This window comes from Panthera tigris, chromosome B2 (genome assembly GCF_018350195.1).
Source record: "Panthera tigris isolate Pti1 chromosome B2, P.tigris_Pti1_mat1.1, whole genome shotgun sequence".
In the NCBI taxonomy this organism is placed as follows: domain Eukaryota; kingdom Metazoa; phylum Chordata; class Mammalia; order Carnivora; family Felidae; genus Panthera; species Panthera tigris.
Genome location: NC_056664.1, coordinates 2,988,108 through 3,092,500, shown reverse-complemented (window position 1 = coordinate 3,092,500; position 104,393 = coordinate 2,988,108). Strand labels below are relative to the sequence as shown.

The 104,393-nt window shown below is 48.8% G+C and overlaps 18 non-coding genes and 1 pseudogene across 18 annotated transcripts; 9 read left to right on the top strand and 10 right to left on the bottom strand.

Annotated features, from left to right (window-relative positions):
• Nucleotides 1-1,876: 1,876 nt before the first annotated feature.
• Nucleotides 1,877-1,958, bottom strand: TRNAS-UGA. The gene has a single exon. It is a non-coding gene; the product is annotated as a tRNA-Ser (tRNA).
• Nucleotides 1,959-7,188: 5,230 nt separating this feature from the next.
• On the top strand, nucleotides 7,189-7,260 carry TRNAQ-CUG. Its single transcript has one exon. It is a non-coding gene; the product is annotated as a tRNA-Gln (tRNA).
• An 8,272-nt stretch (nucleotides 7,261-15,532) lies between these two features.
• On the top strand, nucleotides 15,533-15,614 carry TRNAS-AGA. Its single transcript has one exon. It is a non-coding gene; the product is annotated as a tRNA-Ser (tRNA).
• A 6,255-nt stretch (nucleotides 15,615-21,869) lies between these two features.
• On the top strand, nucleotides 21,870-21,951 carry TRNAS-AGA. Its single transcript has one exon. It is a non-coding gene; the product is annotated as a tRNA-Ser (tRNA).
• A 5,001-nt stretch (nucleotides 21,952-26,952) lies between these two features.
• On the top strand, nucleotides 26,953-27,024 carry TRNAM-CAU. The gene has a single exon. It is a non-coding gene; the product is annotated as a tRNA-Met (tRNA).
• A 1,449-nt stretch (nucleotides 27,025-28,473) lies between these two features.
• TRNAS-AGA lies at nucleotides 28,474-28,555 on the bottom strand. Its single transcript has one exon. It is a non-coding gene; the product is annotated as a tRNA-Ser (tRNA).
• A 2,999-nt stretch (nucleotides 28,556-31,554) lies between these two features.
• On the top strand, nucleotides 31,555-31,636 carry TRNAS-UGA. Its single transcript has one exon. It is a non-coding gene; the product is annotated as a tRNA-Ser (tRNA).
• Nucleotides 31,637-33,598: 1,962 nt separating this feature from the next.
• TRNAQ-CUG lies at nucleotides 33,599-33,670 on the bottom strand. Its single transcript has one exon. It is a non-coding gene; the product is annotated as a tRNA-Gln (tRNA).
• Nucleotides 33,671-39,530: 5,860 nt separating this feature from the next.
• Nucleotides 39,531-39,612, bottom strand: TRNAS-AGA. Its single transcript has one exon. It is a non-coding gene; the product is annotated as a tRNA-Ser (tRNA).
• Nucleotides 39,613-45,266: 5,654 nt separating this feature from the next.
• TRNAR-UCU lies at nucleotides 45,267-45,356 on the top strand. Its single transcript is given in 2 exon segments — nucleotides 45,267-45,303; nucleotides 45,321-45,356. It is a non-coding gene; the product is annotated as a tRNA-Arg (tRNA).
• A 5,691-nt stretch (nucleotides 45,357-51,047) lies between these two features.
• On the bottom strand, nucleotides 51,048-51,153 carry TRNAL-CAA. The gene is made up of 2 exons: nucleotides 51,116-51,153; nucleotides 51,048-51,093 (listed from the first exon to the last, which is right to left on the bottom strand). It is a non-coding gene; the product is annotated as a tRNA-Leu (tRNA).
• A 1,412-nt stretch (nucleotides 51,154-52,565) lies between these two features.
• On the top strand, nucleotides 52,566-52,638 carry TRNAK-UUU. Its single transcript has one exon. It is a non-coding gene; the product is annotated as a tRNA-Lys (tRNA).
• A 1,407-nt stretch (nucleotides 52,639-54,045) lies between these two features.
• On the bottom strand, nucleotides 54,046-54,117 carry TRNAD-GUC. Its single transcript has one exon. It is a non-coding gene; the product is annotated as a tRNA-Asp (tRNA).
• Nucleotides 54,118-62,995: 8,878 nt separating this feature from the next.
• TRNAK-UUU lies at nucleotides 62,996-63,068 on the bottom strand. Its single transcript has one exon. It is a non-coding gene; the product is annotated as a tRNA-Lys (tRNA).
• A 1,125-nt stretch (nucleotides 63,069-64,193) lies between these two features.
• Nucleotides 64,194-64,265, bottom strand: TRNAM-CAU. The gene has a single exon. It is a non-coding gene; the product is annotated as a tRNA-Met (tRNA).
• Nucleotides 64,266-65,760: 1,495 nt separating this feature from the next.
• LOC107180281 lies at nucleotides 65,761-66,244 on the bottom strand (annotated as a pseudogene).
• Nucleotides 66,245-73,010: 6,766 nt separating this feature from the next.
• On the top strand, nucleotides 73,011-73,116 carry TRNAL-CAA. The gene is made up of 2 exons: nucleotides 73,011-73,048; nucleotides 73,071-73,116. It is a non-coding gene; the product is annotated as a tRNA-Leu (tRNA).
• A 1,730-nt stretch (nucleotides 73,117-74,846) lies between these two features.
• TRNAL-CAA lies at nucleotides 74,847-74,952 on the bottom strand. The gene is made up of 2 exons: nucleotides 74,915-74,952; nucleotides 74,847-74,892 (listed from the first exon to the last, which is right to left on the bottom strand). It is a non-coding gene; the product is annotated as a tRNA-Leu (tRNA).
• A 7,649-nt stretch (nucleotides 74,953-82,601) lies between these two features.
• Nucleotides 82,602-82,674, top strand: TRNAT-CGU. The gene has a single exon. It is a non-coding gene; the product is annotated as a tRNA-Thr (tRNA).
• The last annotated feature ends 21,719 nt before the right edge of the window (nucleotides 82,675-104,393 follow it).

Genomic DNA, 104,393 nt, shown 5'->3' with positions numbered 1-104,393 from the left:
ACTTTGTTTCCCGAATCAACCATAAGGCCCAGGTAAGTGTCCTTGGTCCCCGGATGTGCAGGAGAAGGTAGGAAGAGAGGGCTGGGACCAGAGAACTCTCCCCTGGAGTCTCTAAGTTGTAAGGTGGAGATACTGAACCCGGTGAGTGCTGGCCAGAGACTGTGCTGTTAGGTTTGGGAGTTTTTCTCTAACTGATCCGATTTTCACTTTTTTTATTTTTAAATCCCACTTCTTTCCCAAACTTGCAAATGTGATACTATGACACACTCAATGGATAAAGTGTATCAGACCTCGATGTGCAAGAGAAACTCTAAGTTCAACTTCTTTGTGTATCATGTTATCTGTAAATTTCATGGTAATACCGTAGTAAGAGTAATTCCACAGGCACTCACGTTCCAAAGATAAGACGATTGACTACCCCGGTCATTTACTTAGTTTACGTCCCAGACCAGTGTCACCACAGATCTCCATTAGTAATTTTGCTCTAAAGTCATCCTGTGACGAATCCTGGCCCCGAAAGCTCTTGTAAGTCTCCTTCCCTAACTCCCCTCTTTGAGACACTGAGACTCTTCCAGTCTGAGACTCTCACTTGCTGAGTAAGTTTAATACACCCAGTTTGCCAGAATCAGCAGGCTTTTTCCCTGATGGTTTTTGGAGGGGGCTCCACGTGGATTTTGTTCTTACTCTCAAACTAGAAATATCCACTTCTTGTGGTTTAACCAACTTTTCCCACTCTTGGGCCCTGGAATTTTCAGGTTGAGAAGGTCTAATGGGCGCAGAGCTCTTTATAAACCGATCATTCATATGAAGCCACAATAACAATCAGTTACTATCACTCAAAAACAGGTAAAACCTCGTTGCTGTTGAATGATCCACCCTACACTTGGGCTAACAAAACGCTTAACACACAGTGGGTAACGACTCATACTCCCGGCCAACCACTCAGATTTATCTATGGAGGCAAAAATCTGAATAAGAGAGTCAGGCAGTAACATTCATTTCCAAGTGTAGACAACAGCAGTGAAAGCAAGCTGAGCTGCCCCCACACCTGCACCGACGTCTGGCTCCCTGGGTATAGACACAAACCCAGACAGAGTTCAAACTCAGTCCTGCCACTTACCAGCTGCGTGACCTTGGCCAAATTATTTTACTTCTATGGGTGTCCGTTTCCAGATTTTTAAACTGAGGATATGAATACTATTCACTTCACATGAATGTCGTAAGGATCTTACGTGCTAACATACACAAAGCGCTTGGAGATTTGTATGTAATGGGCGCTTGATAAATACCAGCTGATATTAACGTCATTCCTACGTGTGAACTACACCAGGATTGAGTTGCTGGCCACTAACCCTGCAATATTTGTGAAAAGTGACTTCACAACTGCATTTAAGAAAGCCCTTGCTCTAGTTAGCATTTGACTGTGCAGTGTTGGGCGACTCAATCTTCAGGTTTCCTTATCTGTAAAATGGGACTTATATTACCTACATGATAGGGCTATGGGATTAAATGAGCTAATGCAAGTAATCCCAAATTCAGTGCTTGGGACATAGTAAGGATTCAAACATTGGTAGCTGTTAGAGTAAATACTGCTTTATAAAGCCTGAGTTCCCTAGAGCAGAGGTAGCAAGGAAAACACCTCGTCTCCAGAAGATGGGGGTCCGACTTTGCTGCCCAGGGATCCCGAGTTGGCTCTGAGCCATAACCGTGGAAAAAGAAACGGCCTTCCTCAAGTCAAGACGTCTACACCCTCACAGGTTTACTCACCCATTTGCGACTGTTTGGCATCGGAGGAAGAGGTTATGAGACCCAGAGAAATGGGTAGCAGGGTAGGCAGGGCGAGCCCGGAAGGGGACCCGGACGCCAAGGGCAAAACCGTAGCCGGCAGGATTCGAACCTGCGCGGGGAGACCCCAATGGATTTCAAGTCCATCGCCTTAACCACTCGGCCACGACTACCTGCTGACGGCCGCCTCCTGCCAGCGATTTTGAAGGCGGGCCACCTCGCAGCGTCAGGCCGTCCTGCGCCTGCCTGGACGCGCCGCGACGCCGAGATGCGACGCGGGGAGGGAGGCTCGCTGTGCGGGAGTCGGGTCTGCGTCCACGCGAGGCCTCTCAGTCTGGGGTGCGGGGGTCACCCGGCAGCAAAGGGAATCGGGCGGCGCGGGTGGGATTCAGGGAAGACTGTCCGTGCCCGGAGTCCGCTCCCTCGTCACCGCCGGCCGCGCGTCCGCGGGGTCTCTGCGGAGCGGGCGGTGGTCCCGGCGGCCTCGGATGTGCAGGTGCCAGTGGCCTTGGGAGCGCGCTGGGAGGACTTCGAGTTTCTGGCGTCTGCTGTCGGCGCCCGCCACTAAAACCTCAATACCTCGATGGCCTTCACCTGCTTTGCGCTTTCCTGCTTTCCAAGAACAGGTTGAAACCCGACGGGAGCGCGGGTGCGGTGGGAGGGGCGGGAGGAAGCAGGTGCAGAAGACCACCCGGGAGGGGGGTCCCTGCGCCTCGCCTGCCCCGGGAGGGAGGCCCCTTGGGTGGGGAGACGCAGGTCGGACGGGGAGGACCCTGTGCACCTCCCCTAACACACGGGCGGTGAGAGCGCGGCCGCGTCTGGCTCGAGTGATAGGATTGTCCCCGCGCGCAGAGACTGCCTTCCGCGGCACCCCGTGGAACCGGGTTCTTCTCTCAGTGCAGAATTTAGGGACCACAGGGGTGAGAACTGGGGATTGAAGTGCTTTGTCAAAGCTCCCTCACAGCACAGTCACCAGACCTGCTGATCCGGTCGGGAGAATTCCCTGCGCGCCCGAGACCCTCAGGCTGCCGCGTCTGTTCTCACTCAGGGCGGGCGGAGGGACAGGTGCTCCCGCAGTGGGTCCAAGGCTGGCGCCCAGGAAGATCCGCTGAAATCCTGTCCCCCCTCCCACCTGTGAATGTGACTATTTGAAAAGAGTCTTTGCTGATGCCATCAAGTTATTAAATGGGGTCATTGTGGATTAGGTGGGGCCCTAAATCCAATGATAGTGTCCTTATAAGGAGCAGGAGATTTGGAGGCACACGGGGACACAGCCCACGTAAGGGGGAGGCAGAGGTTGGAACAAAGCGGCTGCAAACGTAGGAGGCCAGCGGAGCCGTGAAAGAGGTTCTCCTCGGTCCCTCTAGAAACACCAACCTTGGAGACACCGTGCATTCGGGTCTCTGGACTCCGGAGCTGTGAGAAGATACATTTCTGTCGCTTTAAGCCACTCACTTCCTGGTAATTTGTTAGGGCAGTCCAGGGCCACCAAGCCAGCTCCCTTCCCGGGTTGCTTGGAACAAGATCCTTGTTCGGGACTCGCTCCCACAATCCACCGCGGAAGCCCACACAAATGGCTAACCTCCTTCCACCGCAAACTTATTTTGGAGCAAACTCTCCTAGGGAAAGAACCCAAACTAAAAGAAAGTATTTATGTGCAAAGACACCTGTGATGCTGTTAGTTATAATTAAAACATTTCCAAAAATGGGAGGGGGTGATGGTATGGCTTAGGCGTTTGAGGGTTGTGAGTTATTTCTTTCCTTGTGTTTTTCATGATTTGAAGCACACATCGTGACTCACATTTTTTTAAAATGAAGAAGCAGAAATCGTGACTTTATTGCTGGAGCCAGAAAGATGTATTCTCCAGGTACAAGGCTTCAGTATCACTCAGTAGCCAAACGTTGGCTCGAGGGGTCGTTGTCCAGAGGGACTACTTGTCCACCATGGCCGTGAAGCCCGGTTTTTTCCTGGGAAGGAAGGAAGCACAGAGAGATTAAGTGTCCTGCCCCAGGTCGCAGAGCTAGCAGGAAAAAGCAACTGAGTGGCTGCAGCTAGGAAATGTGAGTTCACTGAGAGGATTTAGTGCAGAAAAGTGCCATGTTCATTTTGGGGTTTGTTGGGTTTTTTTAATAGACGTTGTCAATCCAGTTGGCTTTTAAAACTCAATATTGGGCAAATAATCATAACAATTGATAATAATAGTAATAATAATAATTTGAGAAATAATTTGGGAGATTGAAGTCCTAAAGTAGCCACGAAGGTGAGGCTGGTGGCCGCAGAGACTGCCACGCTGATGTGCAGATTCTGAGAATTAGTCCTCAACGAACGAACGTCTAGGTTTGTTTTGAGGAGGGCGTTTGTCTCCTCGGGCCACGCCAGAATCAGCGCCGCACAGAAACCGCCAAAATGCTCTGGAACAGATGAGCTCCGTGTGCAAAGCGTTTGCAAAGCAAGGTCTTCTGCTCTTGGCCTTGCTTATTTAGGAAAAGATGTTTATTATTAATTAAACTAGACCAGTTGTTCAACAATGCAGCCGGAGGGGGGCACGCGTCCAGGAGGGCTGGGGCAGCTTTGTAAGGTGCCCTGCTCCAGGGCCCTCCACCTCATTGCCCCCGTCGCCCCATGGATTTCACGCAGAGTAGAAAGTGATCCCTGTGGGCCTGGAGCCAGAGTCATCCTAGCGGTCGTCATGGGGATGAAACTCGAACTTGGCGCGGTGAAAAGGATGAGAGACCTCCCGTGTGAGGGTGCAGGCAGGAAACCGGCCCTGAACCAGCTGCTCAGAAGATACAGGAGACCACTAGGACCCCCCCCCCCATGCCACAATTTTTTCTCATCTACGCGTAATCACAATGAAACAACTTGGAAAATACTGCCACTTGGGGACTGGAAGGGCGTTTGTGTGTGTGTGTGTGAGTGTGTGTGTGTGTGTGTGTGTGCGTGTGTGTGTAACTCTCTGTCTCTCCGTGAACGTGCACGTACAGAGGTGGATGAAAGCTACGTGCACACAGCAGTGATTCCTCACGCGGAGAACATGCTGGGACCCCACACAGGTCTGGAAATAGATGCAGGCCCCTCCCGCCCCATCCCAGTCAACAGATTACGGAATATGTTTTGGGTTGAAATGATCATCCTACTCTGTAGTTTTCTGTCCCTTCTGATATATCCCACCTCGTTTATTACCCTGTCCTTTTATGTTCCCCCTTTTATATCTTGTCTGCTTTGGTGTTGACTGAACAGTTGTATGTTATTCTATTATTTCCTCTCTACCAACATGGAAGTTGCATGTTCTTTTAATTTTTCTTTTAATGGTGAGCCTAGAGATCACCACATATAGTCCTGACCCAACAGTTCTTATGTTACCATCTTTCCAGACCATGCCAAGGACTTAATGTTAGAAAAATTTAATTCTAGTCATCCCTCTCTTGATTTAAATGCCATTGTTTGCGTGCACTTAATTTTTTTAATGTTTATTTATTTTGAGGGGGAGAGAGACAGAGCCCGAGCCAAGAAGGGGCAGAGAGAGAGGGAGACACAGAATCTGAAGCAAGTTCCCCACGAACAGTGAGATCATGACCTGAGCCGAAGTCCAAGTCCGTCCGGCGTTTAACCAACTGAGCCACCCAGGGGCCCCTGTTTGTGTGCATTTAAATTCTACATTCATTTTCTCCTCTAGAAGACATTCGTATTGTTTTATTCAGTCAATATTCGCTTTAATTTGACGATAATGTTCCATTTTTATTTGTATTTTCTGCAACTTCCTCTGAGATCCTTTCTACTTTATGTCTTAATCTTCAGGAAGCAGCTGGAATATGGTTTATGAGATGGCTATGACTGGGGGGAACAGTGCCTCTGTGAGTAGACAGGAAAAAGCCCAAGGAAACTAGGTTTATTTTGTTTTTAATTTTAAAAAATGTTTATTTGTGAGAGAGAGAGTGTGAGAGGAGGAAGGGCAGAGAGAGAAACAAAATCTGAAGTAGGCTCCACACTGTCAGCACAAAGTCTGATGCAGGGATCGAACCCATGAATCCATGAACTGTGAGATCGTGGCCTCAACCAAAGTCAGATGCTCGACCCATTGTGCCACCCAGGCTCAGGCCTAGAAACTGGGTTTAAGTGACACAGGATTTGGGAAACTCACTGTCAGTCAAGAGAAAAAGCTGTCGGGCACCTGCCTTCCATTTACATGCCAATTTCTTTACAGATTCCTGGAGAAGGTCAGAATGTAAGGGGTCTTCTCAGAGAGGACGCAGCAGAGGTGCGATTGCCCCACGACAAAGGTGAGCCCGTCCCCCCTCCCGCCCCCATTCCATCTGACCTACTTATGTGTGAGTCACGCGTCCCCAGACTGCATTCTCGGGAATCTGCACCCCAACAGCCCCCTGAGAACCAGTCCAACTAGTATTTGGGCTTCAGTCACGGATACAACTTTGACCTCATTCGCAAGACAAAGATTAATGAAAATTTTAGTCACAATTAAAAGGTGGTTCCCCTTCAGCAGTGTGATGCTTCATTTCTACTTAGAGAATTTGTTTTTATTCAGTTACAGATCAGGTTAGGTGACATAAGAGAATCTCCAGATGCAGAACATTCATAGCCTGGGGTCCATGAACAACTGGAATAGTTTTCAAAATGATATGTGTATGTATCTAGGGGCACCTTTGTGGGAAAGAGGCTTCCCAGATTTTATTTGATATGATCTGGAAGCAAGAGGCAAAAGAAATATACCAGGAATCTTTGCTCTAATGAGTTCTTTATCTTGGGAAAGAAGACAAGAATTTTTCAGCAGCGTTTTGTTGGGGGAGAAGATATAAGATGCCTGTGAATGAGCACCGACATTTTAACCCAATTCCCAGGGACTGGTACCAGCCCCCATACCTTCTCTGATGTGGGACTGACCTCCAGTCTTGCAGGAACTTGGCGATTACTTACTCTCAGGAAAGAGGGTTCGCTCCGTCCTCAGCCCTTCAGCTTGACAGTCTGGGATCGCGTCTGTCCCCTACCGTCCCCCCTTTTGGGCGGGGGGGAGTATCTCCTCCGAGACAGCAGGGAATCTTGCTGCTGAGAAAGGGGAAAGGGGGAGCCTCGGCCCCCAGCCGGGGGAGCCGCTGCACCTGCGTCTGCGCCGCCGGGCGGGGGCGGCCGGGCCCGGATTGGGGGTGGGGGGCGAGCTGCAGAAAGGGCAGAGGGCGACAAAAAGCAGGACCTGTCTCATCTGTCCCTAGAAACCGATTTGCTTCGGAATTTTGCGCCGAGAGCCCGGTGCGCGCGAGGAAAGGCCTGCGTCAGGAGGCAGGCTGATACCTGCCCAGGGCGCAAATGTCAGCTTTTCCGAGGAACCTGAGCCACAAATGGGGATGCATCCTGTCGGGAAGGAGAGCTGTCAGCGACAGCGGCTGTGGGGTTCCATGGTGTAATGGTTAGCACTCTGGACTCTGAATCCAGCGATCCGAGTTCAAATCTCGGTGGAACCTAAGCATTTTCATCCTTTTTTTTTTTTTTTTAAAGTTTTCTTTTTTAGGAATGATCGTCAGGGAGTCCCCGGTTCACATGAAACCCAGAGTGTGATCTAGAAGGGGAAGATGACACGAACTCTGTGTGGACCCCGCTGCCTCCCTGCCGTCTTGTTCGGAGTGCAGAAGCATCCTCCCTCTTTCTCCCCATTTTCCTCTCCCACCTAACAGATACTCTGTGACGCTCATAACTTTGAGTTGAGTTGAACTTTTCCTGATTGGTTGCTCTGTAAAATGCCCTGAGCTCACTTGGTGTGGGAGCAAAAGGATGCGACAGAATTGAGGGAGAAAAGAGATCCTCTTGAGCACAATACTTTTCTGCCCAGAGAGAATGAGGCTTCATAATGTCCAGTAGGTACGATGACCAGACTTCAGAGGTGTTTCATTTTCCACGGAGAAATGAAGATTTGTGAAAATCGACTCACACTTTAAAGAATTTCTTGAACTGTCTCAGATATTTGAACGCCACTGGATGATGCCCGTGTGAACCTGAAGCACTGTGGACAGAGCAAATACTCAGATACATTTTCTGAGTATCTCCGCGGTGTTCCTTTGGTCGTTTCCATGACATTGATCCACCGCACAGAATTGCTGTCGGTGACGAATATGTTCCAGAGAAATCACGGGGCTTTCAGACTGCATCCTAGGACATCTCTGCGATCGTTTTATTTTCATAAAACTGAACGTTCTGACTGCAAGCTGGTTGTTTTTCTGGTGAATGTCTGCATATGCCACAAGTTCAGGCAAGACAAGGAAGTTCCTGAGATCCTCAAGAAGTAATCCCAAAGTGCTTTCCTTACTTTTATTTCATCTATTGCTTTTCTAAAAACTGTGTATATACTTTTTCACTTAATGTTTGCTAGTGAGTATAAGCTTTTCATATGCCCTTTTCAAAAGTTTATTTATTGTGAGAGCTAGAGAGAGTGCGAGCAGGGGACAGGCAGACAGACGATCCCAGGCAGGCTCTGCACTGGCAGCACAGAGCCCGATGTGAGGCCGGATCCCATGAACCGTGAGATCATGACCCGAGCCAAAATCAAAAGTCAGAAACTTAACTGACTGAGCCACGCGGGCGTCCCTAAAAATTGCATATTTTAATTTCAAGATACAGAGTATCAGGCTATAAATGGTCTTATGGGTCTTACCCTTTGACTTAATAACATATTGCTAAAATTAATTGTTATTTTTGTTGCAAGTAGCTGCCATTCATTCACTCATTCGTTCACTACTCCTTTCACGCATAGTACTCTACTGTGTCGATATACCGCAGTTCATTCATCCATCTTTTTGTTAATGGGAAACTCACATAATTATACATAATATGGATTTGGTTTTGACTTAGGTCAGCTCTGGGGTCATGGGAAATTGAAACTGTTTTAGGGCAGAGAAAATCCACGATTTGATAACCACGCATTTAGCTGGAATTGATAACTTTCAGCTGTCATGCCCTCCCTCCAAAGGCTTGGGCACAGTAATAATCACTCGCCCTTCTATATTATACTACCCCGTTCTCCTAATTACTCATAATGCCTTAATTCCTAGAGTTCACTGCCAGCAGAACTATGTCTCCAGGTACAGTAAGTAGGCTATTACTGGCGCTAACAGCTTAAATATCTACCTAAACTTACTGTTTCCGGGAAGCAGTTCTGCATAAGACTTTTGCCATCTGTTTCTTTCTTCTGAAAGAAGAGATCTTGCTTTCAGACATCTGACTGGCAAAGCTGAGGGCCCAGGCCTGTCTTCTAGCTGCACGGGAGGCTGGGGACTGAGTTATAGCTGCTGTCTTGAGCATGCGCAGTTCATAGCTAGGTGTTTCTTCCTAACCTATGAAGTCTCCGCCATATTAGTGCACTATGTTCAGCAATATGATTATCACCTACTATTCCTTTTTTGTAACTTGCCCAACTTTTCTTCTCCCGGTAGTTTTCTCATCTGTCATGATTCATTAGCAGAATATATTCTAAAGAAGGTTATTAAGCACAGCAAATAGAATTATATCATTAAGAAGTAAATTATGAAAAAGATCGCTTTTAATAAATAATAACCATAAAAAGAAATAAAATCAGAGAGGGGAAATTGATTCATTGATACTAAAAGCTCAAATATATAGTTTTAACAGTAGAGACAACAAAAGTGATGAACAAATTAATGAACAAGAAATTAGAACTAATGACCGACTGGTATACAAAAATTATAAAGAACAAGAACATTCAGAAACACACGAGAATATCTAAATAAGCAGTGAATGCATAAGACAATATCATTAGTAGTTACTACCTTTTCAGGTGTAGTAACAAAATGAAACTAAAATTATAGACAGCAATGATATAAGAAATGGGACATTGTGGTCAGGGTCAAATTAGAGTAGAGTTATTTATTATGAGAAAAGATTAAAGACAAAGTTCATTGAAGTCATAATTCAGGCAAATGATAAATGACTATAAAATCAGTGTTTGTCTGAGTCCCTTGCCGAAGCCACACAATAACCATTTGTAACAAGGGATATTAAATGCTAGGATTGAAAGAAGAAAGAAAGAAAGAAAGAAAGAAAGAAAGAAAGAGAAATATTATTGAAAAAATCAATATTACCATTATATTTTGTTTTTTAAATGTTTATTTATTTTTTTGAGAGGGAGAGAGACAGAGCATGAGTAGGAGAGGGGCAGAAAGAGAGGGAGACACAGAATCCGGGGCTCAAACCCACGAACCACGAGCTCATGACCTGAGCTGAAACTTAACCGACTGAACCACCCAGGCGCCCCATAGCATTATTATTTAATGTAGTGTATGACACGTGAGTATACTGGTGTATTATAATTGTGCTGTAATTAAAAATTTAATAGTCAAGAATTGGAATATTGATATTATTGTGTTTCACCGTCATTTGCTAAATTTTTCTTCATTGTGCTGCACAGTTGGGCCCCCCAAAACTGCCCTCTTATAACTTAGATGGACCCCATTTGTTTCTAACCCTTACTCCTTTTCTTCATAGACTTTATTATATCTGAATAAATGAAGATTTATCCTAATTTTAGAGCTTTTCTTCCTCATGAAAGTGGAATATGGCAAAGTAAACATTCTACTTTTAAATTATCGTGAACGGATGGAAAGAATTCTCAAACAGCTTTTTCTTTAAAGACTCAAAGCCAAAATAGAATGTCATTTTTTACAGTTATTTTTAAATATTCTAGAAATGAAGAATTAAGATACAATCACATCTTTATTACTCTTCATTTTATTCTAAAGCAAATATTTATAAACAGTTTTGGGGAATAAAAGTATGAGATGTTCTGTTTTAATGTTTATTTATCTATTTATTTTGAGAGAGAGAGTGAGCATGAGTGGGGGAGAGGGGCAGAGGGGGAGACAGAGAGAGAGAGAGAGAGAGAGAGAGAGAGAGAATCTTAAGCAGGCCCCAGGCCCAGAACAAAGCACAAAGTGGGGTTCAGTCTCACGACTGTGAGATCATGACCTGAGCCCAAATCAAGAGTCAGATGCTTAACTGACTGAGCCACCCAGGCACCTCATGAGATGTTCTTCTCACTGCTAGCTGTCTAGCTAAAGCACTCTCAATATTTATATTATCTTTTTTATATCAATTCAGTTTTTATTAATTCTTAATATTGCATAAATAAAATTAGCCATTTTCAGAAATTATTAATTATTGAAGCATTTTAACCCCAGAGATAGTGAAAATCCATTCATATTTCAACTAATTGATGGTATTTAAAATTTTTTTTTAAGTTTATTTATTTTTGAGACAGGGAGAGACAGAGCATGAACGGGGGAGAGTCAGAGAGAGAGGGAGACACAGAATCCAAAACAGACTCCGGGCTCTGAGCTGTCAGCACAGAGCCCCACGCGGGGCTCGAACTCACTAACCGCGAGATCATGACCTGAGCCGAAGTCGACCGCTTAACCGACTGAGCCACCCAGGCGCCCCAGATTGATGGTATTTTAATAGATAAAGCACATAAAGAGATTTTCATGCCATGCTTAATAGCTGGAATTATTATTCTTGTCTCAAAATAACTTTTCGGATAGTAACAGTAAACCTGTTACTGTAAACACTAGTAGTCTTACACTGATTAGACATGATGGTAAATAATACAATCTCATGATTGTTCATTAAACTGAGGTTTAAGGATGCCAAAAATGCTGTGGAAATAAGCATCTGGCTACTTAGCTTAATAAAGGCAACAGATAGAGCAAAATCAATCAGCAAAGTGTTGAATCTATGGCTAAAATCAAGTTGTGTTACATCTGATGCTGATTACATTCAGATTTGCTAAGTATGAGTGTTGAGACTTTAAGGGAAACCCTAATCATAATAGAAGTGGTACATTTAAGTTATATATTTTACTTTGAGATCATTGGAAATTCAAAGGCACTTCCAAGAAATAATCCAGAGAGACCTCCTGTGCCCTTTCCCCAGTTTCCCCCAAGGTGGACATCTTGCAAATTATCCTCCAAGGTAAAAACAAGGATGTTGACATAAATATAGTGAACATAAAACATGGCCATCGTCACCTCCCTTTCCCGGTTTACCTTCTACTTTCCTCCCTCCGCCCTCATTCCCCCACCCCTCGCAACCACTGATTGATTCTCATTTCTACGTGTTCCCATTAAAGAATATAAGAGTCTTTCGGCGACTGAAGCCGGGAAGATTCTAGCCGGGGCTGAGGATATAGGACCACCTTGTCCTCCTCCCCTTCGACCTTTCCCCAAAGCCCCTCTATAAAATGGTTTGATCCCCCCCCAAACACAAACAAAAGAATGCTATATAAATGGAATCATAGAGTATATAACCCTTTAAGGTGAACTTTTTCACTCGCTGTAATTCTATTAAAGTGAGATTTCTGTTTGCAATCCTTTTAATGAGCAGTGATGTTGAGCATGTGCTTCTCAGCCATTTATATGTCATTTTTGGAGAAGTTCATTCAAGTACTTTGTCTAATTTTAAAACTGGGTTGAGTAGTGGGAATTCTGTATATAATCTAGATATGAAACCCGATCTTATCAAACGTACAATTTATGAATATTTTCTCCCAATCTGCTGGTTGTCTTTTCCCTCTCTTGATAGTTCCCCCGATGCACGAAGCTAAAATCAAGGTGCCAGTGGGTCTGCATTTCTTTCTGGAGGCTCCAGGGAAGAGTCTGTTACCTCACTCGACTGGGTCAGAATTCGGTTCCCTGTGGTCGTAAGACCAATGTTGCTTGCTGCCAATAAGCTTAAAACGGTTTCCATCGTTTCGAGGCCACCACATTCCTTGGTTTGCAGCCCTCCTTCCTCCATCTTGAAAGTCAGCAGCGATGGACGGAGTCCTCATCTCCCATATCTCTGGCCTACTGTTTTGCCTCCCTCTTCCACTTTTAAGCACTTTAGTGATGAGACTGGGCCTTCTCAGATAATTCGGGATAATCTCTCCATCTCCATCCCATTCGCAAGAGCCATTTTGCCACGTAAGGCAACATATTTGCAAGTGTTGGGGGTTAGAACATGGACATTTGGAGACACCATTATTATGCCCATCACAGCAGCTACGGAGTGTCTTTTTTTCATTCAGTTTAAGATCTTTCTGGTTCTTGGCGTGACAAGTGAGGTCCAATTGGTTCGAGACATTTTGGGTATTATGCTATGAGACTTTGGATCTTATGGAAACCTTCTGCGTTAGCTGGCTCCCTCTAACATCTAAGACTGCTCTGACAGGGGAAGGGGGAAACGTTCTGGTTACGGCCAGGGAGCGATAGCATTTCAGGTTCCCCATTCAGCCTCTGTTGCTACCCAAGGTGTAGGCTCCTTATTGCTGTGCAAGAGAGGGAGTCCTGGGTCCCCATGAGGCTTCCTCTAGTGCTTCCCTGAATCGGAGGGGCGGGGGAGCCTCATCCTTGCCCCCCGTGTGACCTCCACTAACACTGAGCAATGATGAACGTCTTGTCTCTCCACTAGGCCTCTTCCTATCTTACCCCGGTGGGGAGGGTGAGAGGCCAGGTGGGGTTGGTAGTGCGGGTCCCCCAAGGGGTCTCTAGGGACAGGGCCTGGGAAAGGCCTTTTTAAAGCCTGGAGCAGTGAAAGTCCCAGCCTCGTACTCTGCTCTCTCTGAGATACTTTGTGGCGGGGGCAGGGGGCAGGGGTGGAGGGGAACGCCCTGCTACAGTCTGGCGGGATGGATTCGGGGCCCCCCCTCTGTCTTTGCTGCTTGTGGGTGGGGTGAGGCTGCAGTTTGCTTTCGTTTCCATCTTCCTGCAACTGAAAACCTCTCCAATGGAATGTTGAACTTCACTAAACACACAACATGGACTTAAAAGCATAAATCCTAAGACTCAACATACAATTTTTAAAATATAAAGCTTTTAGAAAAAGGCAAGCTTAGGTCCAGGAACTTGTCAAAATATCATGACTTCCTACTGGGAAAGCACTCTCAGCCTCCCATCCACCCTTGCTTATTTAGATTATATAGATTGGGGTGTTTTTTTTAGTTTTTTTTGTTTGTTTTTTTATTTTTTTTATTTTATTTTTTTTTTGAGAGAGAGAGAACAGAGGAGGAGCAGAGAGAGGTGGGGACAGAGAATCCCAAGCAGGCTCCGCATTGTCAATGCAGAGCAGGACAGAGGGCTTGAACTCACAAACCCTGAGATCATGGCCTGAGCAAAATCAAGAGCCAGATGCTGAACCAACTGAGCCCCCCAGGCGTCCCTAGATCATATAGATTATGCAGCACACATACCAACTGGCTGTCTGACCCTTCAGGACCCTGCGGTCTATGAACTGTCTCCACAGCCCTGTTGGTGAAGCCGACCCTCCAGCCCAGCTGGTCGTCATGGTAACTGCCTGCTTCCACCAGGGTCCTGTCACTCCCGTTGCCATTAACAAGCCCAGCTCTGTGACCACCTGTCCTTCAGTGAGCCCTGAATTTCCCAGTAATTCTAGTCCCTTCTCACCGGCACATTTCTGATGGCCTCGGTGAACAGTGTGGTCATCTGGGTGAGACCTGGGGTCAGGCGGGAGCTCTTGGGGCGTTGGTTACCACCTACCTCCATCTGGCTCACCATGGTGTGTGGATTGGCGAAAACTCATAAAGCCCTGCCCTGGAGAGCTGTGCATATTTCTGTGTCTGTTTCACTTCCATAAAGACAAACGTCAGTTTGCCTTGATGGAGAGCTCTGTTTAGCCAAAGGAATAAATTCCAGCAGTTTTTCTGAGCACATTGCAACATAGTAGACAAAGACATTCTCATTTTGAAGCACGAGAGACTGAAACAGAGATTTTAAGTAACTCCCCCAAAACTACACAGGGAGTAAGGGACGAAAGTGATGTCTGAACCTGCCCATGAACCCGAGGGTGGGGGTGGGGGGCTCCCGCGGCAGAGTCTGGGCGCAAAATCCTTAAGCTTTGAACAGGATTCTTTCATAAAGTAAATCCGAGGCTGAAAGTGGTAAGGAACCTGGGGAAGAAGTCCTACCTGGCTCCCGAAGAGACAACTGGAGCTTCTTCTCCTTCAAGTCACAATTCCGAACAGCGCGGTTTTTGGTTTTGTTTTAAAGTAAGTTTGACTCCTTGGAAACGGGCCGCGAAACACAGCGGGTGTATGTCCGGTCGGTAACCAGCGTGCACCTTCTGCCTCGAAGCAGCCGCGGGATCTTCTGCCATGTGCAGAACCCAACACTCGTCTTGAAAATGGTTGGTCACTTGGAGTTGTCCAGCCTGTCGCTGTCCTCACGGAGCCGCGGCCGATGCTACAGCCCGTGCGGGTTTGCTGCGCGTCTCCCGGGTCCCCTCGGCAGCTGGCCGCGCAGGGTGCTGGGCTCCCGGGGGGTGTCCTGCCCCAGCCCCTTCCGGCAGGCCGCCCGAGGCAGGGGTCCTCCCGAGCTCACGACAAGGACGCGTGACCCCGCCCATTCGCCCCGCTGATGTCCAACGGGAAGAGACGGGGAACAGCAGATGCGCTTCCTGGTGGAAGATGCGAGCCCCTGACACCTGTCCCTGACGCCTGCCCCTGGCGCCTGCCCCTGACCCCTGCTCCTGACGCCTGGGCCTGACAGCTGCCTCTGACGCCTGTCCCTGCCTCCTGCCCTTGACGCCTGTCCCTGATCCCTGCTCCTGCCCCCTGTCCCTGACGCCTGTCCCTGACGCCTGCCCCTGACGCCTGCCCCTGAACCCTGCCCCTGGCGCCTGCCCCTGACACCTGCGGGCCTCACGGCTACTTATGCTAATGAGGTCCGTAGCTCCCATGTAGTCGTGGCCGAGTGGTTAAGGCGATGGACTAGAAATCCATTGGGGTCTCCCCGCGCAGGTTCGAATCCTGCCGACTACGGTGCCCCGCCCCCCACCTGGGGGGCCGTCCTATTGTCGCCGCCTGAGCCGGGAAGGCAGCGACCCGGTTCTTTCTGGGGCGGCGGGAAGACTCCGCGCTTGCCCGGACACGAGGCGCGCGCGCCGTGTTTCCATGCACTTTTGCACAAGTCACTCGGCCACAGTCCTGCAGGTGCGTCCCTGTCCCCGAGGAGGAGCCAGGCTTCGCGATGCTCCCGTGTCCGCCGCGGTCCCAGCCCCGCTCGGACGGCAGCGTGTCCGCCCGGGAGGTGGCCGCGGGGTCCGCATCTCCGAGGAATCGCACCTTCGTCTGGACGCTTGTCCCGCCACGCACGGCCTGGCCACTGGAAAGGTCATCCCAGGAAACTTTGGATCAAATACAGGTGAAAGCCACGACCCGGCGATGGTCGCCAAGTCGTGAATCCAAACCACTGCACAAGTAAGGAAATTAAGTAAAGCCATTTTCCTCATCCAGCAGGGTCGACGGGGTCTCGCTGAGCTGGCTCCTCCTGGGGTCCCGGACAGGGGTGAGGGGTGGGGGGTGGGGGGGGGAAGAGAGGGGCCAAAGACAAGGAGTTTGACCCTCCCTGGGCTCAAGCCAGACCCGGTTCAGAGGCAGAATCGCACTGTACGAATTACAGGCAGGGGGTCGTGTATTAAAGGAACACTCTCGACTCCCTCCCTGGACAATCCTTGGAGACTCCGGCCTGTCACTGTCCTGGCTGCTTTGTCACACCCGTGTCATCACACCCGTGTGCACCTAGTGCGAGGATGCTTCTCATAACTCCTCGTAAACACGGTGCCCACCCTACGGATGGATGACTGGATCCCTGCCTCCTTCATGTGTGTCTCCAGAGGCAGGAGGAATAATTAAAAGCAGTGAGTCGCCAAGTCAACTGGGTCGGTGGTGCTGAGCTGTGACAGGTCCTCTCGGCTGAGCAGTGCCAGCGGGATGAACGTGACTCGGCCAGGCCTACAAGACAGGTTTCGAAGGGTGAACTTGATCTTTCTTTGCAAAACGCATCATCTTTCTTCTCTCCTCCTTTCACATCCAGCTTACTGGTGCCTGAGATTCGGAACCTAACAGAATTCTAAAATGTCAGAGCTAATGGAATGTTCAGGTCCTCTTGTGGAAACAATTCCTAATTTTAGAGGTGAGGGAAGTGACCCATGTGACGTCAAAGTACAGAATTTAAAAACAAAAATGTGTTCAGGAAAGGGCGTCTGGCTGGCTGAGTTGGTAGAGCGGGCAACTCTTGATCTCAAGGCTGCTGGTTCAAGCCCCACGTGGGGTGTAGAGATTGCTTTAAAAAATAAATGTAAAAAAAAGACAGGTTTTTTTTAATGTGTTCAAAAACATACCTTAGAGGAGAGCTTTGATCTGTCAGCGGGAGTTCCTCTCATTCCCAATGCTTCTTCTGGAGGAGCCCGTGGAGGGCAGAGCCCATGTTCTGAGGGCTGTAGCAAGGATCCCCAACCAGGACGGCCCATGACGCAGAATTTTGCTTGTCAGAGTGTGGGTGTGTGATCTGGTTTCCAAACATTGCCGCTGGGATTCTAGAAAGAGTTCTCCCTTTGCTTTTAAATTGCCAAGATGTCTTGTAGAGGAGGAAGATAAAAGCGACAACACCACACTGGTGGACCGGAGCCAGAGTTCCGGTGATTTCAACAGAGAATGTAGGTCAGGAAGTGGAGACGACCCGATAGAGCCACCCTTCATTTTCCTCCATCGTTTTGATATTCAGAGAGTAGTAGCATTTCCAGTGGAAATACGGCCACAGCTATAATGTAAAGATTTCTATCAGTCATATTAAAAAGTGAAACGACAAGTATAATTCATTTTAACAATGTTTTATTTAACCCAATACAGCCAACCTATCATTTCAAGCTGTAAGCAATTTGGAGAGTCGACGAGATATTTTGTTGTTTTTTTTTTTTTTTTTTTTCCGGGCACAATCTTCCAAGTCTGGCGTGTAGTTTGCACTTGGACCGCGTTTCCTTGGGTCCAAGGGCTCACTGGTTCCCCGAGGCAAGCGGCTAAGACACCACAGATCTGCCGCGTGTAGAAAGCACCACACTGAGCGTGCAGGACATCGAAGCCAAGGATGGTCTACGCGGGAAACAACGGGGTACGTCTAAGTTGGGAGTCTCCCGGGCGCGCACCTCACGGCGCTTCGGGGACTACTGTCGCTGTGACTCCCAGCATTTCCAGGCGCTCTTCCCCGGCTCCCTGGGTGTCTGCGGCGGCCGGTGAGCGAGGCTCGCAGCCCCTGTCCCCGAGCGGCGGGGAGCGCCTGTCCGGGCGGCGGAAGCAGCTGTTTGGGCACCGAGGACACTGTCCGTCCCTTGCAGGGGCGATTTCTAAGAAGGCAGAGGCCGGGAAGCCGTGCGCCTTCATCACTCATCAGCTCCCCCCTCTCCTCTCCTTGTGCCGCCGTGGGGGGTGGGGGGGGGGCGCGTCTCTCTGACGGGCTGAGTTGCTGCCCTTACAGCAAAGGTAGAATTCCTCGTGGGGGCAAGTCGATGGTTAGCTTCGGCCCTCGCTTCCTGCCATCCGTGCATCTTGGAGGCTGCCTTCCCACGGCTCCCACTTGGATACTGAGAGAGTTCATACTGAGAGAGTAGTTCATCCCCCACCCCCGGCTTCTATGCCTCTCCTGGTGTCTTTGCCAAAAAAACACGGTTTGGGAAGACGCACATCACCGCTAGCGCCCCCAAGTCACGTTTTGCACATATCTCTCCTTTCAGCCTGGCGTGGTACTTCTCCTTCATCGTGTCTGCAGAACGTGTGTCTCAATGGACTGTCCCGTTTCGGTCCTCAAAGTCCAGCTGATAAACTATTTCAGCCACTGTCGTAGCAAATCACCCCACTTAGGAATCTAACTGGTGTCGTGTCCTTTCTAAATAGTAAATTCCTAAGTGGAGTGTCCTTTGCTCTCTCCTGTTTTCCTGGCTTCATCGAAGAGTCTGCAGAAAGTAGACGCATGAATCCAGCATTTCCCCTCACATGTCTTAAGAAACCTCTGTGTCCTCCGTCACATGTGCTAGTCCTTCAGAAGGAACACAGCACTGCCAGTAAAATGCTACTTACGAGGTGTCTGTGACTCCCGGAAAGAAAGGCAGAAAAGGACAAACCAAGGGCTTCTCAGTGGAGACCAAGGGAGGAGTGGAGGATCCTGTGACCTCTGGTTACAAGGGCACAGAGTTCTGTTCCACTCTGTTGGGCCTGCGTGTGTCTGATTTTAGTGTCTCAGGGGTGTGCATTGAGGAACTCACACCTGGCAAAGGTGAGAGAAGTCGTACAGCTGGTTTGACTAGGGCCTGAGCCTAGGGCATGGGTGTGCCTTGGCCTCCCAGTTTATAAAGTTGAGGTTAATGACTCACATAGACGCGTTTCAGGGACGATATTTCTCTGGCAACTTTGTGTTTAATCACAGTGTAGTAGTGATGAAACTTATTCGTTAAAATAAAAGGAGACACAAAGGAGAGGCTAAAATGCAGATGGTTTCTCAGTCTGCTGTCTGTGGCCTCTAACAGTGTTTGTGAATCCCCACCCCCCACGTGGTCTCTACAATTGTTGGTTTTGCCCCCGGGGGTGGGCGTCTCTCTGTGAGAGGGTGAGTAAATGTTATTTTCCGGGACGTGGGATTATGAGCCAAAAAATAAGTTACTAATTTCTTCCTTAATAGCTTCATGACCACTGAATGGGAAGAAGAGCTTGCTAACTCGATTTTGTTTTGGGAAGCACACAAAATGACTAAGAGAAGATATGTGGGTCACAAATAGATTCCTTCTAACTTGTACTAGGTTTGTCTGACGTGAGTCCAACATGAGTCTTCTCAAAGACCCACTCACTACCACAGGAGGGAAGAAGCTTTCCTGGAAACCACTAGGCTCACTGCCATGCCCACGTGTGTTGACGTACTCAGACCAAGACAGGCGGGTGTCCATCTAAAGCAAATAACTTTCAAGGACTTGGCTGATCTGTATTGCCAACGGTATCGACAAACTTATTCTCTTCTCCCCCCTCTTACATTACACGAGCGTGATTGTATTTATGCCTTCCACGTCATCGCTGCCATTACACCCTCAGGAGGTTTTTGTTGTTGTTGAGATTTTATTTTCAAGTAAACTTTGCACACAGTTGAGCTTGAACTCACAACATCAAGAGGCCCAAGCTCCACCCACTGAGCCAGCCAGGCGCCCCTACACTCACGGTCTCTAATGGCTATTCAAACCCTTCCCGTGTGGGCTCTGTTGTATGTGCATAGAGTAGCCTTCCTAGTTGGACACAAGTCACAAGAGCAGGGACACGTCCTTCGCCTTCACTTTGTGTTAACTACACCCCAGTCAATAAGATCAAATTCATTCAGAAATGGAGTTTTATCAAAGATACACTGTGTTTCACAGTTTGCTTTTCTGTTTTTGATGTTTTTTGTTTGTTTGTTTTGTCTGCGTAAGCTATACTAAGCACTTAATATTATATCTGGGAGGCTTCAGACAGCTTCGTCATGTTTCACAAGGAAGGGAAAAAGGGCAAAGTAAATGCCTCTATGTAAAATGCCTGAAAAAAGAAAAACTATTCAGGAACAAGTTCAACAAAAGAAGTGCAAAACTTACACTCTGAAGACTACAACACATAACTGAAATAAATGAAGATAGATACGCTTATGGATTGCGTCTTAACAATGTTATGATAGCAAGTGTCCCCCAAATTGATCCTCCCTCCCAGAATGCTAGCTGACTTCTTTGTAGAAATTGATGAGCTGATTCTAAAATTCACATGGGATTTCAAGGGACCTAGAATATCCAGAACAATCTTGAAAAAGAAGAAAAAGTAGGAGGACTCACTTCCCAACTTTAAGACTAACTGCAAGGCAATGATGATCAGGACAGTGAAATCAATGGGATAGAATTGAGAGTCCAGAAATAAAGCCATATGTCTGCAGTCATCTGGTTTTTTATTAAAAAGTGCCAAGGCCATTGGTGGGGGTGGGGGTGGGGGTGGGAATGGTCTTTTCAACAAACGGTGGCTCTGAGACCTAGATGACCACCTGCCAAAGAATGAAGCTGTGTCCTTACCTCACACAATTTACACAAATTAACTCAAAACGGGTTAAAGACATAATACAAGCTCTAATATTATCAACCTTTGAAAAGGAAACACTGGGGAAATCTGCAAGGCCTCAGATTTGGCAATGGATTGTTAGGTATGACACCACGGCTCAAGCAACAAAAAATAGATAAAGTAGACTTCGTTAACATCAAAAGCAATCGTGCTTCAAAGGACGCTATAAAAAATGCAACCAAAAAGCTAGAGGAAAAGATTTGCAAATCATAAACCAGATAAGGGACTTGCATCTAGAATGTATACAGACCTTTACAACTCCAGGGAAAGACAAATAGTTCGTGAAAAAATGAGCAAAGTACACAAGTAGACTTTTCCCTAAGAAAGATATACAGATGGCCATTAAGCACACGGGAAAATGTCGGCTGTCATTAGTCGTTTGGGAAATGCAAATCAAAACCCCAGTGACATACTATTTCACACCTATCAGGATAGCTTTAATGAAAAGGCCATGTAATAACAAGTGTTGGGGAGGATATGGAGAAATCTGGACCATCACACACAGGGGAGGATGAAAATGGTGCATTCATGTGGGAAAACAGTCTGGCCGCTCTTCAAAAGATTAAGCATCGACCGACCATATGACCCAGCAATTCTAGGTATATAAACAAGATACAGGAAAACGTGTACATAAGTAATAACGATGGCAAAACTCACGTTATTTTGAAGCACACGTAGTGAAAACTAAAAGCTCTCTGCAACCCACGAGTTCAGCTCTTCAATTTCTACGCACAGCAGCAAGCAGAAGCCAGGTCTGGTGGAACCTTCCAGAGGGAAAACATATGCACGTGCACCACCTTTTCACCTTTTCTGTTTTTTAAACATCGTAGCTATCACATACAATTCTGCAGTGAATGTTGAAGGCCGTTGCAGTTGTGGGACGTAGCCCGTCCAGCTTCCCCAAAGGCTGACTCGTTCCAACAACTCATCAGAACAAGGAGTCCCTTCAGTTCTGAGGAGAAAGTCTTACTTGCCAATATGGTGCCGCAGTATGGTAGTCATCCAGATGACATTAAGGAATAGGAAGGATTTGACTACAACTGCACTTTCTGGTACGCAACGTGACCTTCACCAACAGAACCAAGCTTCAGCACGGCTATTTACTTTAACAAGGGACAGCTCTGTCGTGTAGTCGTGGCCGAGTGGTTAAGGCGATGGACTAGAAATCCATTGGGGTTTCCCCGCGCAGGTTCGAATCCTGCCGACTACGGAGCGACTCCCTCCGGGATATTTTGACATCTTGTAGGTTACTTTGAAACCCTACACAGCTGCAAGTTCAAGAGAAACAGGAACTGAACCCAAACTGTAAACAATGCATCCCCATTCACTAAAACCCCCCTGTTTTGTTCTTGGGATTAACGGGCCTGTGATGGAGCCTCTCAATCTGGCCAGAAAAAAAGAAATCCTAATTACTGTATTATCCAGTAGGTTTGACCTGAGTCCTAATGCTTTCTTTTCTCCCAGAAGAGTCCAAATTTCAGGGATACCTTGGTGGTTCCTGCTTGAAGGTCACTCTTTCAGAAAGATGAAAAGCTAGTGGGAGTGCTTGCTTCTCCATGGAATCGTTACCGTTCGGCAATTTTTGCAGACCAGCTGTATCGCTAATATCCCCCAATACACTCATGTTTTCATGCGTCTGTGCAGGCTGATCTGGAGTTTCAGGCTGGCTTGCCACAACCCCAGCCTGGGTAAGGGGTAAGGAAAGAAGCGCCAGAAGTAAATGCTATCCGAAGACGGTAAAATCATTTGCTTCCATGTCACTGGAAAATAAAGTCTAGAACAAAGCTGTTATCAACGGACAGAAAGTATGTTTTCTTTGCATATTAAGAATTCCAATATTGGGGCGCCTGGGTGGCTCAGTTGGTTGAATGACCGACTTCTCAGCTCAGGGCGTGATCTCGCGGTCCATGGGTTCAAGCCCCACATTGGGCTCTGTGCTGACAGCTCAGAGCCTGGAGCCTGCTTTGGATTCTGTGTCTCCCTCTCTTTCTGCCCCTCCCCCATTCATGCTCTGTCTCTGTCTCAAAAAAACATAAAAAATTTTTAATAAAAAAAAGAATTTCAATATTTAAAATATTTTAAAAATAATAATCACGATATGAATCTCCAATGATATTGGGATACACGCAGTGAAAAAAAGTGTTTTCCATCTAATTGCTTGAGCTCTTCGATTTGCCTCCCCAGTGGAATGAGTTTTTGTATGACTTTCCAGAGTTACATGTGTGTATAATGTTCAGTCCACTCTATACTCTTAAGTGAAGGGTTGCAAATTCGTACAGAGTGTTCATCTTGGTTATTTCTTTCCCTTAACAATACATACTGACCCATGGAAATATGCCCAACTGATTTCTGAACAGTAGCGTAGGGGAAAAAATTCAACAGAAGAGGGAGCCTTCAATACTTGGTCCTCGAGTAGCTGGCATCCGTAGGCCAAAAACCCCAACAAAAACAAAAACCAAAACCCACATCGACCTAAATCTCATTCTGTACACAAAAATTAACTTAAAATGAATCACAGACTGAAATGTAAAGTTCTAAAACTTTTAGAAAACAACATAGCAGATTTTTCAGGATCTAGGGTCAGGCAGAGTCCTTCCATTTGGTACCAAAAGCTCAATCCTCAAAAGGAAAAGAGATAAATCAGACCTCTTCAAAATTAACAACTTTTACTCTGCAGAAAGACGCTATGAAGCAGTTGAAAAAACCAGCTACAAATTGGGAGAAATATTTATAACCCACATATCTGGTAAAGGACAGTATCTAGAACATCTACACAGAATTCTCGAAACTGGACAGACCAGGAAAGAAAACCAACACTTTAGTTAGAAAGTGGATAAAAGACATGAGAGACATTACACCTATGATAATAAACGGATGGCAGATTAAGTACAGGAACAAAATGTTCAACTTCCTTAGCTGTCAGGGAAATACAAATTAAAACCACAATAAGGTATCACCCTCCACCTGTCAGAATGGCTAAACCAAAAATAATGACAACACTCGATTCTGGCGAGGATGTGGGGAAACTAAATCACTCCTACACTGATGGTGGGAACGTAAAATGGTAAAGTGACTCAGGAAAATGGTTTGGTAGTTTCTTAGAAAAGTAAACATGAAATTTTCAGATAATCCAGTAATCGCACTCTCGGGTATTTATTCCAGAGAAATAGGAACTTATGTTCCTACAAAGATCTGTATGCAGTTTTTTTTTTTTTTTACAGCATCTTTACCCAGACTAGCCCCAAACTGGAAACACAGGTAGGTGAATGTCTGAACAGCTAATGATGTATCCACACTGTGAAATATGCTTCCGGTACAAAGGAAGAGACTACAGACACATGTGGCCACTTGGATGAATTTCCAGGGACTTGTGTGGAAAAGAAGCCAATCTCAAAAAGTTATATTTTGTGTGATTCCACTTCTACAACATTCCGGGAAAGACTCGCTTAGATGAAGAATCAGCTTCTGGTTTTCTGGCCTTAGGGAGGGAAGTGCTGGGAGAAGATGGGGGGGCGGAGTCTCACTGCCAGGAAGCCACATGGGCTTGGGGTGCTGGCTACGTGAATCTGCTCGGGATAAACTGCATAGAGGTGAACGTACTCACACCAAAGTGAGTACAACTGGGGAGATGAGAATAAGACTTGGAGGGCTGTATCAATGTCGATATCCTGCTGGTGATGTGATGAGCCCGGATGTCACCATGGGGGGAAACTCGGGTACCGTGTTCTCTCTCTAGCATTACTTACAACTCAGTGAGTCTGCAGTTACATGGAGTAAATACATAGATTTACATATATTATGCATGTGTGATTCACATCAGTACAAACGAACTTGCCTCATTCACACGATCACCTGCAGAATATTCCATTATATATGCGTTCCACAGCTTAAAGAATCAAAAACTATTACATTTAGAGTTTTGAAATCTTCTTTTTTTTTGTATCATTACAAAAGAGCTTTTTATTAGAGGTGTAGTTGCCAGGTAGGTCTAAAATGTAAAGAAACCAGAAGCTTCTGGCTCTGCTGTTTTATTAGCGTAGGCTACATGTTTAACCTTCTTCGGTCTGTATTTCCCTCAAAATGTTTGTTTGTTTTTTTTGTGGATAATGTAATTTTTGTAATTTTATTTTTTTATTTCTTTTTTTAAATTTACATCCAAATTAGTTAGCATATAGTGCAACAACGATTTCAGGAGTAGATTCCTTAGTGCCCCTTATCTTTGTATTGCACATGATTTCACAGCGAATGTCTTCGCGTTGTCCATCATTCCTCACAGAGCTTGATCCAGAGTCCGTCTGAACCTTCCATCAGGGTTTGTCCTGGTTTGGAGGGTAGCTCCCTGGTTGCCCTCAGAGGCTGATAAAGCAGGAAGCTGGAGATTAAATCAAACCGAGTCTCGTCAACCCAGGGACAAAGCACAACGTGCCCATTTGTCATGAGAGCAAAGGGTCATCTATTGGACCCATTATGTCAAAGAGTCAGAAACTTTGGCTTCGAACGTACATTTCACTATGTTCTTTCACCTCACTGGGAGAGAGTCAAAGTCGAAGACAATTGCTTCATCCGGGTGAGTGATCTTGCTGGATCTAAGTCTAGTTCTCATTTAGCTGCAGGAATTTCCATCTCCCGTGTTCCATACGAAACAAGCAATCCGCTAGAGCCTGATCCTCCCTGCAGCTAAGTTTTCCACCTGAAAAGTTGAAGAAAGACCAAGACAGAGGATCCTCGAGCCTAAGACACTGCCAGAAGTGATGGGTGGGTGGGGACATCTAAAGACGAAGCTGCTGGAGTGGGGGCCGCGGAGCAGACCAGAGATCGACAACTGGAGCCTCTTGACTCGCACTGTCAATCCTGAGGGCGAAAAACTGGGCTCCCTCTAGACATAAAAATGTAAGTTTCAGCCCTTCTAGTGCAGTCCAGAAATAGTGTCACAGGCTTCGAAATTAGCACTTCGAATCAAAGCCAAAAAACGGGCGGCCAGTCCGGCTAAGGACAGGCGCCCGGAGTCTGGCTTCGCTTGACAGAATTGAGGAGCGCGGGCCAAATCCCCGGTGCTGGGGCCGTCTCCGCGTTTCCACGATCTTTTTTGGAAGTCTTGGTTCGACCCTTGCAATTTCCCGGGAGAGCATTCGGGAGTCCAAGTGACCGACGCACAGGTGCAGAGGCCGCGTGACCCTCTTCCGGCAGGAGGGGGCCGTGTCCCGTTCCTGCTGGCGGGGGTCAGCCGTAGAAGTGACGGAACGTTCTGTCCCGGGCGGTCCACACAGGGTCTGCGCTTCTGTGGCAGACAAGAGGAAACGGGGCAGAAAGGACGAGAATGTGCCCGAGAAGGTGCGCACCCTGCAGAATTCGGAAGGGAAGCGAAGGGGGTGAAGGAGGAAACCAGTCGGCGCCTTCAGAGGTTTGCAGGTGCCACAAACCGCGCCTGTATCGGGGGAAGCGCGGCCCCGGTTTGGGTAAAATCGCCTCGGAGAGGGCCCGTCTCTGCCCCGGGAGCTGGCGTGTCGGGTTTCTTCAAACGCCTGCAGCCTTGGCAGCCTGCAGAGTCGCTAGGGCCTTCTGGGCTAAGTCATCCGTCTGTCGGTGCCCGAGGGCCAAGACCCCGCAGGTAGAAACGGACCTGTCGCGCAGCCCCACGTCTGACCTCGGAGCGCGGTGCGCTGGGGTGGGGGTGGGGGCGCTTCCAGAGCTGGGTGCAGGTGGCTCTGAACCCCGCGATGGGGGCTTGGAAATGGGGGGGGGTGACTTTGGGGTCTCCAATAACGGAGAGCGGCCGAGCGAATGAGACCTGCGCGGAAGCGCGGGCAGGGGTCACGAAAGGTAAAACAGAGCCCGGGACCACGTTAGCGGATAAATCCAAGTGCGCGGCGAGAAGGAAGAGGAGAAAGGTGATGGGCTGGAGGACCAGGGGCGAATCCCAAGGAAGGGGCTTTGCCCGAGCCCTGGTGTGGAGAGCTGACATCCTCGCCATCATCACTCCCAGCGCAGGCGGGTGACGGGCGACCTCGCAGGGAGAGGACTGGAGGTCCCCGAGGGTCTGCGCGGCGAGGACACGTCGGGAGTGGCGTGGATTGTTGGGCTGGGAAGGGAGTGAAACGGGGAGCAGAGTCGGAGGGAGGGAGGGAGGGAGAGTGGGGGACGGAGCGTAGCAGCACGCGGGTCAAGCAGGTAGGAATCGGGGTAGGAAAGCCAGCGGTGGCCTCGCCAGATGAGCAGAGTGGCGCAGCGGGAGCGTGCTGGGCCCATAACCCAGAGGTCGATGGATCGAAACCATCCTCTGCTAAGCTCGCTTATTGCTGCCCGCGAGCGCGGGGTCTGCTTCCCAAGCACCCCCAGGGCGGAGGCCCCTCCCGGGGAAGGATCTCACGGCTGCCCTGCTCTCTCTTCCTCGCACCTCTTTCTCAAAGCTCTCGGAATAACGGCAAACCCTCCCAGCCTTTCATTTTTCTGGCACCTCGACTCCCGGTCTGCCGGCTGGACTCGGGCTCAAACCTAAAGAGTCATAGGGGCCTTTCGTGAGCCCGGCCGCGCCCCTACTTCCCGCGCCGCCAGGCGCTGGCGGCCTTGGCTTGGGACGCCGCGGAGGGGACCCTCGGGGGAAAGGGAGCTGACCCTGGGAGGAGCGGGGCTGACCCTCGGCGGAGCGGAGGTGACCCTCGGAGAGAGTGGGGGTTCAGGGCGGAGGGAGGGGAGGTGACGCTCCGGGGGGCGCCCGTAGGAGAAGCCCCCGCGATAGCGGGAGTCCGTACGCGTGGGGGAGCGGGCGGCGGGACGCGGTGCCGCGGCTCCCGGGGGAGGAGGTGCTGCGGGGGCGGGTGGGCAGGGGGAGGGTGGGACGGGAAAGGGCAGGGGGAGACTGCGGGCAGGGGGAGGACGCGGGGCCGCGCGGCGGGAGCGGACGGAAGAGGACCGGGGCGCGGGCGGGCGGGCGGGGGGTTCGCGGGCGGGAACCGCTCGCAGAAGTGACCCCAGCGTCCGCCTCCCTTCCGGGCCGGGACGCGCGGGACCCGAGACGTGCGCGCCCCAGACGGCCGCGCCCCCGCCCTGCGGCCCCTGACTCCGGGACCCCCTCCCCGCGCGCCTCCCCGCACGTACCGGCCCGATCCCGGTCTCGGTGAGAAGCCCGGCTCCCCGGGGCCCGGGTGAAGTCTCCCGACTCGGGAAGGACGCGCCGTTCCGTCACCGCAGCGGCCGCGCCGTTGAGGCGGGAGGGGGCGGACTTTTAACCGGAAGTCTAGGGGGCAAACTCCCGCGTTTCTCCTTGCGTGTCTGTTCACGAGCCGCGGCGCAGCCCCCGGAGGATGAGCCGCTGGAAGGGAGGAGCGGGACAAGCTGCGGGTCCGGCTGTGGTTGCACCCCTTCTGTGCTCAGGGCTCTGTGAATTCCAGGTCCGGCTCCCGGGGGGACGCCGCACCTGCCATCTTCCCCGGCTCGGGGAGAAGCCCCCTGCGGACCCCGCGGCCACCTCCCGGGCGGACACGCTGCCGTCCGAGCGGGGCTGGGACCGCGGCGGACACGGGAGCATCGCGAAGCCTGGCTCCTCCTCGGGGACAGGGACGCACCTGCAGGACTGTGGCCGAGTGACTTGTGCAAAAGTGCATGGAAACACGGCGCGCGCGCCTCCTGCCCGGGCAAGCGCGGAGTCTTCCCGCCAACCCAGAAAGGACCGGGTCGCTGCCTTCCCGGCTCAGGGGGCGACAATAGGATAGTCCCCAGGTGGGGGGCGGGGCGCCGTAGTCGGCAGGATTCGAACCTGCGCGGGGAGACCCCAATGGATTTCTAGTCCATCGCCTTAACCACTCGGCCACGACTACACGGGAGCCGTGGGCCTCATTAGCACAAGTAGCCGTGAGGCCCGCAGGCGTCAGGGGCAGGCGTCAGGGACAGGTGTCAGGGGCTCGCATCTTCCACCAGGAAGCGCATCTGCTGTTCCCGTCTCTTCCCGTTGGACATCAGCGGGGCGAATGGGCGGGGTCACGCGTCCTTGTCGTGAGCTCAGGAGGACCCCTGCCTCGGGCGGCCTGCCGGAAGGGCTGGGGCAGGACACTTCCCGGGAGCCCAGCTCCCTGAGCGGCCAGCTGCCGAGGGGACCCGGGAGACGCGCAGCAAACCCGCACGGGCTGTAGCATCGGGCCGCGGCTCCGTGAGGACAGCGACAGGCTGTGCCGAGGTCCAGCCCCAGCAGGTCCAGGGGTTCCCGAAGGATGAACGGCGTCGGCGAAAATAACACATGGACACAGACAACAGCAGTGGGTTCGGACCGGCCGCTTTATTGTGGCAAACGTGGCATTATATTTGTTAGCAAATTCCTTGTAGCTGTGTTATCTATGTTTCTAGGCATTACCTAATTCTAAAAATGTTCCTTTGTGTGATCACCCATAAAGGAACAACATAGTTATTTTCTTGTAACGTTCCCTCCTGCCCTTTCAAGGTCATCTAGCTCTCGACACCTCAAGTGGAACGTTTACAGGGATAGGACTTTTTAATTGTTTCTTTGAACCATTTGCACTACAAGGAACAAAGGTATTCGCTTTGGTCTGGGGTGCGGGGAGGGAGCCAAGAGGGCCCTGGGAACCCAGGCCTCATGTGCTCCCAGAGAGACAATGTATACCTAGGAACTAATGAACCATTCTGTACCTTAACCCACCAGGTCCAGTTATCATCTGGAAGCCTCCTGGGGGCCAAGCGGCCCTAGGGGTTGGAGTAATTTGTATCCATAGATATGTTTCTTTGTTGCCATAGTGGGGATTTCGAACCCATTTGCCCCCTCCTTGGCTGGGAAATATATGGGCCCATCCTTCCTTTAGGTAGAGAAGTCTTTATAGGGGGGTGGCAAGGGGTGGATGTGGGGCCGCACAATTTCCCTGCGGAATCTTATTTCTTTCCCCAATAGTCCTTTTCCCCGGGGGGCCTGTCATGGGCAATTCCCCAACCGACAAATCCCCAGGTACTTTCATTGGTAGGGGGGCTCCCCTGACCAACGCTAAGGCCAAATTACATGAAAGCGGGAGTACAAGAAGCTTCACTTGTACTTGTACTTGTGGGCCTCCCTGCAGTCCCCATCCGTCCACCGCCCGGGCCCTGCCATCAGGCTGGTTCGATAGCTCGGCTTCCGGCGAGGCTGGACAACTCCAAGCGACCAACCGTTTTTTCAAGACGAGTGTTGGGTTCTGCACATAGTGGGAAGATCCGGCGGTCGTCTCCCCGAAAACCCACAACCATCTGATTTAAAAGACTGTCTGGCTGCACCCGTGTGCGGAGATCACCCTGGCACAGGCCTCCAATAAAGCTGTTCCTCAAACCTTCAAAACATGAACATGTATACAAATGTAAGAGGCTTCTAAAACTGTTCCCCATCTCACTGTTCTTTCAAAATTATCTTTTAAAAATTCGTTAATTTTGCCAATCGCCGACTGGTGCCGGTTTTTTGAGAAACAAGTTCAAGGTAATTACTTTCACTGTGCATTGCAGGCAACGAGGCAGATAATGAATCCCAGAACCCTTTGAGGCAAATGTCAACTCTCCGGTAATATCAATAAATAACCAACAAATCAATAAAATGCGTCGCTCTGCTATTCACTTGTAAGACTGGATCACTTCGCGCTGCAGGAAGCAAACAGAAGGTTCGCTCCTGACTCCGCAAGCCGGAAGCCAGCACCGGAAACATCGTGAAGCGTCCCTCCCTTCCTCTCAGTGTTTCACAGGCGAAAAGGTTGCCTCACTGAGGTCATGTTAATTGCACATTGCTCTTGTCAGTGAATACGTGTTATATCATAAACGTTTTCCCAGGACGATTACAGAAACCTTCCAAATTTCTGTTTAGCGGCCTTTATTGATCTGTTAGGCAGATGAAGCAAAAATATTTAAACATTTCATCCATTTTTAATACCTTTTTAAACCTATCACAACGGGAAATGAAAAGGTCTGTGTGCAGTACATGCTCTTTGTTAAGTTCATTTCCCCTAGGACGGCGCTCCTCAAAGCTCAGTGGGCATCAGGTCCTCCCTCCTGGGCTCCCTCCTGGGTTCCCTCCTGGGCTCTGTCCTGTGCCCCCTCCTGGATTCCCTCCTGGGTTCCCTCCTGGATTCCTTCCTGGACTCCCTCCTGGATTCCCTCCTGGGCTCCGTCCTGGGCTCCCTCCTGGGCTCCTTCCTGGATTCCCTCCTGGGCTCCCTCCTGGGCTCTGTCCTGTGTCCCTCCTGGATTCCCTCCTGGGCTCCCTCCTGGGCTCTGTCCTGTGCCCCCTCCTGGATTCCCTCCTGGGCTCCCTCCTGGGCTCTGTCCTGTGCCCCCTCCTGGATTCCCTCCTGGGCTCCCTCCTGGGCTCTGTCCTGTGCCCCCTCCTGGATTCCCTCCTGGGCTCCCTCCTGGGCTCTGTCCTGTGCCCCCTCCTGGATTCCCTCCTGGGCTCCCTCCTGGGCTCTGTCCTGTGCCCCCTCCTGGATTCCCTCCTGGGCTCCCTCCTGGGCTCTGTCCTGTGCCCCCTCCTGGATTCCCTCCTGGGTTCCCTCCTGGGCTCCCTCCTCGGCTCCCTCCTGGGCTCCCAAGCACCCTGTGACCGCTGTGACCGCAGTGTCCGCGGAGGGCGGCCGCCGGGGGACGGGTCCGGTGCTGCGGGCCTCGGACATTCGAGTGGTTTGTGCCGGAGCCTTTTTCTGACCCGCCACGAGGCCGCGGGTTCTCGGTTTGCCCTGCACGGTGGACGGGCTCCTTTGTTCCGGAGGGCGAGGCCCGCGGATCTTCCCGGCTGTCGCCCGGCCCCACTCCTTGGGGCGCGGCACGCATCCACTCTCGGTTCACCCCAGGCGAGCAGGTAGTCGTGGCCGAGTGGTTAAGGCGATGGACTTGAAATCCATTGGGGTCTCCCCGCGCAGGTTCGAATCCTGCCGACTACGGTTTTACCAGGAACAGTCTGGATTATTCTCCCGCGTACCCACACCCGCAGATGAAGGTAACGCACCCCGTTCCCCACCCGCGGGGGCTGCTTCCTCAAGTGCGGGCGGCGCCCTGCTCGGCTCCACTCACCAAGTTGGCATGAGGCACCCGACTTCGTCAGACTCCAGCCCCCACTGTGGGAAGTTAGGATCCCTGAAAAGCAGTGACTCTGGTAGGTCGCTACCGATCACTTTGTGCCAAGAAGACAGGATTTTTACTTCCACTTAATCGATGAAGAAACTGCTCAGGGCGCACAGTGAGGCGGTATGGACGGGGACTTCCGGGTGGGTTGATGGGCCGGGGCGCTCACAAGGTCCTTAGGAGACACTCCTAAAACGCTCAGGTTGCTCGCAGCTTCAGGGGCAGATTTGTTGGCGCCCCCAAATCACAGTAGGTCCTCTTTTTCAGGCCCCTACTGCACCCCGGCGGTCCAAGGACTTGACGCGTCTTATTTGTCGATCTTTACACCAGGTCCTCAGAGATCCCACCGGACATAATAGGTTTGTATCCTGGTCTCAGGACTGGGAAGCCAGAGGGCGAGCCCCGCACCCAACCCCCCAGCAGCTGTCCGTCCGCCCCTGCCCCTGCCGGGGGTTCAGACCCGCGCCTGCCTCCACCGCTGAGTCGGCTCACTGTTCTGGACTCGTCCTCTCCGGCGATAAGACCACAAGAGTGGTGTGACCTAAGACCCTGGATTTGGCCTGGGATGGATATTGCGGCCCGTTGAGTGTTCAGTGCTCCTGTTTTCCCTGATGCCGGAAGCATCCCCCCTCAGTACGTGGGGGGTTCGCCTACATCTGAGGGGGCGTTTCTTCACAGCGCGCCAAGAGTTTCCCACGCAGCAGACCTTTTCCGCTCCTGAACCCCAGAGCCTGATGCCGGGACAGACTTTTCCAACCAACAGGATTTGGATGTAGAGTCGAAGGCTGGTTTGAGAGAAAGGCGAGAGCTATTTTGGCCCCAGAGATGGGGAGGAATTGGAATTAAGGCACATATATTGGAGGGAGGGAGACTTTTAAACTCTGCAAAGCCCCGATCGATGGACATATTCCTTAGAATTAATGCTTCCATGCTGCTGCAGAGAGAGACCCCAAAGCAGATTCTTCTGTCCCCACTCCCTTCTCCTCTAGCACGTTCAGGGGATGAAAGTGTTACGGCGGGTTTCACAAATGATTAGGAGAAACAAACAGTGATTAAGAGGCTTATGAGTTCAGGTCCGGAAGAAAGATGGGAGTGAATTTATGGGTGAGAAGACCCGGTGGGGGATGGAGCCGTTGGGGGGGGGGGAAGGTGACTGAAAGTTATATGGCTTTGAAGATAAATGATTATTTAGGGAGTCACTAAAAAGATCACCTTATTGCTAAGGGCAAGAATCATCCTGGAAGCAGCCTTCCCCAGAATGACACCCAACAGTGTGAGACAGTGGGGGGAATGCCGACAAGATCCTCAGGGAAGCATAATGTAAGTCCAGGATTTTACATCAGCTGAGACGTATTTTGTGTCATTTAAGAAAGTGTATTCCCACCAAAATTATTAGGCGGCATTTAACAGGCATAGATCCACACATAGCTATACGGATGAATCTCAGTATATAATGACGGATGGGGGCACCTGGGTGGCTCAGTTGGTTGAACAACTAGCTCTTGATTTGACTCCGGTCCTGATCTCATAACTGTGTGATTGTCCCCCTGTGTGAGGGCTTTGCGGTTTCCCTCCTGTGTTTCCGTCTCATGGTTCTTTCCCTCCTTCAAAAGAAACCCCATTTAGCCAGAATGAAATTCTGTTCCTTCGTCCTGGCCCGGATGCAGGCGTGTGCGGACTTGCAGGGACTCACAGGGGGTACCCAGGACAAAACTGGTCGGGGTCATTGAGGTGAACAGCACTTTCCAGGAAAAAACCAAAGCGAGACCAAAACACTCGGCAGGTTCCACCGAGACTTGAACTCGGATCGCTGGATTCAGAGTCCAGAGTGCTAACCATTACACCATGGAACCCCACGCAGGACAGAGGTCCCCGTAATCGTCTATGAAGAGTTTGAGTGACTCCACTGAGCGTTTAGTCGAGTTTATGAGTCACGATTCTTCGTCCACGCTCGCGCATGACACTCTTAAAAACAAACCCCAGGAGATTTCATTTTTGTCTTATTTTATGTTCCGCCACCTAGACGGCCATAGAGTGCCCCTCGCCATCCCAGCCCCCAGAGGTCCTCACCCTGCCGGCTTCGGGAGGAAGAGGGAGCACCCGATCCGCAGCGGGGCTGGGCGGACGTCACAGTCACTGCACGCGGCGACGGTCCCCGAGAAGCGGCCCGCTTAGTCCCCGGACACACGGGGCACAGGCTTGGCGTCTCGCCTCCCGGCCCCTCGGTGTTTTCTCCTCGCAGATTGTTGATCATCGCGTCTCCTGCCTCCGGGAAGACAAACCCAGGTGTCCGTTTCTGGCACGTTCACGGGAGAAAACCCGCGGGAGGAGCGTGTTGGCGAGAAAATGGAGCAGGTGGGCTTGAGCGCACCTCGGCCACCTGCAGCCGTCGGCAAGGAGCGCGTGGGCCACGCGGCAAGTCACCGTCTACACCCGCCAAGTCACTGTCTACACCCGCCGCCTGACCGGAGAGGAGCGTGCCCGCGAAGGCTGCCGAACTCTACCCACGACGTTCTTTCCCGCTGCTCCGCACAGACCCGCTCTCGGGCCCCGCGCTCCCCTTCGGCTAAAGAACAGGTTTCTGGGCGCGGAATTTGTGCGGGCGGGACCCCGGGGTGCGGGACCCTGAGGGGAGGGCGCGGGGCCCCGGGGGGTGCCGGCCGCCTGCCCCGCGCGTCCGAGGCCGCAGAACGACTTCTCATCGGAGAGAAGCGGCCTCGGCCCTGCGGCGCGGTGACTATCCGGGTGAAACCTGTCCGCGCTCAGGACTGTGTCCGAGGCCAGCACCCGGGGCTCCGTGTCGCGCACCCCGGACACCCCCCGCCCCCGGCACTCGCCACGCGGTGGCGGCGGCGGCACGCGCCTCCCCTGCTAGCAGGGGCGAGCGAGGTCGAAAGGGCGGCCCGCCTCTCCTTCCAATGGTCTGCGATGCAAGACCAACCAAACTCAAGGAGCTTGCAAAACGCCAACTCCGTGCAAACACCGGTTCCGCGCAAAGCCCTTAGCGAACTAGGACCCGGTTCCGGAATCTGGGTCCTGCTCACCCACACGTCTGCGGCCACCTCCGGCGCGGGAGGAAGGTGTCACCCTGCAGCTCACAGGAGCAGGTGCAGAAACATCGCCACAGAAAATAATCTTAAAGGAAATGCAGAGCTAAGCTTGCAAAATGCAGAGCGAAACCTCTCCTCCCTCTCGGGCTTGGGGGTTAGCCCACGTCCCCTGGAGAGTCACTTCTTGGTCCGGGGCCTATATATGTATATATCCGAAAAGCAGGAGTGAAGAAATTAGAACAGGACCAAATCAAAGGATTGAAACAGAAAGATACGTTGTTTAAAGTTCTTATTGTAGAAAAAAGTCATCAGCACCTTTTCCCAAGACCATTCAACAGTTTTATTGGACTCTGGAAGGTCAGGCGCTGGAGGCGTAGAGGTGAATAAGACAGGGGCTCTCTGCTGGGAAGGATGTTCCATAACCGGGGATCAAGTGGAGAAGCGCTTGTAGCTGGCAGTGTAACGCTCGGCTCGGACAAGATGGGAAGCTCAAATACAAACAAAAATGGAAAATACTGGTTTGCACAAGAATTGATAACCTACTGTGCAGACTGACCGTCCATAGAGAAAGTGCACAATAAGAGTTCAGCGCATGGGTCCCGATTATAAAAGCAGAACGGTTTGTCTTTGGCAGCCACAAGACGGTAAAACAGAAAAGGGAAAATAAAGAGTAAGTTCCACAACGGACTTAGAACTTTGGCTCAAACGAGCCTCCGTGCTGTTCACTTTCAGAGGCACGTACACGCACCGGGGTGTGAACAGGAAAACCCAACAAGGGCAAAGCCAGCGAGCCCAGGAGCTCCCACTGTCATGAGGGAAAGAGGTGCTGAGCCCGCTCAGGGGAGATGCTTACACCGGTCAGAAAGAAGGCGCTGGGCCTCGTGGCCATCGAGAGGCATTTCGTGCATGTCTGAAAACAAGAAAACGAAGCTGGCAATTTCTTCTGTCTCTTTGTAATGGACTGTGAAATTACCAGGGAGACTTCCAGAACCTTTGTGGGTGAAGCAAAGCACCCCATGGCATAAGGAATGGAAGTGTCAGCCCGTCACACACAGAGGAACCTGGACACCAGCACCCCGCGAGTGCAGACCACAGACCACCCAGCGAGTTCCCAAAATTACCCGAGTCTGTGCCCCAAACTAAGAATCCCCCGCGTCTAGGTTTTTCCTGCATCTCATAGAGCCCACCGGTAACTCTTAAGAAATGAAATCACTCCAGTAAAATCAAACATAAAGCTCCTAGAGAAACAGCCTCTGCAAGTTCAGGCTGCATGATTCATTAACCTGGAAACTGCAAATTAGGAGCCCAAGGTGCACCCAGGCCTGAAGCTAAGAAGCTCATCAAACTGGTTCTGATTGTCTCCCTCGTCTCAGGGTGGTTATGGGATGTGGCTTCCTGACCAAGCTGATTTAGGAGACCAGAGTTACACAAATCTGGGTCAGGCCCTGGGGATAGGACCAGGTTCCTTTCTAAGCAGAGGAAGATCAGAATCTCTCCCGCAGCTTCTGTTCAACCTTTACCTTGAGTTTCGCATGAGAACAGTTATATCTGAATTACATTTTCCTCATTTCTTTTGGCAAAGGAAACATGTAAAAGTGTCTCTAATAAAGTGTCTCCTAAGTCTCAATAGATATGCTGAAGCTTGTAGGAACACATTTTTTTCCCCCTAGGCTTTCCTTGTTGCACTTGGAGGTAATGCCTTGTATTTCCAAGTCATAGCTATTTCATTAGCCATGCTTTATCCAGAGGTCTTGCTTCTGGAAGATTGACAAATGGAGAAAAAATTCCAGGTAGTGACAGAAGTAAAAAGAGACACCGATACAACCACAATCATAGTGGGGTATTTTCACACAATACACCTCTCTGAAAAGCTAATAGAAAACATAAATGGAAAAAGTAACCATAATTCATAATACTGTTATTCATATAACATATAATATAGAGAGAACGGGGCACACATCAACTCCAGGACTCAAACTTTTTCAGACACAGATGAAATGATCTCAAATTTGACATTTTACCAGGCCACAAAGCAAGGCTCCAAAACCATAACAGGACTGGATACATGCTATTATTTCACGGCAAGAAAATTATACCAGAAATCAAAACCTAAAAGTGAAAAATTGTATTTGTTTACAAAATACTAAATGTGCTTCTAAATAACCTATGGTTCAAAGGATAGATCCCAAATGAAATTAGGAACTATTTTGAAATAAATGATAAAAACAGTGCATATCTGAACACATACTGTGCGGCTAGAAGTGTATATAAAGGGACCCCCTTGTGTACATATATATAAATAAAATAAACACTTAAAGGTAATGATCTAAGCATTCAGCACATGAAACTGGGAATCAACCACTAATTTCTTTCCAAAGAAGCTTCAGGGAAGGAAATAATGAAGCAAAGAGCAGACAATGCAATAGAAAGTAAGTACAAAATGGGGACTCTCAACAAAGCCAACAAAAGTGGTAATCTTTTTTCTTTTTCTTTTTTTTTTGATATTTTTCTTGTGATAAAATACACACAACACAAAAACTGACCGTTTTACCATTTTTCAGTGCACAGTTCAGTAGCATCACGCACGTTCACCTTGTCCTGCAGCCCTTCCCACGTCTCTCCTGAACTTTATTCACCTTTTCTCAAGCTGAAATTCTGTACCACACTAGTCAATACTTCCCTATATCCCCCTCCGCCCGGGCCCTGGAAACCACCGCATCACTTTCTGTCTATATGCGTTCACTCGAGGTATCTCATGGAAGTGGAATCCGTTTTTGTCCTTTTGTGGCACATTTCGCTCAGCACGGTGTCTCCAAGCTCCATCCGCGTTGACGAGTGCATCAGAATTTCATTCCTTTCTCAGGCTGGATAATACCCCATCACATGCATAGACCCCATTTTGTTTAAGCACTCGCCCACTGATGGACACTTGAGCTGTTTCTACCTTTTGACTGTTGTGAATAATGAGTGTACAAATATCTGTTCGAGACTATGCTTTCGATTCTTTTGGGTGCATACACAGAAGTACAATCGCTGGGTCATATGGCCATTGTATTTTCAATTTTTCCCAGCCTCGTTGAGATCTAACTGACATCTAACGCTGTGTAAGTTTAAGGCACAAGGCGGAATAATTTGATATGTACGGGGTTGATGTGTACGTATTACCTCACAGAGTTTCAATTTTGTATTGATTTTGTGATTTATTTCAGAAATGCAATCTGATTTAACATTCAAAATGCAGTCTATAAAAGTAAATCTTTTGCATTGATAATATTAATAAGTAAAAGAATAATTATACAGTCATCAAAATACACGTGTAGAAAGTGTTTGATAAAATACAGTCCCTGTTCATGTTTTTAACTTAAAAAAGCTTCTGTTTTTAATGGTTACAGATACAGAGCAAGTTGCAAATATAGTACAGAGAGGTTCCACGTACCCCATGGCTCCTTCACCCATTTCCTTGATGGGTTACTTGTGACATAATCAAAGTACCATATTAAAAGCAGGAGACTAATATTGGCTCAGTGTTTGTATGCAATCCTGTCTCTGGTGAAAGCAGCCAATCTCAAAACGTTACATACTGTGCGCATTCCTGCAACAGATACACCACAGAACATCGCTGGGATCATCTCCACCCGCCCCTTCCAATCACACTCACACCCTGTTCCCACCATCCGGAAACCTCTGGCAACCGCTACTCTGTTCTAATCTCTACATTTTGTCACTCGGTAGAGTCACATAGTTGGACTCATGCACTGGGCGACCCATCAGGATTACTTCTTTCCCTGAGCCTAGTGCCCCCCTGAACCGCTTCCAAACTGTTGATTCGTCACTAGTGCCCTCCACTCTTTCCTGCCTAGAGTTCCGATCGACACACTTTGTGTCGTCACGCACCTGCTGAAGGACACTTTGGTGGTGTTCAGTTTTCGGCTGTTGCAAAGAAGACCCCTGTGGTCCTTCATCTATAGGTTTTTGTGCAAACACAAGTTTCCATCTCTCCGGGAATGAGAGTGCAGTGGACGAATCATACAGCATTTTCCTGTTTTATTTTATAAAAAACTGCCATTTTGCATTTCCACCCGTATAAAAATCGTGTTCAATTTCTATCACATTCTCAGAAAGGCCAAACTACAGGGACAGAAAACTTGTGTGGGTATGGGCTGTTGCCTGCGGGGCTGGGAGGTGTCTAGAAAGGGGAACACAAGGCAGTTTCTGGATTGATAAAACCTCCTGGATCCTGATTACGGTAGCTGATTACACAAACGTGTGCATATGCTTTCAAAAAGTCCATTTTACCCTTCAATAAATTTTTAAAATATCATAAAAATAGCCTCTTGTGGCAGACTAAGTACCCTTCACCCAATGGTCTCTTTGGGAAATAGCTTACCTGGAGCAGAGTTTGGGGGAGAGAAAATTCGAAAGCACTCTTAGCTTTTGCACGTCGCCAGGCACAGGCCTGTTCCCGCGAACTTTCTGCGGCAACGAGCGTGCCGACTCCGGTTTTTTCTGGGCGGCACTTGGGGAGGGCGGAGGCGGTGGGTTTTCGCCAGGCCCGAGACGCGTCCGCGCCAGGAACGCGCACCCCCTGCAGGTGGGATCAGACTGGGGAGAACGGTGAGGGCGGCCTCTCCGCGATTCGCGAATCGCGGGGCAAAAGCTCACTCGTAGTCGGCAGGATTCGAACCTGCGCGGGGAGACCCCAATGGATTTCTAGTCCATCGCCTTAACCACTCGGCCACGACTACAGGCACGAGCCAAGCTTCTTCAAATTCTAGGAGGAAACGTGGTAGGTTTACAGGTAGGATGCCTGTGTAGACAAAAGCGTGTCTAGGAAGCTGGGCAAGGTGCAGGGAGAGAGACGCGACGCTGAAAACCGCCCTGGGTCCCCTCACTCGGGGTCCGCAAGCTCCGAGGCTGACACCTAACATACTCATCTCGCGGCGTTTGGGAAAGTGCTTGCCAAATACCAATGCTCTATCACTTTCCACGCGGATTAGAAGAAACCTATAGGTATAGACGGTCCAGGAGTTTCATTTCCCCTGAGATCCTGGCTGCTTTCTGAAGAAATGGATTAGCTGGTGTGGTTTGGTTTTTGCCAGTGCAAAATGGAACCAACACGACAGTTTCCTGCTCTCCTGTTCACTTTTGCAACGCACTGCTTCCTTCGGCAGAATTTCCAGATGCTCCACAGGGACGATTCAGAACAAAATGGTTGAGTGTGGGTGCCAGGTAAATCGGTCCCCATTTTATGACCAGTGGGTAAGAGGCGACAGGTGAAGGATTTGATGCGTCTTGAGAAAGCTGAGGTAACTGCTTGGATTTAATACATTGTATTTAATCAGAAGTAACAACGTGTTATTTAAATAGAGTTCAATTCAGATGCCACTGGCAATGGAGAGGGCTAGATCTAATCAAAGATAAAATATTTTCCTTCTATTTATATCCAGAAAAGATAAACTGTGCTGTCACTAATAACCAGAAGGCATATGGTCATGGTTAAGTAAGCACGCATCACTGGCAATCTTGGGGAAATTCCCAGCTATTTGCTTTAAAAGACTGTGAGACATATTTTCCATCTTTATTTTCTGCGTCTCCCCATAAGAATATTTGGGGGGGGTGGTGGCAGACCGTTGTCTTGAGCTTTCCTAAAACATTTTTTAAAGTCTCATTTTTTTTGTTATTAATATAATAACCCCCAAAGAGTCCTTCACCAAAGTATGCACACGAAATAATTCTTAAGGTCTAATTAAATCAGCAGGTCAGAGAGGTAGAGAGGCCCCCAGGAATTCAATTAGTCAAGAACAAACTCAGAAATAGTGACGGGCATTGGAAAAGACAGATGATTGAACCGGGAACTGCTGGGAAACATTCAACACCAAAGTCCTCGAGTCTATACTTAGAGTTCCTCTTTCGGTGCCCAGGAAAATAGATGTTTCTCCTCCTTGATTGGAAAATCTGTGATGTATGGAAACCAATTTGACAATAAATTTCATATTAAAAATAAATAAATAAGAAAAAAAAAGAAAATCTGTGATGGCTGTCTCACACGGGGTGAGGGAGGTGGAGAAAACAACCCACAAGCTTACCTCCCAGAAACCAGCAGGACTTGGGTATAACTCTTTCCCTCGCCCCCAACCCCCAGTCCTTCCCTTTCTTTCTTTTTCTTTCTTTCTTTTTCTTTCTTTCTTTCTTTCTTTCTTTCTTTCTTTCTTTCTTTCTTTTTCTTTCTTCTTCCTTTTTTTCTTTCTTCTTTTTCTTTTCTTTTCATTTTTCTTTTCTTTTCTTTCTTTCTTCCTGTCTTTTTTCTTTCTTTCTTCTTTTTCTTTTCATTTTTCTTTTCTTTTCTTTTCTTTTCTTTCTTTCTTTCTTTCTTTCCTTTCTTTCTCTGTAACACAAGGGGAAAAGTTTATTAAAGTGAAAGAATTCGATATTCAATATTCTGCTTTTGCGCACAAAACGTTCTTCTTCAGGTGGGGCTCGTTCCCTGGGACAGTGTCCTGCAAAACGGATGACCGATTCAAGCGTTATCAAGCTTAAATCAGCCGAAACGCGTGTCCCGGGTGCTGCGCTCGCGGGGAGAACACGACCTTGTGAGAACACGAGGGCAGCGCAGAGGCAGGAGCCCTGGGCGTCGATCGCCACACGAGTGTCCCGTACAAGGGCTGGAGGACACCTTTGCCTTGGAATCTGAAAATCGGACGCATCTGTTACTTGCTCGCGCCCCCGCAAGGGCCCTTCTGTTCCCAGGATTGCGAGCCTGAACCCGGAGCCTGGAAAGGACGCCGCCTGGACACCCTGCTCGAGGGAACCACATGCGCCCCCGAGCCCAGAACCGCCCTGTCTATAATACAGCTCAATTCTGCCCAGGACTCACGAGCTTCCGCCTGGCCTTTCCGCTGCGTGCGCCACCGCGAGGCGCGCAGTGCGGCTCCTTGGACACCGTGTCCTCTGGATTTGCGCGTCTGCGTCTGGGCCGCGGCCTCCCCGACGCCGAGGCGCCTCCTGGACCCGCGCTCACATCCCGCGCGGAGGCCGGAGGCGTGGACGCTCCTGAGCCGGTGGCGGCCGTCCCGGGGTCACCCCTGCAGCTGTGAGGGGGCTGCCCAGCTCCCCACGGCCTCAGCCAGCATCCCCGCAAGTGTCCCTGGGCCCATTGGCCGGCGGCCGGGCAGCCAGTGTGGTGCCCTCTAAGGAGCCCCAGTTAGGTGTCAGCTGTGAGGGTCACGCACGTGGGTCCCCTCCCTGCCCGCTCCTCCCCCCACCCCCTGCATTGGCGCCCCGGTTCCAGCCCCCCTGCCTGCGGAGCTCCAGATCTGGAAGTGACCCCACGTGTCCTCGCAGGTCAGCGGGGGGAGAATGCACCATGGGCAAGCTCCGACTCACCAGCCTCGATTGGTTCTGGATTTACTAGGGGCGCATTCTTTAATCTGTGAGGAAGACGCCTTGCCTCAGCCAGGAAATTGTTGCAAAACTCGGTGTGTGCCTATGCCCCCCACACCAGGCCTCTGTCACACTCACTGCCAAGCACACCTTGGCCCGGTGGCCAGCCGCCCGCCTACCACGCGCTCGCATTAGGAGTTAACATTCCACTAGCTATGAGGGCGGCTAGACGGCGTGAAATTCTGCTGACTGGCTGTGGAGGGGTACGCCGGGGCGAGCGACGCGGGTCCAGCACCCAAGATGTTTACTGAGGGTGTGGGGATCAGGGGTTCAGGGAAGGTAGCCCAAACGTCTGCTGTCGGGAAAGGGCCGAGGATGACCATGCGCGCGACCAACGGCATCAGCCTTTCCAGAGCTCAGGTCCAGGAGGGTGGATCACCCATCGTGGATAACGGGGACATGAGCAGGGGTGGCTGTAAAGTGTGTGTATACCAAGCTGCTGGGAAAAACAAACTTGGTTCTTAAAGATGCCCGTTGTCATTCAGTCGGTCATCACAGCCGTCTAGAAGCAGCACACCAAGTTTCTGAGCCACCGAAAAAAAAAAAAAAAAAAAGAATATCCTTCCCTGTGAACGGGGATGGCAGGGGGTTTTGTCCTGGTCCCCGCCCAGTGCCTCCCTCCATTCACAGGCTCAGCAATCGTAGGAGAGGGAATTCTCCGACGGGAGCAAACTCTGCTCTCACTCACAATCTGTGGTCTGAGACAGATGGGTTTCCAGGAGACCCTAGTTCGCCCAGGATGGACAGCACAGGGGGAGGCCGTCACAGCTGTGCCAAACATCACAGGGTCTTTCCTCGAACTTAGCTGTTGGGATTTCAGGAAAGGCCCACAAAGTATTAGGAGAACGTGGGTGCATCGCGTAGCCCACAATGGATAAGTGGCCTAGAGGACTTTGTAACGTATAATGAAAATCATGTTTAGGCACCGTCTCTGCCTCAAATTATTTACTTGAAAACGCGTTCTCAGATGGGGTGCTAAGACTGCTGAGGCAAGAGGGATTAAGATAAGTTATGTCCGGAAGACTATTTCATTCCACAGACCACTAATTTGGGGGCTTGCTGCAGATATGTGCCACACGAGCAGCTGGGAATATTTAACTGCTCTGCAGTCTACGCATCTTATTTTCTGCGAAGGAGCCCTTGCAACTGAGCATTCTGTTGATGGCAGACACAAACCAACGACAAATATATTTTTACCGCTGTCCACCCGGAAAGACTTCCTTTCATTTGAAAACTTTAACATTCTCTGCGAAGCACAGCGTGTGGGTTTAAGTATCTAGTTAAGTAGCCTAAGGCGTGCTTAGTTAGATCTCCGGATTCCCGGATCTCATCTTCCCAACTGACTTGTGCTTCGTGCCCATCTCGGATACTCCACGGTCAGAAAAGAATTTCATCTTGTAAGCGGACACGCAGGAATGACCCTCAGGAAATAGGACGACCCATCTCCTCTGGCGCTGAGAACGTTCCACCCGGCTTAGCCTCCCGCTCGCGTCCAACACTCTCGTCCTGTCCGCTTTGCACTTTCGCAGACGCTGGGTTGGGAGCTCGGGTTTTGCCCTGCAAGCCTCGGAGCTCGTTTTGTGCTTTCCGGGTGCGGCCCGGACGTGGGGGTGGGGCTGGGGACTGACGACCCCCGCGTGCGCGCGCGTGCAGGGCCCTGGGGCCCCTGACCTCCACGTGTGCGCGCTCCGCCTGCGGGTCGGGGCTGGACCCGCGCTGTCCGGGTCGCCGCGCATCACGTCGTGGCCCAGTGGGAACAGCTGAGATGTCCCCTCTTCTTCCGACAGCCCCCTCCCGATGCGCAGATCACGGCAGCGCGCGCGTTCGCGCCCGCAGATCCCGGACTGGCCGCACCTGTAACCCGCCCCTTCGACGAACCCACTGGACCGAGGGTCGCCCAAGAGCGGGGGCGGCTGGACCGCCCGGTCGCACCGGAGAGAGGCAGCAAAGAAAATTGCCGAGTTGGGAACCTGCAGTATTTCCCAAACTGCCTGGATGCGCTCAAAGCTCCGCGGGCCTGCGTGGCGGTGCGGTGCTTTGCTCCGCGAGTCCCGGGACCAGGCCGCGCGCGGAAGCCACCGTCCTGGTCAACAGCACAGGTGCCAGGGAGCGCCTCCCCGACCGGGGCCGGAGGGGACGGGGTGAGGGCGGCGAGGAGGAGAGAGAGGAGGAGAGAGGGGGGTGGGGACGGGTTAGCCCCGGCTGCCCAGGCCACGTGCCGGGACCCCCCCCTCCCCCCCCCCCCCCCAGTTCTGTATTCGCGGAGCCAGCGGCCGGGAGCACATCCGTGCATCATGCGGCTGAAATGACATCTGTGTGTTTATGTATTTATTTGATTATTTATTTATTTACTTTTTCCTTTACATCCAAGTCGGTTAGCATATAGTGCAACAATGATTTCAGGGGTAGAGTCCAGTGATTCATCCCCTATGTGTAACACCCAGTGCTCATCCCAGCAAGTGCCCTCCTTGATGCCCTTTACCCATTTAGCCCACCCCCCACCCACAATCCCTCCAGTAACCATCTGTTCTCCATATTTAGGAGTCTCTTATGTTTTGTCCCCCCTCCCTGTTTTTATATTATTTTTGCTTCCCTTCCCTTGTGTTCACCTGCTCTGTGTCTTCAAGTCCTCAGATGAGTGAAGTCATGATATATGTCCTTCTCTGACTAACTTCGCTTAGCATAATACCGTCCAGTTCCGTCCACAGAGTTGCAAATGGCCTGGGGTTTTGAGCTTTGATCACACTGTTCCTCATCTCGTAGGGACAGATGAGAATGGTCGCTGGAAGGATCAGAAACACCGCGTCGGGTACTGTGTGTCCCTCGCACTGTCTTGTTTTTGTGTTTCTTGCACTTTTCGCGGTGACTGGAACGGAATAAATGTCCAGAAAAATACTGTATTGCTGACCAAATGCACAGTAGACGACCTTAGGGCTCGGGCCCGGCGTGCCTCCCTGCAGGCTCTGTGGCGCAATGGATAGCGCATTGGACTTCTAGCGCGGACGGTGGAGGAATTCAAAGGTTGCGGGTTCGAGTCCCGCCAGAGTCGGAAGCGTTTTGCCACTCAGTGGCCACTTGGTTTGAACTTTGTGGTGTTGGGTCCCCGCAGCTTCGTCATGAGCAATCCCACTCGTGTCTACAGGGGCTCAGTGACCAAACAGAGCGAAAGGGAATGAACGCTTGTAGCGAAGGTTCAACCTTGGCATAAATGCTGCTATTTCTCTGTCATGAGAAACGGCTTCCAACGTGCTGTTTTCCTGGTCTTGGCTGGAGGGTCGCGGGCGGGGGTTCCACGCTGCTCCTTCCAGAACATTGAAGATGCGGGGGGTTTGCAGCTGCTGACGCACAGCCCGGGTCTGCACTCCCCCTTCCCCCACGGCGCCCCCAAAGCGCTTCTTGGAAGCACGCAAGTTCCAGCTCCGGAAACTTAACCAAAATTCAGTTTGCTTTTAAATGAATGGTGGGTGAGATCAGTAGCAATTATCCCCCCCCCCCCTCCGTTAACTGTGGAAATGGAGATAGAGCCGAAAAATACACCTGCTCTCCATCCTCGAACACTACTTTCTTCATTCTCTCCACTGGCGCTTACTTTTGAGTATCCTTCCAGAAGTTATACTGCATGTGTATGTTATATAAACATGTATTATACAATATATCTATATTATATAAGATTTATATATTTATATATAGTCATATGGATCTCTGCGCCCGTCTTTCGTGTGTAATATCATCTCACATATGTAGTGTTGTTGTGTTCTTTATGTAAGCTATGTAATATTCCATAGCAGGGGGTGTACAATTGTATCCTAAACACCTCACATCTTAAGTCCAGGTTGCAAGGCATCGCACGGCCAGCCCTCCCCTTACTGAAGGCCCCTGGGGGGGTCTTGTGTTTGCCATTAGGGAAACAGGACCACAGACCCACTGAATTCCCAGCAAAGCCTGCATCTGGCATGCTTCCGGGCGCTGAAAAGGGAGAACTGTTTGACCTCTACCTTTGCTTGTTGAGCATGGGCTCATTTATCTTCCAATAAAGCATTTTCTTGAACCACCTCTTGTGGCATGGTGGGTTTTCTGCTCTTCAACTTGCACAACAATTTGGCCATGATGCACATTTCACTGCCGTCAGGTAGGGTAATAATTAACCTCCTACAGAATATTGCCGATTACACACTCCTCATACCATGATATACATCGCATGTCCAGCAGGCCAGGCAATGAAATGAGGTGGTAGTTTCACAGCCTCTGACCCCTATTCATTCCTGCATAGATTTCTCAGTAAATTACCATGTTCTTACTATAGCTGCAAAGCCACTTTTGTCTAATATTAAATCCACACATGGATGATTTCCGAATTCTCCATGCCATTGCATGTCTTATCTGTTAATCCCTGCACCAAAATGCATGCCCTTAATTAAATGAGTTTTGTACTAAGTCTTGATACTTAGTATGCTAAATACCACTGTCTTTTTCTTCTTTAAAAGTCTCCTGACCAGCACAGTCACAGACTCACCTTTTCTCTTTGCCTTCCCTCAAGGATCTCAGTCCTACACTTCCTGCTTCCTGACATCTTTTCTCTAATGGTTATTTCATAGATTTATTTCCTGGTTTTCTAATTTTTGTATAGCCAGAGGACAACTCCCCTAGTGGTTAATCCTTCATGGGTGGAAGTAAAATTTTCATTAAAAAAAAAAAAATAACACACCACAGAGATCACCAATTACTTTCACCATTTCATAGTAGTTTTCTTAGATTTTTAGATTATTTGATTTATGCATGGGGCTGTTTAAGGACCCTCTTAATCAACTGATTGATTTCTTTTTATCTGCATATTCTATTGCCTATATCATTTTTCTTCATAGGAAACCATTTTAATGTATTAACTGTTTACATTGCTATTACATTAAAACATTACATGTTTTCTTACAGAATATGTAATATTTTGTGCATATCCTTTCCATATGACAAAATCGTACTTGGTAAACGTATCATTCCACTTCTGACTTTTTCTTTTGTTATAAATTGGGGTTTTTAAAAAATGTTTATTTATTTTTGGGAGGGAAACAGAATGTGAGTGGGGTAGGGGCAGAGAGAGAGAGGGAGACACAAAATCTGAAGCAGGCTCCAGGCTCTGAGCTGTCAGCATAGAGCCCGATGCGGGTCTTGAACTCACAAACTGTGAGATCATGACCTGAGCTGAAGTCAGACACTTAACCAACTGAGCTACCCAGACACCCCTGACTTTCTTCCATAACAATCATTACTTTCTTTATACATCATTTAAATGCTGAGCAATATCTCATAGGGTGTATCTACCATATTTTACCTTTTTAAAAAATGCTTCTAAGAAGGTGCCATTTTAGTTCCTGAGGCAAACATCCTCATTCGCATCCATTTGAAAGGCATCTGCCATATACCGTCCAGATGTGCTGGTCTGTAAATTACATTTCAAATACATAGTACTAAGTGAAAGAAATACGGTCACTGTTGACGGCCCTGACTTCCCTTCCAGTATATCATATTTGTGTTTGGCTATATAATAATACATTTCATGTAAAATTATAACGAGGTAATTAAATGAAGGTCCAACTGTCAAGAAGCAGGCTTAGAAACTGGCTTGGGTCAGATGGTGCAGCGGTGTAATTGTGTGTGAGGGAAGGAAATATTCAAGGTAGATCCTATCTTACTACATAAATAAATACATTATCAGTAAACTTACAAGGTCGGGGGTTCAAAAAACAATAAAATGAGAACATTTACTAATCACTGGATACATTTCCTCACAGGTCATTGACATGCTCTCCAAGCTTCTCGGTGTCTTTCTTGTAAAATGCCTATTTCATAAACAGCAAATGATTGGATCTTCTCTTTTTTCCAGTCTGACCATTTCTTGATTTCAGAGTGGGATTTTAAACTCACCGAGGATGTTGTAGAAACACCGCTGGCACCTGTTGAACGTGAGACTGGGTTCTATGTGGGTCTCTTGCGACGTGCGGATGTAGTAAGGACTAGAGAAAGCGTTCTCAGTCTCCTGATATTCAGTCATTGATTCATAGACAGAAAGTCAGAGGGCTCCCAGGGGGAGTTTTTCTCACTGTTAGTAAGGCCAAAAATAATACTTCAAGCTAAGGAAGTGTAAGAATTTCTGAAAGTTTGGCACCCTTATGTTTGACAGTTTCATTTATTCTCTCTGTCTTACCTGGGAAAAAAAGGATGATACGGGCAGTGGCGAATCTGAGTAAGCATTAATAACCTACAAAGCTCTTTAGTAACAATTCTGGGTAATTGAGTGTACATCACTAAATAAGTAATACAGATTTTACCAGGTAGGAAATAAGAGTCAAACAACATTTTTTGCTTCTGCTAAAATTGTGACTTTTTGACAAGAGAAAGCTTTGATCCACATGAAAATTGTTTTTTGGTTTTTTTTAAGATTTTATTTTTAAAGTAATCTCCACACCCAACATGGGGCTTGAACTCACGACCCCAAGATCAAGACTTACATGCTCTTCTGACTGAGCCAGCCAGGCTCCCCATATGAGAATTCCTTTTATATACATTTTTATACACATTTCACACAATACACACACACACACACTTTTATATACATTGTTTTTATAAACATTTTTATATCTTTTTTTGGTACAATGGAATAAAATTAATTTTTGAATGTGTAAAGGGGTCTTGAGGCTTGACCCCAGTGTCTTTATCGTTTTGAGGGGATTACAGACTAGGTAGGTCAGATAAGCATCAGAAACATCCTCGGCTTTACCTTTAACATTTTTGTATGAATCCTCATTTAAGAGTGTCGTCGATTTTTCTTTGGAATAGTAGTGAGACTCCAGCTCCAGCTAACGTATGGGTTAATCAGCACGAACAGGACGGATGGTAGGTAAGTGGGATCCTTCCTTATCGTATAACAACTAATTTCTGACATGGAGTTAAATATTCCCCTGTGAGTAGCAACTTATCATAAACACTGAGGACCTCTGTTTTAATCGTGAAGTGTATGTACTATAATTGTCCCCGACTGACTGATAATCACTTTATACACAATTTTTATACCTATCTTTATGTTTGAATATGACTACGTTTTCTATAAGCTGAGAAATAAAAGATCATTGATGTGTATGTATATTTATGTATTTTACTTTATTTTTATGAAATAAAAATACACCCTCATACACAATTAACCCAGGAAGACTGTTCTCTTTTCAGTGTTAGTCTTTTTTTTTTTAATCCTAAATTTGGTAAATAAAAGAATTCTCACAATACTTCTGAGTCCAAGTCTGAAAAATGACAAAGCAAACCTAATTATTTCTATCATTCTTCCTTTTTAAAGTGGAAGAACAAATCTTTCTGTCAGTTGGAGGCCATTCTAGAAAACCTGAAGGAGTTAGGCACAAAAGACATCTTCGTGGTTTTTACTATTCTGAAGTTAGGGCCTACATTTGTGAAAATCAAGTCAAGAGGAATTGTCATGAGAGACAAAACATGAATACAAGTCAGAATTTTGTAAAAATGAAGCATAGTTGTTTTTTTTTTTAACAGATAACATGTAAATCCACAGCAATAATAACAGTGACTATTGGGAACTTAAAAATATCTAGATTGTCTTCAAATTATTTAAAAATATACCAGGAGTACAAAGAGGCAACAGAATATTTTGGCGATTCAGAAAGAACTTCGGTTAACTTGGTACAAATAACTTGATAATTTTGCAGGAAAAAAAAATCAAATTTTGCTCTTTTGCACGTATTTTCATCCCACAATTGTATATTCTTTTCCTACAAATAAATCAATTAAAAATGACTATCTCATATTTTTGATCATTTGTATACTGTTTTTTATTTTTTTAAAAAAAATTTAAATGTTTATTTACTATTGAGAGACAGAGGGACACAGGGTGTGAGCAGGGAGAGAGGGAGACACAGGATCTGAAGCAGGCTCCAGGCTCTGAGCTGTCAGCCCAGAGCCCAACGTGGGGCTCAAACTCACAAACTGTGTGAGTTCATGACCCGAGCTGAAGTCAGTCGCCTGACCACCTGAGCCACCCAGGCGCCCCTGTATACTGCCTTTTAAATGAACCTTACTATATCTCTATATGTATGTATTTAAATATACACACATACAGCATCAGATGTATCTGCGGACATTACCGGGGGTCCACGGAGGGTGGCACCGGGTGCCAATCACCCCTGGTTGAGGATCACTGTTCTAACCCTTTTGCCTCTCATGTCTCGCTGATCTGATGCCACAGAATACATCACATCCAGACTCTTCACGCCACAGCCCACGCCCTGACCATCAGGGAGAAGTGATGGGGAGAAAGTGTGCAGGGGAGGAAAGAGGAAGGTCGGAGAAGAAAAAGAGGCTGAGGCGAGGGCAGTGGGGAGGAGGGACACGCAGGAGAAGGGTGGAGGGGTGGAGGGTGCCCCTGCCCCTGCCCGTCACAGAGCAGTTCAAATACTGGAGGCAGGAACTTAGAACCCTCACCGCATCCATGTTGTAAGACCTACATTTTAATACTGATGTATTACTGAGATGCCACACAGAAGGAGAAAGAAAGAAACAGAAAGGAGGGACGAAGGAAGCACCTGCAGAGGAGAAAGACATGCAAGCCCACCGACTTAAAAAGGGTGAAGTGCGGGCCGCAATAGGGAGAAAGGGGAAGATCCGCTCTTGCTGCCTAAAACGGCGGTTACGTAAAGTTGCAGACTTTGAAACTAAAACGGGAGCGTGTCAGAAGTGGGATTCGAACCCACGCCTCCATGCGGAGACCAGAAGCCCCGAGCGCGGGAAGCGAAGCTTGAGTCTGGCGCCTTAGACCACTCGGCCATCCTGACACCCGCGGAGGGCAGGCCGCTAACCGGCTTGTAAACGCAACAGAGGGAACCGGACTCCGCGCGGCGAGCGCCAGCCCACTGCGCCTGCGCGATGCCGGAGGCGAAAGGCGAGTTTGCCGGAAGCCGGGGGCTGAGGCGCGCGGAGCCGGAGCCGGGACCCGGGGACACCCGGGGGGACCCGGGGGACGCCCCCGCCCCGCCGGGTGGGGGTGAGGAAAGCGCGGGCCGCAGAGCCCTCCTCCCCCGGCTTCCCGCGGGGCTCACGCCCCTCCCCCCACGGTTAAGTTCAGAAGGTAACAGGTGCCGCGAGACCCGGAGAGCAGGGCTTAGCGCCCCCTGCCCCGGCCCACCTGGAAGTGTCCTCCTAAGAGTCAGCGGCGGCTGGATTGTTTTTTCGGTCAAGTCGAAACGATTTAATGTTATTCCCCCAGGCATAGGTTTGTCGCGTTAGTTTTAATGCCTGAAATTCGGTGTCATTTCTGTAACAAAATAGCACGTACACACGACTTCGTAGGAGTTGGCATCGTGGGTACTGCATGAACTTGACGCACGATTTTCCTCATATTTGGTCAAAGTGGCATTTGTCTTCATGAATTGAAAAGCCCAAACATAATGCCTTAAATTAATGATAACGGAAGTATTGACTCGAAGTAGGTGAGTAGTCCGGGGCTGGTGCTGCCGCCTCCTTTGGGTGGGTGGGAATTTGTCCCCCGCCCCCCCCCCCCCCCGGTCTCTCTGCAGGTGCTCGCGAGCCGCTAAATCACGAACCACGAGCACTGTTTCCTCACCCGCCGCTCACTCCTGTCTTGGGATGAGTTGGGGCTCGCGATGCAACGTGAGGGACAAAGCTGGAGGCGGCCCTGCACCCCCCACCCCCACCCCCCGGCCCTAAAGAACCCAGACCCTCCATTTCCGAAACTACGGGGACAGTCCCGCAGGGGACAGCCAGGCTCAATCCCCCTGCGTTGTGTCAGGGTCAAACCCTCCTCCTCTCCATCTTCCCTGCGTTCTCTTGAGGATGCCCTTCAGTCGTTCGAGTTCCTAAAAAAGCCTCGTCCCGGTTTCCCCCACCGGTAGGGGAGGGAGCCCGCGCGTCCGCTCTGCAAGCACCTGAGGAGGAAATAGTGTGTCCGAGGGTCCTTCTGCCCCAAACCGCGAGTCCCCTTCGGCAATAATTGGGTCCAGGAAGAACCTTCACTCTCCCTGTAGCTGTGCGCGTTAACCGGCTCTTTAAAGAATGTCCAGGGTGGCGGTTACACGGTCTGCTTAAGGATGAGATGACCCGGGTCGGTGAGCTACACTTTGGGGGGCCCTGGTAGTTCCTGGAACCTTAGGTCACTTCTCTTCCTGGTAGTTCGAATTCTGCACGGAATTTAGTTATTTATAAGACAAGTTAGCACTGCCCTTCTAGGGCCTGGGTAGCTCAGTCGGTAGAGCATCAGACTTTTAATCTGAGGGTCCAGGGTTCAAGTCCCTGTTCAGGCGGCAGTTGAGCTTTTTTTTCCCCCCAGCCACATGTGGAAGGGGAACCTGCACGTGGTCCACATGAACTCGTTGTCTTTGCCCACGTGAAGGCCCAATCTAGCCTCATTTAATTATTCCTAAGAGCGAACTAAGCCACTCCTAGATTTTGCAAGGGAATGTAGAATTGTGGGCGATAGGAAGAAAGACAACAAAAAACTTTTGAGTGAATTGCTATGAGATGTGCCCTTTTAAAATTCCCTTGCACAACGTGGGGGTGACTGTCTAGAAGGCGGGGTGCAGTTTGATTAGACCCTGTCCGGGTACCATTGTGGTCGCTTTGATCCCTGGGCGTCCCCCAGCTTGTTCAGCAGACGCCAGTGCACGGCTACTGCCCCGCTCTGCAACACGGAGGTGAAGAACTGAAATCCAGACACATCCCGAAATCGTGTTCGCCATCCGCTTTGTGCTTTCGTTGAAAAAGCTGCCCCTCCCAGGGTGCCCGGCCGGCTGGGTTGGTAGGGAGTGCGACTCTCGGTCTCCCGGTTGTGCGCTCGAGCCCCATGTCGGTATGGAGATTACATTCAAAATCTTTAAAAAGGGAAAGCTACTCCCCTTCTCCTGGGGTTTAAATCATGTGTAGAAGCTCTGGAAAGGAGGTTCTTTCCATTTGTTCTCTGTAGGGTGCCATAGGCTTTGGTAAGTCCTTAGATGGTGTTTTGATTAAAAAGTCAAGGTTTTCACCTGGTGGATACTGTGTGAAAGCTGGGAATTGCTACTTCGTGTAGACTTTCCGTTTTTCTTTTTTCTAATCTATCCGGTCTGAAAGCGATTTTGATCAGGTGTTTTATTGCCCAGCGCTGAGACCAACGGACACATAATTCCGGGGCAGGTAAGGGGGTGGCCCCAGGCACCCCAATCCTTGCCTGCCGCGGCCCAGGTTCCGGCTGCTGCAGGGAACCGGGAGTTCGAGTCCCGCCACCGGCAAACCTGGGCCTGAGCCCGTGCGCCACCGGTTCGCAGGCGCGTTCACCTGCCCCTTCGACTCCACCTGCCCCTCGTCCCCGAGCGCGGGCCCTACGCCCTGGATGCTCCGGGGAGGCCCCTCCGTCGCCTCACCTGTCCCGGCAGGTGCCCGTCCCTTTCCCCCCAAACACCCCCCACCCCCGGCCCCCCCGCCCCGCGTGCCAGGACACACACCTCACTCGCGCCTGCGACGTCTGCAGCTCAAAGTTCTCAGCTCAACATCCGGGAGCATTTCCGGGGCGCACTTCGCATCCAGGGAAAGCGGCCCGTTGCAACGATCAGCCCCCACACGGAAATTGCCTTAAAACGAGAGGTGGAATCCAAGCAGGAAGCCCCCCGGGAGCCCAGCCCACCCCGGAAGTTTGCTGCTCTCAAAAGGGCGAGGCCAAAAGCTGCACCTGCTGTCTCCCCGTCGGGGAATCGAACCCCGGTCTCCCGCGTGACAGGCGGGGATACTCACCACTATACTAACGAGGAGGACGCACTAGTTCCCGGAAAGTTCTCCTATAGAGGAATTCATAGGCTGGGTCCTGACCTTTCCTGCGCACGGGATTCCTGAGAGATGCGCCCATCTTCACAGGAAAGATTTGTTATAAAATCCAAGAGAACAGATTTCCCAGTGTGACCTGGAAAACGCAAACACGACAGTCCGCAGGAGATCAGACGTTGCCGTGCACAGTATTATCACTCTGGCACAGAAATGTTCCTTAACAGCAGGACCGCCGAGCTAGACGCACTTCCTCTGCTTCGGTTCGCCACGGTGAGAATCGTCTGTGTTGTGCGTGAATTTGTACACGGAGTACGGAGAGGAGCTTACTCTTAAAATCTAATCTCAGATTCTGCAGCGCTGGCATCGAGTGGGTTATTTGTGAATAGCCTTTTAGCGGTGGAAATCCCACCGTTAGGAATATTCCTCAGTGAAATTCCAGCCCAGAGCCAGAGGGGGCTTCCCAGGTGGTCTTTGTAGCAATTCCAGGGAGCAAAGAATCGAAGACACACTTCCTGGATGAGCATGACTGAAATGAACGTGTGTCCTGACCGGAGAGAAAAGCAATGGGAGTCCTACGACCTCGGAACAAACCTCTACAAATAGGTTTGGCTTAAGGCAACAGAAACGCGTTCCTCTCAGTTTTGGAGACCAGCAGAGGGAGATCAAGATGCCAGCGCCAGGAGGGCTCTGGAGAAGACTCTTTCCCGGCTTCTACCCAGCCTCCTGTGACTCCGCGCCATCCTGCCTGCTCCTTGGCCTCTGGCTGCCAAGTTCCAATCTCTGCCTCTCTCTGTGTCTCTGTGGGTCCTCTCTTATAGGGACACCAGCCACTGGATGTAGGGCCCAGCCCAGCCCAGTATGACCCGATCTTAATTTAACTAATGACATCTGCAAAGACCTATTTCTAAGTAAGGTCGCGCTCTGAGGTTCTGGACAGACACAAATTTCCAGGGGGTGCTATTTAACCCGCTGCAATTAAGAATGAAAGATAAAGCATTTATGCATAAACTCCGTTGACTGCGCCAGAGTATACACTAAGAGCTGGAAAGGCACCGCTGAAGTTTGGTTGTGGGGAAAGGGAAGGGAGAGTATACAGTCGTCTGATACTGTGGCTCCAGTAAAAATGGAAGGAAATTGTAAAAAGAGGAGGACAAAGCTGTTAAATGACATAATGATGGTGATAACACAAACATACAAACTTTCCAAAAATATTAGAAAGGGCAAAATGTCAACATAGCCTCGTTTCCAAAGAGACATTAAAGACCTAAACAAATGGGGAAGTATATAATTTTGTGGATAGGGGGACTTAGTATCTCAAGGATAGCATTTCTCCCTAAAGCGATCTATGAATTCCACATTATTCTAATATTAATCCCAACAATTTTTTCAAGAGCTTGAAAAGATTTCCAAGAGCTTTTTGTAAAATTGTATGTAAGTGTATCGGGCCCATCATAGCAAGGCCACTTTTACTACAAATACGGAGAGGATCGCCTGTAAAGCTTGCAGAACTCATCAGACACTCCAGGAATGAATATATTGTCACATCACAGACACTGGCATAGAACCTCAAATTGGTTAAACAGGACAGAGAGCTCAGGAGATCAGTATTTGGTGTATTGAGAGGGGCGGCATTCAGGGCAGAGGACAGTTCAGGCTATTTAGTAAATGGAGCGAGGAAAAAAATATAGTTTTCTCATGGAGGGAAATATGACATTGGATAAAGATGAACACTATAACGATCAAGGATATAAATGCCACAACCACAATTTAAAGCTCTCAGTAGAGAGTATGTGAATCAGCCAGGAACCTGTATGTGCTATCCTGGGGAATAATGTGGAGAAATTTAATATAGTAAATTTAATAGAATTTAATAATTTGTATAGAAATGTAATATAGTAAATCGTATAGCAAATACAGTAATATAGTAAAATTCCGTTAGTGATAGAAGAGCTGATGTGGTCAATGGGACAGAGACTATCAATGTAGGAAGCCACACGGGCTAAAAGGCCTGGCTCTCTGGGAGAACTTGAAACCCCCGCAGATTTGCCCTCGAAGGCATCTGATGCCCTGAGGAGATACGGCTGAGACCAAGCCGTGGCGAGTAACACTTTCACTCTGGCTTCTCTCCTCTAATCTCCATCCAGTGCCCAACACTGACTTCAACCCAACCAGAAGTCACCTGACGAGGTAAGTTGAGGACTGCAGCTTACGTGGTCCAGCATCTTCGTGTTAGAAAGCACGAACGAGCCCAGGTCATGGATAAATCGGAGCACAGACATGCGAGGCCTCCCCTTCTGCCCCTCACCATCCAGTCTCAGCATTTGACTAAAATTTAACTTACCTTCAAAAAGCTAATGCTCTGTACGTATGAGGGTGCCCTCAAACCCTTCCAGAAAAAAGAAAGGCAAAGCACCATCCTACTTTTGGAAAGAGAGGGGAATTGGAATTCTCCAGACCCAAGATCTCATCACACCAGCTCTGTTCTCTGTGAACTGAAGGCAAGGAGAACGTGCGGCTACTCCAGGTTACGGAGCCCGCGGTAGAAAGAGGGGTAGACATGACCTGGCTCCGCCCTCTTTTTTGGGGCTCCGATCTCCCACCAGCGCAACTAAGCTGCAGACAGGTAGGTGGGAGGCTGGCCTGGGAAACACAGTCTGGGGAGTTGAGCCCTGCTGATGTAGAGAGTAATTCAGAGGATGGGGATCCACCCACAAGTGAGTGAGTGATCCACCCCCATCATGAGAATGTATACTCGAGCAGCAAAGATTGGAAACACTGGTTAAATACGACACAGAAATGCTACAGGGCCAAGACAACTTTGACCGGTTTGTGCATATGAAATTAATAGCTTCTTGTAACCGAATTATAGCTTAAAATGAACACACAAGTTGTGCGGAGAAAGGTTAACTGCAGTTCAAATAATGGAGCTGCAAGAAACTAAAGAGAAAAAGAAAACCATGCACCAAGACCTCCCATACGTTAGTAAGTCAAGCACATCAACTCAACTGAAAAACAGGCAGTCAAATAAATAAATAAGTAAACCAGAATTGGGAGAAAATTCAAGTGTATAAATCCAAACATGCGTAGAGATATTCAACCTCACTGTGATACCAAAATGCAAGCCATTACTTCAACAAACTTATTTCCACCTGATAGGATAAAAATTAAATGTACCGAAGTGACAACCGTTGGAGAAGATTTGAATACACGGTACCCTTTATACTTTGCCCAAAGAGCCTGTGGTGGTGAACCTCATGTGTGAACTTGCCCGGATCAGATATCTGGCTAAACATTGTTTCTAGGTGTGTCTGTGAGGGTGTTTCTGGATGAAATTAGCACTTGAACTAGGGGATTCGGTAAAGCCATTTGCCTTCCCCAATATGGGTGAGCACCATCCAAGCCGCTGAGAGCCTAACTAGGACAAAAGGGCAGAGAAAGGCTTCGGCCCTCTGCCTAATTGCTCAAAGCTGGAACATGGATCTTCTTCTGGCTCCCTGGTTCTCAGGCCTTCGGACTCAGGTTGAATTATGACGGGGCAGACGTTATGGGTTGAATGTTTGATTATCCCCAAATTCATAGGTTGAAGTCTTGCCCTCCAATGTGATGGTATTTGGAAGTGGATCCTTTGAGAGGTGACTAATTCCTGAGTTAGTCCCTACTGAATTGGATTAGTGCCCTTTTCAGGAGACCCCAAAGAGCTCCTTCGAGGAAGCTCTCTCTCATCAGACAATTGAAGCTGCTAGCACCTTGATCTTGGACTTCCCGGGCTCTAAAACTGAGGAATAAATTTCTGTTGTTTAGAAGCCCCCAGTCTGTGGAAATTGTCACAGTAGCCACAAGGGACTAAGACAGGCGTACGTCTTTACAACTTCGGGAAAACAGTTCTCATTACCTCCAATAGTTACACATTTATGTGACCTGACAAATCAACACTTTGTCTCCTAGGAACATACTCACACGTCACATAGGCATACTTTGTTCTCTTGAGCTTTGCTTTATGGCTTTTATGACTGTTGCTTTTATAAAGTGTAGGCTTGTGGCAACCCTGCGTCCTGCAAATTTGGTGGCACCATTTCTCCAAAGGCATTTGCTCGCTTCGTGTCCTTGTGTCACACTTTGGTAATTCTCACAATACTTCAACCTTTTTCATTATTATTATATTTGTTGTGGTGATCTGTGATCCATGAGCGTTGAGGCTCCCACTGTAACTGTTTTGGGGTGCCACGAACCGTGCCCAAATACGAGAGCGAAATTAATCGATAATTGTGTATATTCTGGCAGCTCCGTTGACCGGCCTTTCCCCATCTCTCCCCTTCCTTCTTCTCGGGCCTTTCTTTTCCCCAAGACACAACCATATTGAAATCAGGCCGATCGATAGCCCTACAACGGCCTCTAAGTGTCCAAGGGGAGGAGGAGTGGGGCACCTCACTTTAAATCGAAAGCTGGATGTGATTAAGCTCAGCGAGAAAGGCATGTTGAGAGCCAGGGCAGGCCGAAAGCTAGGCCTCTTGTGCCAAACAGTCGGCCAAGTTGTGAATGCAAAGGAAAAGTGAAAAATGTAGCTCCAGCGAACACACAAATGATGAGAAGTGACACAGCCTTATTGCTGATGGTGGAGACAGTTCGAGCGAGCGGTCTGCATAGAAGATCAAACCAGCCCCAACATTCCCTGAAGCTAAAGCCTTGTCCAGAGAGCAAGGCCCCGACTCTCTTCAATTCCAGGAATGTTGTTCCTGAACCATTTATCAACAAGTCTATCTTTCCGCCTCTGGTTTGAAATGCACTCTTTATCATAGACTAAATGTCCTTATGCGATTTGGTTTATTTCTGGACTTTGTATCTGACCGCACTGATCTATTTGTCTATTCATTTGTGAGTGCCACAATTTTTTTGTAGGTTGATGTTTATCGTTGAATGTTGGGGTCTTCTAAGCGTACTCAGGTCCTCTGCAAAGAGGGATCATTTTACTCGTCTTCCAAATTTTATGTCTCTGCTATTTCTCATCTAACTGCATTCCCAATACTGCCAGTAGACAATATTGAGTAGCAGTGGGAGTAGTGACCAGCTGTATTCTTAGTGGAAATGCCCGTAGTGGTTTCCTGTTAAATAAGCTGCTTAAACTGCTGGTTTCAAGATGTGTGTGTGTGTGTGTGTGTGTGTGTGTGTGTGTGTGTGTGTTCAGAGAAAGTATTCATTAATTTCTATTTTCTTGAACTTTTAAGTCAGGAACGGGTGTTGAATTTTACCTAATTTTTCAGTATCCGTATCGATGTGGTTTTGGACTGGTGGCGGGTCCAGAGCCGATGGCCTTGAAAGAATTCTTGAGACGTCTTTGTGCAAAAAGGTGGTTTTATTAAGGCATGGGGACAGGACCTGTGGGCAGGAAGAGCGGCTCTGGGGTTGTGAGGAGGGACTGATTACACACTTGGGAGTTGGGGGACTTGAAGGTAAAAGGGAAGTTTCCAAAATGACTTTCATATGCTAAAGAGGACTCAGAAGATACCAGAGACCTGGCTATTGTCAAGCTAAGGTGGTTTTCCCTCTAGGGAAGCATGAACATTAAGACCGTAGGGGTTCCCGGAGGAATGTTCTACTCTGCCTGCCTCAAGAATTTGTCAATGAGCTGCAGGTTCTAAGGAAATTTAGTTCTGCCATTTCCTTCTGTCCTTGTTCCCCACACCACTGTGGAGGGGAGGGGCATGTTGGGGCTCCAGGAAACTAAGTCTAGAGGTGTCTGGAAATTGCCTTTTTTCTTGTAAATCATGAAAACACTTACAAACTGATGGAGACTCAGGTTCTGCACGACTGTGATCTCTATCAGTTAACCATTTGTTTTCCCCTTTCTTTGGTTCTTGGGCAACCAGGGGAGCCTGAGGAATGTCACAAAGAGCCCACCCCTCTGGGCAGAGGTGGGGGCTTGGGGGGGAGGTTGGAGGGTGTCACCTTGCCGCATGCTCCTTCATCAGTATCAGAAGATATCATATGGCTTTTCCCTTTACATCTATTAACGTGATATATCCTTATCCTTTAATGGACTTCGTAAAAATGGGACAATCTTGAATTCCTGGACTAAATCTCACTCTGGCAGAATGGTGTTGGACTCTGTTTGCTAATGTCAATATTTTCAGATGGATATTCATGTATGATCATCACATGTACATTTTTTTACTGTTAGGTTCAGACATTAATGCTATAATTGCTTCATAAAAAGAATTAGAAAGTATTCCTTCATGTACTATGTTCTAGAATAATTTATGTAGCACTCAGACTATCTGATGTTTGTAGATTTGGCAGAATTCTTCTCAAGACCATTTGGGCCTCGTGGTTTTTTGTGGAGTAGTACCTTGATAACGTTCTCTGTTTTATGGCACATAGTCTAAGTTTTCTGCTGATGTAGTCTTGATTTTGGTGAACCGCATTTCTCTAGGACTCATCTGTTTCGTCTAGGTTTTCAAATATATCTCAAAGGGGTTTGCAAAATATTTTTATAATGTTGACAACATCTCTTTGTTTTCGATGTTGATTTCCCTTCAGTGTTTCTTAGGTCTGTTTTCTCCTTTTTCTCATGATTAAATTAGCCATTAGTTTGCCTTAAGTTATTTTCTTCCAGAAATTCAGGATTTTGATTTTATTCTATTTTCTACCACATTGTTTTCTGCACTTTATTTTTTCTCATTTTCTTCCTTGTGTTTTCGTCTGTTAATTTTGTTGATATTATTCTGGCTTTTTCAACTGACCGTTTATTGTATTTGTTTTCATTCTTATTGACAAAGGGTTTCACAGAGTACCATGAACTGAGGGGCTCATAAACAACAAAAATCTATTTTTCACAGTTCCAGAGGTTGGAGGTCCAAGACTGGCGGTGCCAGTGTGGCTGGGGTCTGGTGAGAGCCCTCCTCCGGGTTGTTTTCTTGTATCTTCACAGGGCAAAGAGGGCTAGAGAGCACTCCGGGGTTCCTTTTGTAAGTCACTAATGTCATTCACGGGGACTTCACCCTCCTGACCCAATTACCTCCCAAACACCCCACATCCCAATATATCACACTGGGGTTTAGAATTTCAACATATGAATTGGGGGGGGGGTGGTACAAACATTCAGTTCATTGCAAGGATCTCTATCTTCCTGTTATCACTACTTTAAATGAACCCCCCCCCATTCTGTTATGTAGTGTTTTCTTGTTGTGTTAACATGTCTAAGATAGAGAGATAAACAATGAACAATTAATTAACAATTAACAATTGAAACAAAAGCCAAAACTTTATAGTAAAATAGTAAAAAGATGTTAATAGGCAATTTTTTAAGATATTAAAAAAGTCCTTAGGGGCTCCTGGGTGGCTCAGGTCATGATCTCATGGTTTGTGGTTTCCCATGTCAGGCTCTGTGCTGACAGCTGGGAGCCCGGAGCCTGCTTCAGATTCTGTGTCTCCCTCTCTCTCTGCCCTCCCCTACCTGCGCTCTGTCTCTCTCTCTCAAAAATAAACAAGTGTTAAAAAAAAAAATTTAAAGTCCCTTATACATATAAAAGTATATCCGAACTCTAACAGATAAAGAAATGCAAATTCACACCAAAGTGAGATGCCATTTTTCTGCTATTAGATTTACAAAAATTAAAAGGTATGTCAAAGCTATGGGGAACAGGCAGTCTTACTTATTGCTGGTGGGAATACAAATTGATATAACCATTATGGAGGGGAATTGGGGCATATCTAACAAGATCACATAGGCATTCATCATTTCTCCCAACAATCCCAAACCTCATGACCTCCCCTGAAAACTTACCTTCAACAGAATGAAAACACACGTGCGCATATTATTTGTAACTGCGAACAACCGAAATGCCCAAACAGAAGAACGTGGTTAAATAAAGCATTACTTTCCCCCAACGGGGTACTTCTGCGGCTGTAACAATGTAAGACCAGGGAAGATCTCGATGAACTGACATAGAGTGATCTCTAGGGTCTTTTGGTGAGTGAAAAGATTAAGGGCCAATCAACATCTTCGGTATAGTTTCTTTAGGAAAGAAGAGGAAATTTTGAAATTGTGTATCCGCTTGTTTGTTCAGGAAAAGGTACAGGAAGGATAAGCCGAGTGGGGACTGATTGCCCACAGAGAGAAGGTGGGAGTGGGCCGAGAGAGAGGGAAGGAAAACCAAAGAACCGCTGAGGCGAGTGACATTTCTTCGAGTATCTCTGCATGGTTTTGACCTTTAGAACGATATCGTCCCTGTGCCTACAAAGATAATAAAATAAACAAGGGTAGGGTAGAGATGCAACATGGCATGAACCTGATTATTTCAAATGAATAATATAACAACGAGAAAAGGAGAGACCCAACACAATGAACTTAAGTGCAGTATTTATACTACATGTCGTCAGGCTGAAAACGTAAAAAATTAGAAAACCAGTCAATTCTCAGTACCTTGGGTTCCCAGGGCCGTGGTTTAACGCACACACACCATGCACTTAAAAGCCCATGATCAGGGCCTTTAACCATAATCCAAATCCCTGGATAAGAACCGAAACTTTTTAATGTAAAGACAAAAAAGCAGCTAAGACCATTTCAAAATGTGTTCGCATATGGCTTTTCAGCCAGGCACTCTTAAGGTGCCACAAACTTTCCGTGTAGGAAGAGTTGTCCCAAACTGTGTCACCTCGGAGACAGACGGCAAAGACTCTCTTCCCTTCCTGACAGGCTTCGCTCCAAGATTAATGAGTCGTGTCAAAGGAACGTGAAAACAGACAAATGTGATTAATGAAAGACCAAAAACGTAAACTCTTGCAAGGATATGCCTTGGTCTGTTTCGGCTGTTGTGGAGACCCCGTTCCAGAGAATGTAGGCCTAACTGAAATAAAACAACGACGGGTCGCCTGAACAGGGACTTGAACCCTGGACCCTCAGATTAAAAGTCTGATGCTCTACCGACTGAGCTACCCAGGCTTCACGACAGGGGCCCTAATTCACTGCATATAATGACTAAGGGCTCCAAGAAGTGCGAGTGATGCCCGTGACTCCAGAGATCACTGGCGTCCCCCAGCTGCGCCGCTCACACAGCCCGGGCCTCAGCGCGGCCGCTGAGCTCGACGGCATTGAGCGCTGCATTTCTTCGCGACACAAGTATTGGGTGTATTTACTGCAGGGGGCGTGGGAGGAGAGTCGCTTGGGAACAGGGGGGATCCGTCTGGTGGGAAGGAATATTCCTGCAGGAGAGGACTGCGGGCAGAGCCCCCGGAGCCGGCCTGGGCGTGGACGCGCGGGTGCCCCCACGGCTCACCGCGAGGAGGAAGCGCGGGTTCCACCCGCGACTTCCGAAAATGGGAGGAAACTTAGGAGAGCCAGACGTTGGGTAAAGAACGAAGGTTGCGGCACAGGGCAGAGGTTCAATTCCCGTTGCTTCCGGCAGTGTTTTCCTTCGGCGTCGGGGTTCCTGGGCTGTGGGGGTGGAGCAGCGGGCAAACGCGCGGCCGCCTCTTCTCAGACGGGCTTCTGTCCGGGACGCGCCGCAGTGTCCAAGTCGGTCCTCGCCTTCCGTCACGTTCCTTCCCTCCACCCCTCCAGGTGTCCCCCACACCTGTCCGACCCCCCTTTGCCAGTTCTGCCATTCTTGCGCCCACTCGTCCGACCCGGCAGGGACGTGAACCCCGGCCAGTGCACCGCCCCCTCCCCAGCGACGCTCGGGAGTCCGCTTGCGTCCTCGCCCTGCTGTTTTTACCTCCACGTTCGGTCCTGAGCTCCGTCCTGTGTACGGGAGGGACGGACCAGGCACGCATGCGAGCGCGTGCGCGGCCTCTGTCACCGCAGGTCTTCGTGCGTGCACGACACGTGGTCGCACCTCGGCAGGGGCCAAGACGCGGGGACCATAAACGGGATGACGCGTCCCTTCGCAGTATGGGGTGAGCGTCAAAAATGTTAATAAAGACACGCTTTTGATAATGGCCAATTTCCAGCAAGATCCAAAAGAGATCAAGAAAGGTAAGGTAGTAGTGTCACTGTCACGAGCAGCCTTGGTGTTCGTGCGGATCTTGGAGCTGGAGAGGGCAGTGTGCGGATTGAATAAAAACACGCTAGCAGAGGATGGTTTCGATCCATCGACCTCTGGGTTATGGGCCCAGCACGCTTCCGCTGCGCCACTCTGCTACCTGCGGCGACAGCGGCCTAGACTCTCACTAATTAGTACGTCTTTTCGGGTGTCTACACTCTCTTCTCCGCCGGCTCTTCTACCGCCTTCCACTCGGGGTCCACCGCACATTTCCTTCTCCGACCTGCGACCACAGGGAATCCCTCACACGTCCGCGCCTTTGTACACACTCGGAAAACCCAGGGTCCGCAGCCCTTTCTCGGGAGCCCGCGTGGAGTTCTGGCGGGGGGTTCAAAGCTCGGAGCTCTCGCGCCATAACCTGCGCGCTCGTGGACCCGAAACTAGGTCGCCCTGCACCTGCGCCACCCAGGAGGGGGCAGGGGCGTGGGGCAGAGCCTGGGCTCGCTAGAGGGGAGGGGCGGGGCAGAGGGAGGGGAAGGATGGGGTGGGGACCCGGCCAGAGCAGAGAGAAGGGCAGGCTGGGACGGGGGCGGGGCGAGAGCGGAGGGAGGGGAGGGAGGGGGCTGGGCGGGGTAGAGGGAGGGACGCGCGAGGCGGGGGCGGAGCGAAGGCGGAGGGAGGGGGCGGGGCGGAGCGAGGGAAGGGGGCGGGGCATGCCGGGGTGGGGGGCGAGAGCGGAGGGAGGGTCGGGGGCAGAAGGCGGGGCAGAGGGAGGAGCCACAAGCACTACTTGCAGAACCTCCACTACCGGGGTTGCAGGGAAGGGGCGAGCGCAGGACTCACAGGAGGCTCCGTGCCCTCCTCCCCTGCAGCGGGACGTCCTGCCTACACGAAATCTCCAATCTCTGGTCCCAACACTGAGTCGGTGTTTGGGAGAGAGTCTGTACGTATGTTGTGACCTTGGAGCAGAAACCGAGGCCCGGATCTCTTTCTAGGTATGTCTGGACCCGTTTCTGCCAGCGAGGCCTGGTTCTTCCCGACAAAGACTCCTGCCAAGCTGTTTTCAAACTTTTCCATGTCCTCATTTCTTACCTGACACCCTTTCGCTCTTCTTTCTTGTCCCTCTCATCGACCGTCTCTTCTTTCTCCCACCTTCCAGGGATGCCCCGAGAGCATCGTTGAAAGACTCTCCTCCGCAGAAGTATATGAAGCCTTCTCTCAGTTCGCGCAGGTGTTTCCGTCTTTCCTCCAGGCTCTTGGCCTTGGAGCTACAGAGCCCAAGGGGATCCTGCCTTGCTGGGATCTTCGCTCACATCTGAGCCCATGGCCACCTGCTGCGTACTTATTCAAAACCAGACTTCTCTCCTTTCAGCTTTATGGTTAAGTGTTATATTCGTTCGTATGATTTGAATTGCTCCAAAGTTAAAAAACAAAACAAACAAACAAACAAACAAACAAAAAGTCTGGAACATAGAAGGCGCCTGCTACTGGAGAGGTAGCATTTCCCCCACGTTTCGTTTTGAGTGGAAGCCAAGGTAACTTTGTGGTTCTCCTGGGGAGAGGTCACATTTGTAAGTGGATTTTTACAAAGGCAAGTTATCAATACTTCAGCCTTCTTTTTTTTTAAAACAAAAATACAAGACAACAAATCTCCACCTTTATTTATTTACTTTTCAGTTAGTTTAAATCCTTGAGGGGTACAGCATCACACGGATTTTGTGGCCAATGGCTTTAGCAGGAAGGTTGCTTCGGAATTTGGCACGAACCATGCCACTGTTTCCATGAGCACGAGTCACTTTTCCCCAGATTACTCTGGTTTTATTCGGTTTGCCACAGGGAGTCACTGTGTTGTTCTTTGCTTTGTACACATAAGCACATCTCTTGCCTAGATAGAATTCAGTTTCATCTCGAGCATAAACACCTTCAATTTTAAGAAGAGCTGTGTGCTCCCTCTGGTTCCGGAGACCTCGCCTGCAGCCAGCAAAAATGGCTTTGGATCACAGCCCTCCAGACGTATTTGTCGTTTCAGGAGTCCAGTTCCTAGCAGGCCTCCACAGGTTCCAAGACGGCGGAAAGAGGATAGATACTTCAGGCTTCTTAAGGAACCGTTTCTATCGCCCACTCCTTACTGCCTCATCGTCAGCTTCAGAACTGTCTGCCAGTTTCTATTCAGTTACTTAGAAAGGTCTGATTGAGAAGGCCCAAGTCACAATCACAGTTCAGCTCCAGCTGGAAGCCGCTAGAACCGCAGCTGATACTTCACCCCCAGAGCGATTCAGCTATTATTTCTCTCGAGGTTCTGAATATGGTATGTGATTCCCAAGAGGGCCGGATTTATGGGCCTGAACCTATGCAGTCACTGTCACCCCCAAACCCACACTTAGAAGGGCTCTGTCTTGGGGTTTATGCTCCGCGGATGCTGTTTCCCTTTAAATATGTTTTGCAGATGCTGTTTCCCTTTAAATATGTTTTGTGAGGCTCATGGGGCACGGAGCGCGTTGAGGCTGGGGCTTTCGTTGAAGGCGTTGAGGCTGGGGCTTTCGTTGAAGGCGTTGAGGCTGGGGCTTTCGTTGAAGGCGTTGAGGCTGGGGCTTTCGTTGAAGCCCGGGCTCTCCTGGCTCTTCCCTCCCAGAGATGGTTTTGTGCCAATTTGCCCTTCCCACTCCCCTTCCTGACCCCCTCTCCAGCAGTAAGCTCCCTAGGAGATCTGGGGGGAAAGCTTGTAGTCTCGCAGCTGGCGTTACCAGGGGACGCTGGGTGGGAGTCTTGGTGGGAGTGAGCCTCTAGCCCACCCCCATGCGGGTATATTGTAGTAATTTTAGCAGCACGTTTCTCCCGCTCTTTGAGCCAGGGGTCCCCATTTTCCTTTGTCATTGGGTCCCGTAAATTATGTAGCTGGCCCATCTCCCCCAGTTTCCCAGGGCTCCCGTTCTCTTTCCTGGCCTCTCCACGGCCTTCTTTGCTATCTTGCTCTCGCTTTTGGAAAGTCGGGAGCTGAATTTTCAACGGGGGAGCCTGGTGTTTTCAAGGGGAGATTGTGGAGTCTTCATTTTGAAATCCCACTGCTGAAGGCTGTGTAATCACCACCCGCGGTAGATTTTTCTTTTTAATGTGGCCATCTACATGGAAGTGTACAGAACTGACCTCGAAGTGAATTTCGTTCCAGAGTGAAGACAAAATATAACTCAACGGTGAAGACAGAGGTTGACAAATTTGACTACGTGAAAGTTAAGAACTGTGCTTTTAAAAATCATGCTCAACACTCTAAGGGTAAACAGAAATATGCAAATAAAGAGAGAAAAACTAGACTAAATCTAAGTGAATATTCCGGAAGCAGTATGACAGAATTTAAGAGGTGGAAAATATGAAAGACTAATAAAGAGGCATGGAAAACAGATTAAAAGGTTCAAACAAGAAAGAGAACAGCTGTGCTTTGATTGTAGAACCAGCCAGTGACGGTTTAATGTTAGTCGACAGATCCTGAGATTAAAATATTTCAAAGTAGGTATTCTTTCTGTTAGCATAAGAAGATAGCACGATGCCTCTTAAAAGAAAGAAAAAAATGTAATCTCCAGAAAGTTACATATTAAAAGCTAAAAGTAAAATAGGATGTATGTTAATGTAATTTTATGCAACAAAAAGACAAGATAGTGAAAGGAAGAATAGTAGAATTACAAGCCAGTGAAATTTTGCCTCCAATTACCATAAAGCAAAATTCTTTGGCACTGGAGGTATTATTTATATTTCATCGTGGTAATTGGTTTTTTTTTAAAGTTTTTTATTTATGTTGAGAGAGACAGAGACAGCACAAGTGAGGGAGGGGCAGATACTGCGGTCTTGTTTTAATCAACAAACATTCAATAAGTATAATAGGGGAAAATGTCTTGAGTCAACGGAAAACCGGAAAACCGCATTCTCTCAAAGAATCCCCTCTGGGTTATCTAATTCTGATTCACTCGACAATTTGGCAATTGTGGATAGCTGGGAGCAATGGAAAATAATTCTTGTCCATAGACATACAAACTCTGTCTTGGACAGTAGAGGTTCAGATGACTTCCCTTCCCTGCTGTGCCAAAAGGCGGGGTCACATTTTCACATTTATTTCAGTATTCCTGAGCTATAAATATACCTACTCTTTGGATTCTCCTTTAAACTGATAAAATCTGCTGGATTCCTGTATTATGAGTTAAATAAAGCCTTTAACGTACGGTGGTTCTTATATCTGTATGAGTTACGGCTTTACTTTTATTGAAACTTATCTTTTCACTACTATGTGCCAGACACAGTTCTAAGCAGTGAGAATGAGAAACTAAACTTTTGTCTTCAGAGAGCTTATTTTCTAGTGACACATAAAGTAAGTGTTGAACAATTATTCTGTAAAGACCTTTTAAATCAATAAAGATATTTATTGTCTCAGTATTGAATTAGCCTATTAACCTTAAAAACAAAAACTGCCTATTATTTTTACCAGCGAAAGATGGGTTTATTTGGGAATAAAAGAGAATTGCAATCTGGCAAAACCATAGGCAAGTCCAGGGAACAAAGGAGAAATGTGCTTTTTTAAGCAGAAAAGGGGTGAGCTGGGAAGGCAGTTCCAAACCAAAGGTTTGTTGGAGCAAACCGGAAGTTGAAGCATGGTGGCTTCTCATTGGCTGTGCTGGGGTGGGGGGGGTGGACAGGAAGAACGTGTCTTCCCAGGGCTGGAATAGTAGAGTGGTGTCCATTTGCAAGGTCGAGTCTGTGCAAGGTTAAGTCCCTGTCTTTCTGTTGGGGCTGCAGTTGGCATGGTTGGGCTGAAAGTGGTCCCGGGTAGACTGGGGAGCCCATCTCCAGGACGTCCCCGAAGGCTCTCGGTCTTGTCACAAGAAAGCATTCAAGGACAGACCGGACACAACAGTTGAGGGGTGCAAGTAGGAAGTTCATTAAAGTGGGAGCACACCAGAGATGTGAGAGTGAGTGAGCTCAGGGGAGAGCCGCAGTCAGGGGCTGGGTGTCTAGCTTTTACTGACAGTTGTTAACTAGGGGATGGAATATCTAGGATTTTTTTGGTGGGAGTAGGGTTTAGGGGGCCTTTTCTCCCTTACTTGGTGAGGGTTTCTGGCCTGTCTGGAGCCATCTGGCTTCTCGTGGCTTTGTTTTCGAGTGTTACCAGGACTGGCCTCTGACTTCCTTGCTGCTGGCCTCCAGACATCCTGTTAGAACCTAACTGACTGCTTACTCTACCAGTATGGAGTTAGTTCGTCAATCAGTCAAATCGTGGAGTCTTTCATGACCTTGGCCATATCTCTGGTCTGCTAGGTTTTGACTGTTTCAGTTGACTTGTACATTGTATTGGGGTTGAGAAACAAATATTACATGCTGATTTTGAATTCCCTTCACACTGATGGGGGAGCGTGGGGCAAGCTGAGGGCAAAGTACAGGCTGGGCACCCCCGCCCCCAGGTGGGATATGTGTGATATTCCCAGGACACTCCTGGCTACCCAAGAACAAAGGAAAGGGGTTTCAGTGCTGGCCACGGTGATGTGGGAAACTAAGGCAGATGAAAAATTAAATTCCCTTACTGCCTACAGCCCACTAACATTCCTTGAAACTGGTAGAGTGACCTCCCGCTAGGATCTCAGCTGCCTCGATGATGACACTTTGCTGGGGGCAAAAGAGAACCTTAGCTTAACATTATCCCAACCTCGAGGATCCTGTAAGTCTACTTCCTTTATCTCAACTGCCCCTAGATAGATGCTGCCAATCAGACTCCAAGCTTATGGCCCCTGGTATACATCTGAAGGGTCTCATGACTGAGGTTTTATTAAACGGCAGTTAGTGGCATTTCCTTAGCAACAGCTAGTCCCTCAAAGTCCTAGAAACCTTGCTTCCAAAATTCCTTAGAGACTTAACCTATCCCTGACCCCCTCCCAGCCTGAGGGTATATAATGAGTTACCTGTCACAACCCCATGCAGCTGTTCCTGCCCATGGGTCCTGTCCCCATGCTTTAATAAAATCACCTTTTTTTGCACCAAGGATGTGTCTTCAAGAGTTTTTTCTTGATTGTCGGCTCCGGACCACCCCACCATCACCCCAAAACGTCATCAACACTACATACATCTGATAGTTTAAATAATCAAATAGGGACGGATAGAAAAAAAAAAAAAGATGCAGAACAAAAGAAGAAGAATACATTTGTTTTTATTAATTTTGGGAACACACGAGTCCATTGGAAAGTGTAGGGAAGGAAAAATTTTCCTTCTATCCTCTAGGTTCTTTTGGCTGGTCTGTTAATTAAATTGACATAGGACAGATCAATAGGAGAAAACACACTTAATTTCATACATATGGGAGCCCCAAAGACAAGAGACTCAGGGGCAAGTTGATTTATTTGCCATTCTGAGCTAAGGAATGGGACAGGGGTTGGGGCTTCAACAAGAAGGAAGACGACTCACAGGAAGATGGGCAGAGCAAACGTTTGGTAAACAAATATCTGTCATGCGGTGCAAAGACAATGGGACACAGGAAGGACTTAGAACAAACAGGCCTGTGAGCTCCCCCCAGCTCACCACCCCTGTTCCACACTTTTTATAGTCTTTTCTGCTAATTGCTCTCTTCCTGGGCCAGGCCTTCTATCTACATTTTTCAGGCAGTTGAGTCAAATGCCAAAGTGGCACACCCTGGGGTGGTCTATTCTGCTCCCCTTGAAAAGCATGTAAACTAAGGAAAGCATAAAAGGTTTTAAAGTGTTCTCCCTGACCACAGTACTGAAATTAAATACATATATCCCATTTTATACATAGGTAAACTGAGACAAGAGTCAGAACACAGTGGACTGATCAAACATGTCTCTCTCTCCACTCTCCTAATTAGCTTACTGTTAATCAGCTTATATAAGATTTCACATGCGTCAAAAAATCATCAGAGACGTAAAAATGGACAACAGAAATGATTGGGTCCTTGCCTTAGTGAAGTGCTGGGCATGGTCTAGCAGACCCTCTGGGAATTATCCAGTTTTATAGGAATGGGCACCTTGGACTGACTTTTATTCATGAGGCTATTTTAGAACTCTATGGTGGTAGAGGTTAACTTATTAAAACAAATAATTTTGCAAGTGCTTCTTGTCTACATCACTGCAAAGGATTTTGCACGCTTGGAATACAATTCTGTCCAGGAGAAGAGAGGACCCCAAACACTGAGCTTTAGTGTGCTATAGGATATTAACCAGTTTTGCACCTGTTAGCAAATTGACTTCAGCCTTTCTGATTGTGTGTGGTCTGTTCTTCCCATTCTCCTTTGAAACATTTCTAAGTGTTTACTCATTAACTAGTGAGACATAGGAAACCTTTGACATTGTGTTCATATGATATGTTTAGAAGTCAAGTTTTCAGGTTTTTAAAAAAAGACTTTATTTGCCAAGTAACCTCCACACCCAACATCGGGCTCAAACCCACAACCTCAAGATCAAGAGTCACAGGCTCTACCGACTGAGCCAGCCTGGCACCCCAAGGCCTTGCCTTTTCATCTGCTTGATAGCACCAATATATCGGGAGAGTTTCCAAGAGAGAAGGAGGAAGAAGTCCTGACTGAGATGTCAAGGGCATCTTGAGAGAGCACACCGCCCAAGGTGGGCAGGCGAAGTCTGAAAACAAGTTCATTGGCAGAAAGGAGGACTGGCAGCACATTTTCTAAGTGTTTGGAAGATAGAACACCACAGTTCAGAAAGGGCAATGGAGCAGGGGATTGGAGTTGTTGCTACACCAGCCACGTTAGCCAATAGAAAAGTGAAGGTGGCCGGGGTCTTGAGCAGCGGCCACTTGTCACATGGTTTGCTGGGGTGGGGTGGGGGGGAGGCCTACATGAAGTCTCCTTAATCCCTGGAGGATCTCGAGGGGGCACTTGTTCCCTAAATGTAGGGATGGAGGACACGTTCACAGATGGCCCGACTCGTGCAAAGCGATCCCACACCACACTTTTGTGAGTCACGGGGCTTCAGGCACACACATCTGATTCAAGACCTTCACGTTTTCTACTACTTTGCGTTGCCTTGGAGACAGTATTTGGGGTGCTCTCTGTGAAGACCGACACCAACCCAAACCAGACAACTATCCCCCCCCCCACACACACACACGGCCCCCCACGGCCGTGCGCACAGACTAGGATCCTGGCACAGCTGTCTGCCAGTCGGGGCCTGCATGTTTCGGGGGTCCTCGTGGGAAACGACAGGTTTCTGCAGGCCATTAACTGGGGGAACTGACCAAGAACGCTCCTATGGGGCAGCAGGAAAAGGGAACATTGGTCGAGGCAGGAGGGATTTGAAAGACAACGTCTTTTTCAACTCAGGAGAGATGGTGAAGCCAGTCGTCCGTGCCCTCCTACTTCTCTCATTCTGCGCCCTATGATGAGGCGCGCCCCGCATCACATCCCTTCTCGCCCTGCAGGCCGAAGGAATGGAAGGGGAGAGGAGAGGGGAGCCAGGAGGTGGCGCCGGGGGACCCTGGGGAGGGAACCCGAGGGCCGCGCAGGGACGTTCAAGGCCCCCGCGCGCCCTGGCCGGAGCCGGTGAGACGCGAAAACACCGCTGCGCCCCGGGGCCGGCTCCCCGCGGAAAAGCTCGTGCAGATGAAGGCGCGGGAGGGTCCGTGACCGTCCAGGGAAGCCCCCGAGGCACGGCGGGCGCACCCCGGCTCCGGTAGCACCTGCAGCCGCACCCCACGCCCTAGACGGGGCCTGCAGGCAGGCCCCCGGGACGCGCGCCTTCACCCCGCCGCCAGCGCGCAACTCCCCGCACCGCTCGTCCGCTTGTGCCTTCGGGTTTGCGGGTGCTTCGCCCCCGTGCCTTCTGGAAACAGAGCCCCGCCCCCTTCCTGCACGGAAGGGCCTCGGTCATTAATGGTCCTTACCCCCCAACGGTGCACGGCTCGTCAGGATGGCCGAGTGGTCTAAGGCGCCAGACTCAAGCACCTGCTTCCCGCCCTGGGGCTTCTGGTCTCCGCGTGGAGGCGTGGGTTCGAATCCCACTCCTGACAGTGCTCGTTTTGGTTCTTGCCTGACTCATCACCACCCTTTGGTCCCAGGGCTCACTCAGAATGGGAGGAAAATTTTGCAAACCATGTATTGGGTAAGGGGTTAATATTCAAAGTTTGTAAAGAATTCATACAACTTAATAACAAAGTAGCAACCGATCTGATTTAAAAATGGGCGGAGGAACTAAATAGACATTTGCCCAAAGACGACGTCCGAATGGACAACAGGCAAAAGAAAAGGTTCTCAACATCACTAGCTGTCAGGGAAATGCGAATCCAACCCACAATGAGATATCACCTCACACCTGTTAGAATAGCCAGCCTCAGCAAGAGGCTGTTGAAGGAAGGATGTGGAGAAAAGGGGGCCCTGGCTCACTGCTGGTGGGGGTGCAAACGGGGACAGCCGCTGCCGGAAACAGGGTGGAGTTTCCTCAAAAAAAGAAATAAATAAAAATAGAACTCTCATATGCCACAGAAATGCCACTTCTGGGTATTTATTCAAAGGAAATAAAAACAGCATTGAAGAGACATAGGCACTCCCATGTTTAGTGCAGTATTATGCATAATGGCCCAGATATGGAAGTGACCTTTGTCTGTCAATGCATGAATGGATCACGATGTGGGAGACATATATCTATACGTATATAACAGAAGAGTATTCAGCCAGGAGAAAAAAGGGAAATTCTGCCATTTGAATCAACATGGATAGACCCTGAGTATATTATGCTAAGTGACATGAGTCAGAGAGAGAAAGACAAATACTACATATAGGAGATATGTGGAATTAAAAACAAAATTGTGTCAGCAGAGAGTGGAGTGGTGGAATCCAGGAGCTGGGGGTGGGGGTGGGTGGGAGAGATACTCTAGGGCGTATATTTGCAACTAGTAGATAAATGAGTCCCGGAACCCTAAAAGACAGCACAGTGATTATAAACAACAAAACTGTGTTATGAACATTAAACTTGTCAAGAACCGAGATGCTGGCTGTTGTCAGCACTAGAAGAAATGATAATTATGTGGCCAGCTAAGAACTCTGTTGTACACCTTAAGTGTTACACGATGTTGAGCTTACACAATATTGTGTCAGATATATCTCTATTTCGAACACAGAAAAAAAACTACTACAATGACTTTCCTAGGCAAGGCCAGCGGTGGAGCTGAGCTGGAATCCCACCGAGACACATCCCTGCCGGAGAAGTTGCTGGATAGTAATTCAGTAACAGGGGGACAAACTCGTATTCAACAGCAAAGCTGCAAACATCTAAGATCTGAAGTTTCAGACCAAGATGTTAGCCTACGCAGAACTTCATAGAATGCATTTTTTTTTTTTTACCTTCAAAAAATGAATCACATAAATCACATAACCCTGAGATAAAATCTCAGAGGGAGCTCTTACTGTTAGTGTGTTTGCACAGCGGGGCCACTTCTCCGCGACTGCTGACTTAAAGGTTTTCGCTCTCAGAGTTCACAGGCGGCACTGCAGACTTTGGGACGGAACTTTGGAACAGGTGCTTTTCCGCACGCGGGTCCAGAGTTCTCTCCTCAGTAAAAACCCCTCCCGCCTGTGGATGACTCGCCCACCCGCGCACGCGGTTCCAGTTTCTGGGAAGAGGGAAGGGGGTGCGTCCAAATGTCCGTGAAAACACGCCCGTACTCTTTTGTGGCCGGTTACTTAGTCGCAGGCGGTTACGAGGGAGAATTTTGAATCCACGGAGATGGGAACAAAATGTAAGTGTCAGAAGTGGGATTCGAACCCACGCCTCCATGCGGAGACCAGAAGCCCCAGAGCGGGAAGCGGAAGCTTGAGTCTGGCGCCTTAGACCACTCGGCCATCCTGACACCGCGGCGCGACCTCCGCCAAATCTGCTACTTGGGTGCTTCCGCCTGTGCCCCGGGGCTCAGCGCCCGCGGCGTCTCGCGGAGGGACTGGGCGAGGCGCGGGTTGGGAACCCAGAGACGCGACCGCGGCGGGGTACGGCGCCCGAGCCGCCCTTAACCTTTCATCTCGCTTCCCGGATCACTCACCAGCGCTGCCTTCCGCCCTGCGGGGTCGCTTGGGCGCTGCAGGACGGTCCTGCCCCTCCTTTCTCCACGGCTCTCGGGTGCTTTTCAGTAAAAGTGACCCACCTTGGGCGGCAGCAGCTAGTCTGAAACATGTTTGCCTTCGGTGGCTGGAAAAACACCAGCTGACGGTGAAAATGAAATAGCCAAGAAGGCAAAGAAGTAACCTTGGTGCAACTACCGTTCTAGGCCTAAGCCGTGAAAGAGAGGAGCACTTTAAAATTCCGATAAATAGGAGGATCGACAGGTTCCTGTAATCAGACCGCAAGGGTCTAGATCCATACAGCACACTTAAATTTGTGAGACATCACTTTTAAATCTGTGATTTCTTCATCTATGACTCTAAAGCCGCGTGGGAAATACCTTTTTTAAAAGGTGGGTTATTATTTGTAGAGTTGACTCTTTTTAATGTGATTATGTTTCGGCACGGCAACGACAACAGTATCGAAAATTAAGTGCCTATCTTAATATATGCATATGCTGAATTTTTGCACTCGGCCTATACCGGTTTGAAGTCTATGTATATATTTTCTGTGGAATGAAAACTTCTGCATACAGGTTTAAAATATCGGAGATACTTGAAAGTAGATATTATTTTGAATGCCCCGTCGTATGGAAATGCAGCAGAAAAGATGCCATAATCCAACTGTCTTTCATAGATGGATTCCTCACAGCACAGTCAATATGTCATGAACTCGTGGATAGTACGTTTCCTGACACCTCTTTGTTATATTGTATTTTACCGATTTTTTCCTTACCAGTTCAGGGGAAATTGGATACGTGAAATCTGAAATAGTAGAGGCTTCTGGGTGCAGCCGTAAGAACGCCTGTGACCGATGGTATTTTCCAAAGATGGCCCTACTGAGAGATTTCATGCCACGGGTTCTTCCTTTAATGCGATCTTGACACATTTCCGCCCGGGGGTGGGGGGCTGTGTTCCATCTCATTGGATCCAGGTAGGTCTGCGATGCTTGGAACCGATGCTGCTGGGCTCCCAGTGTTAGCTCACCACTGCTTCCGACAGCCTCCTCTCAGGACATTTGTCCTCAGAACCCAGCCACCATGCCGCAAGGAAGCCCGACCTGGGCCACAGGAGACCCTGCAGGGGGGAACTGAGGTCTCCAGCCCGCACCAGCAGCGGCTGCCTGACACGTGGGGAAATGGTCCTTCGCGTGACTTCCTGCCCCCAGCCTCACAGTCCTCCAGTGGGGTCTCCAGAAACCAGAGGCAGAGGCAAGCCGTGTCCTCGGTGCTCTGCCCAGATTCCCAACCAAGTCTGGGAGAGAATAAATGAGAGCTGTTGTGTCAGTTCAGCCATCACGTTTTAATGTGATTTTTTACGTGGCAATAGGTCGGGGGTGTCAGTCCAATCAGGAGAGAGGCACCGCGCAGTAATTTGACAGGAAAAGTTGTTTGGTTGTTTATTTATTTACTTATTTTTCACGTTGTATTGAGATATGATTGACCTAGAACACTGTAAGTTTAAGATGGGCAACGTAAGGATCTGATATAGGAACGTGTTGCAAAATGATCCTTGAGCCAACATCTGTCACCTCGCATTGTGACAATTTTTTCCTTGTGATGAAGACTTTTAAGATCCACTCTCTCAGCAATTTTCAAGTACATATTTCAGTATTGCTAACTATGGCTGACATGTTTTACACGATATCCCCAGAACTTGTTTATCTTACAACGAACAGGGCAAGTTTTAATGTCAAGAATTGGTAACTAAAGGGAGGGTCGGAGGAACAAGGAATTGGCTAGGAACAAGTAAAGAGAACTGGGGAGACTTTAAGAAGAGCGACCCAGGGAGCAGTCACCACCCCTAGGGCTGAGAAAGCACAGCGGGAAGAGAGGGCCGAGATAAAGCCTGGAAGGGTGAGCCCTCTGCCCCTCCGCACCCCTAGCTAAGATCCAGCCTTGCTGTGGGGGACACAGCCGTGGCTCCCTAAAGACCAGAGAAATCACCGTGGTGTTGTGCTGGCAGAACTTGGCAGAACTTGCGATCCCAGAGTCAGGGACGTTTCAAGGAGGGTGAGGAAAAATGAGCCCGGAGATGGGCGCCCGGCTGGCACACTCAGTAAAGCACCTGAGTTTTGATCTCAGGGTTGCAAGTTCAAGCCCCACATTGGCTGTAGATTTTAATAAAATCCTTTTTAAAAAGGCTGGAGGAGAGGAGAGCATTATTATCTAATGGCAGAAAGCTCAGCAGGACTGTTACTATGGTAAATGTGAAAAAATAGAAAATGTACCTAATGAATTTGGAGATTCAGCGAAGGACATTTCCGGGCAATGTTCTGAAGGTGTCGCCTGGCTTTTCCTAGATGCCTACGGTAAAATGAGACGCGAGAGGGACACACTACGAGAGACAGACACACTAAGGAAAGAATGGTTAATTATAAAGGAGCCAGGACCTGGTGAATATTCACCAGTAAAACTGTTCCCCATTGCCAGCTTCTCCAGATGACAGACGATGTTACAATTAAGAAAAGTCTTCTGGGAAAACATGGTCTAAAGAGAAAGCCAAGGATGCAATTGTGAAGCCTTGGGTCAGATCCCAGAAAGATCTCTGCTGAGCCGCACGCAGGTGGACTATCTATCAGGGCCCTACACAAATTACCTATATGTATTTTTAAGCCAAAACCTATGTCATAGTTGTTTTAAGCCCTTGATTTGAGGGGTAATTTGTTCTGTAGCCATGGTAACTGAAACAATAGTAATGGCAAATGCAATCATAGGACAATTAAAGGAACAAGACAAAAAGGAAAAGGCAAGAAATCCAGCTAATGGAGCTCCCACCGCAGAGCGGACTTTGAGAGCTGGTACTTACCTGTATTTGACCTTCTGTGGTGTATTCTATTCTGGGGTCAGGGAACCAGCCCCGGGAGCCAAATCCCGCCCGAGGCCCGTTTGTACAGGGCCTGTGAGCTAAAATTGACATTTTAGAGTAGTTGAAAACGTCAAGGGAATATTTCATGACCTGTGAACGTTATATGAAATTCTAATTTCGGTGTTGTGAGTGAAGTGCTGTAAGAACACAGCCCCGCTGCCTCGCTTATGTATTATTTATCTGAGACGAGTTTTGAGCCACAGTCTGGAGCTGTGTAGTGGCGACAGAGACCATATGCCCGCAAAGCCTAAAATGTTTACCATCTGGCCCTTTCCAGGAAGAGTTTGCCGACTCTCTCGCGAATCTGTCGTTCCGTGGTTTTTATTCTGAGTGCACTGGCAACTCTGGGTTCTTTGTTGTTCTTCTGGGGGAAGCTTAGGGCCTCCGTTTCTTTTCTGTTATCTGTTGTTCACGTCCTTTCCGAGGAGTGGCCCGACTCCAGGCTTCTCGGGCTAACCATTTCTCTCTACTCTAGATTAGCTGCCGCTTAGGGACAAGCGTGACCTCGGGTGGGTGGGGGGTATGTCTGGGGCGCAGAGGTTTGTGAAAGGCAGAGACGTAGGCACGTTCCTTCCCCCGGTCTCGTGCTGGCGTCACCATCACCTTCTCCGCACTGGAGTGTGCTTTATCCCCCTTCTCCACTGCAGAGAGCGAAAAGTCTATCTCTACATTCCCCATACAGGTGGGCTCGGTGGACCAGATACGCTCTTCTGTTCTGTCTCTTCCCGGAACCAGAACAGGGTGTCTCATTTATGGAGCCCCTGACATTCTTGCCCGTGACCTTCTCTCCCAGGCCCCTTTGGGACCCAGTGCCACTTATTTACGCCTAGCTAGAAATGTGTGTGTACCTTCTTGGCTCCTGCTGCCCCCTTTCTCATCCTGTAAAAGAGGAGGCAAGACCCTTTGTCTCACTAAATCTTACCCATGAGGGATTCCAAAGGCCAACAGAAGCCACACTGGGTATTAGTTGTAAGGAAAGGTGTTACGGATCCCAGTTGAGTCCTGTCGGCTGGAAAGGAGCTACTGCAAAACCAGGATCTTCTCTCTGCTTTGTGTCCAATGGAACTAACCAGCTCCCCATCAGCCCAAGGGCACACAAAGGTGTGTGGATACTGTCTGCGGAGAGTCTGTTGAGGGCAAGTGACAAGAAGGACGTAAGACCGAACACAGCCACTCAACGTACGGTCGGCAGACCGCCCCAGTCCATAAATGTCTACCACCAGTCTTCTCTGTTCCAAGATAGGGAGCTCGTGCCAGAAAGAAATCAGTTATATCGGTGAGCATCTTGTTCAATTCTGTTGAGGGATTGTTCGTAGTGAAAGTTCCTCAGGGAAGGTAGGAGTGCATTTAATTACATTCTGGAACAAGCTTACCTCTCTGTGGACCAGAAACTGATGTTTCCTGACCAGTAACTTTGCACATCCCTGGTATTAGGGGAGTGTTCCAACACTCAAGTGTGGGGCAGGATCGCGCGTTTTAAAAAGATAATCCACGCTACCAGTATAATCACAACGAGATTTCCAAAACATTATTTATGTAGCTCATGGGGTCCCCAAGAGAAACAGACTTGACTACCTCTCAAGCAGGAGATATCACTGCAGCCTTAGGTGGTGTTTGGAATGACACCAGAAGCCCCACGGCATTTTCTCCAGAACCAGCCTTATTTCACAGAAGAGCTGCCTTTCGCAGACCAGTCTCCCTGGGAGGCGTCTGCCAGAAAGGACTAGACTTCCTGCCTTCTTCCTCACCCGATGGCAGTTAGTGGCCAACATACTGCAATGGCTGTACTCCCAATATGGGCCAATTCAAGCTGTTTAGAAGTAAATATTATGTATCCGCTGCTCAAGTGTCAACCTACCCTATTACCCGAGGTCTATCCAAGAATTTCACGACTCGACCAACCCTACCCTAACCCTATCACTGCAGTTACATTAGGGTGCTGATCATCCTTCCTTTGCTCATCCAGACCCATTCTCTGGCCTGTGTTTCTTCCCTGGAAGGCTGTATCCCGTTGGGCTCTCCTGCCCCGCTAGCTCCTATGTGGATTCAGCCCGTGGAAGCTACTGGCAGATGTGAGATGGCAAGAGAGAAGTAGAGGTCCCCGATTTCCTCTCTTGAACCTAACCCTAAATTTGGAGATCAACCCAATGGCTCTCTGAAAACACCTGTTAAAACAAATTCTAGGGGTGCCTGGGCGGCTCAGTCGGTTAAGCCTCTGACCCTTGGTTTCGGCCCAGGTCATGATCTCACGGTTCATGAGGTCAAGCCCCATGTCCGGCTCTGTGCTGACAGTGCAGAGCCTGGTTGGGATTCTCTCTCTCCCTCTCTCTCCCTCTGTCCCTCCCCTGTTCATGCTCTTTCTCTCTCTCTCTCTCTCAAAATAAATAAATAAATAAACTTAAACAACAAAAACCAAATTCCAGTTAGGCAAAGATTTCCTACATCAGAAGGAGGTAAAAATTAATAACAACAGTAGGGAAAAGTGAATTGTCAAGGTTAGCATCACAGAGTCAAAGGGCTGGGTCCTACATTTATGGAATTCTGAATCCTTTGGCTCCACAAATCACATTTACCGTTAAGTAAGGCTCAACCAAACACAGAGAAATATTACTCAAGTATCTTTTAATTTGTATAATTGAACAAGCATTACAAGCTAATTATAGAGGGCTTTACACATAAATAAATTCGAAAACCAACGGAGAGTCCCCACTCTGCTGACTTATTCCCTTCTAAGTCAAGGTGCAAGGCGTTTAGAATAAAACTGTGATCATATCATGTAGTTTTGCACTCAGCCTTTTTCACTTACTGGTATTTTATGGCCTTTCCCCATGTTGAATATAGTTTTCTTCTAAAAATCTGTAAGAGCCACCTGATATCCTGTGTGGCTATATAGTACCTTAGTGCGGTGTTAGTGGAGGTGGACCAAAATTCAGAGTCCCACCTGGAGACTCGGGCCTGGGAGAGGGGTGGCTCAGGACCCCTTGGGACTATTGCCAACAGATCTGGGGACTTGATGGAGGCGGGTGTCTATCTCCTACTTCCGTCCTTCCCGTCTCCCTCCCCACTGTGTTCTCTGCTTCCTTTCCCGTTTTCTTAAAGAGAGTTCTTTAATTCTTATGAGGGGGCCATGCCTCCACGATCAGAACCTGGAGCCGTCTGTCTTCCTGCCCCTGAGGTCTTGAGTTCCAGGCAAGGCTTAGCTGACTTTTGGAGACTCGAGCTGGGAGAAGAGCGCTATCTGGGCTCGTCCCCTTCGAGAACTGTGGTTTCTTGCAGGCCCTCGCAGAGCTGCAAAAACGCTCTCAATATAACTGTATCTGCAGGTGAAACAGTCTGTCACACACGCCGCGTGGTCGAGATTTGCACGCACGCCGCGCTGTCTCTACCTACTGAGGACTTGCCGAAAGACAAGGAGCCTGCGCAGAATCCAGCCCAAGGGCTCATCGAATGAACGCATTTCAGCCTTTGTCTCTGCAGACAGGTGAGGGCAGAGAGCCCATTGAGATAACTTAAGATCATTAAAAAATAAAACAACCCGCCCCCCAAAAAAAAAGTTCAAGTGATTTCTCTGACCCTAACAGGCCTGTTTCACCGACGTTATACATTTCTTTAGGTGCTAAAAGCAGGAAGTGAACATTGTACACAAACCTGCAAATCACAGGCCGGCTGGGACTTTCTGACCCTCCTCGGGCCTGCACCCCCTTCTCCGATACTCGGGCGAGGACGCGAAGCTTCGGAAGACAGGGCCCTTCTGCGCAGGCAAGTCGAGGATTTTGGAGAATGTGAACACACTGGCCGCTCCCGGAGGCGGGGGCGGACCTCTAATCCTAGGGGGGTCAGCACGGCGCGGAAGAGTAAGTGGTAACATTGAACCCCCTCCACTGACCTCGCTCTCACCTTCATGGACACGCCCACCCCTTGTTAGGTTTCCGATCGCGTGCGTTCGTGAGGCCCCAGGGCACACAGGCAGTGCTGCGCCTGCGCACGGTGGTTGTCCCAGCCTGTGGGTCCCTCTGCCCGGCTGGCCGCCGGCCCTGCAGGCAAGGGTCGCACGGCCTCTCCCCCGCCGCGTGGAGCGCGCATTCCGGAGTCCCGGGCGGAAGCGCCGCGCGGCCCCCCGCTTCCCAGCGCCGGAATCTTGCTTTTCCGGGTGGTTTTCATGACTCGTTTGGCCTGGCCAGCAGTCGAAGTGTGTTTGGGTTTGGTGCCTCCTGTTTCCGTGTAAGCCAGCGACCGAGCCGCGAGAGTACGGAGGGAAGCGGTCCCTGCCAGCTCCAGGCGCACCTGCTGCGGGCTTGGCTCGGGGGCCCGCGGCTTCCGGGCGCGTTTCCTCCCTGACCCCGGTCTCGTTACTTTGAGGCGCTGCTGGTCCGAGCCCGGGCCCCAGACGGCCTTTCTGATGTTGAAACTGTCACGGAGAAAGTAGGAAAGGGGATGAGGGTGGAACATGGAATTTCCAGAACCTCAAGAAACAGGAACCCAGACATTTGAATATATAATCAACCTTAGGACAAGGAGTCAAAGAGGGACTCACCGAGGCTCCGTAGCTCAGGGGTTAGAGCACTGGTCTCGTAAACCAGGGGTCGTGAGTTCGAATCTCACTGGGGCCTCCAATAGCTGCCTTTTTTTTCTTCATCTTTGGTCGATGATTTCAAAAGGAATGTTTCATTGACACCGGAATCAAGAACTCGAAATGAACCGACTGCATCTCTATTCCGTATTCTCAGAAAATTGCTGCGAACAAAAGGAGATGATTCTAAAATTGAAATTTCTCCTAATAAATGGAAATTGAGCCGCTCCGCCACCTGCATTACTGGTAACACCTGAAATTCAGGTGCGGGAAAAACCTGAAGAGCCACCAGTGTCACGACTGCCGATATAAGCCAGCGGGGAAGCTGATTTGTATGGAGCTTCAACCCCACCCTGGGGTCCTGCCTCGTTCAGCCCCTGGAGGCCTAAACGAATTGTGTTATAATCATGGATCTTACCGCACTTACCCAGTGGACGCTAAACTCCCCCGCAGACAGGAGTCACACCCGATTTACTCTTGTATCTCAGAGCCTGGCCAAGTGGGGACCCTAGTGTGTGCTCAGCAAAGGTTTGCTGAGTGAAGCCCAGCTAAAGACTGTACCCGGAGTGCGGCGACTCTGCAAATACCTTAGGAGGCATAAAAACGATCTGAAGGTCAAGGAGCCAAGGGCAGCAAACCGAGAAGACCAAAGAGCAACTCAGCCCTGATAACGATTCGACCAAATCTGGGACTCGTCCTTCTGGCCTCATTTTGTTGTCTCATGATTGGAATTGGCTGCCCCCAACGCGAACACTGGTTATCAGCTGAATGGCTTCCGTGTGTTGCTAAAACCAATAATCCACACCAGAGATTCAAGTGATGGAATCTCCCTACACCACGTTTGTATTAAATAATTAATAATATAGTAATTATAAGTATGTAAGCCACAGATATATTTCTCCAGAAAGGACTTTGGAGTTTTGAAAACAATCCAACACACCTCCCTTTGCAAGGTGTTTGGAAAGGGTGCTGTAAACTCTGAAAGACACGTTTGATTCATTTTCGTTACAATCAGTCAGCTTTCTGCTGCTCCCAGCTAAGGACTCTGGCTGTTCCTCAGAGTCTCCCGGGTTCGTTGTGCTTTCGTGACTTTGTGGACGCTGCTCTCTCTGCTCGAAATACACCCCCAACCCTTGTTCTGGCAAAGTCCTCCCCATCTGTCAGGATTCGGCTCGTGGGTCGCTTTACCCTCAATCTAGGCGAGCGGTGCTTTTTCTAACACCATTTGTACACCTTTATTACAGCATATGTATAAGGCCCACTGAATAACTGATGGCTTTTTGTCTCTTTTTCTTACTAAAATGGCACTTCTTGGTAGTAGGTAGGAAATTCCGTGTCCGTAGTTATCGGTCCTAAGGAAACTATTATAATTCAGCACTTTAGGGGAGAAAGCAAAACTTTTTTGCTAAATATAACAAGCACTATTAATGATCTTTAACTTCTCTGTCGAAAATAATACGCCAGTGCGTTTCTTTCCCGATTCAGAAATAGCCTCTGTTCCAAAGTTGCTTTGTAAACAGGAAGCTACACTTTGCTGGCTGGGCCTCAGAGCGCTCTGGTGGTCTCCTGAGGGGCCTGGGGGAGCAGAGGGAAGGGGCAGAAAGGAGAGCAGAGGGTGACAAGAAAAACTGCTTGCCAGAATAAGAAAAAGACATAAAACACGGCTTCTCATTATGATTCTGAAACTCCGAGCCGTCTCACTTGGCACAGAACTAGAGAGAAATGAAGTGAGCCTCCAAAAAACATCTCTGGTGGAATGATATCCCAGAAATCCAAATGAAAGACTGAACTTTTCTTTTTTCACATGAATTCCTTTTAGCCTCTGTGTATGAAGCAGACGATTTGAGGGCATCTCGTTTTAGTCCCCAAGGTTACTGTTGCCCCTCGTTTTGGATTATATAAGCCAATGGCTTCCACTGTTTGGTGTGTGTGTGTGTGTGTGTGTGTGTGTGTGTGTGTAGCCAGGGTCAAGGCCCAAGAAATTGCAAGATAAAATTTGTAACCTCATGCACGGTCAATCAAGGTGTGAAGAAGTGTGAAAGATAATGAGGCCAAAAGAACAGACTTTGGAGACATGTCCACTGGCCAAATCTGAAACTATTTGAGATTTAATTTAAAAAATCAATGCAAAGCTTTATAACTTAAAAATATGTTACTTATTTTGAGAGAGAGGGAGAGAGAGAAAAAGAGAGAGTGACTGGCCTGGAGGGGAGGGGGGACTCCATCCCACAAACCATGAGATCATGACCTGAGCCGAAATCAAGAGTCTGACACTCAACCAACTGAGCCACCCAGGCGCCCTAAGGTTTATAACTTTTTGATTAAAACGTAAATCCATGCAACGAGACCATAGTGGTATGGACAACTTTCTTTTAAATGGAAAGAAATTAAAAAGCCTTTCCTTATAACGGAATACAGTATTCTCTAAGAATTCTCTAAGAGTTCTAAGAATTAGAAACTCCCCATTTGAAAATCATACGGTAATTAGTGATTCAGGCAAAACGAATTAATGCATGCCAAAATAATTGGGCACTGAGATACTTATTCATGGGGAAAGGAAAAATAGTAAGATATGGTTGAAAATTTTGAGATTGCACCTGGATCAAGTGGTCAACGTTAGGGTCACCAGTGATGAGGCAGACTGACATCATGACAAGTTGACGTGCTGAGAAGAGCAGAGTGTCTCTTACAGACAAGAGGAGACACTAGCCAAATCCAATGAGATGTGTCTTCCACAGAATAACTGTCCTGTACTCCTAGGCGCCCCTGCTGTCCTGTACTCCTAAACAAACAGCAAGGTCATGAAAGACCAAGGAAGAGGGAAGAGTTGTTTCAAATTAAAAAGGACTAAAATCACATGACAACTAAAGGTCACACATAATCCTGGGCCAGATACCTTTTTTTTTTTTTTTTTGCTGCAAAAGACATTATTAAATTTGGATAAATGTAACTAAGATCTGTAGGTAAGATAATAGCATTGTATCAAGCTTAATGGTTCTGCTTTTATCATATAATGACGTTGTGGTGAGGTAAGAGAATTTCTTTTCTCCCAAGGAATATACAGCGTTTGAAATATTTATGGGTAAAGGGAAACTTGTGTCTGCAGCGTCCTCTCAGATAGTTCGTAATAGAAATAAAACAATAATTATGCTGCATCTGCATATACACACTCATTCAGATATATCAAGGTGGAGTAAATGATAAGGCAAATGTGATAAAGAGATAACATTTGGCGGATCTGGATGAAGAGTAATTAGGATTCTTTGCGCTCTATTTGCAAACTTTAATCTATAATCTGAAACTTTCAAAATAAGATTTTCATTTAAAAATACCTTGAAATCATCCTGAGCCTTTCTTTCATGCTCAGCTGTCACATATCCTTCCTACTCCTTTTAAAAAATAGATCCAAAATCTAACCGCTGGTCTCCCTCCGCCCTCCCCCCCCCCCCATCACTGGTTCAGGCCGCTGTCATTTTTTAAGCATATGCTTTTATATTTTTTTAGATTTCAATATCTTTTAAGTTTATTTATTATTTTATTTTATTTTTTTAATGTTTTATTTATTTTTGAGACAGAGCGAGACAGAGCATGAGCAGGAGAGGGGCAGAGAGAGAGGGAGACACAGAATCCAAAGCAGGCTCCAGGCTCCGAGCTGCCAGCCCAGAACCCCACGCCTGGCTCGAACTCAGGAACCGTGAGATCATGACCTGAGCTGAAGTCGGAGGCCCAACCGACTGAGCCACCCAGGAGCCCCAAAGTTTATTTATTTTTGAGAGAAGCAGAGACAGCATGAGCAGGGGAGGGGCAGAGAGAGAGAGAGAGAGAGGGAGAGAGAGAATCCCAAGCAGGCTCCACGCTGCCGGCACGGAGCCCAACATGTGGCTCAATACCACTGACCCTGAGATGGTGATCTGACCTGAGCCGAAATCAAGAGTCTGAGGCTTAACCCACTGAGCCACCCAGGCGCCTCCAGGCACCGTCTCCTTAGCCTGGGTTATTTCAATATGTCCTACAGTCTCTCTCCCTCTGCTCTTGCCCCTCTTGAGTCTTCTCTCAACGGAGCAGAGTCACACGGGTGAAGCGTGGGACGTCCTGTCACCCGCTCCCCCACCTGCTCAAACCATCCAGGGCAGACTCTGTTGGAGTAAAAATCAAACTCCTTGCTACTATCAGGGTGACTGTTACGATTCAAGCTGGGACACTCCTGAGAATGAAATTATTATTAATAATCGCGTGAGAACAATAGGCACGAACCACGCTGTGTGGTCACCTTGATCACGGAACCCGGCGTGGCCCCCACGGCTTCTCTGCTCTCCTGTCGCTCCCCCTGATTATGCTGGTGCGGCTAGAGCAGCCTTGCCGTTCCTCCTGGAGCGAACCAACAAGAATCTTCTACCCCAGGGTTCTCGAAGGGATTGCACCCCCGCCTGGAATGCTCTGCTTTTACGAACCCCCTTCGTGGTGCAAGTTCTCATCTCCTTGCAATCTGCACTCCACGCTTCCTCAGGGATGCCCTCTGCGCCACCACAGCCACTATGTCAATGCCCTCCCCCAACATTAACATCTGTCTTCTCTGCCTTATTTTTAACATTGATGTATATACCTACCAACCTATAATAGAACATACACTTTAGTGATTTATCTCCTATGTCATCTGTATTCCGTGTTAGAGTAACGGATAGGTGAGGACAGGTATCTTTGTGTGTTGGATACAATCGTATATCTGTAGCTTCTCAAGAAAGCCCAGCACCTATTAAGCAGTCAGTCAGTCAGTCAGTCATTATTTCCCGAAGGAATTAAAGAATCGATTCTATTTAATAAAAAATGTGACATTTAATGAGTTTATATTTATTTGTACCTATCATGAATTTCTATTTATTGAAGAAATACAAATTCATGAATTGCACGAGCAAAATGCCATGTATTGGGCAAAATAGAGTGTGTTCTTGATATAAAAGTCTCCTTAATGTGGCTTCTTTGTTTTGGGGAGTGGCTGCTATTTTCGTTGTTGTCATATGTTTGCTTTTAAGGGTGGTGTTTTTCTTTATCGCCAAAATAGAGAGGGAGGGAATGTGGGGAGAGAGATGGGGAGAGAGAGAGGGGCATCATATTGATGAAGGCAAGTGGCTCAGCCATCCGCTGAACCCAGTCGCCTGAGAGCACATTTCTGTTAGTTCTCCGCGAACGTGTATCTGGATGTCGCAATACCCACCCCCACTTCGTGGTGCCTGAGGCCAAATGTAAAATCCGTTACTCTGATGATTCCCTGACTTCTAGAATCCACCTCACCACACGCTCTTTCTCGTGGGGCTGATGAAAGTGAAACTATAAAAACTAAATAGGCTGAGGGGCGCCTGGGTGGCTCAGTCGGTTGAGAGACTTTGGCTCAGGTCACGATCTCACAGTTCGTGGTTTCAAGCTCCGCATCGGGCTCTGTGCTGACTGCTTGCTCAGAGCCTGGAGCCTGCTTCAGATTCTGTGTCTCCTCTGTCTGCCCCTCCCCTGCTCATGCTCTGTCTCACTCTGTTTCTCAAAAGTAAATAAATGTAAATTTTAAAAAATTAAAAAAAACTTAAATAGACTGAAAGGAGGCTGACCTCTGTAGACGGAACACACACGTCACGTCTCCTTATCCCGTCCACTGAGCACAGATAAGAATCCCAGGCGTTAGGTGTAAACCAAATGTAAGGAGACCCTGAAAGGTGTGGAGAAGAAAGAAGAGAACTTGGGACCCGAAGAATGGCATGATGGTGAATTCCCTGGGTTTTCATTATGGGGTTTCATATTTTCGAGATTGGGTACAGTAGAGGCCTGCTGTGTGATATTTCATATACAGTACAGCATTATATACAGAGAGAGAGAGAGAGAGTTGACCTTGAACAATGTGGGAGATTAGGGCCCGGATCCCCATGCAGTCAAAAATCCATAGATAACTTTTGATTCCCCCCAAACTTAACTACTAATAGCCTATTGTTGACCGGAACCCTGATCTATAACAACTGACACCATTTTGTATACTGTATTCTTCTAACGAAGTAAGCTAAAGAAATGTTATTAAGAAAATCCCAGGGACTGACTGGCTCAGTCAGATGTCTGTGTGGGACACAGAGATCACTTAAAACAAAAACAAAAACAAAAAAAAAGGAAAAAAGAAAGAAATCACAAGGAAGGAAAGATACATTTACAATACCGTGCTATAGTTACTGAAAAATCTGCATATGAATGGACCCAGCAGTTTAGACCGTGCTGTTCAGTTTAGACCGTGTGTAGGTACACAGCGGCCTCTGTCCCCGGTTCCTGGCACAGAGCTCCCAAGTCCCTTGTAGTTTCCCCGAGTGACAAGAGCACTAGGAGTGTCTTTTGTTCTAATACTCGGTCTTTGACCTCAGTTCCTGGCGCAGAGCTGCTAAACCCTTCGGAATGTCCTCGGTGACAGGGGCGTCTTTTGTTCGAAAGGGGCGACTCCGCGTGGGGTCCTGGGTGGGGGCTGGTCACCGGAATCAGGAGCTTGGAATGTTCGGCTGCCCCCACCCCCATCCTCCAGGAAGGGAAGAGGGACTAGAGATTGAGTTACTGAGCCTCAGGCCTATGTGATGAGTCTCCCTAAAAATCCCAGAAGGACAGGGTTCAGAAAACTTCTGGGTTTATGGCTAAAAGCATCTAGAAGCGCGAGCCTGAGTGGCTGCTCTGATGGCTGAGTGCGGACGGAGGGACAGAGAGGGTGAGCCATTCTTCCGCGGATCTCAGAAAAAGGCGGGTGTTTCTTGGTGATGGGTATGTGTCTCCTCCTCTAAGGGACTGAGGCTTCTTTCCTGTAGGGAGGGGTGCCTGGGGGGACGTGTGCTGTAGGGAGGGGTGCCGGGTGGGGGGCTTAGAAGACACAGTCTGCCCCACGCGGCCCAACCTCACAGCAGCCAGACCGGGCGGCATGAGTGAGGAGGGAGAGTTCAGGAGACCAAACGTACCTCCTTGCCCACTGCAGCGTCAGCATCGTGAAAAGGCCCGAGCCGGGAAAGGAGAAAGCTTTACGCTGGGTGAGAATTTTAAGAGTTGATATCACGCTGTACCGGAAAACGAGAGTGTTCCTTAGCATTGGTACAGAGAGCTTATTCCGACGCTTGTCGGTGCCATGGGGAGACCGGAGGGCCCCTCTTTCAGAAAGGCGCGGTCCTGCTGTTTCTCCGCTAGGCCCCGCGTACTCCTGTTCTGTTCACCTGCCTCGGAGGAAACCAAAGAGGTTCTGTGCCCATTCCGAGGGGGGAGGCGAGAAAGTCAGTCTTTCTCTGAGTTTCCTCCTGGCCCCCGGACACCGGATCCCGAGCGTGTTCGGGACACTGGCTTCCAGCAAACCCGGCTGGTGCTGCGTCAGTACCCCCTACCCACGGTGATCCTGTCCACCTGTCGCTCGCCCTGGATTGGCCCCTGCCCCGGATTCCTTAAGGAGCAAGTACTCTGGACCTCCCTCCGATATAAACTCTTAACCGCAAGCGACCAGACTCACTCTCCTTCCCTTCCCGAGTCTTCCCGAGTCTTCCAGACTCTGCGTCTGAGACACTCTTACCACTTACACTATTCACCGAACTGGTTTCGCTTCCTTCTGGCTCCTGTTTGATTTCGATCCTGCTGGAAGCCAAAGACCCTCTTGGCTGGTCCTCTGGGAGCCCCTGTGGGTCCTCCCACCCAACCTGCCTCCATCATTAAAAATGGTGAGATTTAGGGGCGCCTGGGTGGCGCAGTCGGTTAAGCGTCCGACTTCAGCCAGGTCACGATCTCGCGGTCCGTGAGTTCGAGCCCCGCGTCAGGCTCTGGGCTGATGGCTCGGAGCCTGGAGCCTGTTTCCGATTCTGTGTTTCCCTCTCTCTCTGACCCTCCCCCGTTCATGCTCTGTCTCTCTCTGTCCCAAAAATAAATAAAAAACGTTGAAAAAAAAATTAAAAAAAAAATGGTGAGATTTTACTCAAGACCATTGTCATGCGGAGAGGGACTGAACCCAACTCCAAACACAGCGCAGGTCGTTGGAGAGTTACCGCCCTGAGGATGGCTAAGAGGAGAGACTTTCCGGGATTCTTGTGAAAGACGGGGCCACAGCTCAAGGGTAGAGGCCGAGGAATCTGATCCCATGTCACGGCTGGGAGAATTCTTAAGCAGCGGACTTTGCAGGATTCTTGCTAAACTGGGCGAGACAGGGGTGCCTGGGTGGCTCAGTCCCTTAAGCCGAAGACTTTTTTTTTTTATTTTAACTTGTTTTATTTTTTATTTTTTTTTTAAATTTACATTCAAATTAGTTAGCATATAGTGCAACAATGATTTCAGGAGTAGATTCCTTAGTGCCCCCGAAGACTCTTGATCTCGGCTCAGGTCATCATCTCACGGTTTCCTGAGTTCGAGCCCCGCATCAGGTTCTGTGCTGACAGCTTGGAGCCTGCTTAGGATTCTCTCTCTCCTCCCCTGCCCCTCCCCTGCTTATACTGTCTCTGTCTCAGTCAAAAATAAATAAACTTCAAATAAAAGGAAAAAATAAAGGGTGGGGGGAAAGCAGGCCCCCGGGGGCCAAGGCCTCCCTGGAGTCTTTGTCGGCCTGAGCAAGAATCCAGAAAAGCTGGATCTACTGGAATTTTCACCAAGAAGTGAGGAGGAAGGTCTGCAGATGGCTGAAAGAGGCAGTTGAGGGAGAGTGAAGTTTCTTCCTGCTTGTTCCCTAGAGCTCAGCTCAGCCAGTAAATCTGGCATGCGGGGTTGCACCGGTGCTTAATGCATGGATGGTATTTTCCTGTAAAGTCGGCATTTGTTTGAAGGAATTTTGTAAACCGGAGTTGGGGGTTGCAAAAATCAGAAGCTGCTCTAGTTAGTTTAAAATGGAATGGAATGGAATGGAATGGAATGGAATGGAATGGAATGTATGTATGTATGTATTTAGAGAGCACATGAGCAGAGCAGGGGCAGAGAGAGTCCCAGGTAGTCTCTGAGGGGCTTAAACTCATGAGCCATGAGATCATGACCTGAGCCAAAATCAGGAGTCAGATTCTCAACCGACTGAGCCGCCCAGGTGTCCCTGAAATGGAATTTATTTTTAAAGTTGAGGAACACCTGGGCGGCTCAGCCGGTTGAGCGTCTGACTTTGCTCAGGTCATGATCTTACCGTTCGTGGGTTCAAGCCCCTCATTGGGCTCTGTGCTGACAGCTCAGAGCCTGGAGCCTGCTTTGGATTCTGTTTCCCTCTCTCCCTCTCTCTGCCTGTCCCCTGCTCACGCTCTGTCTCTGTCTCCCTCTCAAAAATAAATAAACATTAAGTTTTTTTTTTTCACTGAACAGCTTGGGGGCGCCTGGGTGGTGCAGTCGCTTAAGCATCCAACTCTTGATCTCAACTCAGGTCATGATCTCATGGTTCCAACGTTCGAGCCCCGCGTAGGGTTCTGTGCTAACAGCTCAGAGCCTGGAGCCATTTGGGGATTCTGTCTCTCCTTCTTTCTGCCCCTTCCCCACGTGTATGTGTGCGCGCCTGCGTGCTCTCTCTCTTCCTGAGAATAAATCAATAAACTTATTTTTTTTTTACCTGAGCATCTCGTGGGAGATTTTAAGATGGGCAAAAGGGACTTGTGAGTTCCCCTTCAACCGGATGCTGGGGCCTCCGGGGATTTGCTGATCCTAGAGAGGGTTGGTCTGTGGGTGAAGTCTTACAACTGTGGAGAAGGAAGCTAACCCGTAGAAAACTGACAGTATGCGAATCCTGTGTGTGGAGAGTCCAAATTACAGCGGGTGCAACGCCAGGACGGTCAGCTGCGGTGCTCGCCGGCTGTGGGGCTGGCATTGGGTTGTAAATTCATTTCTGTATTTCTCACCCGACTACGTATGTGCGTTGCTTTGAATTCTCTTTTGAACCAACGATAATATCTTACTGATTAGCTAACGTTTCCCTCGTAAATTAGAGTTTATTAAAATACTTGAAATGATAGGATTCCGAAAACTTTGCCCCAAAATGCGGCACCTTGACATATTGACTGTCTTAAGCTGAAGGAACTGGAGAAGATCCAGAAGCAGGAAGGTCACGCTGACCTGCCCTTGCCCTCCTTCCCTGAAGCAGGTCACAAAATCCCGTGCAGCAGGTCTGTGCCGCGAGGATGAAGACATTCTTACCCCACGGGGTGGGCAACCAGGGGCCAAGAGATCTGTGCAAACAAATCTTGTTAAACTAACCATTTGCCACCCCTACCCCAAACCCCCTCGTATTGTCAATTCCTCGCAAATTATTGTCCCTTTGTCCCAACGGCATACAAGCTTCCTGGTCTGGTCACTTCTTGGAGTCTTCGTGCTCTGGTGCAGACTTCCGCGTACACGTAAAAATCCGGTAGGGTCTGTATGCTTTTCTCCCCTCAGTCTTTGCCAGTTTAAATTTCAGACCCAGCCAAGCACCCCCAGGGGAGCAAGGAGAACTTTTTTCCCCTCTACAGACACATGTTCACGTCATGGTTATATGAGAGCCGATTCATCCTTTAATGCTCCACAATTCTTCTCCGATGTTCCAAATACACGGATGTCCAGAGATTTGGGCCCGGAGACAATGTCCAAGCCAGGGGGCTGCGGACGCAGACAGCCGGGTACCAGTGCACCGGGCGTCCCTGCCACCTCCTCTGCTAAACCCGACGGAGCACCTGCTGTTCCTGAGCCACGTGGCTGCCCGGAGAACTGGGGTGACCCCAGGCCCCGAGGCCCCGCCCCAGCCCGCCCCGAAGATGTCGCTGAAGGCTCTTGGTCTCCTCAAGAGAAAACATTCAAGGACACACGATGCGGTGTGCAGTGATCCAAGCAGCAAAGTTTATTAAAGTGAAAGTACGTTCTTTAGATGTGAGAGCAGGTGAGCTAGAGACAGAGCTGGTGCCCTGGGGTCGGGTTTCCCTCTGTTACTGACGGTTGTGAACTAAGGGGACAGAATGTTCATTGCTTGGGGCTGGTCTCCCACTTGTCCTCCTCACTTGCTCGGGGGCTTGCCGTAGTGGCCATCTGGGCCAACCGGTGTGGGTGTGACCCGGCTTCTGGGAGTGCGGCCCACACAGGCCTCTGACCTTCCCTGAAGCTGGGCACAGCCTCCTCCGTGCTGGCCTCCAGGCTTCCTCTTAGGGCCTAACTCACTGCCCACTCTGACAACCAATGTGTCTCCACTGACAGCCTCAAAACGGCCACAAAGCCTGTCCAATACTTCTTCCGCACATTAGTCTCTTCTAAATCTATTCCCGTATGGGTGTGTCTATTGGAGAAAAATCTAGGTCTGTCTCTGCACTCTGGATTCCAGGGAGACTACAAAATGGAGTTTCTAACTTCTGCCTTGAGATAAGTGGGGCTGTTAATAGCATAGATGGGCTACTCAAAAGAAGTGTTCAAAATATACACAATATTTTATTTGATTTTTTGACAGTTCACAACGTGTTGCTCACGTTAATCCATTTCATTTAATAATCTGCTATATTGTTGTTGTCACCATCATTATTGTCACTGCTATTTGTCGTTTGAGAGGACCAGGCTTTTAAAAAATCCAAGGGGCTCCTGGGGGGCTCAGTCAATAGACCAACTTCGGCTCAGGTCATGATCTCATGGTCCTTGAGTTCGAGCCCCGCGTCGAGCTTTGTGCTGACAGCTCAGAGCCTGGAGCCTGCCTCGGATTCTGCGTCTGCCTCTTCCTCTCCCACTCGTGCCCTGTCTCTCTCTCCAAAACAAATAAACGCTAAAAAATTTTTTAAAAATCTGGTTGGACTCCATGATGGTTAACTCCATGATTAAAAATCTTTTTCCTTACCAAGAGGCAACCCCTTAATCACAAGAGAAACGGGAAAGACTAAGATGTAGTTGTAGAAATTGGTCTCCACCAGAAGCAGTTCACAGTCTGTACAATCTGTAAAAATCTTGTACTTTACTTGGGTCTTTTTTGTTTGTTTGTTTGTTTGTTTGTTTGTTTGTTTGTTTGTTTTGAGGAGGAGGCTGTCTGTCATAAGATAACACGCCTGACTGCATCATAGAAGGACAAGAGAAAAGAGTCCCTAGAGAACAAGGCAGGTGGTCCCCCAGTTTCCTAATGGCTCCTTGGTGACAGAGTCATTCTGCCAAGGTCAGGGGACAGCATCGATGTCCCTCCTGCCCTAACCAATCAGCGGTAAAAAGGTCTAATCAGGTGAATGGAGGGGGCGGGCCTCTAGCTCAGGAATGTGTGTGTGAGGAAAGCCCGAGCCGGAGGGACACGTTGCAGAGTCCGGAGAAGGTCACTAGAGCAGGCCCACAAGTGTGGAAATGGCCCAGGTTTCCTACCTGGGGACCCATAGACGCGTACCAGTCAGGGCGGCCCTGCGCTTCTCTCCGACAACAGGATACCCCGAGTGGGCCGTGCAGTTCTCATGTAGCAGCCGGAAAGATACTGAACAGGTGGAAAGTTAAATGAGAATTCTCGCCCTTTGTTCAGAAACACAGACGGGACCCCCGGGTGCAAGGCAATGGGACAGGTGCCCGGGAGAAACAAAACAAAGCTGTCTAAGATGCGATCCTGAGGGGGGAGCAGTGTCCCCACACCCCTGCACGCCAGAGCGCCGTGTCCCCGGGTCCGGCCGGCTGGAGCAGGGCAGGCACGCCGCAGCCCTCTGCTGGTGTCGCTCCGCGCGTCCTTCGTGCGTCTGTTCCCGCTCGGCCTGGCCCCTCCCACCCGCCTGCTGATCTTCCTACTTTCCCCGTGGGTGGTGGGTGAGAGATGGAAGTCCGAGGGCATAAGATCCTGCCTCACAGGTGCCTAGCGTGTGTGGGAGTGATGTGTCGCGAAATGTCCCTCGGCCTTGTTTCGGAAACGTGGAAAACATCGGGGGAAAGGAGAGCTTGAAAATGGGGTGGTTCGGACAAGGTGTTTCAGTCCGAAGGCGGGAGCGAAGTTACACCAATAAGAAACCTCAGTGCACGGCTTACACCAGACGATGGAAAGGGCCCCGCAGTGCCGCGGGGCCCAGGAAGGTGGCGGGAAACCCTCCGCCAAGCCGGTCAGTCTGCAGAATCGGGAAGCTCAACGGCTTTCCCGCCGTCGAGTCAGCTCGACCAGAGCGTATGAGAGAATCGTGAATGACTAGAGCATCTCACATTTCTGGAAGATACAAAGATCGAGTAAACCCAACACCCCCAAACCCCAGCGAAGATGAATGTCAAAGTGTAGAGGAAGCTTCTGGCAACTGTCGTCTGGAAGTGTGTCTTTGGCGTTTTGCTCTGCAAGCCACCAAACGGAGAGAGAGAGGCTGTCACAAACGGGAAAATTTGTAGGAACCAGAGTGTTTGAGCCTGATGCCTCTAGACTGGCACAAAACCATGGCATACGAGGACCGTCCCACGGGAATCAGCCAGGCAAGGCAATACCCGTTGGGGCCCAGGGGCCCCAGGCTCTGCGAAGGGACACTCCGAAGCCAGAAGATACCCCAACTCTGCATCACATCCCCCAGGACGCGAGACAGGGCCCTCTGCTGGGCGCCTACGTGATATTTCAGTCGCGGATCCGTTCCGGAGCGAGAATCTCCTGTCCCCTTCAAGGTCCTCCTACCCAGACGAAGACTCAAATGGACGTGAACTAGATTAGCAGAGAAAATAAAACTTAAAGCCTGTGTCTGGGGGAATCCACACAGACAGGGAAATTCCAAAGACAGTCAGGCAAAGACAGATGAGGCACACACGTCCTCATCAACCTTGGGGGTCGGGGTCTGGGACTTCAAATGGAAGGAATGGAATCCTCAGGAAGATGGAAACGAGTAAACGTCTGGTAAACAAATGTTTGCTGGGCCACCCAGAAACGGTGGGACGCAGGGAGGACATTCGTCCAACAGGGCTTGCAGGGCTCCCCCCCCCCCCCGACCCCCCGCGTGCCCTGCCTAGTTCACCCGGGAGTGTCGTCGTCCATGGCGACCGCTCTCTTCCTGGAGCGGGTTCTCAATCTAAATTCTTTATAGACAGTCGAGGGGGAGGTAAAGAGCTTTTCCTGGATCTGCTCGGTTTTGATAGCTTTTAACACAAAATAATCTTTATGCCAAAGGGACCCATCTTGGGGCGGCCTGCCCTGGGCCCCGACATGTCCATGCCTAAGTATTAAAAGCGTATTTTTATTAGGGAAGGTGTGCCGGATTTATGTACTTCCTATTTGGCCTACTCAAGATTATGTCATTTTTTTCCCATTTGAATTGAATTAATGAATTACATTCATTAATTATGTAGTACGGAACCAACTTTAAATTGTTTAAATGACCACCTTCTGTTTTTTGCAAGTACGCTTAAAACGGGTACTGCTCAATTCTGTTCGTGAACACCTTCCGCAGTGGTGTTAGTTAGCTGAAGATCAGACTGTTCTACCCCACGGTGTGCCTGTTCGCCATAAGGGTTGTTTTGAGCTGATTAGTTCTGAGAAAAAAGCAGACACAGAAGAAGCTCTAAAAACAGAGTAGAAGTTACCCGTCTGTAAGGGCAGTTTATAAAGGAACTCTCTATGGGCGAGGCTTTCCTTCTCTGTACTCTAAATCACAAGAGCATCTTTTGGTAACAGCCCTCCAGTCTGTCTTTTTTTTTTTTTTTTAATTTTTAGACGTTTGCTTATTTTTGAGAGACAGAGAGAGACAGAGCATGAGTGGGGGAGGGGCAGAGAGAGGGAGACACAAAATCCAAAACAGGCTCCGGGCTCTGAGCTGTCAGCACAGAGCCCAATGTGGGGTTCGAACCCTCAAACTGCAAGACCATGACCTGAGCTGGAGTCTGAGCCTCAACCCACTGAGACACCCAGGGCGCCCCCCCTCCGGTCAGTCTTAAGGGTTAACTTGCTTCAAGCTAACACACCCCTTACTTGCTGGCCCAAGGCACTTCATTGTAACAGAACTAATGTGCTCTCTCTGAGATTTGCAGACCACTGGCCTTGAGGAGTGAAGGACCAGAATGTTCCCAGGCCACGGAGGCCAGCAAGCGGGTTTAAAGCCACCTTAGCTTTCCGATTAGCCTAGCAATTTTTTAGCAAAAAGTTTTTCTTTTTCAGGTCACACAAATGATTTTACTAATCTCCCTGTGGGTGTCTGCAGACCTTGTCCTCCTTTGCAGAAAGAACGGAGTCCTCCTACGTACCGTGAAACAGGAACCCAACTCCCTCACACATCCCAGCACTGAGATAACATTAGCGGCTGGCACCATGGGGTCTACGCATAATCAAGAAATGTTGCAGGCCCCTTTACTTCCTTTGCCGATTAACCCCCTAAGTCCCTTTAAAAACCCCTGGGCCGGGCAGAAACCTGGGAGTTGGCTTTTGGACAAGAGTCGGCCTTCTCCTCGGTTTGCCGGGCTCCAGAATAACGGTCGATTCCTTTCCAGCCAAAACTTGAGTATGGGTCTTTCAGTCGATGACGCTCAGCTAAACTTGGGTTTGGTAACATCATCAATGGAAAAGGCACTGACTTTACGCTGCGTGACAAACACTACCTGTGTTTACCTTGCTTTTCCTGATAACCTCAAAACTGGCGCCCCCATACCTTTCTCTTCCTCCTCTTTAACTAGGATGGTATTTCAGCTGGAGTTGGAAGTCACTTTGAAGAGTTACTCATTTTCCCCTGGGCGTCTTTCATATGTACCGGAGGTTCCATGTTCGTGAGCTTCTGTGTTTTTCTTTTGCTAATTGTTCACGACAGGGATCTCGGGCAAGAACCCAGAGGGACAGAGGGCAAATTATTTTTCCTACTCTGCAAAGCAAAATGAATCGGTGTTCGTTTTTTTAATTAGCAAGCTTTATTTTTTAGAATAGATTTTCAGAAAAATGAGCAGAAAGTACAGAGAATTCCTGTATCGGAGCTCTTTAATTGTGTTACTTTCATTTGTTGCTGGTATCAGAGTAATGCTGGTGTTATAAAATCAAAAACAAAGTCACTTCTTCCTACGCTATGCTATTTTCAGTATTTGAATATTAAAAAGGTTCAAAGCATTCCACTCCAAAATATGCCGCTTTGGGAAAGGCATTATTTTTAGGCAATGGAAGACCAGCAGAGACAAGCTCTTTACTGCCCCCCCCCCCCAGCTGCTTAAATGCCTAAAATACAGTGTATTTTGTAAAGGAATTTTGTAAAGGAATTTGTAAATTCCTGTAAATTTTGTAAAGGAATTTACATTTATAAGGGAAACTTAGACTAGAAAAAGCATCTGTATCAAGAAGAGAGCTATTCCCAGAGACAAATTTATCCAGGAGACACTCTTAGCTGCACAGAAAGGCAACTTTATTTACCATGCATTTCCTCCTTTACCTTCCCATAAGTTGCCTCTTCCAACTCAGAAGCTCCACATCTCGATTCCTGTGCGTCTCCCAGGATGGCACGGAGGTCTCGATCATCTGTGAGATGCCTGCGTGTACGTACGTAATTAAGATAGCTTTTTTCCTCCTGTCAATGTTTTGTGTCAACTTAATTCTTGTGCCAGTCGCAGAACCCAGTCAGTGTCCCTCTCCTGCAATGTCATCACACACTTGGCTTTGCTCTGACAAGTCACTTAACTGTCTCCGTGGGTATTAGCCACATTAGTAATGCCCGTTGTCCTGGAAAATCACCAATTTTGTTCAGGTTCTCATTTTTTTTTGGTTGAGGTGTACAAAATACTCTTTTAAAATTATATTTGTACATTTCTCCTGCATCCTCGTTGTAATTCCCAATTTTATGTTCCTGTTTTTAATAACTTAATTATTATCTATTTTATTTCTCTTCATGTTATCTATATATTTTTCCCTTTTGTTTTTTCCTAAAAATAATCTTTGGGATCCTGCTTTTTTCCCTTTAGCTTTTTAAATTAATTTCTTATGCTTCCCTTGGTTCTTTAATTGTTCCTTTCCCACTATCATGTCTCAAACACTTACTTATTTTCTTTATTCTTGTTTAATTATGTGAAGGTTTTAGGCTCTGAGCCCACATTGAGCTGTACCTAAACGTTCTCAAAACACACGTGCAAGAAACACACATGCGTGCACACACACACACACACACGAAGGATATCTAGAATAATGTCTCCCTTACCTCATACTTGACTTTATTTAATCTATACAGTACAAACCATGAAAGCACGTTGAAAACCACGACATGGCCCACCTAGCTATAGTTTCTTTATTCTGGGACGATCATCTCCCTGCATGGGCCAACTGTCACCTTGTTCCTGGTTTTACCCTTTAGCCAGTTACTTGGCCCAAAGGGGATGCTCAGTAGATTTACCGTGAAGGTGATAACTTTTCAAGCTGTTGGATGCCCGCTTGCACTCCCAGGCTCCGTGGGACCCAAGCAAGGTGCTCCTAAGGTTATGATGTGTTTTAATCACACTTAACATCGCCGGAGACACGTGACCTGATGTCCCTCCCTTTGTAGGTCATTTGCTGTCTTTCTGTTTATGAAGTTTGGTAACAATGACAAGATATCTCAGTTTTGACGGATTCAATATTTGTTTCTCCCGGAAGATGACTTTCTTTATAAATATTTGCAAACATTTTTGTTGAGGTTTTATTTCTTGTTTCACTTCATTTTTCTCTACTTCAGACACCGGCCACCAGATTGTTTAGCTCTCCATCGTGTTTCGGTAAAACCTACGTGATTCTGTTTCCGTGTTTGTCATTTTCCTTTGAATTTCATGAATTTTTCCCTAATCTTGTTTTGTCACAGACTCAGTTTGTTAGGGTTACTCGCTGTTTCTACTTTGTAAATGCTGTAACGCATTTTATTTGCTCTTCAGTCTCCGTTTTCATTCAGCTCTGACGTCTTTAAACTCATTTTGCTTCGCAGCCAGAGCATAAGCATGTGACCCAGCTGCCACCGGCCCCCCGACCCGCGTCAGGCTTCGGTTCAGGCGCTGTGGACGTGGAAAAGCAGGTAGTGCGAGCATCGGCTCCGCCGAGAGGGGCAGAAGATGTGTTCATTTTTCAGAAGAACCTTGCACCACTGCTTGGCGGTGTGGCTATGCTGGGGGGGGTGGTGGTGGGTGGATGGGGCATTATTGCTGGTTGCACAGCGTCTACACCTGGTCCTCTGGTCTCCTCAGGAATTCTGGTGGATTTCTTACTCACTTGTTGCACAGTTGGGTTGGCCATATACAGGTAAGAACTCTGATTGGTACGATGAGTCTTTGAAACGTTGTTTAAAGGGCCATAAGAAACGCATTCTAACATGTCAGTTTTGGATAGTTTCTGATTTGGGTGAAAGTGTTGGTTTGAGGTTATCAGAGAAAGGGAGCCTTAGGACCATAGACCTCCACTAATCCTATCTCTCCCTATCTTCATCCTCACCGCCCTTCTGGGGAAAGAGAGAGAGGGGTGGGGAGAGAGAGAGGGGGACACACAGAAAGAAACAGAGACAGAGACAGAGACAGAGAGAGAGAGGAGGGACAGAGGGAGAGATGGGGGAGGAGAGAGAGAGGAATTGAGATGGGGGATAGAGAGAGAGAGAAAGACACACACACACACACACACACACACACACACACACAGAATCTCAGGGTTCTTTGGGTCTTGTACAAGATGCCGATTTCTCCACAGGGCTGGAGGGGGCTACAGACCTTTTGGGCATCTTTTCAGTAATTGACCCATTTTTCCACATTAATTTCCTTCGTTCCTTGTGACCTGCCAAGACATGGTTTATTCTTGGAGGTTAGTCATTCCGGGTAATTCTTCCTCGAAGACTCTCCTAACGTCATCCTACAGGGAAGACGCCAACAGACTGAGGTTTGGCAGTTCTTTCATCTTGAGGGAAGTTCCCCTGATCGGTGTTGGGGGAGATGAGTTTTCGGTCTGGAAGGATGTTGTGCAACCTTTGCCCAGGTTGCAGCCCCCACCTCCCACCGACAATCTACATGTTTCCAAATTGGAGGATACTACTGTTTGCTTTCAGCTCTTACGTAATTGATTCATTCTGTGAAGTACCTGGGAGTGTGTACAGAGAACCTGCTCCGTTCTCTTCTTTTAGATTGGTGCTCGTAACTGTTCATTCTTCCGGTGACCTTTAAAAAATGGACATATAACTTTAGCCTTTTCTCCGCTTTGAATACTTGCTAGGGATCCAAACACTTTCTCTTATTTTTATTTATTTTTTTAGATTTAGAGACAGGGAGGGTTTATAATTATTAGGATCAACTAGGAGCTTTTTAAAAATGTTGATTTTGGGGATCTATCCCAAACCAATAAACTCAGTCTCTGAGGGTGAGGACTGTTCGCGGGTATGGTGCTAGGCAATTTTCCAGTTCCTTCAGGGGGAAGAACCACTATTCTAAAAATACAGATACAGAGGGGTTGGAATGTTTTGTGCCCCCAAAGCACATAGCAGCCAGGCTCTGAGGTGTTTCCAATGCTATTTCAACATTTCCGCATTATTAATATGGTCTTAAAGACTTGTGAAGAGAAGATACACCCAAAGGTAAATGGCATTTCCCCCGGGTTATAAAAAGACACCACTTTTCTCAAACGGCAAATGAAGTCCAGCCACATCTGCCTCTGGCAGACGCAGAATAATGAGGACCTTGAATCATGGACTCTATAGAATCATCTTTTTGAGACAGAATTTGAGTCTTTCCTAGAGTTACTGGCTGAGATGACTTTAATGGGACATTTCAGTTGCTACCATATGTCCATTGTCTTCTTGAAAAGTGGGTTAAAGACCCAGTGGTTGCCCTTTATTTGTATTGCTATTATGCAAGGGAGGGAAAAAGGTTTTCCTTGACCCTCGTAGGGTCCCTGGCCGGCTCTCAAAATTAAACCGACAAAGGCAGATTCACAGGAGGAAAGCACACAAGTTTATTTGACATAAGGTGTACGTGATCCAGGAGGCTTCATAAGGAAATAAGACCTGGAGGCAGGGTTAAGCCTGATTGTTTTTACGCCGAGCTTGATGAAGAATGGACGAGCATGCAGACCCGTGACAGGCCGAAAGGTAAACCGGGAGACACTGTTTGGATTCTTCCCGGGGTCCCGGGGTCCCTTTCTTTGTCTTTGGAGATAAGGATGCTGTTTTCCTCAGGGTACCTCTGACACAGGAGTTTTATGACCTGCTTCAGGGCAGATGGGCAGGGGGCGGGTCAGAGTGACCTTCCTCCTTCTCTCATTTTCTCAAGCTCCTTCCGCTTGAAATAGTTGATTTGCCAACTTGCCATATTTTGAGCTAGCGTGTTCTGAACCCCATCAATCACAACAATATGCCTATTTCCACGTTGGTGCCCCCCCCCCTTCAAAACATAATATCACACACTACCTCCCAAACCACGGCCAGTCATTCCGAACACTGCCATTTATATCACGGCTCCAATCACCCAGGAACTCAGGTGCGGAGGAAACCTTCACAACGGATAGTCTTAGAAGGGGTTCAGAAACAGGCTATTTGACAAAGGTGTGGGCAGGTTGAGGGGAAGGACAGAGAACACAGCTACTGCTCACGGGTGGTTAGCATCCCTAGGGCCCGAAGCAGCAGGGAAGAAGCCATTATTGGAGATGAAGGAAAGGTCCACTTGGATGACCTAGACGAAGGTGAGGCCCAGAAGGGAGTGCAGAGAGATAGATACCCCCACCTCCGTGTCCTCTCTGACCTCCCGCTGGTGCCCCCACTGTGAAACTGCGGCCCGTGTCAGCGGCTGGTGGGGAGCCCATGATGTCGTCCAGACCCGCCAGCCTTCCACATGACAGAAGGTGGAGATCAGAAGACGGTTATTATTATTATTTTTTTTTACCATTGACGATTCTAAGCACTTAGCTTCCTGCTTTTCCCCACGCACACGATTTTATGCTTTGAGGCCTATGTTGTGTCACAGATTTGGCTTCTCTGATGAAAATCAGCTTAAGAGCCGGTGGCGCCCCAAGTCTTGTAAGGTTCCACGTCTTATGAACAGTAATTCCCAAGATGCGGGCTCTTATCTGGATCCGGATCCGGGACACGGGCCCATGGACGCTGCCCTGGGATTTACACGCGGCCGTAGAACAGTGCCTGCCGACGGCTGCTGTTCAGATGGGATGGTCTCTAGAGGTCAGGCCAACTTGGTCTCTGGAGGCCGTGGAGGGGGTTGGGGGCGGGGCGGGGGAGGACTTCTCCGGTTGAGGGTCATCTACCAAAGATCTAGTGTTGCTTCTCACCCCTCGTGTTCAGGTGTCACACACGTGGAATGACAGCGGCCCAGCGATGGTCTGCGCTCCCCTCCCCCGCCGTGCGTGTGTCTGGGAGGAGGAACCTGGTCGCCGGTCTACTCCTCTCAGCCCCGACTGTGAGGCAGTGTGTGGTCAAGACTACTGGGCAGGCTATTCTCCTCTTTAAACGATTCCGCTTCTCCTGCACAGGAATTATTCCATAAAAGCAAAAAGGCCTCGCATCTCGTGTGTACTTCCACTTTAATGGTTGCAATTTCCGCGGGCCCAAATCAAACGAATAAGCCAGCAGACCAATGCACACAAGGGGCTTTTATGATTAAAGGCCACATGGAGGGGACGAGGGTTGTGGGTGGGCATGACATCACAAACAGCCAGGCAAACAGCCAGGAACCTGCAAGACCGAGCGGGGTGGAGGAGGGGGGTTGGCGGGTGGAGGAATGCGGGTGGGGAGTGGAATAGAGTGGGGTGGAGGAGAGGGAGGTGGGGGGTAGAACGGGGTATGGGGGGATGGAGGAGAGGGGGGTGGGGAGGTGGAGGGGTTTGGGGGTGTGTGGAGGTGCGGTGGGGTTGGGGTGTTGAAGGGGGTGTTGAGGTGGGGGGGTTGGAGGGGTGGGGGGGAGGAGCAGGGTGAGGAT